At 50.9% G+C, this 123,318-nt stretch overlaps 1 protein-coding gene and 1 long non-coding RNA gene across 3 annotated transcripts; one reads left to right on the forward strand and one right to left on the reverse strand.

Moving 5' to 3' along the window:
• Positions 1-4,046: 4,046 nt before the first annotated feature.
• On the forward strand, positions 4,047-107,914 carry COL15A1 (collagen type XV alpha 1 chain). Its single transcript, XM_088019168.1, has 41 exons — positions 4,047-4,057; positions 4,137-4,222; positions 39,889-40,436; positions 41,614-41,688; positions 43,277-43,357; positions 48,937-49,084; positions 52,946-53,055; positions 54,850-55,005; positions 56,198-56,350; positions 57,765-57,914; positions 58,386-58,529; positions 63,999-64,058; positions 65,230-65,322; positions 66,378-66,494; positions 67,065-67,127; positions 73,055-73,090; positions 73,479-73,619; positions 73,819-73,887; positions 74,653-74,688; positions 74,798-74,881; positions 76,199-76,264; positions 78,239-78,274; positions 80,195-80,257; positions 82,537-82,605; positions 82,715-82,750; positions 85,619-85,672; positions 85,774-85,833; positions 87,152-87,220; positions 87,343-87,384; positions 89,865-89,910; positions 91,956-92,036; positions 92,676-92,725; positions 93,310-93,411; positions 94,296-94,440; positions 97,919-97,983; positions 99,339-99,467; positions 99,617-99,676; positions 100,410-100,469; positions 104,239-104,424; positions 105,676-105,791; positions 106,773-107,914. The coding sequence occupies exons 1-41, from the start codon at positions 4,047-4,049 to the stop codon at positions 106,984-106,986; spliced, it is 4,110 nt and encodes a 1,369-aa protein (XP_087875294.1). The 3' UTR covers positions 106,987-107,914.
• LOC148162438 (uncharacterized) lies at positions 105,434-117,231 on the reverse strand. Of its 2 annotated transcripts, none has more exons than XR_015766908.1 (3): positions 117,112-117,231; positions 116,854-116,936; positions 105,434-107,049 (listed from the first exon to the last, which is right to left on the reverse strand). It is a non-coding gene; the product is annotated as an uncharacterized LOC148162438 (long non-coding RNA). The 2 variants fall into 2 exon arrangements; XR_015766907.1 differs by having other exon boundaries at positions 116,842-116,936.
• Positions 117,232-123,318: the final 6,087 nt, after the last annotated feature.

Genomic DNA, 123,318 nt, shown 5'->3' on the forward strand with positions numbered 1-123,318 from the left:
TTAAGAGGGGGAGGGGTGGGGAGGGGCAGCGGGAGAAGGAGAGAGAGAATCTTAAGTAGACTCCATGACCAGCGTAAATCCGGATGTGAGGCTCCATCTCACAACCATGTGATCATGACCTGAGCCAAAATCAAGAGTTGGATGCTTAACCGATTGAGCCACCCAGGTACTCCCCACTTTTCTCTTTTTTATAAGAAAGACAAAGTGTGTGTGATGGCAAATGATTCATAGCCTTGGTGTTGAGGAAAAATAGGGAGTAGTGGAACTATGGCAAAGTGGAGCACAGCCTTAACTGAAGGCAACAGCTCCTTTTCAATGCCAATCAACTGTTGGCACAGGGAATGCAGGCCCCATGTTGCCAGGTTTTCCAAAAATTTAAAAAGAAGCCAGAAATCTAGACTTTAATGTAAAATCACTTAATTGTCCAATATTGCTAACAAATTTAATTTTGCGCTTGTGACCAGACAAGTCAAACAAAACATACCTGTAGGCCAAATTGAGCCAATGGCCACCAGTTCACAGCCTCTGGTTTTAACAGTCAAATAGAACCACAGACCTATCAGACAATTGTAGTTGATATGGCTTTTTCTAAGCAGTGTAGAAATATATTCTAAGTTTGACTTCTAAGGAGGTCAATTATATCTCCAGTTGATGTGATACTTTATAAGCAATAGAGAAATAGAGAACTAAGAAAGCAAATTCTCTATGGTTAGTAACTCATACTAAAATAAAGTATTCCAGCACAGAATGGCTGCTAGTGGGAGAGAATTCATATTCACAGAGAATACAAACAGATGAAGAAAGAAGCCTGAAGCAGACGATTTTGTTAGAATGTACTTTGCCTTGTGTGTTAATTCCACACGGGGCCATCCTAGCTCTAGAGCTGCTTTGGCTGCTGATGCCTCAGCCTCCTGAGGGCTGGGCTTGGGGTGTCATCTTTCTCGCAGTCATGGCCCTTGCCAGAATCTCACCACCATCAATTATAGAAGTTAACATCTAGATGATGTTAACTTGGTGCATTATCTTGCACCAGACACTCTGATAAATGCTGTGTATCTCGGAAACATCTTCATCCTCCCAACAACTTTGTCATCTTCATTTTACAGATTTGCCCACATTTCATATAGCTCATTAGTAACAGAGCCAGGATTCACCAAGCAGCATGATCCCAGAGCCCCAGTTCATAATTCCTACCTTCTCTGGGACCTCTTGTTTGTTAAGGGGTCTGTCTCTCTTGTGACAGGGAATTCACCACCCTTGAGGATCTTCTGCAACATTTGAAGACCTTACCCATTCTCTCCTCTTATGCGTGTTCCTCCTTGGCTCTTGGACTTGTCAATCTTTCACTTACTGGATAGTTGGTAAATTACATGGCCTTTCTGAGCCTCAGTTTCTCCATCAGTAAAATGGGGACAGGAGGGAGATGGCTGGATCAGATTTCTCAGCCTCTCTACACTGTAAATGTTCCAGGATTCCAAATGCTCAGGGAATACCAATGATTTCAAGGCCACATGCGTACCCATCAATTGGCATGTCATCGAAGGTCTTGGCTCTGTAGTGTTACCCTGCCCGCCATTCTGCTCTCCAACCCAGTAAGTCTTTATCCATTTGCTGCTTGAGTGTGCATCTGTAGGAGTACTGCCTTCCTCTCCCTCCTCTGAACCCCTCCCCCCAAACTCTCCTCAGACCCAGGGGCTGGGTGAAGTTCACTTTCATCTTGAAGCCTCTCCTGCCTTCTACAGGCCATGCTGCTCTCTTCCAGTCCTGAAGGCTGTTCACATGAATCCCAGCTATGTACAGATCCCGGATACGCAGCCCTTTACAGGGGACAGAGCACTGTGGTGTGCAAGTTTTCTTATCGACAGACTCACAGTCACTTGCCCACCTCAGGACCATCATGTCCACTATAGAGATGAAAAAATGAAAAAAACAGAAAACGGTAGGATTTGCTCAACTTTACTCTTTAGCCCAGGCCAGAACTGGACTGGAAACCCAGCTCCTGACCACAGGCTGGAGCTCCCTTCAGAGTCCTCACTGGCCGGGCAGACATTAACCCTTCCATGCCAGGGTGCTGCGTGTCTCCAGTGGGTCTAACCACTTTGTCCTTGGGCCCGCAGTGTGACTGAGTGGTGAAGAGTATGGATGCCGGCACCTGTCCCACATAGGCTGGGCATGTTTTAAACCTTGGCTTCCTCATGTGTGAAATGAAGATCTTTGCAGCCCTTCCTTTCCAGGGCTGTGGTAGGGATTGAGCAAGATAACACAGGTATAGGTACCCCTGCTTTTCAAAAGTTCACATTTTGCCACTTTGCTTTTATGAAAGACCTATGGGGATACCTGTTTTCCATAACTGAAAGAAATCCGAAGAGGATTTTCACTTTTTGGAGAAAAGGGGCAAAGTGGAAATAGTGCTCCATGTTTTGTGGGCAAGTGATTATAGATGCAGCAGGGACCCCAAGCAGTGGGATCGGCCCCCGCAAGCATAGAGATGCAGCATCAAGCTGCCACTGCTTTGGACTGTCTGTGAGCATCTGTGCTTTATCTCAGTTTATTTTGGGTATCGCTAATAAGATGTGTCCTAAAGTATCAGAAAAGCCTAAGAGGGGTTATTTTTGGGGTCTGGGAACTCCCAAACATTTTTCCGTATAAATTAATGGTAATTGCTTCTTCACTTTACACCACTTTGGCTCATCAAAGATTTTATAGGAACACTCTACTTTCCGAACTTGGGGGGATCCTGTAAAGCATTTATTTAGTACAGGGCCTGGGAAGTAATCAGCACTCAATAAATGTTAGCTATCATGTCCATCCGCATCCCATCTCTGGGGGCCTAACTCAAATTACTAGAAAGGAAAACCAGGAACTGAGTACAGTGCCATAGCCCACTGTGGCCCCTTGGTGCATCAGGAAGAGAGGCCCCTGGGGTTTGCCAAGCTTCAGAACTGTGCAGGTCTCCTCGGACCTCCGTGGTGCCTCCCCGCTCCCCCAAATCTTGCTCTGCTGTGCCTGCTGGTAACCGTAATAGAAAGTCACCATTTGAGGGTTTAGCCAATGCCAGGCCCTGTGCTAAGCTCCGTACACGTGGGATAGTCACACACACCAGGGATGGCTTTTGGAGGCTGAGCCTGGTTCACCTCTCCCACATCATCACAGTGCGTTGAGTGGTCTCACCTGAGACTGTGCTCCTTCATTCACCCAATCTTTATTGGCATTTCCTACCACGGGGTACTATTTTAGCCAGATAACAAAACAAATATACTCTCTCCCTCCTGAAACTTACATTCCCCGGCAGGGGGGTGGAGCGGGGTGCAGCAGGCAAGTTATAGCGAGGAAAACCTTGGAAATATTAGATACATTTAACTTTTTTATTAGGATTATTTTTGCCGCATGTGCTTATATGTATCACTGTACCCCTCAAAGCGGGGCCACTTCTGTGGGGTTCGTGTGTCCGGCGTGCAGGGCAGGCACAGCAGTCAGGAACTCAGCCCTGCTGTGTGCTCTTGGACATTCGCTCCATCTCCCTGAGCCTCAGTTTGTTCATCCGTCATTTAAGGAAATCACAATGACTCCGGCCTTCCCGGGCTGTTGAGAGAATTCCATTGGCCCATGAAAGGAGACTTCGACTGCGGGGCAGCCCCGACTGGTACAGACGTTAGGGCGGGAGGGAGCCGCGTCTCGCTTACCCAGAGGAGCGCGGGCGCGGGGCTTTTCTCGAGGTTACGTAAGGCCGACCCCGGTGGCTGCCCCGGCCGGGAGGGCGCGTCCATCGAAGGGGGAAAGGGGCGTGGGGACGGCGGCGGCGGCGGGGACCCCCGGGGCGTGAGTGCGGCGCCGCTGGCCGAGGTGGGCGCGGCGCGGCGCGCGGGTGAGCGCAGGGCGCGGCGGAGTCGGGTTTCAGAGCGCGGGTGACTCAGGGGAGCCGCGAGGCTGCCCGCCGCCGCCGCCGCCGCTGCCCAGCGCCGCCTTTGTTCGCCGCAGGAAGGGCGAGCCGCGGCCAGCGCGCAGCCGGGCGGACAGTGCCTTCGGGGGCTCGGCAGGCCTGCGAGATGGCGCCAAGGTAGGACTCGCTTCCCCGCACCCCGGCCCCTCGGTCCTCCCGCCCGCCTCACCTTCTCGCCCCCCGCCACTTCTTGCAGGAGGAACGCGCGCTGCTGGCGCCTACTGTGGCTGCTTTCGGTCTCTGCGCTTCTCCCCGCTGTCACCCGGACCCGCTCCGCGACAGGTAAGCGACCCGGCCCGAGGGTGGCACCGGCTGCCTCCGCGCCGCGGGGAAGTTGGTTTTGGCGGCGGGCGTGCCTGCGGTGCGCTCCTCATTCCTGGACATAAAAGGGAGTCCTCGCCGCTCCGTGCGCACTGGCGGTCCCGCCGCTTCCCCCGGGCGGTGCAGGGGATGCGAGGGGCGAAGGGGAGTCCCTGACCCGCTGGGCGGGGGGCGCGCCGTCTGGGCACTGTGGAGCGAGGCGCGGCCCCTCGGATCGTGGGCAGAGAGGGACTTTGGAAGCACAGTGACAGCGCCCGCGGCTCCGCGGGGACAGTTAGCTCCAGCTCACCCAGCGCCCGCGCGCAGGGCGTGCGTGTTGGCTGGTTCATTGTAAGGGCAGGTCTGGTGCCCTCTCTGTACACAGGTGCGGGAGCGTGACCACCAGCAGGGACACCTGGCGCTTTTGCCGCGCAAGAAATACCCGGACTGAATTACCTCCATGCCTAACTTAGTCCTGAGTTACCTAGGGGAGTCCCATCCATCGTGGGCAGTGGCGCCATGGGTGATGAGAAGAGCTAGGGGCGGGGAGCCAAGGGATCTGGTCTCTTCTGTTCCCTGAGCCTCAGTTTCCCCACCAGAACCCAGAGGCAGGGGGATGACTGGTAGGGTCTGAGTTTAAAATAGATTTTGGTTAAAGTGTGTGTTCAGGCTGTCTGGGCTTAAATTGTTGGCTGAGTTAGGTGACCCAACTCAGGACAATGAATTTCACCTCTCTGTGCCCCAGTTTCCAAAAAACGGGAATAATTAGACTACTTTTCCTCCTAGGGATGCTGTGAAGATTAAGAGAGGTATTAGAAATAATAGGCTTTTCACACTGTGGCCCGTACTAGGCACAAAGTAAGTGGTAGAACTTTTGGGTTGATCCTTGAAATAGCTGTGTGAGCAAGCAATGCAAGCAGTTGACAGGACACTGAGGATGAGAGAGGCTTGGGAAGTGGCCTGTCCCAAAGGCAGGACTCGCGCCCAGATCCCTGGGCTCCCATCCTTCTTCCCTCAGCTCTTTCTCCTTGCCGCGCTGCGGAACTCTGTTGGTCCAACAGTAGCCTCCCACCCCTTTTGGATTTAGAAAACCAGTACTTAGCCTCAGTAGAGTAAATGTGTGAGAAGGGGGAACAGCATCTGTCCCTTTGAAGGAAACTGACGATTGAGGGTGGCCTGGGTTAACTCTTTGTGTGCCAGAGGAAACCTCGGACAGCCTAGACCATTGTCTTTTTGGGAGCAAGACCCAAACTCAAAGGCCACTTTTTCCTGCCAGAGCCTCCAGCCTGGCATTTCTTGCAGATCAAAGGGCAGCTGGAGCCCAGTTTTGGCTTCTCAGCACCATGGCCCATGTCGAAACGTTGCAGTTTTGCATGTGATAGAGGGTACTGCCAGCTCAGCAGCAGAGGGCAGCTTCATGTTTCGTGGTCTTTCGTGGATTTTGCCGTAACCCCCACCTTCAAAAAGGAAGAAGATTCTGGGGAAAGAGACTTTGGTGTTTCTTTCTTCTCCTGTGTTTGAAGGCTGGACCCCATGATGTCAAGTTAGTTGTTAGAAACAACACAGAGGAAGTCCTGTTCCCATCCATAACGTAAAAAGGGAGTGCCAGGAAACCCTCAGGAGCTGAAAAGGGCAACGAAAGGGCCATTTGCAACTGATGGGTATTCAGAGTCCCTCTGGGCCTCTGCAGAGACTCTTCCTAGACCTGTGAAATACCCTCCTGCAAACCAAATTTTGCATGCAGTTTAATCAGGCTAACACTTATAAACAAACCACTTGATACTTTCAGGCAGAGGTGTGAGCAGGTCTGGGTTACCTTCATCCAGTCCTCAAAATCACTCCAGGAGGCAGGGACTGGGACTGCTATTATATCTGTGCTTTAATAAGGAAACCAAGGCCCAGTGTCTCAAGGCTTCTCAGCTCCTGAGGTTTTCCTGGCCTGCCCTGTTTAAAGAGACCCTTGTCAATGGGACCGTGTCCTCCACACTGATCCTTGTGCCCCTAACACATCATGACCGAGCCAGTAAAGTTACAGTGCCATTGGAATACCTGCTAGTTTAGCAGATAGGTGGGGGCAGTGGCTCTACAAGTAATTTGTTCCTGCTAATAAAATCCTTATATGTGCAAATTACTTACTTTTCTTTAAACTGTTTTACCATGAAATATAACATCCATGCAGAGAAATGCACACAGGAAGTACAGCCCACTGATTTATCATGGAGCAAACATCCATATAACCCAGGTCAAGAAATAGGATAGCCCCAGAAGCTCTCTTGTGCCCCTTGGCTGTGATTACCCCCTCCTTGCCCTCAGAAGTCACCATCACCTTGACTTTTATGGTGACTGCTTCCTTACTTTTTAGAAATAACTTTAGTACCTGAGCATGTATCCCCAATTTCTACAGTTCCACTTGACTTGAGTTTGAACTTTACGCATGGCGTCTTTCACTGAATCTTAAGCTCTGAGATTCACTTATGCTGTTATATGTGGGCCGTAGTGAATTCATCTTTGTCGCTGTATAATTTCCTACTGGTATTAATATGCTATACATTATCTGTCCATTTTTCTCCAACAACATTTGGGATATTTCCATTTTGGCAGATACAGCGATGTGTTTCTGAACATTCACAGGGGCGCGTATTGCTGTTGGTTCCATATCTAGGGGTGGAGTGCTGGGTAATGGGGTATGTAGCTCCTCCAGCTGAACAGACAGTGCCCGCCCATCTTACACGATGGTTGTACTGAGGTGCACGGTCACCAGCCTGGTATAAGAGCTCCCCCTTCTTCAAATCCCCACCAGCGCTTGGTCTTGTCACTGGGCTGAATTTCAGCCCTTTTGAGGAGTACATAGTAGAATCTTACTGTAGTCTTAACTTACGTTTTCCTGATTATTAAGTTGATTGCCTTTTCATATATTTATTGGATCTCTGGTTATCCTGGTTGACTTTTTTTTTTACTGAGGTGAAATTCACACGACATGAAACTAGCCACTTTCATGTGTACCATTCAGTGGCAGTTCATACATTAATATTGTTGTACAGCTGTTTTCTCTGTCTAGTTGCAAAACGTGTTCATTACTCCAAAGAGTGAAAAGCCTTGTTTCTATTAACTCGTCATTCGCCATTACCCCCATGCTCACCCCACCAGCCCTTGGCAACCACTGATCTGCCTTCTCTCTGGTTTTGCCTTTTCTGACTATTTCATATAAATGACATCATATAACCTGTATCTTTTGTGTTTGGCTTCTTTCACTTACCATAATATTATTGAGAGTCATCCATGTTGTAGCGTGTGTCAGGACTTCATTGCTTTTTATGGCTGCATAATATGCTACTGCATGGGTAGAACACAATTCATTTATCCATTCCCCCATTGACGGGGACATTTGGGTTGTTTCCTCCTTTTAGCTATGATGAATAGTGCTGTTATGAACATTTGTGTACAGGAATTTGAGTACTTGTTTTAATTATTTTGGGTCTATACCTAGTAGAACTGCTGGGTCCTGTGGTCATTCCATGCTTAGGTTTTGTAGAAATTCCCAAACTCTTTTCCACAGTGGCTGTCCTAGTCCACGGTCCCACCAGCAGTGTGCAGAGCTCTGATTTTTCCACATCCCTGTCAACCCTTCTTATTTTCCGTGTTTAAATTACAGTTATCTTAGTGGGTGTGAAGTGGTCCCTCCTTGTTGTTTTGATTTGCGTTTCCCTAATGACTAATGACGTTGAGCATCTTTTCACAGGTTTGTTGGCCATCTGTAGATCTTCTTTAGAGACAAATCTGAATGCTCACCAGAGCCAGTTTGGGATTTTCCTCTAACCATCTCACTCTCGCTCATGTCCGTCTGATGTGCTTTCCTGAAGGAGAGAGGAGTGGGGAGGAGTCACACCTGAGATTTCCGATCTCTGGCCTCTTGCCTCCCCTGGGCCATGGCCTGTAGTGAGCTACTGTTGCTCACATACCATTAGACGTTGTGATGAAGATAAATGATTGTAGTGTTTTAATTACTGGGTAAACTTTTCGGTTTTGTAGAAGGTGGGAAATGCCCGTGGGAGCATCCCGTGCTGCCTGTGTGTTTTACGGCAGAGCATGAGCTGAAAACTGGCACACGGAGCCACTCACAGCTTCCCATGACGAGTTGGGATTTTGTAGTCTCTTTGGCTTTGCACAAGATGTGAACTCATCACCCCCTCTGGAGCACACTGCCTTGCCCTCTGTTTCTCTTTAAGGCCTAATGCTACCAACCAGCTTACATGGCACCCTGGTAGAGGCATCTCTCCAGACGAGCTTTCTCACCACTGAGTTCCCCATTACCTTCATCTGTCTCTCCCAGCGCCAGCCACTGTCCCCCCCTCTAGTGTCAGTATGGTTGTATCTCTTTTCCGTGGGAGCACTTTGAGAGTGTGGGTCATGCCTCGTTTGTCCAGAGTTGGCCACTTGGACTTCAGCTGTTTTGTCATTATTATGAACAGTGCTGCTGGGACCATATTCTGACAAATGGCCTTTGTTTTCCTTTTGTATTTTTTTTTTTTACTAGATTACCCAAAACAGAACAGACTTGCCCATCAAAGAATAGAAGTAGTTGGATAGTTCTTCTGTATTTATTTATTTATTTATTTTTAAAGATTTTATTTATTTATTTGACAGAGAGAGACACAGCAAGAGAGGGAATACAAGCAGGGGGAGTGGGAGAGGGAGAAGCAGGCTTCCCCTGGAGCAGGGAGCCCGATGCGGGGCTCGATCCCAGCATCCTGGGATCACGACCTGAGCTGAAGGCAGACACTTAACGACTGAGCCGCCCTCCCAAGAACAGGCACCCCAGTTCTTCCGTATTTAGATGGATCTGTCTTAGATACAAATTTAATCATTCTCCTTGCTACTTTAATTGCTCTCACTGGGTTCTTACTGTACCTAAGAGGGGGTCATGCTTCTTGCTGCAGAGGGCCCTTTGTGGCCTCCCAGTCTCTCCAGTGACACAGAGCCCCTACTGACTTGGGCTCATACCATACCACTGGTGGCTGGTGGAATAAGACATGCGATGACTCACCTCTGTGTCTCTGCCTGGGCTGGTCACTCCGAGAATACCTTTCTCCTTGCCCACCTGGCAGCCCACCATTCATCCTTTACCCATCGTCTCTGGGAAGGCTGTTGGTTGTCTTTCCTCTGGGCTGACACGATCAACCCATGCCTCAGTCACAGGGCTTCTCAGATGGACGGTGACCACTGATGATTCTTCTGCCTTCCCTACTACACAGGAATCTCCAAGAGGCAGGGACTGGGCATTTCCACCTCTGAATCCTAGAGCCTAGCCCAGGGCCTGGCGGAGTGAGTACTCAGCAAAAACTCTGTCAGTGAATCAAAGAGGGAATGAATGGGTCGGTCCAGCTTATTGCCTGGAGACAATGTGCCGGTTCACTATGTCAACTGTAATTGTAACTCATCTCAATTCTTCCGCAGCTCTGCCAACTGTGGGGTGAGCGTGGCTGAGTAATGAGGGTATATTATGGGGCTTTTAGGTTTTTTTCTCTTTAGTAACTTTAATAACTAGTTAGGAATTAATGCTAATGTTATTTTGCTCTTCATCTTTTTTTCGTTATATGTAATCGCATAAACAGTGTTGTCTAGCTTATCCCCACTCATTTTATTCCTGATGGCCTCCATTTTATCAGAAGTTGTACATGTATCTTTTTTCTGCTCGCTAAATATTGAGTTTACTTTCCAAGGTTTCTTTGAATGTCTACAGCTTGGCCTACTTAAAATGGACCGTAAATTATGTTAATTACATAGATTACATAGCATGTAATCTGAAGTCAGTTTTTTTTCAAAGTGGTATCCAGGGTTCCCCAAAATACTAATTAAGACGTGAGTGATCTACCCATCGTTGTGTTGCTTTTGGTTATCACATAATTTTTTTCTTGAACGTTAGAAATTTTTTTCTCAAACTCTACTATTGGTCCCTTCTTGTGACTGTGTGTGTGCCTGTTTTTAAAAATCTCACATGGTCTTGGGGCGCCTGGGTGGCTCAGATGGTTAAGCATCTGCCTTCGGCTCAGGTCATGATCCCAGGGTCCTGGGATCGAACCCCGCATCAACTCCCTCTGCTTGTGCGCTCTCAATCTCCCTCTCAAATGAATAAATAAAATCTTTAAAAAATAAAAAATAAATAAAATCTCACATGGTCTTGGTAATCACTGCATTGTAATATGTTTTAAAATCTGGTAAGGGAAGTCACCCCTGTCTCATTCATTAGGCCATATATTTTTTAGTACAGATTGATTTATCATAGAATTTTCTCATGATATGATCAGCTAGTGGGAGTGTTGGAGTGGTGGTGGGCAAGTGAGGGTTATCAAAAGGGAGGAAATCTTATAATCACATTCAGTTGAAGATACTAATGTGCAATAAGGAGAATGGATGAGCAAATCAAGTTTCCAAAGTCAGAGCAGCAGATCATGGGGCCTGAGCTACTACTGTTGACACAGAGCCCAGGGGAGGCAGAGATGCATCAGAGGTGTTGGGAGGATCAGGTTTGCTGACTGACCACCTTCTTCTGCTCCACCCTAATTCAAGAGAGAAAAAGTCTAGGGTTAGGGCAGAACCTGGAAGAAGATCCAGACCTATTATTGGGCAAACTTTAATGAGGGAAGTATGAGACCGGGGTCACCTAATGAGTGCATTCCACTCCTTTTCCCCATCAGAACTCAACTCAATTCAACTCAACCCAACCTAATCTAGTACAACCCAACCCAACCCAATTTTATCCAATCCAATTCATTTAGCAGTTGTTGCATGGCATGGCTGACTTGAAGGATTAGACAGGGAAGAAAACTATTCTGAGGGTCCTGGTATCACCCTCAAATGAGCAAGACCCCTGACTTCAGGTATTTGGGGGAGCTTGGCTAGAGTCTGATTTGTAGGGAGCCGCCTTGCCTTTAGCGTCTCCAGGAGTCACCCTTCCATCACTGAGGGATTTACATGGGGCCCAGCTTAAAAGCCCCCTCTACCACCAGGAGGGCTTTCTCAACTAGTCTTTCCACGAAGTTGAAGTCTGAAAAACCATCAGCCCTTGTTCTGTGTTCTGGCTACTATATAGATGTATACACTTGTAGATATATAGATTTCTGTCTTCTTCCCATATTTCCTGACTGCCTCCTCTCACAGAGGTCTTTGGGATGGGCGGTGGGTGACTAAAAGGATGCACTGGAGTGAGGACCCATCCTAGAGTGACTCACAGTTCAGTAGTAGAAACCAGCGTGCTGCGGCCAGCTTAAATGCTAGGGAACTTATCCTGTGTGTCCTAATGCGGGTGCAAGCAAGCCTCTGCACTACCAAAGTAGGGATGTCTACTTCCACCAGAAGATGGGGTGGGCGGGGGGAGGGAAGCAGGTTTTGAAAGAGGAGCTTTATTTTTTCAATTACATTAAAAAATTGATAGTAGAATTCATAGTCATTGTAAAAATCTGGAGGGGGGAAGGAGTTTATAAATGCCACATCCTATCTCATGACTCAGCAATAAATGTTGCTAACATTTGGTGGACAGTTTTTCAAATATTTGCCTAAATATGCACATAGGTTATAAAAAGAATAGATCATTCTGTACATTGTGTTTTGTTGCTTGGCATTTTTTGCCCCTTAATCATCATCTAAATACTTCCTCTGGAGCATTAAATATTATTCCCTAACATCCTTTGTAATTGAAATAGTATTTCATCGTATATACGTCCCATAATTAAACTAGTCCCCTTTTATGCCTTTAGACGGTTTCTGGTTGTCCGCTGCTATAAACACTATCGTGATGACCCCATTTATGTAGCTCTGTATTTGACCTTTTCTGCAGTTATTCCCTAGCACAAATTCCTGAAGCAAATTGTTGGCTCTAGTGCATGCCCATTTTTAAAGCTTCTGTTGCGTTCTTTGGAAAGCCAGTAGTGATTCTACTCCCTGCAGCAGCACACAGGATGAGCTCACCCCACCTTTATCTGTTGCTGCTACTTCTCTAATCTAAAGGGAGACGGGGCATCTGGGTGGCTCAGTCAGTTAAGCATCTGCCTTCAACTCAGGTCTTGATCGCAGGGTCCTGGGATCGAACCCTGTGTGTTGGGCTCCCTGCTCAGCGGAGAGTCTGCCTCTCCCTCTTCTGTGTCCTCCCCCACCCTCGCTCTCTTTCTTGCTCTCTCTCTTTGTCTCAGATAAATAAATAAAATCTTAAACAAAACAAAGGGAGAAAGTGACAGCAGGTAGAGGGACAGTGCTGCATGACTGCCCCATATTGCCCTTAGTTGAAAGGAGCTGTGAATCCTTCCTCCCTATTCCCTTCCCACTTCGTTCATTCATTTTGCACATGTCCTGCAAGGACTGGAAGAGAAGAGGATCTTTCAGGAAACTGGAGTTCCAGAGGTCAGGTTGTAAGGACCTTGGTGGTTCTCAACCTTGGCTGCACCTTAGAATCACTTGGAGATTCAGAACGAACCCGTTGCCCAGCTTTCCCCACTTCCAAGATGCTGAACTCATCCGGGGTGAGGTTGAGTCATTGGCAGGTTTTAAAAGCTCCTGGTATGATTCTGGAGTGCAGCCAGGGTTGAGAACCACTGGTGCGGCCCAAAGGCCTCCTTTCTGACGTGGTGATCCTGAATCCCAGAGAGGAAGGTACCTGCCCATGATTGCCACACAGGAGGGCAGAGCCGGCACTGGATCTCAGAGGGAGCTTCAGGGGGTATAGTTCAGACAGATGAGCTCTGGGAGCCTGGGTCTTGGGTTCAGATCTCAGCTCTGCCACTTCCCATTGAGCGACCTCTCTGCCTTATTCTCCTTACCTGTAGATTAAGCCAATAATTCCTACTATGAAGACTAAGGAGGTGAGCATTGGGCCTGTAATCGGTGACCCGTTCAGTACCTCCTTCCTTCCCTGCTCCCACATCACTGTGGGTTCCCTGAGGGTCGGAACCCTATTTTCTTTATCCATGTTTCCTCAGCATCTGACATGGCCCCAAACAGACACAATGAGCATTTGAATACATTAATGAATGAATCATTCAAAGCCTGAGACTGTGGAGATCTGAGCAAAAACCCAGCTTTATGAACCCTTGACCATAGCAAAGTCTGTGCGTGCTTCCAGCCCTGCTGGGAGGCCACCTGCAGCCATCTGCTGCGATGGATGGTGCAGGGACCAGAGCGGGGGTGGAGCAGGGACCTGGATATAATAGATAGGTCGGGGATAGAATACATGTCACCAAAGGAAAATGAAGGTATGCTTTTTGGGTGCTGGAAAGTTATAACCGTTCTAGAATAGAAGTCCAGAGAGCCCAAGCGCTGCTGGACAAACTGGACCTAAATTCATGCAATTTCTACAGCATCCCATGCATAACTCCATCTGAAGGTGGGTCAGTCAGCTGCTTCTCCCCTCCCAGCCATACATCTTAGTGACTGTCTTCTTCCATCTTTTTTTTTTTTAAGATTTTATTTTTATTTATTTGAGAGAGAGAGAATGAGAGACAGAGAGCACGAGAGGGAAGAGGGTCAGAGGGAGAAGCAGACTCCCCGCCGAGCAGGGAGCCCGATGCGGGACTCGATCCCGGGACTCCAGGATCATGACCTGAGCCGAAGGCAGTCGCTTAACCAACTGAGCCACCCAGGCGCCCTGTCTTCTTCCATCTTTATTTTCAGCACATAAGTCTGTCTCCCTCCACCCTCAGGGCATCCCCCACCTGCGGCCAACGGTGGTCTTCTAGCTTCTTGCTACTTGGATGTGGTCCGAGGACCAGCAGCATCAGCAGCATCCCCAGTCCCACCCACAGACCCACTAAATCAGAACGTGCATTTTAACAAGATTCCCGATGATTCACGTGCACATTACAGTTTGAGCAGCACTGTAACACCAACTCTGATCATGTCACCCCTGCTTAAAGCCCTTTGTCATCTTCCCATGCTAACCACCTGTGGTAGGTGGTCATGGCCCTCCAAAGGTGTCTGCATCTTAATCTCCAGAGCCTGTGAATGTGTTCAGTCACATGGTGTAGGAGAACTAAGGCTGGAGATGGAATTCAGGTTGTTAATTAGCTGACCTTAAAAGAAGGTAAGGATCCTGGATGACGCAGGTGGACCCAGCATAATCACAAGGGTCCTTAAGAGTAGAAGTGGGGGCAGGAGAGGAGGTCGGTGAGATGCAATATGGGAAGAACTTGACCGGCCTTCTTTGCTGGCACTGAAGACGCAGGAAGGGACCATGAGCCAAGGAACACAGGTGGCCTCTAGAAGCTGGAAAAGGCAAGAAATGGATTTTCCCTTAAAGCTTTCAGGAAGGAACACTGTCTGTTGATACCTTACTTTTTATCCGAGTAAGACCTGTGTTGGACTTCTGACCTACAGAACTGTAAGATTATAAGATGCTTTTTTTTTTTTTTTTTTTTTTTTTGCTGTAAGTCACAAAATTTGTGGTGATTTACAGTAGCCATAGAGAACAATGACAACACTTCCTAGCATGGCATTTGAGACCCCTGACATCCCACCAATGTGCTGTTCTGGCCTTGTCTCCCAGAATATCCCTCCTCACAGCCTGATCTCAAACTGCATAGCCTCCAGAGTGGTTGGGATCTGGCGGAGGGCCACCTCAAGAATCTAAACTTGGGACCTTCTCCCCTCTACCCCCAGCACCTAGCACCTTGCCTGGCCCCTGGTAGGTACTCAGGCAATGCTTGTGAAATGAATAACCTGGTGGAAACCTGGTACATTCAGGTGACCATCAGCCATGGAGGGGCTCCCCTATCTTCAGGAGGCAAAGACAGCCATGATGAGGGGAGACATGGTAGACACCTGCCCAGAAACTCAACTTTGATGTTTCCCTGTTTTTCTTTTGTCTTGGACGGATCTCTGCCTCTTTGGGGGCCTCGGCTTCCCATCTGAGAAGTGAGGGGGTTGGACCAGGTGAACCCTAAACGCACCGTGAGCATGAACATTCTAGCATGCCTGAATTTGGTTTGGCCAGATGCTGTGGCACTCAGGGGAAGCAATTGAACTCTGCAGCCCTCATTCTGCTCATCTGGTTGCTAGGCAGATGCCTCACTGCATCCCCGTCCACAAGGCAGGATACAAAACTGTGCCCGACAACTGTGCATTTGGCACAAAACAGAGACCACAGCTGCCCTCTTCCCCTGTCTAGTTAAAATGCCAAATTACTCACTCTCCCACAGAAAGAGGGAAGGGGGGCAGAGAAAGTATTTCTCACTGCAGAGTTTTTCCATGTGACATATTTTCTAATTTTACTTCAGGTTTAACTGTCTAGAGTAGATGGCTCCGTTTCAGGGTCTCCCCCCTCTTCTTTTAGAATGTAAACTTCCAGTTTAAGAAATGGAATGTTTTTGCTTGTTTAATATTTGGAAGCTGATACCACATTACAACTGCATGTCTTTGTTTTCTCCGCCAGGGGAAATTCTCTGAAATGCACAGCACTAGCTTAGTGGTCGGATTCCTTGATGCCAGGCCTCAAGGAGGCTGTGGAAGCTTGACCAAGTCACTGCCGCTCCGGGATTCAGATGCTTAGGGAGCAAGGCAGGAAAAGGTGTCCTTTGGAGACAGCTCCCTGTGGAGACTGTGTGGCCAGACTGGAAGGAGTGGTTGGTGGGCCCCATTTCTAAGAGTCGTTCTGTTTGAGACTCCAGTGGAATTGTATGCACCTGACTTTACATCTGCCACCAGCTCTGCATCATGGCCCCCGGGCGTGGAGGGGCTGAGAAATTGTTAGTACCTGGAAAGAGTACTGCTGCTTTGTTGGAAAGAAATTGGTCTTACCCTTGCGATGTCTGTTGCATCCAACGTCCCGCATCCATCCGTCTCCACCCCCCTCCCCTCCGGGGTCAGGCCTGTGTCATGTCCTCTAATGGAGTGTTGTAACAAGCTCCCTTGCCAGTGGGACCTCCATGTCTCCATTCCCAAGCACGGCCTTCAGGCAGAGTGGCTCGTGGAAACACAGGTCCCATCATGTCACGCCCCCTCTTAAAACCCTTCCATGCTTTCCATTACACCTTAAATTCCACTCTCTTTGGGCTGGAGCTCAAGGCTGCTTGTCTCCTCCCATCCCTCCTCATGCCCTGGCTCTAGCCACACTCAACTACTTGCTGGTCTCTGAACTTCACAGCATGTTCCCTTCACCCAGCCCTTGCACATGCCTACCTGCAGGCTGGGATCCTCTCCTTGCCCTACCGAAGCCCTCATGTGCCTTTTCTCCTCGGTAGACTTACTGTTCATACTGGTCCCTGTACCAGCATGTGGGCATCAGCTGGGAGCTTGCTAGAAATGCAGGGTCCCGGGTCAGCATCGCTCAGGCCCCTCAGGGATGCGGGTGTGCACGCTTGGCCTCTGTAGCATGGTGGTTAAGTGTCGGGGCTGTGGGGCCACCCAGAGCTTCAGGTCCAGGCTCTGCACATACTGGCTGGTGATTTGGGATGGCTTACTAATCCTCTTCTGGCCTCAGTTTCCTCGTTTGTAGAGTGGGAGATAATAACGGTGCCCATTTCAGTGTTCTTGTGATGAGGCCATGAGCTCATGTCCCCATAGCCGTTAGCACAGTGCTCGCACCTGCTTCAGTCCATCAGGGCTCGGATTTCCTGTGCAGGTCCGTCTTGCCAAGGATGAGGAGGGCTGGGACGAGGTCATTCATCTCTAGAATCATTGACCTTCTAGTGGAGGGAACGTAAAAAGCCATGCTCTGTTGTGGGAAAAGTGAAATATAGCTGTACAAGGACTTTGCAAGGGTGGGTAGGTAGGTGGGATAGAATTAATCCTAAAGCTCTGGCCTCAGTAGACTTTGCCATCCTGCCTGTCATACGTTGTCGATCTTTCTTTCTTTCTTAAGAGAGAGAAAGAAGGGGAGGGGCAGAGGGAGAGAGAGAATTCCAAGTAGGTTCCATGCCCAGCACAGAGCCCAGCTCGGGGCTCGATCCCATACCACTGAGATTATGACCTGAGCCAAAATCAAGAGTCGGATGCTTAACCGATGGAGCCACCCAGGTGCCCCAGGTTTTTCATTCATTCATTTGTTCACTCATGGTTACTGAATAAATGTTCATTGACTGCCTACTTGGTACAAGGCAATGTGGTATGTGCTGGGCATCAGATGATGAACAAGAGAGGCATAGTTCCCACCACTCAGGGAGCCTACAGTCTGTGGAGGACACAGACACTGAATAAATAATTGTGCAAAAAACCCTAAATATTTGTACGTGGTGAACAGATGTTATGAATAAGTAACATGGAGCTCTGAAACCCCAGCCCTGGCCATTCTGATCAGCACTGAGGTGTCAGGAAAGTCTCCACAAGGAGTGACATTTACAGTGAGATGTGAGGGGTGAATCGATTTAGCCAGGAAAGGGGGTGGGGCTGGTGGGTTGGAAGGGAAATGGAATGTTCCAGATCAAGGGAGCAGAATGAAGAGAGGGTGGAAACAGCAGCCTGTAGGTGCGGGGAGTCTCAGGTGGAAAGCAGAACCTCCATCCAGTAGGTGCTTTCTCAAGCCTGGCCCTGGGCGAGCATCCTGGCTTCCTTCTATCCTGTGCAGTACTCATAGCCCAGGATCCGTGGGCTGGGGGCCTCTGGGTCCTGCCTCCTGCCCTGCTCCTCTTGCCTCTATTTGCTGAGAGTGAATTGCTTCAAGGAGGAGGTACAGGGTCTCCACCTCTGTGTTGCACAGGAGAACTGCATTTAAGAGACTTGCAGCAAAATGATAGGGGAGCAGGGCTGAGTGAGAGCCACCCAGAGCCTGTCACCGCTGTCTCACCAAGAGGCCATGAATGTCACACGGGGAAAGGATTCTAAGAATTGCCCTCTGCAGTTAGACTCCAGTTAGTCTTTGCTTTGAAAAGCTTCTTCCTGTCTAGGAAATGAAGGGGTTAGACCAGCTCTCAGGCCCATCCAGATCTGATACTCTTCTTTTGATTTTTGTCCTTTTCTGGATCTCGGTAGTCAGAATGTGCATCCATAAACACAATGCAGAATTCTCTCACCAGGGAACAGAAACAAGATCTTGTGGCTAATAACTCTGGTGGAAAGCTTTTAGATGTGTCTACACAGGAGAGCAACTTCTTTAGAAATGGTGGGATATGGATGATGCATTACCCCCTCCTCTCCAGGCCACTCCTTCAGAGACTATCTCACATTTGCGGTGCCCTTGGCTCGTGGCTGTGTGACCATGGCATGCAAAGTCATGTTGTTTATTTCCTGCATCCATTTCACTCAGAGGTTGGAGACTTGGGGTGGGAGTGGGGAGTCCAGTGATGACTAGGGAATAATTAAGGACATTTTATACTAAAAGGAAAAGCACACATATGTTACGGAGTAAGGTGCAAAAGTTGAGTGCTTTTAGAGTTAAAGCAGGAGGCTTTCATTAAGTCTCTAAGCTCTGGGACTCTTTGTCTAGACCCAGATCCTCAGGCATAGGGGTCTCTTCTCCCTGATGGTAGGATGCATAAGTGGAGATGATGTTGTATATAGATTTGAGGTCCCCAACTTGTGGGGGAGGTTCAGAATCATGGCAGTGGGTGCCACAACCCATTCTTGTATAAACATTATCTCTGTCTGCAGATATCTAATGCGCCTGTGTGCAGAAGGGGTTATTAACTTTTTGTTATTGTTGTTGTTGACAAGAGGAAGATCATTGCTTTCCAAAGCTCTTGTACTAGAACTGTCCATTCCATGAGGGAAGGAACTTGTCTGTCTGTCACTGCTGGATCCCCAGGACCTCGAATAGTGCCTGGCAGACAGCAGTTGCTCGGTGAATGCTGGTTGAATGAATAGATGTGTGTGTGTGTGTGTGTGTGTGTGTGTGTGTGTGTGTGTGTGTGTGTGTGTGTGTGTGTGTGTGTGTTATGGCTACAAGAAGCTTTCCCCTCTCAATCTGCATTTACCTTTCCAGGAATGAGTGTGTGGGGCAGCATTAGCATGGGAGGTTAAGTGTAATGTGAGAAATGCCACTCATGCGTATGCATGCAGGAGACTGGCCAGTCCCACTCAAGTTCAGGGTTTCTGAGAACCTCCCTTTGGAGGTAGCCTCCTACCCAGTGTGGTCCGTGCCACATAGTGGCTCCTGTGGAGAAGGCACAGTTCACTGTTCATGCACCTTGGAGGGCTGGGCTCCTAGGGCGCTCTTCTGAAAGGGCCCGGAGGTCCCCCAAACACCTTGCCTCCATCAAAACCCCCTGGGAACCTTGAGGACCCCGAACATGTGGGGCTTTTAGGATCATCTATTCTAGTTCTAAATTACAGACAGAAAGATGAGAGCCACACAGCTGGACTACGGAAGGCCTGGATCTGGGTCTTCTGAAGTCCAGGTGAGGGCATCGCACCACCCTGAAATTCCCCAGCGCAGCGTGACTCTAGACGCATGGTCAGTCTGTCCCACCCCCAGGGACGTGGGAAGAGAGCCGAGGACAGGCATTCACAGATGCTGAGGTCCCTTTTGTATGTGGCAGCATGTGGTTAGAACTGAGCTTTGGAAACATCAGATGGACTTCAAATCCCAGGTCTTCCTTTTCTGAACTATGTGGCTTGGGCAGATGGCTCAGAAGAAGGGATGGTTTCCTCGCCTGGATGTGGGGCGGGGGGTGGGTGGAGGTCCTGCCTCCAGGGCCGTGTGAGGCATTCAGCAAGTAATGCTAGGGGAGTGCTTGGAGAGAGCCAGAGGCAGCAGGCCTTCAGTGGATGGGAGGTTTCCCTAAACCGTGAACCTCACGCTACTGCACAGCAGCATCCCTGGCCTCACTCATTCCTAGAGGGTATGGGTAGGGCAGCCACCAGGCATTAGTGTTCTAAAGCCCCCGGTGGTGGTTCTGCCAAGGATGAGGAGCTCAGTTCTAGACCACACAGACCATGAAGACTGGTGAATCTCCAAGACTAGAAGTGCCAGGCATGTGGTGATTGGTGCTGGATACTGTTTAGGAGTGAGTAAATGGATGGATGGATAAATGAGTGAACAAACAGATGGACAGGATGTGCTTGGCACATCCTTGCCCTGCACTACCACCCTGAGAGCTAGCTATTACCATCTGTATGGCCAGAGAAAGAAACTAAGCCTCAGAGATGTTAAAGAACTGGCCCAAGGTTACCGGCAAGTAAGTGGTGGAGCAAGGACTTGCACACAGGTCTGTCTGGCGCTGAATTCCCCGTCCTTTCCCCTGAACCTGTGGGGTGACACTGGTCCTCCTGGGATTCCTCCAACGTTACCCTCAGTTTTGGGTTTCCAGGTGGGAGCATCTCCCGCATACTCATCTTGGAAGCTCTGACTCCCCCTCTGGTCACTGCACCACTCTCCCTCCAGCAAACATGTGAAGACTGTACTTTCATCTAGATTAAACAAGAGTCAGCCTGTTGCAAAATATGACTTTAGGGTCACCATCTGTTCCAGCTGTTCGCTGAAACTCCAGTCCCACAGCAGAGCCAAATGGGCTCCAGTGTCCAGCAGGGACCACTCCCTGCTCTCTGCACAGTTGAGCGGGACAATCTGTAGAAAGAAGCAGTGTGGTGACAGCTGTGGGACAGATTGCTTAGGTGGTTTGTTTCCGCCTGCGCATCAGCACCCAAGTCATTGTATGTGTGGACCGCAGGCCCCCACCACAGGCACGAATGCATTAGCTCCCACATTGGGCCCCTACTGTGTGCCAAGCACAGGCTGAGGCACTTCCCCATCCCATACCTTCTTTAGGGTTTTGGGGGAGAGTGGCCTGGGGACTAGATAGCTGTGGGAACAGGCCATGGGTGCTTGGGCGACTCCCATCATCAGTCTGGGCCCTGGTTTTCTCATCTTGGGGACACTGGACTGGTATTTCCTGAGGTCCTCCCCGGCTCTGAAGGCCTCCACTGGCCTCGGTCTGTGTGGGCTGGATTTCAGGGTGCCTGCTGAAGCCGTGAGCTCACTCTGCCTGGCCGCTTCTCTGCACTGGCTCAGTTCACATAAACTCGTCTGTTGGGACGCCCCGGGCTGTTCCCAGGGCGGCATGACTCGCCCGGAGCATAACATGCCAAGTGCCCGGAGAGGCTGCAGGAAAGTATGTCTCCTGCCGTTGCCAAACTACCGCCTTCGCTCTGCATTCCAATTCTCCAATTCCACTCTCTCCTTGGCAAGGGAAGGTGGGGGGGGGGGCTCGGCTGCCAGGGGCAGCAGCTCGGGGTGAGGTGGCGATGCCTCCTAAAATGGTCAGCAGTGGCTTTCCTCAGAAGCCTGCTGAGGCTCCCTGTGGCCTCCTGGATACATTTTGGTCTCCTTGGCTTTCAAGCCTTTCTGCAATCTGGCTCCTGTCTTCCTGCGTGAAAAACTGGTGAGAGTAGAAAGAGCTGGGAAGGACCTCAGGTGACTCCCTGCAGGTCCCAACCATCCGCTCACCAGCTCTGTGGCTTTCATCTGCAAAATGAGAGAGCAGTAGTCCCCACCTTACCAAATTGTCCTGAGATTAAGTGAGCTACTGCATGTCACTTTAACACTTCTACATCTGTGTTTCCCTGGATTTGTAAATCTTCCCTTTCTGCTCTAATGGCAGAGGTTATCTAAGGGTCCCTTGCTCCACTCCCCTGGAACCACTCACATACCCCTCGTTTTCCTTACAGTGGGTTAGCCTGTGCTCTGCTCCCGCCACCACGTTCACCTGTGCAAAGCCTCCAGTTCAAGCCACCTGTAGTGGGGCTCTGCGTTGGGGTCTTGTCCCCTCTACTAGGCTGAGAGCTACTTGGGGACCAGCTGCTGCATCCTCTCCATCCCCCAGAGTCTACCTCAGAGCCAAGTTTGGACCAGCTCAGCCACGGGACGCTGGTTGTAGGCTAGGCCAGAACCCTCGACTGGGACCAGGATAGAGTGAAAGGAAAGATCCGTCCAGGATCCACTCTCCCCTTGTGGCTGCACTGGGGCTGGGCTAATGTAAATGATGGCTGAATTGAGGTATGTGGATAGCAACTCTTGTTGAACTTCGTTCACCGACTTCAGATTTGGGTACCCCCATGCTATATAAGGTTCCACAATCCTTAGCATGTTAACTGAAGCCTTGTGTGGATAGCAACTCTTGAAGAGATTTTGCTGACCAGGTGGTGTCACCCATGCCAAAAAACTCAAGAAACACCTGAGGATATGCCTCACTTAGAGAAAGACTTAGAAAGCTCCAGAATTGTAAGTCTGTCAAGCTCCTCCCACCGCTTGATGCCCCTCCCACCCAGTGCCTTATTTCCTGGGTGGGGGTGAGGGTGGGGGTAGGGGATGCAGCCAGGAGCAGGAATCTTTCCCTCCCCCCCCCCCGGGCGCGGAGGGCTGGACTGCCCCATCCCACCCCACTTGTCCAGTGGCCCCAGTTCATGTCTGATAACCAGACGGTCTATGAGCAACTTCCCCAAGGCCTCCAGCCCAACTTCAAGACCCTAACAGTTTGTAAGAGAGAAGGGGAGGCATGTGTCGCTCATGTCCTCCACCCAGACCCTCGTTTCAGGGAGGGGGAAAGTGGGGGTGGCTGGAATTTAGTCTGAAGTCTGAGAGGCCAGTGTGTTTAAGGGAGGTACTCCCAGCTCAGTCAGTGGGTGAGAGCCAAGGGCAGGAATTTTGCAGAAGACTGGTCATTCAAAGCCCTCTTGCTTAAGGGTCAGCCAAAAGCATGGAAGACTGCAGCCCTCACAAAAGTTAACATCAAGCCTTTGTAATATTAATAATATTCCATTATATCTCAACAGTGGGGATCAGATGAGAGCCAGGCTATTAGGTGCATATTGAGCTAATGGTGCTTGTGGGATTACTATGACAACAGCTGGCATTCATCAGAATTCTTTTGATTGATGACAATCAACATGAGATATTAGGGCAAGCATGCAATCACTCTCATCCAGAATCCACTGAGCCCATTCATTCAGTCACACATGTGCATTATTTGTCCATCCGTCTGTCCATCCATCCGTCCATCTGTCCATGCTCAGTTTTTACTTATCCCGGGCAAGGTCCCATGCTAGAGGGGTGGGTGAAGTTGGAAGATACAGAAATAAAGCCAGAACCTGATGTCTGTACCCTGAAGGGCTCATAAGCCGGTGGGAGACATAGGCAAGTAAACAGATACTAACAGAGTAGTGAGAAATTGGAGCTTCCTGAGAAACTCACCCAGGGAAGATTTCTTGGCAAGATGGGGTGACTCATTTGTAGTCGTCCAGAAGGAGTGGGCTCTGAGGCCCAGCTTCCCAGTGTGGCTGAAGTGGACTTCCCTGGGTGTCTTCAGGCCCCTTAAGCCGAGTGCAGGGCAAGGGGAAGGTGGGGGAGGCAAGGCACGTAGCTGTCGCCACCCCCTCTGGAAGGCATGGGCTCCTTCTGCTCAGGACAGGCTTTCCCTGGGTACTAGCTCCACTGGAGGCCATCAGCTTACTTCTGGCTGCAGAATCCTCCCTGTATCCGCTTACCTCCAGCCTGGGGCCACTTGGCCACCTCACTCCAGGCCCTGAGGCCCTCCTGTTGTCAATCAGTGGGATCTAATCGCTCAGGGGATTCAGCATTCCATTGGCCTGGCTAGGAAGTCACTCATTTGCAGCTCATCAAGGCCGGCTGGGGCCCTGCCCAGGTCTGTCGCCTTGTGGAAGCAGCTGGAGTCCTGCCCAACCCTGTGTCTGGGTCCTAGCCCTGCAGCGGACTTCTCTGCTGCTGGCTGTCTACTCACATCTCCTTCTCTGTGGTTCCCCGCCATTGGCCTCTGTTTCAGCCTTAGGCCACAATCTTAGCCTCCACCAGCACTGTGTACGACAGGTGTCACCAACCTGAGGGTGATGGTCCAAACATAGATGCGGACCTTTGCTGCAGAGTTTCTGATTCCTTAGGTCTGGAGGAGAGCCTGAGGTTTTGTAGCTCTGGGTTCCCAGGTGATGCTGTTGCTGCTGGCCCAGGGACCACACTTTGAGAACCATCAGTGTCATGGTTAAGCAGATGGGCTATGGGGCTTGAACCCAGGCTATCTGGGTCCGGATCTTGTCTCTGTCACTTACCATCTGTGTGAACCCATGCCTCCACGCTTCAGTCTCCTCATCTATAATCCGGGCTACTGTGAGCACGGAATGACCCCATCCAGGTCCCACTTGGCACAGAGTAAGCATTCAGCGAATGTATGCGTTTCCTTGGCCACTGTCACAAAATGCTGCAAATCGGGTGGCTCCAAACAACAGAAATTTGTTCTTGTAAAGTTCTGGAGGCAAGAAGTCCAGAATCAAGGTGTTAGCAGGGCCGCACCCCCTCTGGAGGCCACAGGGGCGGATCCTTCCTGGCCGTCTTCAGCTTCTGCTGGCTACTGGCATTCCTCGACTTGCGGTGGCCTCCCTCCAAGCTCTGCCTCCGTGGTCACAGTGTCTCCTCCCTTTTGTCTGTCTGCGCTCCCCCGTGTGTCTCTTGTAAGGACACTTGTCATTGGATTTAAGGCATACCTGGATAATCTAGGATGAGCTCTTCATTTCAAGGCCCTTAATTTAAATATATCTGTGAAAGACCCTTCTTCCGAATAAGGTCACACTCACAGGTTCCGGGAACTAGGACGTGGACATACCTTTTTGGAGGGCCATCATTCCACCTGCTGCGGTGAACGTGGTCATTATTATTCGTGTTTAGTTGTTGTTTCCTCTAGCAGCTGCAGTTAGGCCTGACCCCAGCTTCTTGCCCTGGGGTGGCGGCGGCGGGGAGCGCAGACTGAGGGGGGTGCTAAACCAGTTTCCAGGCTCCAGCTCTTCTGCGCTGGCCCCATGGTACTCAGGCCATTCCCAGCCTGGGGCAGGGAGTTCTGCTTCTGAAGTGACGCTGGCCGCACTTCAGATTTCACTAATCTGAGAAAAACAGCACTCTCAGCTCCCAGACACCTGTTTGGAGCCCTCTGTCCTTATAAATTGTTCCTTACACCTGAGTAGGCTGCACTTGACAAAGCATTTGCCCATTCAGAGCCACATGTGGCCTCCTCTGCAACCTAGGGAAGGAAGCAGTATCACCCTATCTGCTGGTGAGAAAACTGAGACCCAGAGGGAAAGTTGCTCAACGCTGCCTTTCATGGCAATTACAGTAGTTCAGGGGAGAGGAAGGAAAGCTTATGTCATTGATAATAATAGCAATACCCACAACCAATATGCTCTACTAAATGTCTGAGTTTGCTAGGCCCTCCGCTCAGTATTTTATATCTGTTATCTATCCCAGGTCATTCTCCAAACTCTTTCCTGCAGTAGGTGACATCATTCCTATGTTATGGATTTAGAGCCTGAGGCTCAGAGAAGGGAAGTGTTTTGTCCAAAGTTGCACAACTTTTAAATGCAGAGCTGGGATTTGAAGCCAGAGCTGTCTTTCTCCCCAACACTGTGCTGCTTGGAGATCCTTCTCCCAGCTCTGAAAATATGTCCAGCCAGCCAAGATAAGAGATGTGGCCCTCCCAGATCTGCTCAGAAGATGAAGCCCAGGAGAGACTGTCTCTGGCTGGCAGAAGAGCCCTCTTCCTGGTGACTGGTAGGGAGAGGCTGTGTTGATCCTAAGAGCAATGGGGAGGGGCTGTCAGGGCAATGGAGATAGAGAGGCAGATGGGCCCAAGATCGCTGAGGGCTAAACAGGGGGTGCTCCCTGGAGTGGGGCAGCCTTGGATTGAAGTGACATTCCTGGAAAGGAGCAGATGGAGACTCAACTCACATCTGACAGAATGAAGGTTTAAAGTCACCGTTTTGGGGACCTGATAGCTGTGTGCCCTTGGGCAAGTTATTTAACTGCTCCATTCCTCTGTTCCCACATCTGTAGATTGAGAACAATAAGAGGGATTGTCGTGAAGAACTCGAGAGCTGTGTTGGGGCGCCTGGGTGACTCAGGTGGTTAAGTGTTTGGCTCTTGATTTCGGCTCAGGTCATCATCTCAGGGTCCTGGGATCCAAGCCCCATGTCGGCCTCCATGCTGAGCATGGAGTCTGCTTGAGATTCTCTCTCTCTCCCTCTCTCTCTCTCTCTCTCTCTCTCACTCTGTTCCTCCTGCACATGCGTGCTCTCTCTCTCAAATAAAATCTTGAAAAAAAAAAATACAACTCAGGGGCTGTGAATGAGTATCATCTTTTGCAACTTCACTAGCCCAGGCCACGCTTAGACCATCTGAATCAAACTGTCTTGGAGTGAGGCATGGGCAGTAGCATTTTTGAAAAGCTCCCCAGTGATTCCACTGGGTAGCCAGAGCTGAGAACCACCGCCATGCGGGTAAAGCACTTGCACCCAGGACACAGTGAGGGCTCAATACACATGAGCTATCGTTACGCAGAAATGCACTCTTACGTTCCTGAAACTGACCTTTATGGGGCGCCTACCTGTGCCAGGCTCTATGCCAAGAATCACCTGTACAGGTCAGCTGTTCATATTCATTGATCAACCATTTCTAGCATTGCTTCTAAGAAAATGAGTCAGTTGGGTTCAATGCTTTGTGAAGACATGACCCAAATCTGACATTCTGAGAAGGTTTTACTGATGAGGGGGGAAATTCAGAAAAGGTAACCACACGAGAGAAACCGAAACCCTGTGTGTAGGATGTAGGCAAAGGTCTCCAAACCCTTAAAGAGGTAGCTGGAGAAGAAAGAGTTGGCTGCAGACTCTCCGTGGTCCCCTCGGCCAACAGCTTCCCTTGCAGTGCTCCCTCGTGAACATCAGTAACATGGAAGACTTTTGATAGTGGGGTTTGGGGTTAGTTGGTTGGTTTTTAGCTGCTGAACCCTTTCTTCAAATGAGGCTGTGATTGGAACAAATCACACGAATATGTGAAACAAATGAAGTCTGAGTTGCTTTGGTGCAAGTGTGCGTGTGACGGTGGGTGAGTGTGTGTGAATATGTGTTAGTGTGTGATAGAGTATCTGCAAATGAACGTGTGAGTGTATGAGCAGATGAGTGTGCATGTGACTCCATGAGTGTGTATAGGGGATGAGTGTGAGTGAAGGTGTCAGAGTGGGTGTATGTGTCCGTGTGTGAACGTGTGTGTATGAATAGATGCATCTGTGTGTGAGAGTGCTTGTGTGTGCGTGTGAGCGTCCGTGTGGCTGTGTGTGTGGCTGTGTGTGTGTGTGTGTGTGTGTGTGTGTGTGTGTGTTAGGGGCCCGACGGGCAGGCTTTCTCCTCCTTCATCTGCCTCCTCCAGCTGGCAGCCCCCTCTGTACACTCCCTCCCCTGAGCCCCACCCCTGGCCCTGGGGAATGCAGTTTGAAACCCTCTGGTCCAGATGTCTACCCTGACCCTGCCTGGCCTCCGGCTCTTGGTTCCTTGTCTCCATCTGGTGCCAAGCCTGGCAGTTTTCAGGAGCTGCGGGTTGCAGGGTGCCCACTCCTAGCAGGTGGCTGCATGCTCCCATCTGGTGCCCCTCAGGTGCCCCCGACAGGCCCTGTCCCCCCCCATGCTCGTTTTCCATGAGTTTTCCTCACGGCACCCTGAGCCGAGTCCTCCAGAGCTGCCTGCCGGGAGTGATGACTCATTACAGTTGATGTCATCCTCGGGATTCAAGGCCCTCATCACACTCAAAGAGTCTTTGTTCCCCAAATGGAAAAGGAAGGTCCATACGTCGAGAAGAGTTGACTAGAAAACTCTTCCCAGATGCTCCCGCCTGCCCACACCTGCTGGCCTTCACGCGGCACTGGTACACGTGGTCCCTGGTTTCTGGAACAGGTTTGGAAAAGACCCTCACTGCAGCAAGACACAAGACCCACGGCATGCTTCCTGAGGCTTGCACATGGCTCTTGCGCCGGAGCTGATTTCTGCCTAGTCCAAGGGGTTAGAGAGAGAGAGAGAGAGAGTGTGTGTGTGTGCGCGTGCACACACGCGTAGGAGGAGGTAGTGAGCAGACCTGGGTCACAGAATGAAGGAGTCATCATATATTCTCTCCAGGCTAAACTCTTCAGTTCCTTAGTTGCTGGGCCGACTTATCCAATTATATTATTAATTCTTTAATGGCTAACAGTTGGAGGCTGGCTGGCGAGAGCATGGGAGTACTGCTCCCAGAGTTGGCCCGGTCAAGTTAGCTAGGACCCACAGTGGGTCCTGAGTTTTCAGACGTGTCAGCCCTCTGCCAGGCACGGTCCTCATTGTGTTGTCCATTCGCATGATGACTCTGTGAGCCAGTTTCTGTTGCTGCCCCTCCGTACAGCTCAGAGGAGTGAAGTCGCCTTCCCAAGGCCATACACGGGTTTGCCAGATAGCCAAGGTCTGCCTGATAGCCAAGCCTGGGGTTGGGGAGAGGAGTAACCCTTACCTGTGGCTGCCCCCTGGGAGAGGGCATCAGACTTACCCAGGCTAGACCCTGGAAGACACTGGGGTCCCCAGGGCCAGGCAGGAGGGGCAGACCTCTGTTTTTAAAAGCTCCCTGGGTGACTCTGCTGTGTGGGTAGGACTGGAACCTTCACACCATGCTGTACCACCCATTCTGATTTGAATCCTGACTTTAATCATTTATTATCCTCATAGCCTTGAAGTGGTGATGAACTTCTCCAAGCCTGTTTTCTAACCTGTAAAATGGGGCTAATAATATTATCTACCTCATAGAGAGTCTGTAGGAAGATGAAATGATTCATGGAAAGCTCATTGAACCATGCCTGTCATGCAGCAAGCCCACGGTAAATCTTAGCTGCTGACGTTCTTCTTTCTTGTCTTCGTTCACTGATCATCCTTGCCAGGCTCTGCCAGCCCTGGGGACTGAGAGGGGTCCCCATGGTCTATGCCCAGAAGCTCATGTGTCATCATATCAGAGAGGGAAGGGGACACACCACCAGAATGCAGAGAGATGAGGCTGTTTGGGTGAGGGATGGGTGGGGGCTGTGGGGACACAGAGATATGCAGCTGCACCCGCAGGAGTCCCAAGGGCAGCCCGGGAGGCCATGGCTTGTGATGGGCAGAGCCCAGCGTCGAGTCTTCAGTGCTGGTTCCTGCACTGGGGCTTCCAGTAAGGTTGGGGCTTGATCTCCTCCTCTTTGAAAGGAGAGAGGAATCATGCCTTGCCTCCCCTCTGGTGGGGGGGTGGTGCTCAGATCATGCCTTGCCTCCCCTCTGGTGGGGGGTGCTCAGGCAAGGGGATGCTCTGGAAGCCGGAGAGGGTGCTGGGTGGGGGACGACTTCTCCTTCCTGCCGGGCGGGCGGGGCAGGCAGGCCACAGGCCCACACCTGGTCCATCTCCACCCACATCCAGGCACCTTCAAAGCCACCCTTCTCTCGGTTTAGGCCAAAGGCCTGAGAGAGCAAGAAAGCAAGAGAAAGAGAGGGAGGAGAGCTCACACAGTAACTTCATTGAGCATGAAAATTCCTATGCTATATATGAAAACCGGAAAAGGGAAGGAGGCGTTCTAAGTTTACATGTAGAAAAATGCTCTTCTGTAATTCAGAAAAATGAGGTCTTTGATTGTTGCCAAGCCCAGGTCTCCTTTCTGATCAACTGATCCAGGATTCCCCGCCCCACCCCCGCCCCGGCAGGAAAATGGTTATTTTTCTAAGGAATGCATTGGGTGGCAGGTTTCGCTAAGAACCTCTTGCATCTTTGCAGGGTGCTGATGGATCCCATGCAGCCTGAATTCTGTTGTGTTCCTTTTCCTCAGGAAGGGAGTCAGGTAGAGCCGGGAGCCTCTGCGGGCTCCAGCCTGGGTGGGGCGATGCTTCCTCGCAGGCAGAGTTGTGACATTTTCCTGGGCACAGCACTCCATGCCTCTGGCCAGGCTGTGCTGCCCAACGACGAGGAAGTCTGTTGGGAAGGGCTGGGTTTGTCCTGCTCTCTACTGGAGTCATTCCTTCCAGGCCTGAAGGCTGTGCACTGGAGGAACGGACGGTGAGGAGTGATTAGAGAAACTGGAAAATAGATGGGAGATGAGAAGGACGCAGGATTGGAGACTCGCAGACCTGGCAGGGGCCTCTGGAAACCATCATCCTGAGGCCCAGAGAAGAGAAGGGCTTGCTCAAGATCATACATTGAGCTACTAACAGTCTGCCTCCCAGGCCAGCCCTCTCCCCCACTCCATGCTTCTGAGAGGCCCTGATGCAGAAGTCAAGGCTGACTTGTGTGTGGTCCCAGAGTGCAGAGGAGGGCCCAGCCTGGTGGGTGCGAGCTAAGGGAGACCGCCTCGGTCCATCGGGAGAAAGAGGTCTGAAGACTAAAGACTGTCCAGCAGTGGTCAGGGTTGTCACGAGAGGGACAAACTCCCCAACAGTGGACCTGTGCACACAGAACCCTTGCACGTGGCCTTTTGGTGGGTATGTGGTGGGGGAAACCCCTTCTCCAGACGGTGAGCCGTACTCTCCCCGCACAGAGCCTGTGGCTTGCTGCGACCCCAGTTTCCTGTCTCTGTGGGGAAGGGGGAGGAAGGGAAGCCACGGGCGAGGAGGTCTGACTGATAACCTAGAATCCTTGGGGGCCATGTCCCTGTAGCGGTATCCAAAGGGAAGGGAAAGAACAGTCCTGAGAAGATGCAGGAATGTCTCCCTCCCAGGCAGGATGGCCTGAGAAGGAGCAAGAGGAGGGACACTTGGTTCTCTGAGGCTCCCCAGTTTATGCTGCTGGAGCAAAAAAAGTATTGGGGAACTCCTTTCTCCCCAGAGCCTGAGTGCAGAGGGGCCCTGCTGGGGTTCCCAGGGTAGTCACCTCCACTTTACCTGCACTCCCTCAGCCTACTGGCTCCAACCCCAGGCCACAACAACACGGGGTCCTCTGGACCCCCTGAGCCCTGTCTCCGGTGAAATACACCAACCAGCTTGAAGGAATCCTGTGTCCCCATTTAAGCTGATGAAAGTGTCCCATGGGTCCTCACAGTCACGGGTAGGCATGAGAGATGTGGGGGGCACCTTTTGCTTTCCCAGGCAGCCAGCACAGGAAAAGCGAGGATAGGAGATAGGCATCTAAGTTCTAGGCCTGGCTTGGCCACATCAACCTGCATGACCTCAGGCCTGCTCTCTTGGGACCCTCCCAGACCTCTGACTCTGGTTCTGTTGTTGCCATCCCTGCCCTCCCAGTTTCCCCAGGCACAGGCAGTGTCCCTCCTAACTGCAGCCTGGGAAGCCTTCCTTGGGTTTCACGGAGGCGCAGTTCTCCTTGTGGCCACTGGGGGCCGCTGCCAAGCACCATGCTGGGGTGTCCTCAGCCTCCTCCCTCCCTGTCTGGCTTCTCGGCAGCCCTAGTTGACCTAGAGCCAGAGGAGCGCTCCTTAGCTCCTTCCGGCCTTAAATGCTAACAAGCGCGAGCGCTGGGCGCAGGTCCCAGATGATCATCTGTGAGATGGAGCTTTGCAAAGCCAAATACAGTTCTCTAGGAAGGCAAGGCTCCAAAGCCCAGACTAGCCCTAGGCACTGCCTCAGCACCCCACAGATGGAAGGGCTGAACCAGCCCATTACAAAGAAGGAGAAACCGAGGCTTGCCTGGGGAAGAGAGATGCCGGATGTCCTGGAGTCTGTGGCTGCGAAGAGGAGAGGGAAGGGTTCCCGTGCTTCACCTCCTCTGGCCAGGTTGCAGTCGTCTGTGTGGAAGGAAAACCTGAACGCTGTCTTGTTTGTTTCTTCATCGCTAGGAATCTGCCCTGGTTTCCATGGAAACTGGCTTTGGACCCCTGGGAGGAAAGTTGCACCCTGCAGTGACTGACTGACTGTTCAGATTTTCCTCTGCCTGGTCCATCTCTAAAGCTGTCTGATTCCTCCTCCCCGTGTCCTCGGGAGGGGCCGCCCAGAGCTCTGCTCAGGAGCCTGAGCCAAAGCCTAGAGGCACAGGGGCCTCTGTCTGTCCCCCTTTCATCAGGCCACGGCACTGAGCGCCTGCTCTGTGCCCAGCCCTGATTTGAGTATTTAGAGGGATTGACGCTGTGGTTCTGTGTATAGGGTGGAAGGAGGGCCCTGGTGTCTTTGAGTGCAGCTGAGCAAGGGCAGGAAGTGGGAGGGTGGGGCTCTTCCTAGATGATTCAGCTCTGAGAAGATAGGAATCGAAGGAACAGCTTGAGCAGAGACAGAGATGGGGGTGGGGGGGGTGAATGAAGAGATGAAGCAGAGGGTGTCTACTCTGGAATTTTGATTTGATCCTGTGGGCACTAGGGAGCCATGGAAGGCTTTGGAGCTTGTAAGTAGCATGAATGGATGACTGCTAACCCAGACGCCTAGATCATGAGCTTCTTGAGCACCTGCATTCTAGATTCAGTATCATATCCCCAGTGGTGCACAGGCAGAATGTGGGGGCTTTATAAATGTTATCAATTCGTGGATTGGAAAAATGGGTTGAGAAATCCCCATTGGAGATGAAGCTATTGTTATGCATTAATGAAGTGAGAGATGAAGACTGAAGTCAGGGTCAGGCCCAGGAGGTATTTGGAAGGCCGCAAAGACTCCTAGAGTATGTCTATATGGCTATGGCTCTGAGAGTCCATCTCATCTAACACCTTGATATGCACATAGGAAAACTGAGGTCAGGGATGGAGAACAGCTTGCCCAAGGGCACAGATGGAGTCAGTGGCAGAGCTGGGACTCAACTGGAGAGTCCTGTATCCCTCCCTGGGCATCTCTCATGGCCCCATGTCTGTGTTCATGCCTGGAGGGCTCCCTGGGCCCGTGGACCTAACATCATGGGAATGGGAGGGAGCTTGGATCTCCAGGTGATGGACGAGCATGCAGTGAGATCCCTGTTAGATGTGGAGCCTGAGCCTGATCTCACTCACCTTCACCAGGGCCTCAGATTCTGATCCTGGCACTTCCTGTGGGCTAAGCATTTTAGATGTATTATTTCACTCGAGTTACACAGCTGTCCTGTGAGAATAGGTGTTAATTTCTGTGGAGAAGTGTGGCCCCCTCCCACAAAGGGCCCCAAGGTTCCTGAGGCCAGAGAGTTCCAGAGTTCCAGGAGCAGACCCTGCCAGACTGCCCCCTCCGATCTTGCCCCCCCCCAATGGTGGGATGTGTTCCCACCAGCTGTGATTCCCCACCCTCCCACTTCCCACCCAGCACAGAGCCATCCCAGGACAAGCCTATGGACCAAGTTGCTGGGCCTGTTTGTCTTGGCTCCCTGGCTTCTCTCCCCTCCCTGGTGGCCGCCTGAGCAGGTGGCCCTCCTGCAGAAGCCAAGGGGAAATGAGCCAGTAGGCCCGGGTGCAACCCTGAGTGTGGGTCACTCCAGGCCAGGGGTCACTCCCCACCACATCACGCGGCGGGACACTGCGTTTGGAGGGAGGTAGGGGTTGCTGAGAGCAGAGCTGGGCTGACTTGGGCTTCCTGCAAGTTGTAGCTTGGCTCCCTCTGTGGCCAACCCAGTGGAAACAAGGCCTGTGGCCAGGCTCCTGCGCATTTGTCTTCCCTCACCCAGCTGGGGCCTGGGCAGCAGGAGGGCAGGGGGCGTTTAGGGAGGGTCCTCTTTGCAGGCTTGGGTTTTTGCTAAGCTTATACCTTTCAGTCAAACAGAACACCAGTCGCTACCATTTGCTGAGCATTGACACTTCCCACCCTTCGTTTCATTTGCTCCCCACATGTGAGGTGGGCTGAATGTCCCCACGTCCCCGCTAAGTCATCCACCCAAAGGCTGCCCACTTGGTAAATGGCAAAGTCTGGATCCAAACCCAGTTCTGCCCGATGCCAAGAATTCTCCTCTGCACGTGGCTTCCTCTGCCCACTCTCCAGATGGCCAACCCACCACCAGCGCCCAGAGAGGCTGCGACAGCAGGACCAAATCTCCCCTCCCCTCTGTTCATCCTTGCCCTCTGCTCGTCTGCCACTTCCCGGCTGTGGCTTATAGTCACAGAACGTCCTGACCGCTCATCTTCCTAGCTATAAAACAAGGAGGTTGGATAGACTTGTGATTTTTTTTTTTTTTTTTTAAGCAGGATTCTCTGGGGATGACAGGATTCCCAGAATTGCCACGTGGCAGCCTGGGCTGCACCGGCCATGGCAGTGCTGGGCTGGTTTAAGCAGGTTTCCTGGCCTCTCTGCCTCTGCCCCCAGGTCCTCTGAACCCTCACCTGTCCCTGAAGCCTTGGGGACACCACTTGGGAACGAGCTGCTGGCTGGATGAGAGCTTGGCCCCTTTACTGTCCGTCAAAGGGCACATTCTCCAAAGCTGGAGGGGCTCACTAGAAAGGGGCTTCCTTTCTTCTTGGGAGGGGGGAGATTGGACCAGGAGGAAGACCTTCACTTGGAATCAGGGAAGAAGAAAGCAGGGCTGTCAGCAGGGGGCTGTTGGTTTGGTTGTGTTTTTATCTTTAAACCCGGAGGGGAGAAAAATCTCAGTGGGGTGTTTGCTTTTATTTCTGTTTCTTTCCTTTTCACTCTTTTTGTCCCCTTTCTTTCTACCCCTTTCTTTCTATACCCAGACGGACCATATCTGAGTGAGGACAAACAAGAAGAGCAGGGCTTATAATTTCTAAAAGGGGATGGAAGGAGTTAATGTCTTTAAAATATGTAAATGTCTTTTTCACACCATGTATATGGTACAAAATTTCGAAAAGTACAAAAGAGTGTCTAGAGAAAAGAAAGTCTCATGTTCCCCACCTACCGGCTCCCTTCCCTGGAGACAATCTCTAGTCCCAGTTTCTTGTGTGTCTTTCTAGAGATAATCCAATATATATTTTAAAATCTATATATGTATATATGAAATATGTATTAATCTATGTATTTCTAACTGATATTGATTCTGTTCTGCATGCTTTTTTTGGGTCTGTTTTTACTTAACACATCTTATTGATTGTTTCCTATTATTACCTAAGGAATCACTCTTTTTAAAGGCTTCATGGTATATCAAAACTGATTATTTATTTAACCATGCCCAAAGATGGACGGCTAGATACATTTTCAACAATGCTGCAATGAAAATTCTTGTACATGCTTTATATTTCACATATGTAACTTTATCTGTTAAAGAATCCACAGAAGTAGAATTCCTGGATCAAAGGGCCTATGTATACTTGTAATTTTGGTAACTATTGTCAAAGAGCCTCCCACAAACATTACACCAGTGTGTGGTCCCACGAGCAACGCATGAGACGGCATACTGTCTGACATTCTGATGTGTGCCAGTCTGAGAGGGGAAAATGGTATCTCCTCACAGCCTTAACTTGTATTTCTCTCCTGAGTGAGGTGGAGTATCTTTTCACATGTTTAAGAGCCATTTTAATTTTTTTTTTTTTTTTACAGTTCTTTTTCCCTGTTCTTCTCCCATTTTTCCATGGGGCTATTGCTCACCTGTGTTGTATGTAAGGTAACTAGTTTGTTGTCTGTGATGTATGCAGCAAATATTTTTGTCCAGTTTGGGATTTTATTTGACACCAGTTTGGGAATTTTTGTTGCTATGCGGAACTTGAAGTATTTCGGTGGAGTTAAATTTAACCAGATTTATCAACCTTTTCATGTGTGCCTTCTGGGGTTTCTCATACTTAAAATTAATTCCTGTTTTAATGCAAGCTGCAAACTGGAGAGGAAAAGCATTGGATGGAGAATCAGCTCTGATTCTCTGGGTCGGGTGAGATGGGGTGGGCGACAGAGGGGAGTGCACTCGCTATGGAGAGGGGAGGACCTGCCCCAGCAGGGGGCTTGCTGGGGAGCAGGGAGAGCAGCTGGGTCGGACCACAAGGGCTTCTCAAGCCAGGAGGCAGCGGCCGCCCCCCACCCCCCCATGCTGACTGCAGACCCAGGGCCCTGGGCTGGGTGGCCATAGGCTGCTCAGCAGAGCGCCAACATGATCAGATTTGCTCTTTTGTTGAGGGTGGGTAATTGTTTTCCTTAAAATGTTGTGAAATACTTTCCATGACATGTTTTATAAACAATACTACAATGAATATTTGTAAATATTGCTTAGTTTCAGAAGTAAACATTATCGCTATAGTTGAAAAGCCCCACAGACTGCTCCCATGGCTCATCTCCCTGCCTCCCCTGAAGGTTGGTAGGAATATGCTGCAGGTGGGCACAGCGGCATCTGAAATGTTCTTACCACCAAAAAAGAAATGTCAGTTATGTGATGTTGATGGAGGTGTTAGCTAAAGCTGTGGTGGTAATCGTATTGCAATATAGCAATAGATCAGATCAACACATTGTATATCTTAAACTTATACAATGTTATATATCACTTATGTCCCAATTAAAAAAAAGTGAGCACGGGTGACTTTGTCCTGCTTCGGACGACACTGTAGCAGCGTTCAGTGAATTTGCAGGTGTATAGCCCCACGGCATCCAGTCATTGCACTACCCCCACCCCCCAGGTAAGCACCAGGAGATGTGTGTAAGAAGTCCACAGCGGTAGTGTTTTGCATAGTCAGGAAAACCTCCCTTCCCACCAACAGAAAAGTGAGCCACTCTGTATGACTTCCTGATGCCCTAGAGTACTGTTGTGAAAGTAAAAGAGCCAGAGTCGCACGCGTCAACAAAGGTCAACCTTCAAAATACAATGTCGAGTGGGAAAAAAAAGAATGTCAGAGGAGTCCACGCGGCATACCAACACTGACACGAAGTTTAGAGACATGCACAGTGGTAGCACATCCTGTCACAGGCACGTCCATGTTCATATAGCAAACATACAAAGACATGCCTGGGAATATGCACACCGCATGCCTGAGAGGCTGCCTTTGCGGCGTGGCCAGGGGAATGGGACTGGAGAGTGTTCGAGAGCTGAATCAGTACTTTCTCCAGCAGAGGGGTGGACACATGCCTGTTCTTCATCATGTTCTTCAGAAATTATTTTAATAATATATTCTGTTTAACCCAGTATTTCCCCAAATTATCATTTCCTCATGTAATCCATAGACACACGATTAATGAGATATCTTACATTCCTTTGTCCAAATGAAGTCTTTGAAATCCAATTCGTAGGTACACTTGTAGTGCAGCTCAGTTGGGGTGACCCACATTTCAAGTGCTCAACAGCCAGGCATGGCTAATGGCTACCACGCTGGACAGTGTGGGGTGACCACATCTCTGGTAGAGATTGTATCAGGGGCCCTCTGAGATTCCTTTCAGAACCTGAACGTTGAAGATGATGATGATGATGATGATGATGATGATGTTGATGATGATGATGATTTCCACCATGATTGAGCAGGTGCCGCACCTCAGACTATTTCATTTAATCCTCTCATTTACTCCTTTTTAAAATCATGGGCCAAAATATAAATACATAAAATCGACCATTTTAACATTTAGTATGTGTCTCCTATTACCATTTATGCTTTTCAGTAGGTCCTAAATATTTCGTACTAACTTTGTGACACACGCATACGCACACACAGGCTAGCTGCTGATGTTGTGCAGCCTCCTCTGGCGGTGCTGGGGGAGGGGCTCTGGAGTCAGGGCATCTCTCTCTCTCTCTCTCTCTCTCTCTCTCGCTCCCATCCTCCAGGAAAAAATTTGAGTTTCTGGGCCACCCAGAATTCAGTTGCACCTCGTGCTGCTAAAGAGTCATTCCCATGGCAGACTGACTAGGTCGAGCTCCCTTCAGAACCCCTGGGAGGGACCCCTGTCTTAAGAGACTGAGGCAGTGAACCAACCTGAGGTCAGACCAGTCATGGCTTGAAAACATCTGCCATTTACCGTGTCACCTCAGGGAGTCACTCCATCTTCCCGAGCCTTGGTTCTTGATCTGTAGGGTGGGAGAATGGCAGTTAATCCCGGGCTGCAGTGAGGATGAAGTAAAACCACGTATGAAAAACCCGGTCATTTTTATTCTGTGTGAGGAGCTCAGGGGATACAGAGGCAGGGTGTCCAGGCCCCCATCTTGGCCTCCCTCTCCTTGTCAGCACAGTGCGGTTGATAACCCCTGTCCATCAACCTTTTGGGCTTGTTGAGTGGATGTAATCAAAGGAAAGAGTAGTGAAGGGTTATTGCATTACCACCGTATTTACCAGGGTTACATGGATGGTCTCCTTTAATCATTTTCGTGGGGCCCATAACATAGAGGGAGACACAGCCTTGGAGCTGTGAAATGACTCACTGGCTAATTAGTTGTCCAGTCAGACAGGGACAAGTTGGTAAACTAGAAGGCAGCCTTGATTTGTCAGATGGGGCTTTACTTGCAGTGCCCTTGAATGGCTTGGGTCTTCTCCGGACACAAACGCAGGTCCCCTGTGGTCACTCAGACTCTCAGGGTCCTCTGGCCTTTGGCCATCGTCCAGGTAGTCACCAAATGTCTGCTGTGCTCCTTGGTCTCTGGGGAAGGACCCTGCTCAATTCTGACCCTCACTCACTCCAGCCCTCCTCCTTGGACTGATCCTCAGGATCTGGCTTCACTTCGGGGGCCAAGGTGCCCTGAGTATCATTGTCCTGCCTGCAGGGGTCCTGTCTACTGTCCTCAACACCTGCCTTCCTGTCTCACTGCTGGCATCCTGGGCATCTCCTCAGGAATGGGTGCCCATCGCTGCGAGCCAGCCCGAAGCCTGCTCCCAGGGTACCAGGGTTGGGCAGATTGAGGCTCCTGAGCCTGGGGGCCTTTGCCGGCCACCACAATGGAGCCCTAGGATTTCGGCCAGATAAGAGCTCAGGCTCTGGGGTCAGATGCTCTGGCTTTGAACCAGGGCAAATTTCTTAACTTCTCCCTGAAGTAAAATGAGGCTAAGGGTACAGAGTTGTGAGGATTAGATGCGCTAATGTATGTGAAGAGTTTAGAGCAGGGCCCCACACAGAAGAACTCAGGGAATGTCCATGATGATGATGATGTGAATTTCAACTGCCCTGAGGTCTGGGAACACTTCACCTTGTCCCAGTTTTTCCCCATACCCTGAGGCACTTCAACAGTAGACCTCATTCAAAACAAACAAAACGAACCTACCCAGTTTTATAGAAATAAGTGAGGAACAATCTGTAAGTTGATGGGAGAACCTTAGATAGTCTGCGAATATTCTAGGACATACTTAAAAATGTTTCCAAACTGCAGGTCAGGACTTTTTAGTGGGTAATGAAATCAATTTAGTAGGTCGTTGCCAGCATGCTTTTAAAGATTCTATTCATTTATTTGAGGGGAGTGGACAGAGGCAGAGGGAGAGGGAGAGGGAGAGAATCCTAAGCAGACTCCCCGCTGAGCATGGAGCCCAGCGCAGGGCTCAGTCTCATGATGCTGAGATCATGACCTGAGCCAAAACCAAGAGTCTGACGCTTAACTGACTGAGCCACCCAGGCACCCCCTCCAGCATGCTTTTAATAAAATAAAAGAGGAAAAGAGGGGGCGCCTGGGTGGCTCAGTCAGTTAAGCGTCTGCCTTCGGCTTGGGTCATGATCCCGGGGTCCTAGGATCGAGCCCCACATCGGGCTCCCTGCTCCGCAGGAAGCCTGCTTCTCCCTCTCCCACTCCCCCTGCTTGTGTTCCCTCTCTCGCTGTGTCTCTCTCTGTCAAATAAATAAATAAAATCTTTAAAAAAATTTAAAAATAAAAAAAAAAAAGAGGAAAAGAATTCCCAAAAGGAAAATATCAGAGTGCCTGGTGAGTACTGAAAGCAGATAATGTTTTATGAAACATTGTTTTGATGTTACAGATACATGTTTATTGAAACAGGCCTGTTGGGTTGCACGGGCCTATTGGGTTGCAATATAAATGCATTTCTTATTGTGGGTCATTGTCAAAAAAGCTTGAGAACTAGTAATTAAGGAACTACAGTGGGGTGTCTGAGGAATCCCATTTCACTTGGGACTTTTTCTTTCTTCCCCATTTCCAAGCACAGGAGAATATATGTGTGAGCCATGGCCTCTGTCTCCCTCCCCTGCAGAGTTGGCTTCCCAGGGCCACCTGGACCTCACGGAGCTCATCGGTGTGCCATTGCCCTCATCTGTGTCCTTTGTCACGGGCTATGGTGGCTTCCCAGCCTACAGCTTCGGGCCTGGTGCCAACGTCGGCCGCCCAGCCAGGACCCTCATCCCACCTGCCTTCTTCAGGGACTTTGCCATCAGTGTCACGGTGAAGCCCAGCAGTGACAGAGGCGGCGTACTCTTTGCTGTCACCGATGCCTTCCAGAAGATCATCTACCTGGGCCTGCGGCTCTCGGGCGTGGAGGAGGGCCGCCAGCGGGTCATCCTCTACTACACGGAGCCGGGCTCCCACGTGTCTCACGAGGCTGCTGCCTTCCTGGTGCCCGTGATGACCCACAGGTGGACCCGCTTTGCGGTGGTCGTCCAGGGCGAGGAGGTGATCCTCCTCGTGGACTGCGAGGAGCACAGCCACGTCCCCTTCCAGCGGTCCTCCCAGCCCTTGGCTTTTGAGCCCAGTGCAGGAATCTTTGTGGGCAATGCAGGAGCAACGGGGCTGGAGAGATTCACCGTGAGTCTAAGCCCTGCAGATCAGGGAGGCCCCTGGACGCCGGGCAACCAACCCAAGCAACTACTCTTATTATTTTGTTCTTATAGCCTCAGAGAGGCATGTGTGTGCGGCGGGAAAAGCCGTACTCCTGGGACCCAAAACCTAGATTTCAGTCCTGTTTTCAGTTTAGCCTGATGATGTTAGAGCATGGATTCTCTGATCTTCTCTGGGTCTTCTTATCTGTAGGCGATGATAAGCAAACCTACGCCGTGGAGTGGTAGAGTCAAGTGGGATGGCCTGAGTGAAAGTTCTTTGTGCATTTTAAGACATTATAAAAGGAGGAAGGTTTATTATTTCTTCAGCAATTTTTTACCTTTGGAGAGGAGTGCCAGGTGCATTTAAGTAATTTCTGCGAAGGTGGAGGCAGCTAGAAGGCCAGAGGGAGAGGTAGTTTCTCTCTCTCCTTTTGGACAGCGTGCCCTGAAAAAATAGCAGAAAATTAACTCTCCTGTCAAAACAGGCTTTTAGGAATAAGCCATTCTAAGAAAATCCCTAAGTTACTGTAGTTACGCATCTAGTCAGCACACATACTTAACTGATACCTTAGCTAACTGATACAGGATGGTAGCGGGGGAAGAGTTTGGGTTTACTTGTAGTACAGCAGGAGACGATGAGTGAATCTGAAGAAGTTAAGATCCAGTTACAATTTTTCCACACTCACGTTGGGAGCATCATGGAGAACGAACTGTCGGGGGTGGAGAGAGGAGGCGGGAGTGGAGGCAGAGAGGCTGGCTGGCCACTCTTCTTCACATGAGGCCTGCCAGCCAAGGAGCTTCGAGCTACAGGGGAAGGACACTTTCTGGGAGAGGGGAGACAGGCATCCTAGGGTACCCACTTACAGGCTGGGGACCTGGGACCAGTTAGGAAGCTGCTGTGAGTCTGTGCTTTGAACACAGTACTCCCCAGGGGCTTCTCCAGCTTGTGGAGCTCATATTACATTGGCCCAAGGAGGGCCCTGTAAATGAGAGCAGGCCAAGAGGTGGCTTGTTCCCTTGTCATGGCCCCAGGCAGCACATTTCTCACACCTGGCCTCTCTCTTGGTGGCCTGGTCTCCGTTCCAAGGACAATCATGCTTGCCACTTGTGGTCATGCTGTGGACGAGCAAGTGGTGGCTTCTGACCCTGTGCTCTTCCCCCAGGGCTCCATACAGCAGCTCACCGTCCACCCTGACCCCAGAATCCCTGAGGAGATGTGTGAAGCCGAAGAATCCTCGGTGAGCCCCCATCTCCCCTGCCCCTGCCCCCAGCTGCCAGTTGGCCCGGGACGGCTGGACGCCCAGGCAATTCCTCTTTCCCAACGTCATGGAGTCTCTAAAATCTCTCAACTTGTCAAGCGCTGCCTCAAGTCCTATTTTGGGCTTTTTGGCTTTATTTATTTATTCATTTTTAAGAGCTTCAGCCATCTCTTTTGGGGGGGGCGGGGGGGGGGCGGGGGGGGTTGCGTTTCTTCTAAGGTGTTAGGTTCTTCCGTGGCTGTGGCAGTCCGTGGCCTGATTTCCAGACTTCCTGCCAAGAAAGGGTGTCAGGATTCTAAAATCAAAGTTAAAACTCTAAGGCATGAGTGTAAATTCCTATAAAAGCGAACCTAAATTTAGCTTTTATGCTTGGCAAATGAATCTGTTCCTAAGTTGGGGATGGAGTGGCAGGCAGGGAAGAAAAATGGGTCCTTCCATGCCCCCCCTCCCCTTCTGCCTCCCCCCCCCCCCAGGATCTACGGATCTACTGAGTCCCTGCTAGGTGACAGTCCTGGGGGATGCTGGAAATAATGAGACACACTGGCAACTGTCTCTGTCCTCAAGCTGCTCACACACACTTACACGCCCAGAGGCAGTGACAGAGCTAGGGGTGACTGGAACCCGGGAGGTCCTCAAACCCGAGCTCTCTGGGTTGGGTGGGGGACATGAAGCTGAAAGGAGAGGAACCAGAGTAGGCAAGGGAGGAGCTGATACCTGACCAATGACAAGCAAGTATCAGCTGGATGAGGGAGAAAAGGTGTTTCAAGCAGAAGCCTTAGCTTGATGCAAAAAGTCAGAGGGGAGCACAGCGTGCCATATTCCTAGAGCTTCTGTTTCTCTTTGGGGGGGGTATTAACCCCAAAGCAAAGCATAAGTTGATTTCATTCATTTAGAAAAAAATGCTTCCTGTTTAGTGGGAGAGCCCTTCAGAGGTGGAATTTGGCTCTGTAAGAATGTTTGCCCTCCCTGAGGCCATGATCCTGGCCTGACGTTCCAATGAAGCTGGGAGGAGGGAAATCTTATGTATATTCATACCCTTCTTTCTGCAGTGTTGTTAGTACTGGAAAGGTAGAAGATGCCCAAGAGTCCAAGAGTAAGGTATTACTTACAAAATGATGGCCCCCCAGCCTCCCTCCAGCGAACATGTGGAGACCGTACTTTCATCTAGATTAAACGGCTCATTATGAAGACAAGGTAGCAATAGGAAGATGTTTTCCAAATGTCATGGTTCTCCAGCTTCATTCACTTGATAGCCATGCAAATGGGAGTACCTCTGGGAGAGATTGAAGGGACCTGGACACAATGAAAGTGGGTATGTTAGAGAGACTATATATTGACTGTAGTTTCTCATCTGCGTGAGCAATAAAATATGGAAGGAACAGTGAAAAGAATAGCCACTGTGCTCTCTCTCAGTTCCTCTCTCTGGCTCTGTCCATCTCTTTCTCTCTTACACACACACACACACACACACACACACACACACACACACACACACACACACGCAGTTTCTCCAAAGGAGTGACCGTCTGTGACTTCTCTTCTCCTGGCATGATTTGTCTTCACACAGGCTTCAGGAGAAGCCAGCGGGCTTCTGGAGACAGAGGGCGTCGCTGAGATCTTGGAAGCTGTCACCTACACTCAAGCCCCGGTGAGTCCTTCTCACGCAGAAGGGCCGTACCTTCTCGGCCAGCTTTTAGGGGCCTGGAGTCAATGGAGCATGCCTGGGCCTGATATCTCTGTTCTTAGATCTGTGGCTTCAATTGTGGGCTCACCTGGGAAGGTCAGGAAAGTCCTGGCCAAAGGCATTTGGCCATAGCCCCGTGCCCGTTATCTCTGGGCCACTTTGTGCCATGGCCGCAAGAGGACTGTCCAAAGGCAAACGTTGTGCTGCCCTGCCTCTCGGCTCTGTGAGCTTAGGTAGCATACTCAGCTTCTCTGAGCCTCAGCTCCTCTTCCTGCTAATCAGAGTCCTGTCTCAAGGACGTGTTGGGAGGGTCAAATGAAGCAGTGCAGGGTCAGGGCCTAGTGTCTGGCACGAGGGAAGTGGCCCTGAATGGTGGCTGGTGTCACATTTGCTCCGGGCTCTGGGCTCTGAGAAAGAAGGCAGGGCCCCCGCTCCTGGGAGATGCAGTCTTCCCAGGACCTCCCTTCTGGCCCCATGAGAAAGGTGGCCATCCTCACAGTGATGGGGGCCTCCTCCCTCCTGGGAATGTACTCTGTGGCCCAGACAAGGAAGTGGTTTTGAAAGCACTGAGTCAGACTGTGGGGACGGCTGGAGCCCATTTTTAATGAAAACAGCCAGCAGTGTCTGAGTCATTGAACACAGAAGCCCAGCAATCTCCTTGACTGGTCTAGCACATTCTATAGACTCATCTCTGATAAAAGAAAGCAAGGGAATAAGGCAGAGGCTATAGATTATAGACCTCTGGTGACAGAGGTTTGGGTGGGGCAGAATAGAACTATAGTCTGTTAGTGCAGGGGGTGGTGCTTAAAGTTACCCTCTTTCTGTTCAGAGGTATATGGAAAACTGCCCTTTGTACAGATGGACAAACTGAGGCCCCGACAGGGGACAAGATTGGCCCTTGGGTGCCTGGGCAGAGCTGAGGCTAGAGCATGGGCCCCCTGATGCCTCATCCAGGGGTCAGGCTACAGCCCTGTGCTTCTGGCCTGGGCGGTGTTGCAGAGGTTCATCCCTAGGATCACAGCCAATTCTAGGGCAGATGAGATGGAAGAGGCAAGGGTCCAAGGTGGTCTGGGAGGTGATGGTGATGGTGGCTGCTCTGGGCAGTGTTGTAACCCTGTGTGCCACAGCTCTGGGCCCCCCCCCCGGTGGCGTGTGCAGGGCACCTGCAGCAGGGCACAGAGCGGTGGTCCCTTGGGCCTTCTAGCCTGATGCTGTCCCCCAGTGTACCAGTTCACAGCTAGGCTTGAGTCCGGCTCAGGCAGAGACGCCAGTAACACATGGTGGCCTCGTGAGAGGGACGGGAAAGGGGAGTGAGGTTTGAGAGCATGAGATGATCATGGCAGCAGGGACTGGTCAGGGAGGACTTTCTGGTGGAGGAGGCATTGAAGCTGGGCAGCTCTGGACAGGGGTCGAGAAAGGGAGGGGATGGAAGAGGACCAGCATTTCTCGATACTCGCTGTGGGCCTGGTGCTTGTGTAGACGTGACTTGATTTAATCCTTGCAACAGCCTTGCACGGGGGGTGGCGGCAGATGCTCAGGGAAGAGGGCGGCTTTGCCAGGGTCAGGCAGTGGTGAAGTCAGGACCTCAGGCCACAGTGCCGCAGACGCGGGGCAGGTGCACGAGGACGCTGCAGCCGGGAGGAAGTAAGGAATACATCCCTCCAGGATCTGGAGAAGAGAAAAGACATTTGAGGGACTCAGTGGCCCCTGGGGCCCCCCCGAACACTTTCTTTCGTAGACTTCCCAGCCCCACGGTCCTCAGTGGTGTTAAGAGAACTGGTGCGTATCAGAGTCCCACCAGGTGTGGCTCAGCTCGGCCCCTTACTCGTTGTGGACCGAGAGTCAGTAACTTCCTCCTCCTGGGTTGAGATGCGGCGTGCCTACATCACCAGGCTGGTGCAAGTTACGTGGCCCCCGTGAAACACGGGCAGCACTTGGCACACGGCAGCCCTCGGTGCGTGGTGGTGGGTGTCGCTCTTGACTGGTAAATTTTTTTTTTTAAGATTTTATTTATTTATTTGAGAGAGAGCATGAGGCGGGGAGGGTCAGAGGGAGAAGCAGACTCCCCACTGAGAGGGGAGCCTGCTGCGGGACTCGATCCTGGGACTCCAGGATCATGACCTGAGCCGAAGGCAGTTGCTTAACCAACTGAGCCACCCAGGTGCCCCTTGACTGGTAAATTTATTGTGCTAGAGTGCCCTGTTCCTCTTGAGGCCCCCCTTCCCACCACCTGCTTCCTGGTTGGCTGGAGACTGGGGCTGCAGGGCATGCCAAACCGCTGTGGTTGCCCTTGGTCCTTAACAGAATTCTCTCTGGGCTGTGGGTCCTCATGCTAACTAGTCTGTTCCTGGTATCAGAGTCCCGTTCTCAGGCTCCCGGCATGGCTCCTGCAGAGCGTTCACTTTGCTTTTTGCCGGGAGGTGCTTTTCCATTCATTCCTCAGAGGAGGCACTGGAGCACAGAGGAGTGAAGAGCTTTGTCCTCAGGGCTGCCCAGCCTGGAGGTGGCAGAGCCAGGTCTCCAGCTCGGGTCTAGGGCTCTGTCAGGCACGTCACCATCTCCTGGAGGGGCTCCGTGGCTCCCCCTCGTGGCCACCCCTCCAGGACGGGGGAATTTCCCTCTTCATGCAGACATTCCCCTCCCATCTGTCTGCCTTCTCTCTTGGAATGAATCTCACTTCCCTGTCCTCTCCTCTTCCAACCTGCCACCCTGCAAGACACAAGCCATGACCAGCAAACTGAATCATGGGCTGCCTGAGCAGACAGGGACTTAAAAAGCCAGCCCTCCTCACCTCTTCCCCATTTAGGGCAGGAGTCCCTGCTACCCCATGCTTCCCCCTAAGTCAGCTTCTGTTGACACACCTTTCCATTTCTGGAAAGTTCTATCATGCTTAGTTAGAATTAATGTCCCTATGGTTCTCAGCCCTGGCTGTGCATCAAAACTGCGTGTGTGTCTTGGCCGGGGGGGGGGGCAGTGGGGGTGGGGGCGGTTACGTCTGGGCTGCATACCTACCTGGACATTCAGCTTCAGGGGGTCTGGAGTGAGGTCCAAGAAAGTGTACTTACGAAAGCTCTGCAGGTGATTCTGATCCACAGCCAGGAACTCTCTTCCATCCACACCTAAATGCTCACAGTTTTCCCAGACTCCATAAACATTTGTAATCTCTTAGTCCAGGCCTTGGCCCCGGTGGTCTGTTTGCCTGGAGGGCCCTGCCCGCACCCCCCACCCTACCTGGCCAATTCCTAACTTCTCCTTCAGAATCCCTTGTTGGAGCTTCCCTCCTGCACTCGGCTCTCACCTCTGGTGTTCCACGCGCCGCAGTCAACCACACTGTGTCTGAGTCTGGGTCTCCCCATAGTCCAGCAGTGTAAGGGTAGACACTCTGTCTTATTTCTTCATTTTTGTATCCCTGGGGGCCAGCGAAGGACCTGGCACACCAGGGGGCCTCAGGAAATACATGTGGAATGAATAACTCTGTGAATGAGAGAGAGGCTCAGCAAACCTCTACACTTTTAATACCAAGTCTTGAGACTCGACAGTCCCATTTCATCATCAGCCACACAGGATCCGCATCCACACTAACCCCTGAAAACCAACGGCCACCTGTTGGAGGCAAGACACCTGGCCCGAACCACCAAGGGTCAGCTTACCAGCAGGGACGTCCTCCAAGAACCACGGCAGAGTGCCCCCTGCTCCTTGAAGGGAAAGGAGAGGAACTGCCTGGGGTGGAGCTCTTACCACCCTGCTGGGGCACTGCGCAGTCGGGGAGGAGCGGGGAAGCCCGCGTGGAGTTCCTCACAACTTCCGGTGGTGGCACCTGCTCTCTGCTCCCACTGCCCGCCCTGGTTCTAGCCTCGCTGGTCCTCTGTCATGCAGCCTCCTGGTCTCCTGACCTAAACCTCAACTCTCAACCCTCAAATCCACGCTCTCATTGGTGCCAGGGTGAACTCCCCAAAGCACACACTTCTCTTGAGCATGCTACCCATGAAGGCCCCAGGTCCAAGGCCAGACTTCTCACCAAAGAACTGGCCTCCCTGCTCTCTGCCACCCCCGGCTCTGTCTCCCTCTTCCCTCCCTGAACCCTCAAACCCTTGCCAGGCACAGGTAGCCAGGCCCTGACAATGCTGTGTCCCGTCTTACCCAGCGCCTCCCTCCATCCCTGTCTTCTGTAACTCTCCTCATTCTTGAAGTCCCAACTTCTTGGAGGCTTCCATTCCTGCTTCTACCCTGGAGATTTTATAGTACAATAACCTATATTTTCTTTTTCATACATAAATATTCCATACTCGTTATTGGAAAAACTGCAACTCCAGGTGAGCAAAAAAGATAAAGCAGTCACCTTTAATACCAACACCCAGAGCAAAGCACTCTGGGTGCCTCAATAGGGGTTGCTCTTTCTCAAAAATTTAAAATTCCAGTGATGTGAATAATAATAATAATACGTAGGTTCATACTATGGGCCTGGCTCTGTGTTGAGCTCCTCCGTGTGCTTTCTACCCTGTGAGTAGTCACTGTTGTCCCATTTTGCAAAGGAGGAAGGTTATATGACTTGCCCAGTAAAAAGTAGCCAGTAAGTGGAGTGCAGAGATTTGACCTAAATTTGATTGTAAGAACTGAACCATTAAATCCCAAGTTATGGTGCCCATAAGAATCCCCTCTGTTCTGATGGACCAGAGACTTATTGTTTGTACGCTGGATTCTGACATTAAGGAAATAATCTTCTGTTATTAGGCTAGGCGAGTCATGCTACTATAACAAAAATCAGCCCTAAAAATCTCAGTGGCTGAGTTGTTTCTTATTCATACCACAGGTCCAACACTTGTCTGCAGGATCCTTCCATTCACCACCTGCAACTCCTTGAGCTCAGAAAGGGATGAGACTGTTTGAACATCCCCAAGCCCTGGGCTTAGGAGCTGCTACCTGATCCTGGCTCTAGGGATGATGTCATGACCTTTGTGGCCCCCCCATCAGGATTTCTGCCTAGATCTTGAAGCTGCTCTGTGTTTCCAACTGTTGGGGGCTTTTGTCTGTTCATTTTTCTCTACTTGGTGAATTTAATTAAGACACTGACTGCTTTTGGAAAAGCTGCCCAGATCCTGAAGTTTCCTTGGAAGGAAATCACACCCATCTTATATTTCATAGGCATGCAGTTCACATCTGGGATTGGATTTATATGGTTTTTACTGAGGACAGCCTGGTTCATTCATTTGTTTACTCATTCATCCCCTCATCTAAGAGATCTTTATTGGGCATCTCCTCTGTGCTGGTCCGAGATGCGGGGTCCTTGTGCTTGAGCTTCAGCCAAGATGAGCAGAGTCTTACTATAAACAGAACAGAATTTAATTACCCCTAGCATGCACCTTTTTCAGGTCCTGGGAGGTTCAGTGATAGCCTACGTATATAATAGGCAGGTCCAGGCATTTTTCTGGGTTTGTTCAGCGTGCTGTGGATGTATTATTTCCTCCAGTGAAAATCACTGCCATTTTTTCTGCTTTCCTCCCAAGTAAGCTCTCGTTTTTAGCTCTCGTTTTCCCTCCCTTCAGTCTAAAGAAGCAAAAGTTGAACCCATAAACACACCTCCAACTCCATCACCTCCTTCTGAGGATGCGGAGCTTTCTGGTGAGCCTGTACCTGAGGGGACTCCGGAAACCACCAACTTGAGTGTCATCACGCACAGAAGCCCTGAGCAAGGCAAGTCCCCGAAGCGCCTTCATCCACGGTGGTCTTTTATGGAGTGATTCCTGTGTGCCCAGCCTGTGTGACATATGCCACGTAGAGCCTCTCATTTCACCTTCCCCTCAGTCTTCCGAGGAAGGAATTATAACCATCCTCATTTTATAGACAGGATGGGGAAATCATGTCACAGAGAAGTTAAGTTACCTAGCTGGGGCACTTTGGCTTGTAAATGGCAGAGCTGCATTTGAACTTGGATACTTGAACTTTTTTTTTTTTTTTTAAGATTTTATTTGTTTATTTGAGAGAGAGAGAGAGAGAACATGTGCGCACAAGAGCGGGAGAGAGGCAGAGGCAGAGGGAGAAGCAGACCTCCTGCCCGATGTGGGGCTCGATCCCAGGACCCTGGTAGCATGACCTGAGCCAAAGGCAGACGCTAAACTGACTGAGCCCCCCAGGCGCCCCTGATACTTGCACTTTTAACCCTGGACTCTGGAAGGGCTTGAGTTCCAACAGAAAAGCTTGCAGTAATTGTTGCCGTTAATCAAATACCTACTGTTTGCCAAGTGTTCACCTACTTCATCTCCAATCCTGACAGTCCATCTCCTGGTTGGTATTATTGGCCAGTATTTTATGGGTGGAAAAAATGATGCTTGGAAAGGTAAGTGACATGCCCACAGTCACACAGCTAGTGAGTGGTGGGACGGACCATGTGCCCAGGCCCGACTCCAGAATCCCTTTCTAGCTTCAGCTGCAAACTCCTGACTCTCAGAGGATAAGATCAGGTCATCAGAACTCCTGTGGGGCACGCAAGGGAAACAGGTGGCCAGAGAGAGAGACAGGCAGGCACCCACGGGTCAGCAGCAGGCTCAGGGGGAGTGCTGGCCCCCTGGCTCCCAATCCAGGGCTCTTGCCCCTGACCCTTGTCCCCCGATGTGTGCAGAGGACAACCTGGTCAAAACCCAAGATCTGCTGCAGCGTGACATGTGTCCAAGGCTGAGACGGGTCTGCACTTCCTGCCCTTTATCAGAAGGGCAGCAGCTTCAGACCGAGGTTACTGCTCATGCCAGAGCACCAAAATGCAGGGCAGAAAACAAGGACAAAAACGCACTCGGCCTGTAGGAAAGACTGGGTGGGCAAGTTGTCTTTCATGTATAGGTATGGCCCTGATGCTGGTGACGCAGAAGATGTAATGACCCAGCAACGGACTCGTGCTATACTCCACGAAAAAAGCAGATTTCAAAACTCTATGTGTGCTGTAACCCTAACTTTGAATATATTATTTATATCTATTTATATTAGAGCAGTGTGTGTATGTGGTGTATGTGTGTGTGTTGTGTGTGTGTGTGTATGTGAGAGAAAGAGAGAAATAGATAACAAAATGTTCTAAGTAGTTATCTGGGTGGTAGGATTGTGGGTGGCTTTTCTTTCTTTACTTCTGTGTTTAACAAGCCTTCTGTAATCATATGTATCATTCTTCTTTTCACTTCTGCCATCAGTAAATGCATGTTATTTTAACAACTAAATTGAGAAGTCTGTGGGTGAGAGCAGGTATACAGTACTGAATAGGAAAAAATTTGTATCATAATTTCATACAGTCATAATACAAGCACGGAGTCAGGGTGTTGCCGGGGAAGACTGGGGACAGAGCAGACAGTTTGGACAGAAGCTCTGCTCAGCCACCTATTTGCTCTTGGGCCTGGGGCACATTGCTTAATATTTCCAAGCTTTAGATTCTCTCTTTTTTTTTAAGATTATTTATTTATTTGAGAGAGAGAGAGAGTACATGAGCAGGGGTAGGGGAGAGGGAGAAGCGGGCTCCCTGCTGAGCAGGGAGCCCGATGTGGGGCTCAATCCCAGGATCATGACCTGAGCTGAATTCAGGCAGCCCCTTAATCGACTGAGCCACCCAGGCGCCCCAAGCTTCAGGGTCTTTACCTGCCCCCTGGAGGGTTCACAGTCCCTGCCTCCCAGGTAGTTTAGAGGATTAAACCCTTCCCAGGGATGTGAAAGTGGTTTATGAATTGTGAAGGCTGTTCTCCTGGGTGGAATTAGGATCTCTGAGGAGGGGCAAGGAGCGGGCAGAGGCTGCAGGGCCAGGCAAGAGCCTCTCCTAGACTGGGGGGGGGGGGGCGGGGTGAGTGCAAAGGAGGTGGGAGCCAAATGCAGACTGGGACAGAGATCCAAGCACTGCTCGTCTGTTTCCTGCGATCAGCCAGACTCCTTTACTGGCAGAGAAAAGGCCAAACAGAAACAACAGAGCTTGCTGAAGTGTTCCTGTTCTTATTGGGTGGACAGCCCAGATGGTGAGGAGAAAGGGGCCTGAACCCTGAGCCCTGTCCCCTTCTAGGGAAAGCTACCTAGTAGTTTTATTCCAAGCTTTCCTGACACCATCTTGGCCCAGGGCACCCCTCCCTCCACCCCCCAACCTAAGATCCTCCAAGGAGTGGGGACTCAGAGGTATGGGGTCTGGCCTGTTGTTTGCACAGCACCCTCTGGTGGCCAGATCCGGGAAGACAAGAGAGAGTGGTGATGCCGGCAGGGGTCCTTCAGCATCTTCCCCTGCCCACACAGTTCTCACCGTGGGACATGCGTTCGTACAGCATGGGTGGATATGGCCTGACATGGGGACAGGCTGACCTGGCTTCAGGGCCCCTCCAAGTCACTTACTTTCTGTGGGACCCTGTTCCTCCTCAACAAAATGAGGTTAATCATAATAAAGTGCTAATGTGCACATCAGAGCAGCACACACATGCCATGGGGTGATAGTGGGCGGCCTGAAAACGCGGGATTCCTGTCCTGGCTCAGCTCCCCCAGCTGTCAGGCAGTGGGACGGTCCTTGTGGGTAGGGCAGATGGGCTAGCGGGAAGATTAAGTTAGGTAGTGCATGGGACAGGCATATATTCATATTAGTATAATTTATGTGTCTTTGCTTTAAGACTCTACTTGTTTATTTATTTATTTTTATTTATTTTAAAGATCTTATTTATTTATTTGACAGAGAGAGCACAAGCGGGGGGAGCAGCAGGCAGAGGGAGAGGGAGAAGCAGGCTTCCCGCTGAGCAGGGAGCCCGATGTGGGACTCCATGTCCCAGGTCCCTGGGATCATGACCTGAGCCAAAGGCAGACGCTTAACCTACTGAGCCACCCGGGTGCCCCTCACTGGTTTTTTAAATTGCAAAAGAGTTATGTGCTTGTGGTAACAGTTCAATCAATGCAGAGTTGTATGAACCCTCCAAAATAGTAATTTCCTTTCCTATCCTCTGGAGGAAACCAGTAGTAAGCATTGGTTAGCCAACTTTGTGTGGTTATCTGCACACACATAATGTATCTATATATTACAAATGTTACTTAATAATTGTGTTAGTTATATAGTGATGATTATATATATAATGATCATAAAACTTGTACACTCAAATAGTTTTTTTTCCCTCTACACACTTAGAACCACACTGACAGTGAAGATTTATGAATGGCTAACTAAATTGCTAACTCTATTTAGGGACTGTCCTCAATGCTTTTTCTGTATTAACTTATTTAATCCTTGAAGCACGTAACCTTCCAAACAACCTTGTAAAATAGGAATTGTTGTTCCCAATTTATGGATGAGGAACCTGAGGCCCCGGTTGAATGACTCGCCACAGGTCACATTCCTAGTAAGCGGCAAAGCCGGGTTCCCACCCCACAGGTGGTGCCGGAGCCTGTGATCGAAGCACGGTGCGACACTGCCCTTCAACGTCTTTTTTTCTGCAACTTGGTTTTTTCCCCTCTTAATCCTGTATTATGGACATCTTTTCAAGTTAATAGGTAAAAAGATACTTCATTCTTTTCCAAGATTACAAAGTGCAGTTATCAATTACAGAATGCCTGCTTCCGTAGGGTCTGGTGAGGTCCTGAATGACACACTGGAGGGAGTTCATACTATGGACGGTGCCCCCATTACAGATGTTGGCTCTGGGGATGGGGCCTTCATTCATGTCACTGAAGAGGTGAGTGAATGGTAAATTTCATTTGCTAAGTCAGTAACTTTGTTTGCTCATTTCAGACTTAATGGTGACTTGTGTTAGGCATGGTAAAGAATCAAGAGGGTTTTCGCTGAACATCATGGTACAGAAGAGAGGAGACCAGGGCCCAGGAGGCTCTCCAGGGAAGCACCAAGACAGGGGGAGGAGGTGCAGCACAAGCTGGTCCTCACACCTTCCGCGGGGGATGCGTGCCGGCTCCTCACCACAGTACCCACCTCCCTCCTGCTCATTTGTGAAGACACACAGCCTTTTCCTTTGGAGCCCCTTTAAGACAGAACCAGATTGATTGCACACGTGCATGTCCACCATTGTTATGTAATTGGCTTTTACACCTGCAAAGCCAATTTTTTAAATGCTAGACACAGTAAGGTGTGAAATTAAAGCAAATGTCTTCTTCTCACAACAACCTCTGCTAAAAATCCACAGGTTCAGCTCATTCTTTCTGCTATCCTGGGATGAAACTCAGACACTTCTCATGCTCTCCCAGTCATGACCTGATAATAACCTATTTTCACAGCTACTTCCAAAGTCCAGTCCAGCATAATATTAAAATTTAGTCCCTTTGTCTCCCAAATTCCAAGGAACACATATCCAGGTCACAAATGGTTTGTAGTGGGGAGAAGGGAGGAGAAAGTCCCAGCACACTGATGATTGTCTCCAAAGGAATTCTTTACCTTTTCCTCTATAGCCCAGAGGCAGGTGGCAGGCTAACCCTGATAGAACTGATTTCCTTTCTTGTCTCTTAGTACATCCCACACAAGTGGTCTGGTTCCTGCTTCTAGCATGTGAAGTGTACTTAATTGTACAATGAATTAATTGTTCTTAATTGTATTTTAGTGTAAGCCCCTTGGGACTTCAGCTGAATTTGAGGCAGAAAGAGTCTCATTTAAAAATCTGTGACTTCATCTTTTCTCTCTTTTTTGGGGGGAAGACAATAATTCTGCAAGGATTCATGTTGTAGGAAAAAAGTTTCTGTGGTTAGATACATTTGGGAAATTCTCCACTTTATATCCTCCTTATTATAGACCCCTTAAAGTCCTACAGCAAGGAAATCTAACCTTGATAAGCTTAGTGGTAAAGAGCTACTTTTTGCAAAACAGAACAAAACAGAATGACCCCCGTGCCCCTCAAATTTAAAAGAAAAAAAAAAAACCTTTGGAAACCGCGATAAAACATAGTTTGATGACCCTAGCAGCCAAACTGCTGTTTCCATTTCATGCATCTGCTGTGTAACCTCCAGAGAAGGTTATGCTTTTCCCAAGGAAACTGAGTCCCAGAGAGAGAAGAATCATGGGGTTCAGTCTGGAGAAGGCTGGGGAGGACAGAGTTGTTGCCTGCATATCTCTGAATCTCCATCAGGGGCAAAGGCATTCGACTTGTTTTTATGGCTCCTGGATGGGCACATAGGGAAGGTCACAGGGAGACAGATGTGTCTAGATAGACGTGTCTGGAGCTGGAGCAGGCTGACTCCGGAGACAGGGATCTCCTGGTCACTGGGCATGTGCAAACAGATGCTTGGAATCAAACAGGAGATACAGTTGCCTTGCGACCTCTCCTGTCCCTGGGATTCTGTGATTCTGGGACTGTCGTGGGGCTGGGGTGACGTCATAGATAAGAAAGTGCCTTGAGAGAAGGAAGCTACAGAAATGCAAGCTGATAGAAAGAGGGGTGTGAGCAGTCTTTCCTGTCCAGCCACAGGCACACTGATCGGAGCCATGGGCCCAAGTGACATGGTCCCTCATGATGCTTTTGTTTCAGGGTGTGCATGCCGGAGAAGGTTTGGCAGCCACAGCGGCAGTCGGGGAGGCTGAGGTGCCCACCAGCACTGCCAGGGAAGCAGAGACCAGCAGTGTGCCCACTGGGGGGCCAGCCCTCTCCTTGTCCACTGAGGTCATGGGGGAAGGGGTCACTCTGGTAAGTAGCTCAGAGCATATGCCGTTTCTGGGGGAGGGTGGGCATCTCAGGTCTTCCTTGTCAGTCGGCAGAATGCGGAGTGATGGCCTTGTGGGATCAAGTCTGAGTAGACACTGATTCGGAGGCTGAAGGGTCTTGTTGCCTCATTCAGCAGATGTTTGCGGAGTGATGTGTTATGCTGGGCACAGGTAAATCCGGTAGACCAGTTCCTGGGCACAGAGCTGTAAGAGGTGCAATAGGAGAAGCACCGAAAAGGGCCCAGAACCCAGACTTGGGGGTCCTGGAAGCCTTCCTGGGGAAAGAATGCCGAAGGCGAGACTATGGGGACACGTAGAAGGAGCCTGGCAGCTGGGAGTGAAACAGGTGCTCTAGGAGGGGGGCCAGCAGGAGCAGAGGCCTGGCGGCATCAACAGGAACATGAAAAGAGGGTCCGTGTGTGAACAAGGGGGTGCAGGGAGGCCCCTGAGGCCCTGGGAGCCGTGAGGTGGAGCTGGCGTGTGTTCCGAAGTGGGGAGTAACTGAAGGGCTAGTGACCTGGTCAGAGAAGGACTGAGAAAGTGGAGGAAGGGTGGGAGAAGCAAGCCTGGAGGCCGGGCCCCGGGATCAGAGGCTGTGTCATGGTCCGGGCAACGGGCGGTATTGGCTTGCTCCGGGTTCGGTCAGCGATGTCGTATCCCGCCAAGAGTCTCAGCGAGTAAAGGCCTGGAAGGCGCCCAGCGGATCTGCCACGGTGACTGTCGGTGACCGTGGGGAGCGCAGGGTTAGGGATGCGGGAGGGGTGGGAAGGAGAGTGAGACGAGCAAGTGGTCCGCGAGGGCAGCCAGCCGCGCTAATGAGAAAGAAGGCTGTGCATTTGCGAGACCCTGGGTTTTGCCCCAGCACCACGACTGGGCGTCGGTGAAAGTCCCACCCCTGGGAGTCGCGGAAGGGAGATGGCAGGGACTGTGGTGGGCAGCACCGAGGGTGGCGGGGAGGAATGGGGTGAGCCACACAGGTGGCACGTTGGTCAGGGACTCACGCCTCAAGTGGTGTGCGAGGCACGGCTGTCTGCATGGGTGCCACGTTCGCGGCATCAGCACAAGGTGAGGTCTAGGAGGTGCAGGCGCCTGAGGGGCCCGGGCTGTCGGCTACCTCCAGCCACACTGACCGCAGTGGACCGCTGACAGCTCCCTTGCGATGTCTTCCTGTTCAGGGTGCAGATGCTGAAGAAGGCTCGGCAGCCGCTGCAGCTGGAGAGGCCGAGGTGCCCGGGAGCACCGCCGGGGAAGTGGAGACTGGCAGTGTACCCATGGGGGGAGCCACCCTCTCCATGGCCATCCAGGACACCGGGGAAGGGGTGACACGGGTGAGGAGTGCCAAGTGCCGCAGGGTCAAGGTCATAGCTGGAGCAGGTCCTGACCTTCTCGGAGGACCAGTCTTCATTCTGCTCCGCGCATCCAGAGGAGCCTGAATGGGGCACCTCTCTGAAGGGGAGCTGGCCAAGGCCTGGGTGCACGTGTGCTGGAGCCCTGTTGGCTCCGGGACTGCACACGCTGACAGCCCCAGCAGGCCAGTGGGGAGCCAGGCTGGGAGCAGGTGGAGAGCCAGCGAGGTGGGGTGGTCCCAGGGGCCCACTCCCTCCACCAGCAGTAGGGCAGGAGCCAGGGTGGAGGAGCCTGGATGTGAGCGGAAGAGGTGATGGTGGGCAGCCCACAAGCATGGGCTGTCAGAGGGCAAAGGAAGTTCAGGGTCAAGGGCAGGGCCAAGCCTCCTCAACCCTGTCCTTAGGCAGCATGGAGATAACGTTCCCAGCTCGTGAAGGCGGGATGCAAATATTTCAGGACACCTGGCAGGCCTATCCCTAAAATGTCATTACAGCGGCGGTCCTGCAAGTTCTTCAGACTCAGACTCAAACCTGGACTCCTTGTGTCCACTCTTGTGATCCCATCTCAAAAGATTTCCCACCTCAAAAGACTGGGACCACTGCCCCCCAGTCGGCCAATCCAGGATTCTCTTCTGTCTTCCTGACTCCCCACATCCCGTCAAGCATGCATCAAGTCTTGTTGATTTTTCTACCTAAGTCCACTATGCACCTGCCTCCTTCTGCCCTTCCCCAGTGCCAGCCTGTGGACTGAGACAGCACGTCCCCAGGCCAGACAATGGCTGAGGCCCCTGCCTCACCTCCTTCATCCCCTGCCCCACCTCCTCCTGTGGGGGCAGCCTTCTGCTTGGAGCTTCCCGCTGCCCTCGCTGCAGACTCTGCTCCCCGACCTGGCCACAGGACCTTTCAGGGTCTGGCCTGGCCAGCCTCGGTGACCACATCGTGGGTCACTGTCTCCCTGGCTCTCTGTGCTCCCACCTCACTGACCTTCCTTCAGTTTCTTGAATGTGCCCGGACCCTCTCCTCTCTGCCTAGAACCTTTTCTTCCTTCTGCTTTGCCTTTAATCCTGGCTGATCCTTCAGAGTTCAGCTCAAATACCACTTTGTCAAGGAAGTACCATCCCAGCAGTGCCTGGGTGGCTCGTCAGACACTTATCCGGCCAAAGCCCTCGGCAGCGGTGTGCTGTAGGGGCGTCCGGGGGATGGGTGCACTGACCTGAGAGGTGCGCTCCAGCCTGGGGTTCCGGGGCTCTGTGGGCCAAGGCGGGTCTTGCATGAGCAGAGCTGTGGCCATGTGAGTTACCTATCTGGTGGCCCAGCGGCTTGCTTCCCTGCAGTCACACGCCTGCTGAACCAGGGGGTAGAAGAAGTGGCCGATTCTCATGCCATTTTTTTTCAGGTTGCAGTCGGTGAAGGAATGTTCACAACACCAGCAGCTGCAGCAGAAGTGCCCCTCAGCACTTCTGAGGAAGAGGAGACTCGCAGGGTCCCCACAGGTGGCCTGGTTCCCCCTACACCCACAGCGGCCCCTGAGCAAGTGGTTGCTTCTGTAAGTGTCTCCTAGCATTTTCTGTCTGGCTCACAGCAGGGAGAGGGGTCAGCGTCGTGAGACAAGAACAGTCGCTGGCCTCCCGAGCGGCGAATGCAACACTCAGCTTTGGGAGAGCACAGATCACGGGTCGGCACCACTGGAGGGAGGCAGGGTGCCTGGAAGCAGGTCAGAGAATCAGGTGCCCAACCCTGCTACTTCCTAGCTTTGTCCAAGAATTTTCTCAGAGTGCTGCCAAGTCGGAAGGGGCTGCTAGGGACAGGGGGAAGGAGGAGATGCACGTATGGGAGGGGGATTATGAGTCTGGGCTTCTGTGACCATGTCGCGCGTAACGACGGTTGAAGGTAAGCAAGTGTTGTGAAATTGGACTAGCACCGTAGGAATGACAGTCACCCAGACTCTCGGGCAGCCTGCTGCGCCTTGCGTCACAGGCCAGGTGAGGTGATTCCTCTCGTTGGTTTTGCTTTTCAGGGTTCTGGTGATGAGGAGGACCTGGCAGCAGCCGCAAGAGAGGAGTCCCTGTCTGGGACTGTGGCCGAAGAGCTGGACAGCAGTCCCCCTGAGGGGCCACCACTGCCCATACCCACAGTGGCTTCTGAAAGAGGGGTTACTCCGGTAAGTGGCGTAGAGGCGCGAAGATTTGGCATGGCCTGTCTGACCGAGGAGAAAAAGAAAGGCCAGAGTCCTGGGAGGGACCTGCCCCTGGCTTGCTTAGAGGTGGGTTTCATTTTGGTTCATAAAGTTCCAGATTTGGGCATTTGAGGGGCGTGCAACCTGGGAACACACAAGGAAGCTGCAGGGTGCAGAGGAAAAAGCAAGAGGTAAAAAGGTGGGGCACTTGGCTTCATGTCCCAAATTGTCCCCAAATTCAAATGAGAACTTTGTAACAGACAGAGCTGGCCAAAGACGCCAAGACCCCATCTCAGATGTCACGAGGGCCCCATCCCGGATTCAGGGAAGCTTGTAAGACCTGGTCACCTGCACGTCCAAAGCCTTGAGGCTCAGGCTACAGCACTCCAGGACTAACCCCTATGGTATCTAGTTAAACCAGCTCTGTTGGTGGTAGTGCTGATGGGCTTACTACTTCTGAGAAGCTCTTTGCTAACACATATTAACAACCATGAAACTACATAGTGTTGACCCAGAAGCTTCTGTTCTGGGAATTAATCCTAAAGGAGATAGTCTGCTATGTAAAAAGGCTTGGTTGTATACAGATTTGCTAATCTCCGTATTACCCATAATAGAAAACAAATCGGACACAGTTTAACTAGACAACCGTAGGGGGGTTGGTCGAGTAAAGTATATTCCAATAACGGAACATTATGCAGCTCTTAAAATTATACTTGTTAGGAGTATTTAGTGGTGGGGGAAATACAACCTAAGGTTAGATGATAAAAGCTGGTTATAAACTTGAGTACGTTGTGTGGTCGTAACTATTTAAAACTACGCTCACGTGCAAACTCTGGAAGGAAATATGTGAATGTTAGCAGTTGTGACTTCAAAGTGGTAGGCCTGGGGAGGCCTGGCAGGTTCCTAATACATTTTGGTGTTTTCACCATGGGCGTTTATGACTTTTACAGTGGGAATTTGTAAAAGCTCTAAGAAGAGTCCAGGCATGGGGGAGAACAGGGAAAGGGGGAGCCAAACAGATGGTAATTCATCCTGGCACGTGACTGACGAAGACTGATCACCCTTAAGTGCCTGTGTCAGGAACTGTCATTGAAGGGAAGTGGAAGCCTCAGTTCATGAGCAAATGGTTTAAAAGCACGTGGTAGGGACAGCCAAGCGAGCACCCACCCCAGAACGTCCTTAGGATCCCTGTGAATCTCAGCCACCCAAGCCAGTGGGGGAAACGGACATCCAGGTCTGGCTCTGCCACAGCTCTTCTCATCTCTCTCTCTGTTTACTCATACGTAACATGGGGTCCTAGTACCTACCTCTTGGGTTGTGGTGAGGATTAAATGAACCAGTACATGGAAAAGTTTTCTACCGCGTGGCATACACCCAACCAATTACGTATATAGAATTATGTTGCAGATGAGGCCCAGAGAGGGTTAGGGGTTTGCTCAGGGTCACACAGCTCCCAGGATATGAGTAGGGGTAAAAGCCTTAGTATTTGGACTTTGTCCCTTTGTGTTTTGCACTGTCCCCAGCCACCCGTCTTCAGACATGAGCCAGAAGCCGGTCATCAGGGTCCACGTGGTCCAAATGAGGTCACTCCATGTCTAAGGTCTTCCCACTAGTCACTTGGAGAATACTTACCAAGAGCCTAGTATCTGCTGGGTGTGAGGGGCATGGCAGAGGCTAGGTGGCCACACCCCTGCAGGGGCTCGCTGCAATCCCTCAGGCCACCCTCAGCTTGCTAAAGGGTTCACGCATCAGAGCTGAGCTGCTCTGTCATGTCTTTGGGACACAGACCAGGTTCCAATGACACCTTCTTGTCTTCAGCTCAGAGAGGCCTTGTGGGAAGGAAAGGGCAGGTTGGGCCCCAAGCAGAAAAGGCTGGTGCTGTGACCGTTCGGAGAATGCATTGGCTCTGGTCAGGTGCCTGGAGCCTGTTATTTGGAGTTAACCTAGTCAGTTCTGATCAAGGAAATAGCAGAGGCAGTAAGAGGACCGAGTCCCAAAGAGCCCGAACTGGGAGTCTAGGAGATCCACAAAAATGGCGTGGGGCTCAGTTCTGGCCACCTCTCTTCACCGGCTGGAGACCTTGACCTCTGCAGGCCTCAGCTTCCCCATTTGTAATCAGAGGGTCCTTCCAATTCTGGTGTTTTCTGTGGCTAGGCTCCAGTCTCTGCCCCTGATTTTCTTCCTGGGAAAGCTTGGGCACACGGGAGCTTCAGAGACCTGGGTTTGCTTCTTGGTAGTTGTAGGATTCCCGGAGAGGTCTTTACCACTTCTGTGCTCCAATTTCTCCATCTGTAAAATGGGGGTGACGATGACTACCCCCTCGAGGATGTTGTCAGAATGAAATGAGGTGACATTGGTGGGAATGTTTTGTCTGGTGTCTGTCACCACAGAATGATAACAGACTCCTCTTGAAGCAGCCCTGACATTAAACTGTCACCGAGGGGCTGTGCCCACAGCCGCCAGGACCAGGGCCCCCAGGAGTCCCACAGCCTGTGGAGGTCCCACCCACAGAGCCTGCTCTGGGGACCTTCTCATCTGCATGCTGGTCTCAGTCCTCGCCCAGCCCCGCTGCCACCTTCCCCAGGATGGAGGGTGCTCTGGCCCTGGTGCCCCATGAGGCTGCCAGTGGGGATGGAGGGGAAGGAGGGCTTGGGGTCTGGGGAGGGTGGTATCCTCACTTTGAGCTGGCCTCCTCAGTGGGCTTCAGGTGCCAGCAGGGTTCCGGGGAGCAGTAAGGGAGTCTGAGGAGGGCATCACGCCACACAGGTTTTGTGCGAATTCCCTCTTCATGTTTCCATTCCTTTTGGTGGCCCACGCCATTCTGTCACCTTTTTTGTCAGAGCAGCCATTTCTCTGGACCCCGTGACAGCTAAATGTCCCCGGGGATGCTGCCCTTTCTCATTTTCTGCTTCATTTTTCTTTTCTCCTTCTCCTTTCCAAGTGGGTGTTCCTGTCACTCGGAAGCGTTTCCTGAGCACCGGCCAGGGGCCAGGCGCCGGGGCCTGGAGGTGATTCAGGCAGGAGCCCCCTGTCCCGGAGAGGCAGGCCTACGAGCAGTAAAGGCTCTGGGCAGGCTACAGGGCTGGTGGGGGGAGCAGGGTGGCCAGGACCCACTTCAGAGGGAGACACACGGGGCCTGGCTACCAAGCTTTCACAGGACCTGGACTGGGGCGTCGAGCGGGGGGGCCCTAGGTGACGGGATGGGGAGGGTCCCTACTGCCTCCTTCCTTCCATCATTCCCATCCACGCTATGCGTGTGGTGCAGAAACGAAGGGCTCCTGAGCCCAGAGTGGGTCGGGTGCCCCTTGGGCTGGCTCATGAAGAACAAGCCTTCTTCAGCCCTGCATAAGCCCCATCTTAAACATGAGTAGTTCCTACAGGGAGGAGAGGGGACTGTGTGTGTGTGTGTGTGTGTGTGTGTGTGTGTGTGTGGAGGGGGTGTGGGGACAGTGTGTGTGTGTGTGTGTGTGTGTGTGGAGGGGGGTGTGGGGACAGTGTATGTGTGTGTGTGTGTGTGGAGGGGGGTGTGGGGACAGTGTGTGTGTGTGTGTGTGTGTGGAGGGGGTGTGCGGACAGTGTGTGTGTGTGTGTGTGTGTGTGTGGAGGGGGGTGTGGGGACAGTGTGTGTGTGTGTGTGTGTGTGGAGGGGGTGTGCGGACAGTGTGTGTGTGTGTGTGTGTGTGTGTGTGGAGGGGGGTGTGCGGACTGTGTGTGTGTGTGTGTGTGGAGGGGGTGTGCGGACTGTGTGTGTGTGTGTGTGGAGGGGGGTGTGCAGACAGTGTGTGTGTGTGTGTGTGTGTGTGTGTGGAGGGGGGGTGTGCGGACAGTGTGTGTGTGTGTGTGTGTGTGTGGAGGGGGTGTGCGGACAGTGTGTGTGTGTGGAGGGGGGTGTGGGAACAGTGTGTGTGTGTGTGTGTGTGTGGAGGGGGGTGTGCGGACAGTGTGTGTGTGTGTGTGCGTGTGTGTAGAGGGGGCTGTGGGGACAGTGTGTGTGTGTGTGTGGAGGGGGTGTGCGGACAGTGTGTGTGTGTGTGTGTGTGTGGAGGGGGGTGTGGGGACTGTGTGTGTGTGTGTGTGTGTGGAGGGGGTGTGCGGACAGTGTGTGTGTGTGTGTGTGTGTGTGGAGGGGGGTGTGGGGACAGTGTGTGTGTGTGTGTGTGTGGAGGGGGTGTGCGGACAGTGTGTGTGTGTGTGTGTGTGTGTGTGTGTGTGTGTGTGGAGGGGGGTGTGGGGACAGTGTGTGTGTGTGTGTGGAGGGGGTGTGCGGACAGTGTGTGTGTGTGTGTGTGTGTGTGTGTGTGTAGAGGGGGGTGTGGGGACAGTGTGTGTGTGTGTGTGTGTGGAGGGGGGTGTGGGGACTGTGTGTGTGTGTGTGTGGAGGGGGTGTGCGGACAGTGTGTGTGTGTGTGTGTGTGTGGAGGGGGGTGTGGGGACAGTGTGTGTGTGTGTGTGGAGGGGGTGTGCGGACAGTGTGTGTGTGTGTGTGTGTGTGTGTGTGTGTGGAGGGGTGTGGGGACAGTGTGTGTGTGTGTGTGTTTGTGTGGAGGGGGGTGTGGGGACTGTGTGTGTGTGTGTGTGGAGGGGGGTGTGGGGACAGTGTGTGTGTGTGTGTGTGTGTGTGTGGAGGGGGGTGTGGGGACTGTGTGTGTGTGTGTGGAGGGGGTGTGCGGACAGTGTGTGTGTGTGTGTGTGTGTGTAGGGGGTGTGCGGACAGTGTGTGTGTGTGTGTGTGTGTGTGTGTGTGGAGGGGGGTGTGGGGACAGTGTGTGTGTGTGGAGGGGAGTGTGGGGACTGTGTGTGTGTGTGTGTGGAGGGGGGTGTGGGGACAGTGTGTGTGTGTGTGTGTGTGTGTGTGTGTGGAGGGGGGTGTGGGGACTGTGTGTGTGTGTGTGTGGAGGGGGTGTGCGGACAGTGTGTGTGTGTGTGTGTGGAGGGGGGTGTGGGGACAGTGTGTGTGTGTGTGTGTGGAGGGGGTGTGCGGACAGTGTGTGTGTGTGTGTGTGGAGGGGGTGTGCGGACAGTGTGTGTGTGTGTGTGTGTGTGGAGGGGGGTGTGCGGACAGTGTGTGTGTGTGGAGGGGAGTGTGGGGACTGTGTGTGTGTGTGTGTGGAGGGGGGTGTGGGGACAGTGTGTGTGTGTGGAGGGGAGTGTGGGGACTGTGTGTGTGTGTGTGTGGAGGGGGGTGTGGGGACAGTGTGTGTGTGTGTGTGTGTGTGTGTGTGGAGGGGGGTGTGGGGACTGTGTGTGTGTGTGTGTGTGGAGGGGGTGTGGACAGTGTGTGTGTGTGTGTGTGTGTGTGGAGGGGGGTGTGGGGACAGTGTGTGTGTGTGTGTGGAGGGGGTGTGCGGACAGTGTGTGTGTGTGTGTGTGGAGGGGGTGTGCGGACAGTGTGTGTGTGTGTGTGTGTGGAGGGGGGTGTGGCCAGCACTCCACTGACCTTCTTGTTCTCTTTAGGCCGAAGCTGGGGAGGGGCTTCCTGGCCCCCCTGAACCTGCCAGGCCTACCGGACCCACGGTGAGACCCCCTATCCGGGCTCGGCACACAGCGTGCAGGGGGCTGATGCCGAGCAATAGGCACAGGCACAGGCTCGGGGTGCCTTCCAGTGACACGCCGGGACCCTCACCTCTATCAGAGCCCTCAGGGAGCTCGGGAGCAGTCTGTTTACATCCCATTTTTATCCTGCACCCTGAAGGACCCACATGTCTCTCAGCCACATTCCAAACGACTCCGTCACCATGCCCCAGACCTGCTCCTCCCTCAGGATGCTCCGCCTCTGGGAGTGGCGCCCCATCTTCCTGGATATCAAGACAGAAATCAGGAAACCTCCCCCAGTGGCCCTCCGCCTCCCGCGCCCCATCCAGCCAGCCTCCGAGCCCCGAGTCTAGCCCGTCCCTCAGACAGTGGCAGCAGGCCCCCTGTCCCCGCCTCCCTTCTCCCACCCGCATGCGCACACCACTGCCACCCATCTCAACCCTGCCCTAACCTCCAGCCCAGGTCCTCCTCCGGGCCTCGGAGCCCGTGCTCCATGCACGTTCCATGATTTACTTCAGCCTCCCCTGCTTCTTGTGCTCAGGAATTAAGTCCCAGAAAGGGGTTTTTAGAAATTCCCTTTTGTTCTTTGGAGGAATTTGATGGCATTCAACAAGTATGCACCGAGTACCTTCTTGGTACCAGATCGTGTGCTAAGATACTGAGCATCCAGAGGTATCTCGGGATGGGCCAACCCTGGAGGGGTCCTAGTCTAAAGGGGCTGACAGACATACACACAACTGAGCTTCAAGTCGGGTGGTCCTACTACCAAATCAAGACCTCAGCAGAAGTTGGTGAGAGCACACAGTAGGGAGAAATGAATTCTACCTCCACCTGGAAATGGGCTGGGAGGGTTTTCTGGAGGTGGTGACAGTGGAACTAGGCCTTGAAGGATGAGTAGGGGGTTGGAAGGCAGGAAAGGAGGCTGAGAAGATGTGAAAGAGCACAGTATGTTTGAGGACTGGCTGCCCGTTGGCTGTGCGGCCAGAGGTGGTGGGGAAGGAGGGGAGGGGTAGAGGGGAGTGGGGAAAAGACCAGAAGGAAGGTTGACAGCAGCAGTTATAGGGCTACAGAGTAAGGGAAGACTTTTGGTGACAAGGCTGTCCTTAGGGAGAGGCAGGTGAAACCAAGCGGTGGGAATTTCTTCTCTCTCCAGGTGGGAGCTGAGGCCGAGGGCTCCGGCCTGGGCTGGGGCTCGGACGGCGGCTCTGGCTCTGGTGAGCCCGTGCGCGGTGAGGAGCTGTTAAGAGTAAGTGTGAGAGTGGAACAGCCTGGCGTTTGGGACTGCCTTCCCAGTAATCGGGAGGATTATATTTTCCCTTCCACGTGTCTATGTTTGGCATTTTCCACTCTGATCAGTGTTGTTCTGTTTTAAGTGAATATGAGCCTTAGTTTCTCTTCAGGATCTCTACTTCACCACTTGCCCCCTTTCCCTGGCATCCAGGACTGTCCCACAGCAAGTATGCCCATGACCTTCACCTCTTACTTGGCTTTGCCCCCATCCCCTTTACCCCTTATAGAGAACCACGGACCTCTTCTTGAGGTAGTATTTCACACTTTGGCTTCCAGACCCTTCTGGAAATCCACCCTACCCTGAGGCAACCCCTCCTACCTCTTCAACCACCCCTTCTTCCTCTTTGCTCTTGCTCCCTCAGCCTCCTGCCCAAGGCAGGGCCCCCACTGGTTCCTGGTTCCTGGGGAGCACCTCCCTGCTCCAGCTGCAGCTGGTGGCTTTGTCCCGAGGCCCCCAAGCTCACTCTGAACCCCTGTGCTGAATCCCCGCCCGGAAGACTCCACTCAGGTGCCCTTTGGCCCGCTCCTCGGGATAGGGCCGGAAGGGTTCTGGACTCACCGGGTATAAGTAGGGTGGGAGCCACGTAGGTCTTCCAGGCTAGAGGGATCAGCCAACCCAGCCGGAGGCTAAAGAGTTTTAATCAGGGTTAGCAACAGGCAGTTTTTGACTGCTCTGTCAGGTAATCAGAAAACTAAATTGGTCAGGACACCTCTGAAGATTCGGATTGGATTTTTATCATATACATACATCTAGGGAGAAAACCTGGTGTGAGGGGCTCAAAAAGACCTGGGTTCAAATCCCAGCTCTTCTAATAATTAGCTGTGAGTATGTGAGCCCAGACCAAGTCGCATTATCTCATTGAGCCTCAGTTTCCCCCACTGGCTAAGTGCGAACACCAGTTTCTACGTGCGGTGCTAGTGTGAGGAACAGAGAGAATGGACAGAATATACATGCTTAGTATATGTTTGTCCCCTCCCCCACTGTTTCTTAACAGAGTATCTGTTTTTTAGGGTCCCCCGGGCCCCCCGGGCCCCCCTGGGATTCCAGGAAAACCAGGAACTGATGTTTTCATGGGACCCCCTGGATCGCCTGGGCAGGATGGAGCTGCTGGTGAACCCGGGCCCCCGGTGAGCCACTGGGGCCATCTCCCCGTCCCCGCGGCCATGAGGCTTCCTCTAGCCAGGAAGGGGCGCAGAGACCCCCAGACCCCAGCACAAAGGCTCATCACAGAGAGTGAGCAGCTAGCTAATGTTTGTAAACAAAGAGTCCTCAGCTGAGTCGTGGCTAAGACTCATAAGAAGCAGAAACCAAGAAATATACCATCCTGCACACTGCTGCTTTATCTTAGTGAGTATAGGAGACGCGGGCTCATGTGGAATCTTGGGATCCTAGGACATCGGAGTGCTGGGCCTGGAACACGAGGCCCCCAGAGACCGTCTGGTCCGGCCCTGCCCCCAGCTCGCCCCAAGAGAGGACGATGCCACCCGCAGAATGAAGGACACTCATCCACAGGCATATGGTCAGCAGTGGCCATGCTGGGGCCAGGGACTGGCATTCCAGCCTAGACCGATATAAGGCTCCTGGACCCACTGACCTCACCTGCTTGGTCCTCCCAGCCATGGCCTCCTTCTCTTGGAAGGCTTCATACGTGATTCTTATCAGAGATGTTGTGGGCTGATTGTCCTTGATGTTCCCAGGGCCCTGAGGGACAGCCTGGAGCTGATGGAGCCTCCGGCCTTCCTGGGATGAAGGGAGAGAAGGTACGGACAGGGTGGGAGGGGTCCGACACATGGGGGCCACCAGGCCCCAACACCACCTCTCTCTGACCTCTAGGCCCGCCCTTGCCTCTTAGGTGAATGGCCCTTTCTAATCCCCTCCCAATCCTCTCTCTGCTGGATGTCTCCATCCCAGGGCTCTTGATGCCCAAATCTGAGCTCAGCATCTCCAGCTTCAGTGAATGGTGCTGCCATCCACCCAGTCACGAGGACTCAATGGCAGAATCTTCTCTGAGCCCTCCTTCATCTCCCTTTCCTGCCGTGCCCCACCTGTTGCCAGGACGGGCCCGTCTGCCATCCACATCCCTTGCCCCTCTCCACCCTGATCTGAGGTTCATCTCTCCTCACCCGCACGGCAGCCTCAGGCTTCGTGCCAGTGTCCCGTTCTCCCCACCCGCCATGCATCTTCCACCCACCCGCCCCACCTGTCCATGCTCCTTGCAGCAGGCTTCCGCTCGCTGGTCTCTGCTGAGAAGGTATCAAGGCTAGCCGCTGCCTGTGGGACCAAACGCTGACGGAGTCCAGACCTGCCTTCCCAGCTCCGTCTCCTGCAGCTCCCTCACACAGCTTCTGGGTCAGCCAGCAGTCCTGCTGCGGGGCTCTGGGCATGCTCTTCCTGGATGACCCCCTGGCCTTTGCACATGCTTTCCGCCATCTCGGGTGACTTTCCCTTTCCTCATTCCCCCAAGGGCCCGTTCAGATATATCCTCTGAGAAGCCCTTTCAGACTCCCTATGAGCAGAAAGCAGCCCTCCTTCCTGTACTTCCCATTAGCACAGCATTGATTCTGCTGAGCCCCTGTTAGCTTATCTGTGACGAACAGCTTTAGCACTGTCTATGTGTCCTTAGAATCTGGCTCAGGCCTCCGTTAGCACGTTTGATCAGTGAATCGGCAGTTCCCTTCACTCTCTTCATTCTCTGTAAGCCTGTGTTGTTCTCTGTCTGCAAACCCCACAAGGTGCTGTGGGGGCGGGGTTCCTGCGCCTACAGCAGTTCCAAGCCTCTTTGATGAGATAAGCCATGCCCTGCAAAGGAGAGCAATCAAGATAAGGTATATACACAAATAACGAATCGTGGAACACCAAAAAAAAAAAAAAAAAAAGTAAACCTCCTTGCAGTGAAGCAGTGGTGAGTTTCACTGGGGTTTGGAGGAGGGAGGCTCCCTCCCAGCTGAGATAGGGAGCAAGACCTTCTGGGGACTCCACTGCATGAAGTCGTGGAAAATGCTAACTCCCCAGATACCACCGTCTTCGCTGAACTGAATTTCCAGTTTCCATCAGCTCTCAGGTGTGTTTATTTCAATGGAAACAGTACCTCAATTTTCGTGGAAAGCTCATGTCTCACAAAAAGAAGAAAGAAACTAGTTGTCAAGTTTTATAGGACTCATTTTACATGTACCAACTATTTCATAAAGAAATTAGATTTTTCAGGAAACATCACAGACCTACACTGTTCTTCCCTGTCCTTCTTACCAGCTCTCCCCTACCCGCCCCCACACACCCCTCCCATGCTTGTCTGGTATTTAAAAATACCCATGCCCACATCCGCACACTGACACGGGGCAGGCACAGTCTGCAATGCTCAGGGCAGCAGGCTCGCCCAGGATCACTGTTGGAGATAAATTACAGTTTTCTCCCCCAAATTTGCTATGAGTCCGAATTTGTTGCACCATGTGCATAAGATGCTTTCTGGTCAAGTGAAAGCAGACTCTAGAAGGACTTGGAAATTTGCATCTAGAAAACTTGAAGGAAACCTTGCAGATAACACTTACCTAAAAAACAATTTTTTTTAAAGATTTTTATTTATTTATTGAGAGAGAGAGAGAGAATGGTAGAGAGAGAGCATGAGAGGGAAGAAGGTCAGAGGGAGAAGCAGACTCCCTGCTGAGCAGGGAGCCGGTTGTGGGACGCGATCCCGGGACTCCAGGATCATGACCTGAGCCGAAGGCAGTCGCTTAACCAACTGAGCCACCCAGGCGCCCTAAAAAAAAAAAAAAAAAAATTTCTTAAAAGACAAAAGTAAACCAAGGAGCATGGTATGGATGTCAAATGACAGATGGGTGCTAGAGAAAATGAGCAGTCTCCGGGATGTCACACAACATGGGATCCAGTGACACATTTGATCCTTGACTTCCCTCCACAGTATCTGTTCCTCAGCTTGCACACCTCCAGTGACAAGGGACTCATTGCCTGCCAGGCAGTGCGTGGACACATGTAAGGGGATTGTTCCTCATGCTGCTCAGAAAGCAGCCTCTCTTCTCACTTTCAGGGCATGGACACCAGTCTGGGCAGTTGTCTAAAGGGGAGTTTTCTCCCAAAGAATAAAGAATTTTCTCCCAAAGAATTATGTGGCTGGCAAAAAAAAAATATTATCCTATACATTCATTATTTTCAAGTTGGGATTGTCATCCAAATGTGGATGGTCATTAAGAATTTATGAAATAGATTATTTTATGTTGAGTTCGATGATATCTCTGGAAAATTCCTCCCTGCTTTGTGCCCGGCACACTGTGCCGCCCAGATCTTTAGCACACATGTAGTGTTTGCGATCATCACTCTTGTCCTCCTTCTTTAATCTGAATCATTCACTGTATTCTTCAGTGTCAAAAGGTGCTGGGACAGCCAGGCAGGAAAGAGTTTGTGTTTTGAAGTTTTCTTCAGTACCCAGAATTTCTGAGGGGCACTGAGCTCCCAGGAACGGGCTTCGAGGGATCTCACGGAGCTGCCGAAATGTCATTGCTGGGCCTCGTATAATAGATTCTGTCTTGCCCGTGAGATGAGGGGAAATGCAAATAAATCATCATCAGCTTCCCTTTCTCCACTGAGCCCTACCTGGGCTTTGAGCAATTCTCTAAATCTTACACATTACAGAACAGGGTGCCCCCCAAGAACCTACGTGTGAGCCACACTTAACAAAGATCCAGTAATGGGTTTGGAGCTGGTAACAGCTTATTTCACTTGAACGTTCCAATATTGGCCCGATTTCCAATTGCATATCTTCTTTAACCATCAGATGTGTTTGGTACAAAATCAGGATTCTAGGCCTCCATCAAACCAAATCGACCATGGTCAATTATAATTGTAACAAGTTGAAGTTATCAGTATAACAAACACCGTGAGCTCAGCTGATAGACACGCACGAGGCAGTGCGAGGTATCTGCCATCTCAGATATCACAACAGGGAAAAAAAATTGATGTACTTATTAGGTTCTTTGATGTTCCTGTACATTGAAGTCTAATAAAGTCCTTAGCAAATCCAGTTACCATAACGAGAGGAAATTTCTAATGAATTCTGAAGCATGATTTTGTAGCACTCCTGCAGCTCGGTCTTTTGCAGTATTTCCGTTGTGGAACTGGCCTCTCCATACTTCACCGCCACAGCCAACCCCGCGGCTTGGCTGGCTGGAATTCCAAGATCCTCAGGTCTCACACTGAGCAATGAAGTATAGCTCTACCCCATCATTTTGGGAGCAGGGAGTCTTTGCCGACTCTTGTAATTGGAGTTCCTAGTTTTCACTGTACTTGCTCATGTAAACTCCAATAATATGAGCTCTTCCATGCCCCAAGCCAATCTGCTCAGATTCCAAAATGGTGGCCACCAAATCTGTGAGCCAATGGAATGGGTCCAAATACTACCTTTTTGCATGTACAAGCTGGATAAAATCATCTGTTTCTGAGACCAATAACTCAAGGTCCAAAATACCTTCTAGAACTTCCTTTGAAACTGCTACAAGATGTACTCTTGATTTGAAGAGCTGGGAAGGTAACTTATAAAAGACTGTTTTTCACTTTCCAAATGTAATTTTCTTTAACCCGCTCAGCTGGCAACACCATAAGGTTTTCAGAGGTTAGAGTCCAGAAGTCAAGAGAGAAGCCTAATTTAACTTCTATGTCACAATATCCCTGACTGCAGTGTGACTGGAAAGGTGCATGAGGTTGGCATTTCCTTCAAGGACAGATGGCGACAGGCCGCAGAGGACTGCGTGGCTGGTCACACCCAAGAAAAGCAGGCACAGAAACTGTAGCCTCCAGATTAGGCGGGGGAACCAGAACGCGATTCTTTTTGTTTCTGCCCATGGTGAAAAGTCCCATATAGTTTCTCTCCGGTCAGGCTGGTCAGCAGAGAAGCCTCTGAGCCTGGCCACCACCACTTCCTTCTCCCGGCACCCCTTCCCCTCCCGTCACCCCCTAATGTCCTGGGGTGGGGGTGGCGGTGGGGTGCTGCAGCCTGATTCTGTAATTCTCTCCTCAGGTGCATCTCTTGTGATTCAGTCCCTATAGAACACTTGCTTTTTGTTTCCCAGATCTCTAACTGATTCTTTTCTAGAACCACTGTGCTCATTTCATGATGGTTTGCCCATGTTCTGTGGCTGGGATGCCCTCCCTTCTGTCCCTGAGAATGCGTATTGTATGCACTTAGAGTCCTGATTGGCAGCTGATTTTCACGCTCCTCCCCCGGGTGGACACCCCATTGCTGGCACTGCCACCTCCCTTTCACAGTGTTGCCTTCCCTCGAATGTGTGGTGTTTCTTGCTTGTGTGTTTGCTTTTGAAATTGGAACCTCTCTTCGGTCTGTCCTCTGCTTCTCTGTGTTCCGATTGTTGGGGAGTTGGGCAGCAGCTACTTCAGAGACTTGCAGGTTTTGGAGAGAAGACGGGGACAGTGGGGTGTGCCATCAGGCAGGGCCCCTCAGCAGCTGCACTTATGAGTTTGGGATACCCCTGGACCTCCCAAGGTTTCCCTCGCCTCTCAGGGCTCTGCTCTATGTGCTGACTCCAGGAAACAGCGCTTATTGTTCTTGTAGGAGCAGGCGCTGGGAGATGAGGGGGAATGGGCAGGGCTTGCTGGCCTTCCTGCTCCGGAATTTCAACATCTCTGCCCATCGGAGCCACACCCACCACTCTGTAGGATACTTTTTCCCCCTGTGCTTTCTCTCCACTACCCAAGCCTCTGGCTTCAGTTTCCTGTGTTTTCCCTTTGGTGTTCCTCGCTATTTTCAGGTGCAGTGTCATTTGCCATCTTACTTTTGAGCATATTATTTTGGAACTATCCGTTCTGTCCTTTCTATGGATTTGATATAGAAGGGCGATCCAGCCGAGGGAAAGAGGGGATTGGGGAGAATGGCACAGCCATAGAGGGTGGGTATATCACAATCAGGTGTCAGGACCTTTTCCTGGCTCCTCTCGTGAATCCTGAGAGATTCTCCCACTGCGGGCCCCCCGCCCACAGCCCCCTGATATAGGGCCACGTCTCTTGTGGTTGACCATTCCTGGCCACCAGCCCCCCATCGGTCCTCCTGTCTGCTCAGAGCTCACAGCTGGCTCTATTCTACGGGATCCACATCTAACCCATCCCCGCATCTAAACCTCTACTGTGGTCCCCATTGGACATGGACATGCAACCTACTTTAGAGTGATACCCCCCCAACCCCATTCTGGGGCCACCCCAGGCAGCTTTTGGTCTTTAGATATATCCAGAAGGAAGTCAGTCATCATTCCACAAGTCTCTAAAAGTCTAGGGAATACATATCAAGTTCTTTGAGCTCCTTTCTTGGCTTCAAGTAAGGGACATATCCCTTTACTTGCATCATGGGAGGGTGGGGTAGGAGACTGGCTCGGACACGGGCAGTTCTCCAAGGGAATTCTTCCTCTACAGTCTCTCCCTGGTTCATCTGCAACTTCTCCAGGTAATGAGCTAATAGTTGAAAAATGGATTTCTCAAGCTTTCAGTGTAACTTGCCTAGAAAACTGACAACTATAATGCCCTCGGCTTGGAGACATCAGCCCATTTTAAGATCCTGTTACTTAAGAGTTGATAATTCTGCATTTTCTTTTCTTTTGATTATACCAAACAAGATGTATATTAATTGGCCCTTTTTCATGTTTTTTGTTTTGTTTGTGTGTGTGTTTTACAGGGCGCAAGAGGGCCTAATGGCTCAGTCGGTGAAAAGGTAAAAGAAAAAGAAAAAGCTTTCCTCTTATTCTCCTTCCTCTGGGTTTACTATAATTGGACTGTTGGGCTGGAGTGCTGAGCCTTTGCGTGTCAGGGAGCAGAGAGAGCCAGATCTCAGGAACTGCTCCGGGAAAGCAGAGTGGCTGGAGATGGAGGGCTGAACAACCTGCCGTGTCTGCTCCCTTCCCCTGCCCTCCACACAGGGTGCTTCAGCTTGTCTCCAAGTCAAATGTCCACTAGCGAGACAGCAGTTTCTGTACTCGAAGCAGTGCCCGTCAGAGAACCCATCAACCTCCTTAAGTTCAAAGAATGATTTTCGGACTCAGGCATTCACCTTTCACAAGTGAACCCAGGGCTGCACAATAAACCTGCCCTCTTCCTTACAGGGCGACCCTGGCAACAGAGGCTTACCAGGACCTCCAGGGAAAAATGGACAAGTTGGCTCTCCTGGGGTCATGGGACCCCCTGGGCCTCCTGGACCCCCAGGGCCCCCGGGTCCTGGATGTGCAACGGGACTTGGGTTTGAGGTAATTTCCCCCCTTTCTGTGGTTCAAGAACAGTGTGCGCTGGGGACTGTTGGAAAAACCAGCTAACAGAACGCTGGTCCAATGGCAGAGACGGTGGTGACTCCCACACTGAGCCCAGCCCCAGGGCCCAGCTCCACACCTGGCACCAGGAGGTGCTCAGGAATTGGATATGAAATTCTCATTCTCCTCCCTTCCCCAGGATACTGAAGGGTCTGGAAGCATCAGGCTGTTACACGAACCCAGAATCTCTGGACCAGTGGCTCCGAGTGTAGGTTGAGTTTGGAAGCCTTCATTTGGAGGACTGCCATGCTGGAGTGAGGAAGTGGTGGGGGTGCCATCCTGGCTCTGCTATTTTCAGTAATTCTCCCTCTCCATGCCTTCAGCTTCCAGCTGTGCCATGGGGAGACCAAGTGCTCTTTATAGCTTGTTTCTTTGACGAGCAGCACAGACGTTTTGCACAAGACATCCATAGGGGAAAACTTGAAAGTCCTCTCTGTCTCTCTCGTCCCTTGCCATCAAGCATCTCTGTTTCATTGCCTCCTACCTGCTGCCCCCCTCCGTACTCACCCTTCCCTCATTTCAGAACTCTGCGCTCCTGACAGGTGCTCCTCCCCCTTGCCCCAGGGAGGTGTGGTCCATCTCCTGCAATGATTCCTGCTCTCGAGAGGACCGATCTCATTATCTTTGTCGGATGGGACCCAGAGCTGAGCGTACTGGTCCAAGAGAAAGAGCCTTATAGGGGCAAGCAGCATCGCCCCGTCCATGGTTAAATAAGACCCTTCCCTATCCTCCAGATGCAGAGGGCTCTGAGATTCAGGCTTAAGGGGACACACACCCTGTGCTGGGAGAGAGCTTCTGTGGGTGTTCCTTCTTTCTGACTCTGTAAGGGGACTCTGCCCATCATCTTTTACTCCTATTATCTGGGGGCAAAATCCATGTGGGCGCTTAGGGAGAGATGGCAAGATGGGAGGACAGATGGGGAGTAAGCAAAGGGAAGAGAAGAAAACCAAAGAGTGTTTGTTTGTTTTACCAGGGTCCCAAAGGAGAAAAAGGAGACCAGGGGCCCAAGGTGAGGTTACAGATCTGAGGTGGGGTGGGGGGAAATTTCCAGCCACGTTCTAGGAGCGTTATTCATGTACAGTGAATTTTTTTTTTCCCACTATCACTGTTGTATCCAGGGTGACAGAGGCATGGATGGAGCCAGCATTGTGGGACCCCCTGGACCCAGGGGGCCGCCCGGTCGCATCGAGGTCTTGTCCAGTGTGAGTATCATCCCGGTTGGAGTATGGCTTCGTATTTTCTGCCTCTGCTAAAGGGGAGAGAAGGTTGTCCACAACTTTAGGGCCTTCAGGGCTGGTGGTTACACAGAGGGCACGTAGCTGGCTTCTGACATTGGAGTTTTACTGCCAGCATGCCCTGCATGTCTGTTCCTACCCCAGTACCACCTGTCTCGCATGGTGCTTCCAGAACATTCCCCTGGTTGGCAGCATTTGCAGTTAAGAGAATGACAGCAACAGAGCTGTAACAGAGAGGCAGAGGAACACAGGCGGGGGAACAAGTAAGGAAGATGTTTTGGGATATGAGAAATTAAGGAAGACTTTCTGGAGGAAGTGCCTTTGAGTGGAGACTCGAGAGCTGAGAAGGATCTTACCAGGTTAAGTGTGAAGGACAGGACTTCCAGAAGTCAGGTGGCAGGCACACCCTGAGCCACAGCTCAGAAGAGAAAACACGAGTTTGTCCAAGGCACAGGGAGCTGATGGCTGTGGAGGGGGTGGAGAGTGATGGAAATTTGTAGAGAAGGCTGGGATGTGCTCGAGACCAGAGCAAGGTCCCCTTCATGTTAGGGCATCACATTGGTGAAAAACTGTGGCCCTTTGGAGACAAATGATGTCATACTGGTAGATGAGAGAAAGACAAAAAGTCCCAAATAACTAGGAAAAAAGGATGACTAGAGTTTAAAAAAAGTGGGGGGGGGGGAATTAAAAATATCAAGCATGGTAAGGGTGTGATGAAATAGTTAATCTCGTATGCTTTGGCGACAGTGTAAATTGTACCGCCCCTTTAGACAGCTCTTTAGCAAGCCCTTAAAACTAAAAATGTCCGTAACCGCCAGTTCCACGTGGAAGGATGGCCATGCTGTAGGGTTGGAGAAAACAAGTGGAAAAATAATACAGACAGTCTGATGCCTTTTATGTAAAACAGGCGTGTGGACACAAGCACACACACTGCCAACACTGTAAGCTTACTGTGGAGATATGTGTGTGTGAGTATGTGTGTGTGTGTGTGTGTGTGTGTGTGTGCTTAAAAATAGAGACATGTGTTTAAAATTTTAAAAGAGAGCAGGCATTCACATGTTGTGCAAGTTTAAGGTTAACTGAAAGAAGGAGGTGCTACGGCAGCTCCGGGCTGTTTTATAAGAAGTGGGGGAGGGGATGGATGTGTTGGCAGCGAGTTGAGGGTGTGATCATGTCCGCCTGTGTTCTGTCATGCTGGGGTGACTTCAGTTACAGCTTCCACTGCCAGGGGCAGGGTGGGCATGTGCTACCCTCTGTCTCATTGTCCGTTTTCTTTCTCTTCAGTCCTTGGCCAACGTCACCCACGGGTTCATGAATCTCTCGGACATCCCTGAGCTCACTGGGCCTCCGGTGCGTATCCATAGCTGCCCTAGAGTGAGGGTCCTACCCAGATGCCCCTGTGGAAATGAAGTTGGGTTGGTGTGGAGCCCTTTTAGCTCCTAAAGCACTGGAGCTAGAATATATCAGAATAGAATGGAAAAAGAACTTTGCGTTTCTGAGAAGTTGCTATTACATTAATTTGATCGTTCAGGGAGTTTTGTCCAACGCAGTGGAAGCTCCCAGTCTCATGTATCAGAAGTATGTGTCATGGAAATCAGAGAATCATAAGTAACAAACCCATGATGTCCATGTGATGGCTTTGGCCTGCTTTTCTTAACATGATCTCATTTCATAGAACAGGAAGAGCCTAAGAGAGACCTAACCTTGTGCTAATGGGAAAACCACTGCACAAGGAGAGAACATGACTTGCTTCAGTCTTTCTAGCCCCCTGTTAGGGATCAGGAACAGTCAGTGGAGCTACAGTATCTCTGTGAGTCCACAGAGTTGGTCTATGGCACAACAGCGCCTAAGAGGAGGGAAGCTTCTTCCTGCAGTCTGTGCCATACATTCCCCATTGCACCAGCTAGGGAGAGAGGAAAGAGCTCTGAGGAGAGTTGGGGTTCCAGCCCGTCTGTCACACACCCCCTGAGCCTCTGAGTCCACTCTCTGATAATGCCTCACCAGCTCTGGGGCAGCTCGTGAGAGGTTGGTGCATGTGGACCTGCTTTGCAAATGGCGCACTCTTTGCAAGCCCGCATGGAGACTGAGGCTTATGCTTCCACAGCTGGGCAGCCCAGATGTCTTCAGGGGTCACCCACCCCTGCAGTCCCCACTGAGGTTGGCCTGAACCCACACCACCCATGTCCTGGGGGACCTCGGTGCTCTCCCCGAGGCTTCTGCAGATATCTAGCCTCCTAGAGCCAGTCTCTCCTGCTGGGTGACCTCTGTTGGTGGGTCCTTCCACTGTATCTTCTGAATTACATCTCCTGGGGCTCCCTTTCCTTGATTTCTGGAAAATCACTCAAAACCGCCCAGTAATCAACCCCTAAGGCAAACCAGCTGTCAAGCCAAAGTCATCTCACAGGGAGTCTTGGTATTTCTCACACTATTATAGGTCTAGGGTATTGGGTGGGTTATTACTAAAGCAGCGTACAGGCTCAAATCCAAGGTTTGGCCTCTCTGTTCTGAGAGTCTTTGGGCCTTGTCTGCCCCCACCTCTTCTCCCTCTCCCCACCTCTAGAATCCACCTTCCCCGCCAATCCCTGTCCTCCCCTTAGCAAATCCAGACCCTCAGGGGTCCTTTTCGGTCCTAATGAAGGGCCAGGGTTTTCCTACTCAGAGGCCCTTCCCTCTCTGAAGGGACTCAAGTCGCGGCCAGCACCCTCATGCCACTGTGTAGATAGGGTATCGAGAAACGTGCTGCTCTCCGGCGGTCTCTCTCTTCATGTATTCTGCCAAACTCACAGACGTTTAATGAGTCTGTGGGTACCTGAGCCAGCAGGCAGAGCCCTGGCCGGTGTGGGAGTGAAGCACAGACTCTTTGTGTATTCTTCTCTGAGGGAGAAGAACTGAGTGTCAGCAACACGCCCCCACTCCCACCCCCAAATACCTCAGTGCACTCTTTGGGCTTACTCCTCAGAAATGAGGGTCTTATGCTCCAAGAACATGGGTCGAGGTTGGCACTGAGTGATTTCACAGAGCAGGGGTCAGCCACTTCAAATGCAGAATCCTGCCTGGGGCTGGGGTGGGAGTGGGGCCCCGGGGCTCCTGGGCACAGTGTCTGGCTCTGTCACCAACTAGCCGTGTGACTGCACAGTTCCTTCCCCTCCCGGGCCTCGGCATCCTCCTCTACAAACGGATCATGAGATCCCCCCCCCACCTCTGTAGGAACATGCTTAGGCCTTTGGGAGGTTCTGGGAGGGGTGGGCCCTGGAGGCACAGCGTTCCTGCCGGCTCTGGAAATGCTACCCCTAACCCGCCTGCTTGGTTTTTGGTATGTCACAGGGTCCGGAGGGCGTACCTGGGCTGCCAGGATTTCCAGTAAGTACCACAATAGACCTTTTCCCTCTGTGCCCTGGATCTGTGTTCATTCTGTTCCTTCCACCTGGAATGCCATTCCCTTTCTGCATGACCAAGCTCTGGTGCCATCTTGTGCATGAAACCTGTCCTCGTTGACCTCCACCTGGAGTGATCCTTTCCTCCTCGGAGTCCCATAGGCTTTATATTCAGCTCTGCTGTGATTCTTTTCTGCCCTGAATAACAGTTATTTGGGTCCTTGTCTTTTTTTCTCAATTTTACTGTGGACAGCTTGTGGAGGTTGGGTCTTATCTCTCTCTCCCACAGTACCAGCAGAAACCAGAGCCAGTGATTGGCTTTCTATGAACGCAAGTAGATGAGTCAAGCATTTCAGTCTAGATAGATAGGTAGATAGGTAGATAGATAGATAGATAGATAGACAGACAGACAGACAGACACAGTCGATACAGCCCCAGCAGATCGGTTTCCTAAAGTGAGAAGATGTTAGCGATGGAGGATGGGGGAAGGAGAATCATGGACTAGAAGTCCAACAATCCATCGTCTGTGTGCACACTATTGGGGTTTCCTCCGTGGAAGGCGCATATGCATTTCTGCGGAGAAAGTGATCAGTTCTATCTGAAACGTTGAGCCCGTGCTGAAGCTCAAGGCTCCAGAGTGAAATCTACATGGTGTCTCCAAGACACTACAGCTTCAAAAGGTCCCAATGCCGACAGGCCTATGCACTGTCTCCGGATAAATGAAGGAAATTTATCAAAACTGCGTCATAAATTTATTCTTGATGGTGGAATTATAAGCGATTTCTTTTTCTATTTCTACTTTTCTGAACTTTTTACATTTTGTAAAAGGAACATATCCGATGATGACAATGAAAATGTGTATGAACTAGACCTTAGACACATGAGAGAGAGTGGCAGCCGTGGAGGACGCCTCTTCGTTAGGGAAAGAAGAGGCCACACCTCTGAGCTCCGGCCGTGGTTTGGCTGCTTCAAACTGGTGGCATGTTCCAGAATACGTTTTCCCCTAGAGGAGTTGTTCTGTGTTCCTGAGGCAGCCTCCAGGGCCACTTTTAGGGAGTAAAGAGGGGGCCACAAAGGCAGGTTCCGGTCCCCTGACCCCCAATAGAGAAGCTCCATTTGGTGTATTTTATATATTGGGTTTTCACTGAAGTCTTGTTTGAAGAAAGGAAAGAAAAGAGCTTCATTGCTAAAAAATAATAATAACAGATATTGAAAGCCACTGCTTTTGTGGGTAACTCACCCTTTAACCCAGCACAGAGGACAGGGACTAGCGCAAAGCTCCATGGCAGTAAAGCATGTAAGCCTTTTTGGGGCAGACGTCTGGCTATGAGTCATCGTCACAGGTATTCAGTGTCTGTTGGGAGTTGAGAAGAGGTCACCTCTGGCTGGGTGTGCAGAACTTGGCTCTGTAGAGGGGCGGATGGGTGTTCCTGCAGGGGGAAGGGCATGGGTGGAGGCGCAGAGGGGAAGGGGAAAGGCTTACCCTGGTAGGGTGACAGGGAGCAGGGGATGAGGTGCTGATGGCTGGGCTGGGTTTGGGTGTCAGGCTGGGATGTTTGGATCCTGTCCCATAAATGGTAGGGAGCCAGAGAAGAAGTAGGAATTACGGAAGGTGAATGGTGGGTGGAGGCCGGCTGCAGGGTGGCCAGGGAGGACCCACGGGGCCAGCAGAGGCAGCAGAACCAGGCTGTTTCAGCAGTGCTTGTCGGAGGAAGCTCTAGGCCTGCTCACGCTCAGTGTTGTCTTCTTCCCACCAGACCACAACTTCATGGCTCATGGTCACTTCCTCCCACCGGTGGAATGACACACTCTATTCTTCTACTTTTTGAAAAAAAAAAAATACTTCCATTTGGTTAAGACATTTTCATCTTAACAAGTCACAAAAAAACCTGATGATTCCTTCCAGGGCCCTCGAGGACCAAAAGGTGACACCGGTGTGCCTGGATTTCCAGGACTGAAAGGAGAACAGGTAAGAGAGAGCCAGGTATTGAGTGAGATCATGCTCCAGAATTTGCTAAGGATTTCCAGTTGGCTGAAAGCAGCAGTTAACTTTTTACAAATTTCTGAGATACAATTCACATACCACAAAATCCACTCCTTAAAGGATTATAAAGTCCAGTGACTTGTAGTATATTCACAAGGTTGTGCAACCATCACCACTACTGAATTCTTGGACATTTTCATGCCGAGAAGAAACTCCACAGTTATTAGCAGTCACTTCCCAGCTATTAACTTTTCTAATCTCCATGGTCCTCCAAGGTGTAGGTGGGCCATGGGTGGAGAAATTGATTCTCATCACAGTTTGGGAAAAGAACTCAACACGCCTTGAATGTTGTTGTCACATGTGCTGTGCTTTGTCTAACTACCTGTTGGGCACCCCCATTAGAGTGTGCGTTCCCCGAGGGCAGGCCACATGCCAATTTCTTTTCTATACTTCCAGTGCTTAGCATAGGTCCTGGTACACAGATGGCACCCAAGGCATTTATTGGATGAAAGAATATATAATTAATAAGTACAATGAATGCTAATATTTAGAAATTATAAGCTGGGCATTCTGCATTTGGATGGCAGTCTTGGTCCAAAAGCTTTGGAATAAATATTTAGCGTGCAAAGCATGTCCTTGGAGCTCCCGGGACACTGAACGGACCTTTATATCCTTCCACATTTGCCTCTTGGAATTAACATCCCAGTTGGTTTTTATGGATAAGGCAGAGAGTGACATCCCTACACAGATTGCAATGACTGGGGACTGGGTCATTAATTCATCTATCCCTTTGTGTACTCATCCGTCGTATATCCGTTCCCTGGGGTGTGCCGGCCAGTTTCCCATAGTAGGCACTAGGGACATAGAAGTAAGATAGGAGGAACAGACGTGCAATTAGCCAACAGAAAGTATGGCCATTGCTGTGCTGGAGGTCTGTGTGAAGCCAGTAGGAGCAGCCCTGGAGCCTGCCTTGAGAGTCTCGGAGGGTGGGTATGTCTTCAAGAGGAGGGAGCATTAAGCTTCTCTCTTTTCTCCTCCCCCACCATTTCACCCTGGCCCCGCAACAGAGGCTCCAGCGTGTGTTGGACCACAATCTTAGGGGGGAGGGGGGCAGTGTGCTGGGCGAAGGGGTCTAAGTTTGGCGCCACATGGGGTGATGTCTCGGGATGCTTCTCGCTGCCTTGGGCCTTTGGCAAGCAGCTGCTCTGGCTTGGGAGGAGGCCTGGTCAAGCAAGAGTGGTTCTTGCCTTAAACACAGTTTCTAGCGGGACCTATACGCCATCACCCTAATCTCCTGCCATCTTGAAAACTGGGATGCGCGCCCAGCCAGCTATGCTCCGGCCCTCACGGCAAACGCGCTTTCTCTTGCTCTGCCTCTAACGCTTTTGTGCTTGTCCTTCTCGCTGCTGCCGTGCTCAGGACTGCCTTCTCTCACCAGCACAGTGGTAAGATCCGGATATGAGGTGCGGCCTTAGGGGGACGGATGGAAGAGGCTGTCCTGGCTGCTTCTGGCCCCGTGGAAGGGAGACTTGAGCGGGGCCCAGCCCAGCCCCCCAGGGGCCAGTGCTGAAGTTGGAGCCAAAGCCTCAGAATGATACAGAGGGTTCCTCCACCTGGCCTTCTCTGTGCACAAATATCTTCTTGGAAGCCTCCTGGGTTAAGTAGACGGCTCTGCTGAGGACAGGATCTGGGGCAGGATTTGCCACCAGTCTACCCATCTCCCCAGTTCCCCAGCATCTGAGATAACTTTGCCCTGATCAGGCTTGCACAGGATTCTAGAGTTAGGGGACAAAGTTCCACATGGAGACACAAGGCCTCTGTGTTGAGAGAGGCTTCTGGTGTTCATACCTTTGTCTCTTCACCAATTGCAGAGGTTTTAACAAGAATAAGGATTGTTAGGAAAGGCAGCCACCAAATAAATTAGGAGCCAGAGGTTCTCAGAGGGGTGCCATGTAGCAAGAGGTGGGGAGGACCTTGTCAGGCTGGCTCCTGGAGGGCAGGGGTTGAGGATGCAGATCCGTCAGCAGCGGGAGCTCTGGGGGGGCTAGCAGGACCCCCACCTGGTCCTGTGGTGTATGGAGGGGATGACCCAGAGGGCACCCCCCGAGGAGGCTGCTGCAGTTCTCTCTCCAGTGACAAGTTATGTCAGAGCGGTGGGGCTGGAGGGGCGGGGGCGAGGCTGCAGGACTGCGGGGCCGAGGGAGGCTCCAGATGAGGCAGTGAGGAGGAGGCCCCACTTCATCGAAAGGTTCTCTGAATTGCAGGGCGAGAAGGGAGAGCCAGGTGCCATCCTGACCGGGGACATTCCTCTGGAACGGCTGCAGGGGAGAAAGGTAATCATGTCGCCAGACCCTGAAGGCACACATCTGCGTCAGCATCCCATGTTTGTTCCTGCCACAGGCTGTGTCCCTCTGAATGACAAGTTCTGTCTCCCTGCTTTAGGGTGAACCTGGAGTGCATGGAGCCCCGGGACCAATGGTAAGCCAGAGCATCTCTCATTCGGGTGTGGCCTGGGGGCTGAAGGGTTTATCGTACTTTGGCTCCATTAGACTGAGTTGTCCCGGTTGTGAAAATAGAAGGGATGTGGCAAGATGCGTGTGGATTAGGGTAGGCTAATTGTAATGAAGTAAAAGTCTCACTGGTTTAACAGAGAAGCAGCTTGTTTCTCGGTCCCGCAAGCCCATGGGTGGTGGTTCCTCGGCGGGCATCTCCCCTCCCAGCAGTGACTCAGGAACCCAGGATGCTTCCGTCCTGTGACTCCATCTGGTGGCTTCAAGGCCACACTGACATCTTCCAGCGGGCAGGCTGAGGCTGGGGGTGGGGGGGTGGGGGGGAAGAGGTCATGGAAGATGATGAACATTACCTTTAGCACATTCTACCGGCCAGAAAGAACTCAGATGCGCCAGGGGGGAGGATAGGGGGACGCACAAACGTGTGGTTGAGCTGTGTGTCCAGGAAGGCAAGGAGCTCCGGATGGTACTGCACATGCACAGGTACCCCGTGCTTGCCCGTGCTTGCCAGCTGAGGGTCCAGTGCCCCGGGAGCCCCTCGGAGGAGTCCCAGAGAGTCGCTCTGCTTTTTCGGCTCCTTTGTCATGAGGCCTTGAGCGAGTCCACTTCTGTCTGGGCTTCTGTAAGGTGAAGGTATTGAATTAGTACTAGATGATATGATAGGGCCCTTCTCACCTTACTTGCTCTAGGAATCCGTAACCCAGTTGGGCTGCTGAATGGTTTTGTAAGCTACCAGTTCTCTCCAGAATGAACTACAAACCTCTCATGTCTTGTCGTCCCCCCGCCAACCACAAAGAACAAGAAAATTCAGGTGGTGGACACCCACTGTGGCTCAGACACGCTGACACCTCACACCATCTCATTTCATCCTTAGCACTCTGAGAGGTGAATATCAGAATCTCCATTTTAGAGACCAGGACACTGAGGTCAAAGAGAGTGAGGAGCTTGCCCGTTGTCACACAGCTTGTAAGCGGTACACTGGGGATTTAACCAAGCCTGTCAGACTCTATGTCCAGGGTTTTCTGACTGCCTCCAGGAAACATTTCTTTGGAAGCATTTTGGCCTGGAGATTTGCACACAGGGTTTGTTTCGTTGAAGCCGGACCTCAGGCCTGGGGAGAAAGGACCTCACAGACGTATACATGTCTTTGGTGAATGAATGGCCCATAACCTCCAAGGTGCATCCTTCAAAGAGGCTTCTGAGGCCTTTGGACCTCTCTGTCAGGCAGAACGGATGGCCTGCAGGGGAGAAACTGTGGGTGAAGGCAGACTGGGGGAGTATTGTTAACCACTGGTTAGTCACTTACTAGCATCCATTCCCATGGGAGGTAGCGGTAGTTAGCAATGGTGGCCAGCAGGCCACTGCAGGTGGCCACTTCGATTGTTCCTACTGAAGTCCAGTGTGTGCACATCTTGCCAAGTACAGACAGTAAGGGAGCACCTGCTTCTCATTTGCATAAAGGTGCCATATAGGGCAGCCGTGGCCCTCATGACCAGTGCAGCCTACACTTCCTTTATAGATTCCCTAGAGCCATGTTACTCGTGGCTCCTGGATCAGCATCATCAGCATCACCTGGGAGCTTGTTAGAACTGCAGAGCCTTAGGCCCCACCCTGGACCTCTTGGATTTGCATTTTGACAAGATCCCAGGTGATGCCCATACACACTAATGTTTGAGAAGCTCTGCACTGGAACATACCACCAAGTGGCCTGTGTCCTGTGATTCCTTCTGTTCTTGCTTTTCTTGTATTAGGAGTAATGTGGGCTGGGTCTTTTATGTACAGAGCCTGTTTCCACTCAGCTTTATTTGCCATTTTCCAGGGCATGGCCATATATGTTAATGCAGCAGGATGAAGGGACTTGGCTTAAACTAGTCATTCCCCTTGGGAGACAGGGCAGACCCAGCTACAGAAGTAGGAGCGTGCAGACTGGAGGGAGAACTTTTCTGGGAAGAGATCGTGTGCATTGTATGTATCTCAGATGCCAGAAGGCGTGAGGGTTCCTGCAGGAGATTGGAATAGGGCAGTGTTTCTAGAAGCCTGAAGACATAGAAAGCCAGCACTGGGATGAATAAGGGTCCACAGGTCAAGGACTCCTCTGGAGAAGTGGGGTGCCAGCCCAAGACTCTGGTCCTGAGAGACAGGTAGGAGCAAGGCAGAAGCCCAATTCTGGAGCAGGTTCTCGGGCTGGGCTTCCATGAGGGGTGAGGCAGGTCTGCATTATTCCAGTTGGAGACAGGGAGAGTCCTGGGACATAAGACCCAGAGCAAAGGTCCAGCTTTTTTTTTTTTTTTTAAGATTTTTATTTATTTATTTGTCAGAGAAAGAGAGAGAGAGCGCAAGCAGGGGGAGTGGCAGGCAGAGGGAGAAGCAGGCTCCCCGCTGAGCAAGGAGCCCCATACGGGACTTGATCTCAGTCAGGACCCTGGGATCATGACCGGAGCCGAAGACAGACGCTTTAGCCGGTTGAGCCACCCAGGCATCCCAAAGGTCCAGCTTCTAAGCTACCCCAGCACCCTGCTACCTACCTGAGGCCCTGAACTACTGACCTCTTGCTCCCTTGTTAGCCCTGAGAGGGTGGGGTCCGGAGTGTGGGGTGGGGCAGAGCCTGCAGGAACGCATGGGGAGGTAAGGTGTGGGACAGATTGTCCCAGCCAAGAGCAGAGAGGTTGGGAGGCAAGGTGCCAGGCAGGTGGATACTTCATAATTGCCTGTCGTCCTCTCTCCTCCCCTCAGTGATTCATCCTCACCCCTGCTCGTGAAGTCAGGCCAGTGTCTCCCATCGCCTTGGCCCTTGACTTTCTGTTCTTTTCTAATCTGGTAATTGTTTTGCCTCTAGGGGCCCAAAGGACCGCCGGGACACAAAGGAGAGTTTGGCCTTCCCGGACGACCTGTAGGTGTGGGTGCTCCTCAGACTGGACGTGAGGGGCGGACATGTGGGCCAGGCTAGCGGCTGGGCAGTGGGTTTACTAAGGCATCACCTGTGGGTTTCAGGGTCGCCCGGGACTGAATGGCCTCAAGGGCGCCAAAGGAGACCGAGGGATCATGATGCCGGTGAGTGACATGACCACTGCCCCAGCCCCACACTCCCCGGGGACAGAGCCCTGAGTCCAGTGCCCAGAGGAGGACGGAGAGAGTGCCAGGTCCAGCGAGTGGGGCTTGCAGACAGCATCTTTAGGAATGTTTTTCTCCTTTCTCCAATGCCACTTCCAAAGATCCTCCAGCCCATCGCCGTCCTCCAGCTCACTCTCAGGAGGGTCCCTGTCACGGAAAGCACCTTAGTGGAACATAAGCTTCCTTGTCCAGACCCAAAAGGGAGGGTGGGAGAAAGCAATCCGGGTGTAGTCAGGAAATCTGGTCTCAAATCCCAGTCTTCTGATCCTGGGGTAGTATCCCGTCTTCCATCCATACGCAGTCCCAGGGATTTGGCACATCCCTAGGGCTCAGGATGCGTTTGTGAGTGCATTTCAAAGGTAGGCCAGCTACTTAGGTGGAGCCTCCCAAGATGGCAGACACTGGGGACATCAGCAGGTTCCAGGATCTACAATAAGGAAGCCAACGTTTATTGAGTACCTACTATGTACCAGACTGTCTGCAAAGTCTGCTTTTGTTTGGGCCACACTGTCTCTCCTTTGTATGTCCAGAAATCAGAAACGCAGTTTTACCGAGGCTTGTGGGGACTGGCTCACACTCGTCAAGCCCGCTGCAGCTGCTAGGAAAAGCAGACACTCATGCCTTCACTTAGGATAATGAGTGCGGCTTCTGAGTAGGCCAGACTCCTCGTGCCTGTGGTCAGAGCCTCTCCCCTCCTACTGCGAGGTCCTGCTTCAGATCCAGGCTTGGAGAAGAAAACATTGTGTGATACTAAGGCCAGGTTGACCTGGCTTTGAAAATAGCTCTGCTATTGAGCAAGAGTTTTGCATTTATTTTTGCATTTATGAGGCACTCTCCCAGGTACCGAGTCTGGTGAAGGAGCCTCCCCACCCCACATCCCCCTCCATACTAGGGATGTGCTGGTGGAGAAGTGGTGGGTTCTGTGTCGGCTGAGCACTGCTCTGGGAGTCAGAATCTGAGTTCTGACTGTGTGGCCTTGAGCGGGTCACTTCCCCTCTCGGGGCCTCTGCCTCCATTTGTAAACCAGGGAGACTGTTTGCTCCGCTGCCCCCCCCATGGGTTGCTATAAAGATGCCATGGGGGTCCTGGATGCAGTCATGCTCTTTAGAAGTGTCAGGCCTACCTGTGGGAGAAGTTAGTCAACTTTAGAGGACTCTTCTTTTCACGTCGTGTCCCCCAAATCCTGGAGAAAATATCCCGCAGTGCCTCTGCACTCACAATAACCTGAACTCAGGCATGGCCTTTCTTCTCCCTTCAGGGCCCACCTGGCTTACCCGGTCCTCCAGGGCCCCCAGGACCCCCTGGAGCTGTGATTAACATCAAAGGAGTAAGTTGGGTGGGGCGGGGGAGGGAGACCTTCAGGGGACAGCGGGGAACAGACCCCAGACTGGCCTAAGCTGGAGTCGGCGGTCCTGATGGCCTCGCTTCTCTTGTTCTCACTTCGCATAGGCTGTCTTCCCCATACCAGTCCGGCCACACTGCAAAACGCCGGTAAGTAGCGTGGAGTCACCGCCTTACAGACCAGACTTCGGCATAGAAAGCAACCTAGAGAAGGTGATCAGTCTTTGCCTTGAGCCCCTGCAATCCATCAATGTCCTCTTTGATGTCTCCTATCACTTATATACAGACCCTGAAGTGAGTAGCTAGAAGCTTCTAGATAGCAGACCGTGGCAATGAAACGTACTGCATCTTCTAAAGGTACACGTGCTGTCAGAGCGTTTCTTTTAATGCATCAGGAGAGCAGTGTCTCGTTATTGTAACCACATTAGCTTCATGCGGGGAGCAGTATAGTAAGAAGGAAGACAAACCTCTTAAAAGTATCAATGGGAAAATAAAACAATTCTGATCAGTGTTCGTTGCATTAGGAACTGTGGGCTAAGACCTACAACTGAGTGTGTCCTCTCCTTTCCCAGCAGGTGTGTTGCATACCACACAACCGTGAGAGGCCAGCACTCTCCCGCCCACTTTATAAAGAGCCAGCAAACTGTGACTCAGACAAGCTCACTGACTTGCCTGGGTCACGGGCCTGACAGAGCTGGGGTCGTCACTCGAGTCCCCTGGCCACCAGGCAGCAGCTGCAGGCACTGTGACTCCCAGGGGTCAGGCACGTGCCCGGTCACCCAGCTAGGCAGTGGCACTGTCGCTGAGGTCTTCCCTATATGAGGAGGGTCCTGTTTCCATGGGGAAGGCCAGGGAGAGAGGGCCTGTCCCCGTGCACAGGCATTAGTCACAGAACAATGTGTGATCACTTTCTCATTCATTCAACAAGTATTTCTTGAGGGCTTGCCGAGAGCCAAGTACTCTGCTGGGCCCTGGAGACACAGGGGTGAACTAAACAGGCGTGGCCTCCCTTCTCAGGAGCTTGCAAATGACAGTTTACAAAGATTCCTTGAAGTGGGTTCATAATTGGGTGTGGTGGTGAGGCTTGGGTCAGGAGCTTTAAAATGACGCCGTCTGGCTGAGTGTTTTGCCTGGACATCTGTCTGTGTTGAAATTTTGAGGCACCCAAGTCTGCAGCCCAGGGCCCAGAACTCTGGCCTAGAATGCAGACGATAGGACCCACTGAGATGACAAGGGGCCCTGCTGGCTCCCAGATCTCCATGAGGACCATAGCAAGCCAGGTCATGTCTACATCCATGGCCTGAAGGGATGCCTCTGAGAGATGGCTGCATTCCACCTCATCATACAGAAGGAGAGACCGTCGGCTCTAGGGCCCCTGTGAGTTTGTGCCCGAAGCCCCCTCCGCTAACACAGTTTCAGGTGTCAATGGAACAACCACGGGGCAGCACTCGACAAACTTGAGATTATTGTAAAAGTGCCATTGCAGTCACCACGGCCTGTGCTAGGACCCTTTGCCGTAGCCGTGGCCTCTGGGGTCATGAGCTTCCTGAAAAGAAACCAAAGATGAGCTCAGAGCATTTTTGATGAGTTTTTGATTTCACATTGCCTGGCCGGACACCATGGACATTTCTGGACCAGCTCTCAAAATGAACACTTGAAAAAGAACTGCTATCTTCCATGACAGCATCCATCATGCCATAAGCCCCTCTGCTTTCAGCCCCTTTCTAACACCACCACGATGTCAGCCCACGTCGGGAGTGGAAGAACCCTATCAGCGTAGCCGCGAGATATCAGCTTGGCACTGCCACCTTCATCTGTAGCTTTGAAATGTTGTTCTTAGGGATTCCCATCCACTCCCTGCCCCCTTTCTTCTCTTGGTGACCCCTGAGCAGCTTGTGACCCTCCACCCAAAAGTAGGAGGATCCTGGTGCCAGAGGGGTCATTTTGATCCCACATATCAACTGGCAAAGGGTGAAGTTGGGTATTAAAAGCAGGGTCACAGATGGCTCTGTTTTTTAGATAAGAAAATGCAGGAATCTGGGAATGAACTAGGAAGGAGTATTATCTAGGATAACTTGGGTGCCAGACCCCTGCCTTGTCATGGGGAGTCTAGAATAGCCCTTCAACCAAATGCTAATCCCCCTTATTAATTACCACTACCATCATCAGCTCCTGTTCATTACGTGCATCCTTGATTCTATGCCACAGCAGAACTCATGGCCAGCGCAGCCTCATGGCTGGGTACGTCACTCACTCAGATGCTTGACCTTTCACATGAATCAGTCCTAAATCGCAAGAAAGGAGGCTAAGAACGCTCATAACTGGCCACGATTTATCTCGAAGCTTTGCGCTTTCCCCTTGCAGAGTTGTTCAGCCAGTGAGTCTCCCCCCGGCCTGGCTGCATAATGCCCACTGCCCCCGCTCCCCAGTTGAAGGCCTGCTTTGGCCTGTGCATTGAGGGCTGCTGGGGAGCTCAGGGCTTTTGGGGGCTCCAGAGCCAAAGACGGGGTTGACTCCATGACGGTGTGCCTCCTACCACATGCCCCCAGGACAGGGGACAGTGGTGGCCTGTGGATGCAAATCCCAGGACAGGGTTTGCACTTTTTGACCTTGACTCTCTTTCTCTCCAGGCTGACACCACTCATCCTGGGAATTCAGAGCTCATCACCTTTCATGGTACCGTTTCCCTTCTTCACCTTATGGTTCTGTGGGACTTTTCCAGACCCTTGTAGCTCCGCAGGAGGTGGCCTCCACTCCCAGTGCTGGACCTAAGACTCATGGCTGGGAGTCTGGCTGCATGTGGTGGGAGCAGGGGTCGCTGGGCCAGCGCTGTGGGGTTGGGCACCTCTTTTTGTTTTGTCACACATCTGTATGTTCTGTACATCTTGGCTGGGACTTCCAGCTAGCAAGAAGTACTCCATTTGTCCACATTTTTGTTAATTTGTTCATAAAGCATCCACTGAGACCATAGTTCATGAGTGTAGCCCGTGCATTGGGCTGAGGCAGGGGAATCCTATACCGTTCCTGCCACCCAGGCCCTTAGACTCCATGAGATGGAGCTAGTTTAGAAATCATGATAATGCAATGTACCAAGAACGAGTACAGGGAAGGGCCATGGGAGCTCAGAAGACCTTTGCTTCAGAGAGTTCTTGGACCAGCCGCAGCGGCCTCTCCTGAAAGCATGTTAGAAATGCAGCATCTCAAGCTCCCCCATGGACCTGCTGAGTCAGAGGCTGCACTTTAAGCTCCTCACTGAGGTGTATGCTCAGTAAAGTGTGAGAGGCGCTGGCTCTGGGTGTCTCATTAGTAAATATCCACAGAGGGCGTAGGTCAGGAGACGGGAGCCAACAGGGGAGCAATCACTCTGGTCCCTGTCCCCATGTCCGCGGTCACTCTGTCCCCCTTTTGATTGAGAGGTCTGGACACTTGCCATTTAAACAGGTAAAGGTCATTTTTTCCCCAAGACTGACCCCTGGCTCTGCTCTGTTGTCCATGGCCCGCCGGGCGGTGGTCTCCCTGATGATATTTGGCCCCGTGGTTTTTCTGTTGCTTTTGGTTACAAGGTCCAGACGGCTTTCACCCTGCATGCTCAGATCCAGTTCAAAGCTCTCCCCTGGCCCCTGGTGCAAGGTAGATCTTGGGGAGGCAGAGTAGAGTTGGATTTGCTGTCTCAGATCCCCGGTGCTTTCCCGTCCTCACGGGGCTGCTCTGGGAGGCAGTGGAGGGAACAGACATTTCTGGACAGAACAGCCCCCAGTGAGCCTGTGTCCTGCTACTTGTGGTTGTTACTCCTGCTCCCTGAGGTGAGCAGCCTCATCGATGCTGGTGAGCTCAGTATCCCCTTTTCTGGGCTTCACCACTGTGGGTGTGTGGAGGCGTGCCCCCCTGGCCCCGCGATTGCATCTCCCTGCTGACCCCCAGCTGGTGGCATCATGCCTCTGGTACTCACACCCCTTCCCCCATGCTGAGAAGCCTGAGCCCCCCAACCCTATCTCTAGGCTCAAGGGTACTGCTCAGTTGATCCGTCATACCTCTTGGGAACTAGGAATGCAGAGATCTAGTGTCTCCCCCACCTGTCAAAGTGGGGACAGGGGATTGCTTCCCTTCCCCAATGCCGAAGTTCCAGAAGGCGCCCTCCATGCCTCTCCTGCATAGAAAGAGTTGGAGAGAGAGGGTGCTTCTCATAAATCCTAAGAGATGGTGGTGGGGGACACAGCTGGCCTCCTTCCAACTCTGTACATGGAATACTTAGCACCCTTGGTGTCCTCTGCGGGCACTCCTGGGAGATTCCTCTCCTCCCCTACACCACCGTGCTGCACAAGAGATGGGACTGGGAGTTTGACTGGATGTTGAGCCTGTGAGGCTGCGTGCATGAAGCCGGCCAGGAGAGGGTTACCTGTAGCCTCTGCTGGGCCCCCACCATGCACTGCGGACACCTTGAGGCTAGCACTCACTCCCTCCTGCGTCACGTTGTCCTTCACTGTGTCCATCTCCCCATCGGTCCCCAAAGACCGAGCTTTGCAAAGTGAGGAATTGTGTCTGATGTATCTACCTCTGTCCTCCCCATCATTTAGCAAAGGATTTCGTACCTTCGATAGGCCTTCGTGTAATGAGTGGACTTTGCTAAAGGCACTCAGTGTGAAAACTTGTCTCAGAAACATTTCATATAGAATGAAGGTGATTTTCCATTTTTTTTTAAACATTTATGTGTTTGGTGGCAGGTGTTAAAGGGGAAAAAGGATCCTGGGGTCTTCCAGGCTCGAAAGGAGAGAAAGGCGACCAAGGGGCCCAAGGACCACCAGGTATTCCAACTGTTGCTCCGGATCTCGCCTTTGATTTTTGTTCCTGAGAAATCCAACTGAGCCAGAAAGTAAGGCACATTTTATTACCACCCTGACCACAAGCTCCACGGAGTTCTAGAGAGACCCAGTCATGGGCCACACATACCCATGATAGAACATTGTCGAGAGAGACCACTTCCAATCATTCATGCTTCCTGTGCAAAATGAGGCCCAAAGAGGGCCAGCGACATGTCCAGGATCCCACAGTGTCTGGGTCGTGGGGCCGAGCCTAGGACTCCAGTGCCCACTCTGTGAGCCAAACCAACGTGAGGTCACTTCCACTGGGGAATAATGATGGTTGCCAACTTGGAGACTTTTATTTATTTATTTATTTAAAGATTATTTATTTGAGAGAGAGAGAGAGAGAGAGCGCCATCAGGGGAAGGGATAGAGAAAGAAGGAAAGAGAATCCTCAACCAGACACCCCACTAAGCACGGAGCCCAATGCGAAGCTCGATCTCACAACCCTGATATCATGACCTGAACCAAAGTCAAGAGCCGGACACCCACCTGACTGAGCCCCCCAGGTGCCCCTGGAGACTTTTATTTTTGAATTTCTGAGGTTATCGTTGTGAATTTTACATAGCATTTCTTTTTCAGGCCCTCCGGTGGACCCGGCTTACCTGAGACACTTTCTGAACAGCTTGAAGGTGAGTTTTTCTCTACCAAACATTTGGCCTGTGTTTCTTTTCTTTTCTTTTTTAAAGATTTTATTTATTTATTTGGCAGAGAGAGACACAGCGAGAGAGGGAGCACAAGCAAGGGGAGTGGGGGAGGGAGGAGCAGGCTTCCGCTGAGCAGGGAGCCCAAAGCGGGGCTCGATCCCAGGACCCTGAAACCATGACCCAAGCCGAAGGCAGACATTTAACAAACTGAGCCACCCAGGCGCCCCTATCATATATTCTTATCAGCAGTGTACAAGGTTCCAATTTCTTTGCATGCTTGCCAACACTTAACTATTTTCTGTTTTTTTTTTTTTTAATTTATTTGTCAGAGAGAGACACAGCGAGAGAGGGAACACAAGCAGGGGGAGTGGGAGAGGGAGGAGCAGGTTTCCCGCGGAACAGGGAGCCCGATGTGGGGCTCGATCCCAGGACCCCGGGACCATGACCTGAGCCGAAGGCAGACGCCCAACGACTGAGCCGCCCAGGCACCCTGGCCTGTGTTTCTGAGTGCTTGGGCTTACATCATAGACTGCTTCATCTTCCTCTTAATGAATGCTCTCTGCTTGCAGGGGGAGAATGGAGACCGGAGGATCAATGGAGAAAAAGGAGACTCTCACGGTGACTTCTCTGTGTCGGGGCCTCCAGGCCCGCCAGGAAGTCCTGGCTTGGTTGTGAGTAGTGACTTCTCCTCGCCATCTGCCTCAGTGAGTCACAGCCTTCCCTGAAGCCCCCCAGCAGGACTAGGCAGTTGGAGAGTCAAGGGTCTGTCACAGTACCATAAGCTAGAGGCAGGACTTGGGCATTGGCCTCTCTCCCTCGTATTTATTTACTGATGGGGAGGTTGGTTGAGGCCCACGGAGGAAAGGGAGCTGGCCGTGGCCATATGCATCCAGGCAACTTCCAGGTCACTAACCACACCGCCTTATTCATGTCAGTGGTGGAAAATTCTCTCAACCCAAGGAGTTACTGATGGTGAACATAGGAGATAATGAAGGCAGAATGGAAGGTGAGGGAGATATTTTTAGAGGGGGCTATTTGATTCTTCTGAGATTTCATCAAAGAAGGAGCCCCTAGATAGGCTTGGTCTTCTTAGGATTCCAGGTTTCTCCAGCCTCACAAGAGAGAAATTCAGGTTATACCTCCCGTGAGATAAAGACCAGACCATGACCCTCCAGAACCCTAGGCAAACTCTGGTCCCAGTGCCCAGTGTGAGGGTGGACCCAGCAGAGCCTGGAGACCAGGGGTCCCCTTCCACCTCTGCTGCGAATTGGCTTTGACACTGAACAAGCCCCATTCCCTCTCTGTGCCTGAGTTTCCTAATCTGTGAAATGCAAAGTCAGGGCCCTTCTGACTCCAGGGCTCTCTGGAGTTGGACGCAGTGACATTGAGCATGATGACCGGGCAGCTGTTCTCTAGGTCTCATTCCACCCAAGCTGTGCCCGGCATGGAGGATGGCCATAGCCCAAGCTGGTAGTTACTGACTTTTTACAAACACCCTCCTACAGAGAAGAGCTGGGACCTCTAGAGATTGGTGCTGCATTCTCTCTCTTGACAGGGCCAGAAAGGGGAGACTGTCGTTGGGCCCCAGGGACCCCCGGGGGCTCCTGGCCTGCCTGGGCCTCCTGGCTTTGGAAGACCTGGATCCCCTGGGCCACCAGGACCCCCAGGGCCACCAGGACCACCAGCGATCCTTGGAGCAGGTCAGTACCGTGAATGGTGGTCATTCATGCTGTCCCTGCTATTGTGCTCAGGGTCAGTCGCCACATCCGAGTGGCATGTCCGGGCCACATTGTGTGACAGAGAGCTATTCCCTGGACAGAGCTTTCTTTCTTTTCTTTTTTTTTTTTAAATTGATACATAATTTATATGCCATAAAATTTACCCATTCAAAGGGTACAGTTCAGTGTTTTTTAATATATTCACAAGATCGTGCAGCCATCTCCTTTCTCTAGTTGCAGAACATTTTCATTGTCCCCAGAAGATACCCTGCACCAATGAGCCGTCATTCTTTCCCTCCCCCAGCCCCCACCCCAGACCTGGGCATTGCGGGTATACTTTCTGTCTCTCTGGCTTTGCCTCCTCTGGACTTGTCATGCCCATGGAATCACACCACATGTGGCCTTCTGTGTCTGGCTTCTTCCCCTTGGCATAACGTGCTCCAGGCTCATCCGTGTGATAGCGTGCGTCAGCACTTCCTCGCTCGGCCGAGTACTGGCCCACACTACCTTCTGTTGATGCGCTCATCCGCTGACGGACATCTGGGTTGTTTCCGCTTCGTGGCTTTCGGGGACAGCGCTGCTATGAACAGTCGCGTACACGTTCTTGTATGTTTTCGACTCTCCCGGGTGTGTACTCCTAGGTGTGGCCTTGCCGGGTGGCAGAGACTCGTGTTCACTCTGTTTCGCCTTTCGAGGACCTGCTTTCCAAAGTGGCTACCCCATTTTTGCGTCCCCTCCAGCAGCGCCGGCAGGCCCCGGTGTCTGCTTCCTTTCACCCACCCTTTTTATTCTACCCGTTTTATTCCAACCAGCGCCCGTTCCCGTGAACTGATAGCGCGCGGTGTTCATTCGCCTTACCCTAAAGTCTAACAACGTGGAACATCTTTTCATGGGTGGGTGGGAACTTCTTGGCTGCTTTGTCAACGCCTGGCCCTGAGAGGACTCGAGGACCAGCATTGATTTCTAACCCTCTATAAAAATCTCCCTAGCCACAGATGCCTCACTCCCTCCAAAAACAAATGGGTGAAGTAGAAGAAAATCTCCCTTTACTGACTGAACATTTACCAAGCGCCAGGCACTCCGCTCGTTACTCTCCTCCATCATTTCATGGAATTCTCACAAAACCCTTCAAGGAAAGTGTTAGCATCTCCATTTTACAGATGAGGAAAGTGAGACCCACGGGATGTTTCCAAGGTCGCACTCCTAGTCAGGGGCACCGACGGGATGCGGACCCAGATCGGTGTCGCTCCGAAGCCCATGTTCTTTCTACTCGGCCCATGGTGAAAAAGCAGCAGTCATAGCACGAATGTGTCACTGTTGCCGGCACTGGCACGAGCCATGTGTGGTGGAAGGAGCCCCGGGAAGGGAAGTGTTGGGGGCACAGGGAGAACCTTACCCAGGAGGTGACTTTGGGACTGGGCCTTTCACTTAGTCTGGGGTTTTTTTGGCTGCAAGTGATAGAAATGTAACTCAAACTAGCTTAAGCAGAAGGGGAATTTTTTGGATGTGAAGAAGGAGGTGAATCATTCTTTGTGGGATGGGCCGGCCTACAGCGGGGACCTTAGGCTCAGCCAGAACCAGGGACTCAACCCCTGCGAGGATTCTCTGGCCATCTCCTGTCTCGGCTTCTCTCTCTAGGCTCGCTTCGCGTTTCTTCACCACAGACCACATCCCCTGCACGGTGGGAAATAGGGTTACTGACAACTCAGACTTTCAACCGTCAGCTAGAAATTTTGGCCTTCTTCCTCGGTTTTAGTTAGAAAGGTCCTGGGGTGGAGAGGTCCTAGGGAAGAATTCTGACGAACCTGGCCTGGCCCAGATGCCCAACCTTGGACCAGTCATCTGTGGCCAGAAGGCAGGATCCACATGAGAACAGGACAGTGCCTTCTGAATCCAAATGTTTGTAGGGGGCGAAGGGAAAGATCTCAAGAGAAAGAGAAAGTGAGGATCCTGGTCCCACAAAGAAAGAAGGTGCTAGGGAGATAAAACCATAGGTGCCACCCTTACCTTGGGGGGTGAGCAGGAGTGGCAGGAGGAGGAAGGACATTACAGGCTGCAGAGAATCTGTTGTTCATAGCAGCTCTACGTAAGATGCTGCCCGGGGCTCCTCGCTCCACTGACTAAGGACTGCCTCTCACCCAATGCACAGCCATCCACAGCTTACAAAATGTTCTCCTATCAATTAGCCCACTTAATCGTCACAGCGACCCTGGGAGGGAGAGGAAATGGATATTACTGTAAAACTCATTTCATGGGTGAAGACACTGAGGCTCAGAGGGGTTAGGAGACTTGCTCAAGGTCACAAATACTAGTAAAGGCTTGGCTGGGGTCCAAATCCAAGTCCTCTGACCCTCTCTTCACCAGACATTCAGCATCTATGTAATGATTTTCAAGTCCTGTGTCAGAACTGTGGACTTAACTTGCACCTGAAAAATCTCACAGAATGATTTTACTGGGATTTGCAAAAACATCCTGAAGTGCCAAGAGCTTTGCAGATTTTTTAGGGGGATGGGGTTTGGAGAGGTAGAAGGAGAGCACGGGCAGGTGCATTTTTCTAGGGAACAGGGCACGGACTCTTTAAACACTGCAAACCTCTGGCTGGATGCTATGCAGTTTGTGCAAGGCACATCCTTAGTTTCCATCTTTTCTCTGTTCTCACCACAGCCTAGTGAAAAGGAAAAGCTGGTTTACATTTCACAGGTGAGGAAGCAGGGGTTCAGGGCTTACTGTTTCCCTGAGATTGCACGGCTGAGAAACGACAGCTCAGGGGCCGCAGTCTGGGTCTCCCGGCCCCAAGGCCAAGGCTCCCGCTTGCCCTGCTTCTGCAGCCCAGCACCTTCTCTTCCTCTTTCTTTCTTTTTTTTTTTTAAGATTTTATTTATTTATTTGAGAGAGAGAATGAGAGAGAGAGAGAGAGAGCACATGAGAGGGGGGGACGGTCGGAGGGAGAAGCAGACTCCCCGCCGAGCAGGGAGCCCGATGCGGGACTCGATTCCGGGACTCCAGGATCATGACCTGAGCCGAAGGCAGTCGCTCAACCAACTGAGCCACCCAGGCGCCCCTCTCTTCCTCTTTCTGAGCCTGCTTCCTCTGTTCAGCAGTCCCCTGCTTGTCTCTAGGCTGAGGTAACTTGCATGAGTCAGGACATTTTTGGAAACTCCACTCAGACTGACCTGTACAAACAACAAAAACAACAGGAATTCATTCACTTACAAAACTGAAAAGTCCTAGTGTGGTTTCATCCGGGGCTACGGTCAAGAATCCCTGCTCTTTCCCAAACCTGTCACTGTGGCTGAGTCCCGGGCTGGGCCCACAGCCCCCCAGGTACACTTTGCAAGGCGCAATGCTCTGCGGCGCTCTGAATGGGGCTGTGAGTGCTCCCCTCGGTGGCCAGCCGACACTGGAGCCATTTTCCAGAGAGGGTGCCTTTTTGTAACTCCTCTTTTCTGCTTTGTCTTAGCTGTGGCCCTTCCGGGCCCACCCGGCCCTCCAGGACAGCCAGGGCTTCCCGGATCCAGAAATCTGGTCAGTGTTATTATCAGTGCGTGTTCCTCCTTCTGCTCTGGGTGGGTTTCCTTAGAACTTCAGCTATAAGTGTGTAGGGGCTGGCACACCTTTTAGGTAAGAATTAGGCCTCCGTGACCATAGAATTGGAACAATTCCACACACAGGGAATATATATGATCTCTTTAGGTGACTTACCAAGTACAAAGATACGGAATACAAACTCAGTTATGACTTCGGTTCCACCCTTCTAATCTTTAATTGACTAAGCTGTCGCAAGAACCAATTCGATTACATCCGAAACCATAGGCACCAGAGTATCAACAGGATCCCAGAAGGCCCCGTTGCTGGTCAGATCTCCCCTGGGTCATTCCGCCTTCTTGCTCCTTCCCCAGGGATATTTCCTGTACCTTTGTTACCCTGCACACCATGGGTGCAGAGTGTAGCACTCTGAGATTATTACTATGCACAGGAAGAGGGACAAACACCTCATACGGATGTCAGGAGTCCTGGGAATGCTCTGGGATCTTGGCTGGATTTTAGTTGGAAAATGTGGCTGCCAAAGAAAAAAACCAGCTAGCGGCTGACAGAATGTTGCTATCTGGTACCTTTGGGGGATGTCTAAGCCATTTCAATGCACAAAGTCATTATTTTCAAGGCTAGGTGAAAATTAACTTTTTATGATCTTTCTCAGTTGAGATGAAAAATAAAAGCTCTCTTGGCCAATATTTCTCAGAGGTGTGATGCTTTTCAGCAGATTTTGGTAGCTTTTGTGGCTGCTCTTGGATTTGCCAAGATGGGTAGCTAATCTTTGTCCATTTTCTAGACCGAGAAATTACAGACCCCCTCTGCCTCTCGTATGTATTTAATATTACAACTACCCAGCTGGGCAAAAAAGATTCAAAACCTAAGCAGAATTGCTCACCGGCTTGCATTTCTTATTCCAAATTAAAACAAACTCGAAACTCTTTAAGGACAAGCAGGAGTTAAACACATTTAACAACGTCACGGCCACCGAGTGGCTCACACAGATGCAAGTGGGAAAATGTACCCATGGTTTTGCTAATACCAAGACCCAAGAAAGACAACTCTGTGTACAGTTTCTAACTGTCTTTGTGCTCCTAGAATATCATCTTCCTGTTTTCCTTGATTTATTACAGTTCAGATTTGTGCTCCAAACCAATTGGTGTTTTTGTTTCCTCCTAAAGAATGTCCTTTGGCTATGAATGAAGTTACATATGTCTCTAAGGCACAAAGAGCCTTTTCAGTGGCTGTCAGGGGATGACTCCTGTTTGAATTTGCGACAGCCGGTTTTTCAAATCGTGCCACCGCTCTAACGATAATGACACTGTTGGGAATGGAAAATTTTCTGACAGGTTACGGCATTTAGCACCATGGATGACATGCTGCAGAAAGCACATTTGGTCATTGAAGGGACGTTCATCTACCTGAGAGACAGCACTGAGTTCTTCATTCGGGTCCGAGATGGTTGGAAGAAATTACAGGTTAATTCTTGAGCTTCTTTTTAACAAACTGCCTCCACATACCCTCTAAAAATAATAAACTGCCCCTGGAAATGCCATTTTTCCTGTTTTGAAAATAGGCTAACAATCTCTAGTGGATGTTTCATTTTTAATGTACTGTTTTCTTGAAGCTAGGAGAACTGATCCCCATTCCCGCTGACAGCCCACCACCCCCTGCGCTCTCCAGCAATGTGAGTAGTCATCCTGCCTTACTTCTCGCTCCTTCGCTCATCAGCATCCATGAAATGCCCCTTGGTGTCCAGAACCAAGCTCTGCAAACTCTGGCCAGCCACCTCTGCATGGTTTAGGATTTGACAGAAGGCCAGAAATTACCAAGTGCCAACAGAATGTTCTCACAGGAGAGCAGGGCAGGAACTGGACCCAGAGGCTGGAGACCTGCTATTTCTGTGTCGTAGCTGAATCCTCTTGGGCAATGGGCTTCCAGCCCTTCTCGGCCTCAGTTTATTCCCCTGTGAAATCATGGTTGGCATACGTGATCTAGAAGAGCCCTTTATTTTTTGCACTCTGAGACTTCTTTGCCTGATAAGAACATTGGCAACTTCCATTGTCCATTTTTTGGCCCTACAGCAACCCTTTGAGGCAGGTCTTGCTATCCCCACCCTGCCGTTCAGGAAACTGAGGCTCTGCGTTGCTGACTGCTCTATGAAATGGATGAGTTGGCTCTAAGACACAGGTCTTCTGCTTCCTCGGTTCAGTGCTCTCTGTAAAAGATTGGAGAATATCCCCTCCCTTCCTGAGGATCATGTCTTCATGGGGGGCGGGGGGGGCATGAAACTCCCGGCAGTTAAGAGTGGCCTGAAGACAATGACAGACTATGTAAAGTATCACACTTGCACCTCGGTGCTCTGAAGAACAGATTGGATGCTTATTCAGGACCGTTTGTTTTCCTCTTTTATGTAACAGCCACATCAGCCACCACCTCCGCTGATGCCGCTTTCAAGTGTCGGCTACGAGAGGCCTGCAGTAAGTACAGTTCATGCATATCCCCAGCAAATGCTGCATGCGTGTCTAGTGTGTCCTTGCTGCGTGCTTAGAGCACGTGCCCTCCCCTCAGGATGCATAGAGACTAGCAAGAGGGGCAAACAGGTAGTTACAGTAGTTGGTAGTTACAGTAGGTCAGTGAGGCGAGGTGCACACAGGGTGCTGGGGGTATGAGGAATGTCAAAGAATTCTGCCTTCTTTAGAGGAGGGAGCCTCTAAACTAAGACCTAAAGGAAAGTTGAGAGCAGGAGAGAGCCAGCTGGGAGGGAGAGAGTGGGCATGTTCAAGGCAGAGGGGATTTGGAACAGCGGGGGTCAAGGGGGAGTGCTGGGCATGGGCATTCGCGTAACTGTAACGGCAGGTACTTCAGTCTGGCTGAAGAGGCAGGTTTTAAGGCAGAGAAGGGAGAAGTTTAGTCTGCAGAGGACAAGGGCTTGTCATCAAGGGCCTGTAAGCCAAGCTAAGGGCTTTGACCTGTTGCAGCAGACAATGGGGAGCTACTGAAGGGTTTTAAACAAGGACAGGGTCTCTAAGATTGGCATTTCAGAAATTACCTTGGTTACAGTGTACAAATGGATCGGCAGGGACAGGCCCAGGGGCCCAAAGACAGGTGGCTGTTGTATTCTTTGAACCAGGATCACAGCAGTGAACATGTAGAAAAATAAGACTGGAGAGAAAATAAAAAGGCAGAAGTGACAGATTTGGTCCCTGGTATGGATATGGGGCCGTGAGGATGAGGGAGGTCAGGAATGATGCCCGAGTTTCTGCTTGGATAATTGAGTGGTGCTGGTTTCCTTCCCAAGGATCATTTTGTTGCCAGAATTAAAACTCTGACTCTTTTCCTTTACTAGCTTAAGAGAAGGTCTTGTTCAGATAATTGCAGGAACCTCCTGACACTTAACGGCAGGAAGTACAACTAGGCCCGTGGAACTCCTGTCCCTGCTGTTAGTCTGCTCCAGTACAGAGCAGTTTCTGCAAGGCTTTTTCTTCCTGCCTTCTCTCCCCCGCCATCCCAACACAGAGACATCGGTCACCTCCACAAAGCTTGCATGCCATGTTGAGTTGTCGTGGCACTGATCATGGCCTCAACTCCAGGTGATCTTACAGCTGCAGAGTCCGGTACTGCCTGACTCAGTTCAGGGTCTGGGGAGAGGTTGTCTACATAGGTCCTCTTGGCCTCATTGCCCACTCCCCACCAAATCAAACGTAGCCAAGAGAATGAGATTGAATGGCCTATGGCCACTCTTCTGAGCGAGTGTTGGGGGGGCATTTTCAAAGAACAAGGCCTGGGCTTGCACCAGAAATGTGTTTCCTGTGGTGTTGCCACTCATCAGGCAGGACCTCATCGGGGCACAGTGAGTCTGAGGTCCCCATCGGATATGTGAGTGGAGGCCGCCCAGAGGGAGTCGGATCAGGGGGCCTGGTCTGGAGATAAAAGACCTAGGAGGCTTCCTCCGAGCCATGGCAAGGGTGAGGGGGTGGTAGGATTCCCAAAAGAGTGTCTGCACATTGAGCAGACGTTGGAGTGTGAGGAGCAAAAGCAAAAAGGAACCGATGGAAGAACCATGGGGACAAATAGAAGCCATAGCCCCCGAGAGGAAGAAAGAACGCCAAACAAGGTAGAAGCCAGCAGCGTCAGGTGCTGCCAAGAGGCCCATCAAAAGAACAAAACGGTGTCTTCCAAATTTAGAAACCAGAGAAGAGCATATCTGGGGCATGGGGAGATGCCAGCAAGATTCCAGCTGCTTGAGGAATAAATGGGAGGTGAGATAAGGAAAGAGAGAAGCGTGTGGAGGTAACCCTTCCAAAAGCTCAGCCATGAAGGGGAGAAGTTAGGGCAGCAGCTGAAGGATTTTTTTAAATAGTATTTTATAAATTATAAAATCATATGTATTGTGCTCGCTTCGGCAGCACATATACTAAAATCATATGTATTTTGTAGAAAATTTGGACAATAAATAAAAAGAATGGAGAAAGAAACAGCAAATCCCCGATAACTTTACCAAAACTACACCCGTCCCCCAGATCAACCTTTTAACACTTGATTGTTGAAACAGTATTGTCTTCATAAAAACGATAGCATATTTGTTATTAAAAATGTCCCAGCCCTTAGAGAAATACAGACATGAGGGCACAAAAGCCCCTAGTCTCGCCATTTGGAAACACCCATCGTTCCAGACAGTTCTTTATGTTTCTTTGTAAAAAAGGAGAGGTGGAGGTGGGTAGGATTGGAGGCATAGCAGGGAAGCTCTGCACGTACCTCTGTACCTTCCCTAGGTGTCCCCTGCTATGGGCACGCCATCTTCTGCTGACCACCCTTGGGTCTAGCCAGCAGAAGCGTGCTGGTTGGAGGGTGATGAGACCATAGGGCCTCATCGCTGGGGTGCTGGTCTGCAGATCCGTGGGAGGGAGGAAGACAGAGCTTGTGTGGGGCTGGAAGTCTGGTGGCCTGAAAGCAGTCATGGTGAGTGAGCAGCATGCTGCAGCCCCCTCCCCATCCTCAGGCTGCTGCTGGGGGCGCTGCAGGGGAAGCCTTGTCTCAGGTGGGGGGCAGGGGGTGTGCTTCACCTGGACCTCTATCTAGTGTGGCGATACAGGCCGAACCAGGGATGAATAAACAGGAAGAAATTGGGAGGTGTGGCATGCGTGGAGTCTCTTCTCTTCAAAATGGGGAAGGAAAGGGGTGGCGAAACAGAGAAGGATGCCCCGAGAAGTGCAGGGACTGCGTGGGGTGGTCTGAATGTTGTGGTTCGTAGTGAGCTGTGCCCACCTGGCCGGACCCTTGATGAGCCAGAGAATGCCAATATGGCGGCCCTCGGTGTCGGGCCATGTAGAAGCTTGGTGCTGGAGATGTTCAGACCGGAGAGGCAGCGCAGGAATGGGGGGAGGAGCACGGACCACCTCTTACCTCACCCCACGGGGCTCATTTCATGTCTTTTGGTTTAAGATATTTTGAAATATTTTTCTTTTCTGGAGACTTGGGCCCAGGGTCTGCACCAGCCCTCCCCAGCTCTCTGATGGTGAGAACAAAGTCACTCCTGAGGTGACATCGAGGAGGGAGACGGCTACTCCTGGACACGTGTATTCTAGAGGGCACAGCACGAAGGCCGGGAGAGAGGGATGGGTTTAGGGAGAGAAAGGGTGGGAGAAAACACTATGGAAGGACTCTTATTTTGGCTACTGCCCAAGGTGGCAGGGATGTGAGGCTCGTGTTACGGTGTAACCCCTAGTTCCTAAAAGGGTCTACCCGGCAGTCTTAGCGAGAAGTGTCATAACCTTCTCCTTTCAGTGCCTTTCCCTCTGGTCCCTCACGATCAGCCCCAAGCCTACTCGGGAGGTTGAGGAAAGGGCAAGGCCAGATTGGTTGGCGGAGCTCTGGGATCCCGTACCAAAGCTGGCTTAAAACCCTCTTGGAAGCTGAACTAGGGCAGACCCAGCAGTCTCCAGCAAATGGCCTGCGCGCTGGATTCAGATCTCTGAAGTGCTTTGTTTTGTTTTGTTTTCTCCTAAATGGAAGACACTGCCACCGTGTTGAGCAGTTCAGAGAGCCGAAGCCCGCTGCCTGGGCTCCGAGCTCTCCTGCCTCGGATTTGGTCAGGCCGGGGCTGGAACGCCGCCCCGGGAAGAGGCTCAGTGAGACCACCTGTAGCGCCTTCCGTCCCAGGGAGTCCGGGGTCGTACTAGCAACCTGAGATGGGCATGCGGGTTGGAGTTTGCTTCTAACTCTTTTAACTCTCACTTACTTTTTTAGCTGCACTTGGTTGCTCTGAACACACCATTCTCCGGGGACCTTCGAGCAGATTTGCAGTGCTTCCAGCAGGCTAGGGCTGCAGGGCTGTTGTCCACCTACCGGGCCTTCTTATCCTCCCATCTGCAAGACCTCTCCACGGTTGTGAGGAAAGCAGAGAGATACAGCCTTCCAATAGTGAACCTCAAGGTAAACATAAATAATCTCCCCATTGTCTCCTGGAGGCCCTGGGCTCCACAGGGACCATAGGAGCTGCCACTGCCTGACATCATCAGAAGCATGCTGGTTCCAGACCCCACCTGTCCCTGTTTGGCTCTGTGCCTGGGTGGGTCAGTTGAACCTCTCTGTGCCTCAGTTTCCTGACATTGACCATGGCCCTTCCTGGCTGGACGGTACAACTCTTGGAGCAGACAAGTACAAAGTACTTTATATCCGTAATCTTAATAGATGCTTCCAATAAAAGAGGGAGTTGTTTTTTCCTCACATTGTCAGATGTGGAAACTGAAGCACAGAGGGAGAAAGGAGTTTGCCGGAGGGCACTAGAAACCAGAAGTCAGGTCCTTGACACCCAGTCTGGGGCTCCCAGTTCCACCCGAGGCCGCTCTCTGTAGGGCATGGGCTGGACGGCACCAGAGAACTGGTGAGCACTGGTCCCAAACCAGAGCCACATTGTCCTGCCCCCTACTTTGGTCCTCTCGGCACATCTAAGTTGCCCAAACCTGGCAGATAATTCTCTGCCCCCTTTCGCTGGTAAGGCAGGGCCTTCTATGGCCCCTGTTCCACCATGGAAATAGCCGGCTCCTTTAAGGCCTCAGAGGGACAGCCGTCTTTCTGCTCACACACAACCTAGACCCTGACCTCTCACTGTATCTCACAGGTACTTTGAGACCCTTAAGTCCCTGCGACCCCCATGCTCCAGTTTGGTACCTCTGGACCCCACACCTGGCCCTTTCCGTCTCTTTCCCTGAGGTTCTGTTCTGCCACATTCGCCCACTCAGATGACTGGTATTCTAGGAATACAAATAACTGAAGGAAACTGGGCTCCTTCAGGAAAAGGAGTGAGAGAGTCACCTCTGTATCACCTACAGTGCAGATTGGATAAGCCCTGGCACAAATTTGAAGTTTGGTGTAGATATATGTAGAAAATTTTTAAAGGCAAAAATTAATAAAGACCTAAAACACAGTTTTGATGGGGAGGAGCCTTTATGCACCTATAATAAGAGAAAGTACCTCGAGAAATAAGGAATAAAACCCAAAGGGTTCAAGGATGGATTGTAAAATCAAACCACAAACATTTCCTGAGTTCCTGCTCTGTCCAGGCTCTGCGATTGGGGCTGGTGGCTTTGGCATGGGGTGGCCTCTCGGCCTTGAAGAACGAATAAAGAGTCCACTAGCCGGCCCATAGCACGGTGACTCCATGTGGCATTTCTGTCTCCACAGGGCCAAGTACTTTTCAACAATTGGGACTCAATTTTTTCTGGCCACGGAGGTCAGTTCAATACACACGTTCCAATATATTCCTTTGATGGCCGAGACGTGATGACGGATCCTTCCTGGTGAGTAGCGGGTATATGGTGTGATAGACAGTTTTAGGAGACCTTCTAGCAATGGAATGCTTTTACCGGCTGCCCCTCAGGGCTGTTGCTAGCACAGAGCCTCAGCGAGGCAGCTGAGAGCCGTGGAGAGAGCCCCTGGCCTTGCAGCCAGGAGACCTGAGGCCAGTACCTTAAGAAGGGACCTTTCAAATTTCCTCCACTCTTTGAGCCTCAGCTGCCTCCCTGTGAAATGGGCAAGATAATCATATCCGTACCACAGGATTGCTGTGAGCGTAAGACGACAAGTGTAAGAATGGCTAGCATGCTGTCGGCGCCCAGCGAGTGGTAAGGAACGCTGTTCTTGGCGGCCCTTTAACCCCGTACTGTGAACTGTGCCCTAAGTCCTTGGACACGATGTGTGCTATTGAGATTATGACAACTCGGCAAAGCTTTCCTCAGTGTCTGCCCGATGCCCACCTGGAAGGCATAGTAATAAGCCTCATGACCCCAAGCCTTTACAAGGCTCACAGTCTATAGGGGAGGACAGTCACCAGCTAGCTACCGTTCTAGACAGAACACTGTAATTGTAAAATGGAGTAACAGATACTATGATGGACACATGGAGGAAAGATTTATCCTTATTTGGGGCTGACAGTCAAGAAAGCAGCCTGTAAGAGGGGGCATTTAATGGACTTTGAAAGACCAAAAGGAATCCCTGGTCTGAAAATGAAAGAGAAGCCACTCCAGACTAAGGGACCTTGTGAGCAAAGGTTCCGATTCACGAAAGCGGAGAGTATGGGCTGAGAACAGGGACGAGCCTGGTGGGGTTGGAGGACAGGGTGTTCAGCTAGTCGGAAAGAGTGACGGCTCCCAGTGGTGGGGTCAGACCATGAAGGGCTCAAGAGTTGGACTTGATTCATGACTTATGCCAGTTTGTTCTTCGGTGAGGTACACCACGAGGAAGTGACATCTCAAAGGTAATGTGCCGCAATTCCTTTGCAGGCCCCAGAAGGTCATTTGGCACGGCTCCAGCCCCCACGGAGTGCGTCTTGTGGATAACTACTGTGAAGCGTGGCGGACGGCTGACATGGCCGCCACGGGACTGGCCTCCCCACTGAGCGCAGGGAAGATTCTGGACCAGAAAACATATAGCTGTGCTAATAGGCTCATTGTTCTGTGTATCGAAAACAGTTTCATGACAGATGCCAGGAAGTAATGACCTTCCAATGATTCGTAAGCGTTTTCCAGTTTTCCTTATGTGAAGAGTTGACACTGAAATCTAAAAGGTTTAAATGTTGTAAATATTAGTTTTTTATTACACATTCGTCACAACAGCAACCAAAGAAAACATACCTCAATACACTCTAAACTGAAGACATAAAGGACTCAGATCACAAATAAAATCTGATCCATCTATTGGTGCTAGATTCTGCAGGAGACCCCGTGCAGTGTGAACACATCCCAACACGGTTAAGAGCAAGTTGAAAACAAAGGCCTTGGCATCCTGCCCCCTGCATCCTTCAGAAAGTAATTTCCTCCTTTAACCATCGCTGCTGAGTGTAAGATGTCCTTCATGTTTTCTCACAAAGTCAGTGTTTAGACATGTTCCCCTTTCTATGTGCCAACCGAACGCTTTACTCTTCATGCATCCGTAATATACAGCCGTCCTTGGCTGCTCAGACAGACAGACAGAACTGCTCGAATGACCCCATTTGGATTTTCTGATATTACCAGCCTTATTGTTTATTTCCTAAAATATTATTGCCATCGTGCTTTAGGAGTTTTATATTTTTACCCAATCATATTTTAGTATGGCACCTGTTTATATGACTCTGACTTGCTGGAAAAGTGCAAACTCCAAATGATCTGCAACTAGAAGAGAAATAGCGCATAATAACTACCTTTCCCTTGGTGGCCCTTCCCCCCGCCCCCACCCCCAATTTTATGACTTCCATGGGGCAACTCTCGGATTACAACTGCCGTTGAACCAACAGGTTCATCAGGATGAATTTTTCTGAGACGCATATATCTTCGTGCTGTATACTTTGATTTTTTTTTTCCATGTAAGTGAACATAAAAACAGCTTTTCCAGGCACTTTCTTCTGTTTGACTCTTTGCCCTATAAGTTCCTTTATTCTCCACCGCTGATGTGGAAGTGGCCCCGGGGCGGGTTTGCTCACCCTGCCCCTGCTACACAGCCCTCAGGAGATGATCAGAGAACAGGAGGATTTCCCGGCATGCTCCTGCGCGCCTGCCTGTTGTGTCCCCCTTGGTGGGGGCAGCGTGGGGTGGGCAGAAGAACCCGGGCAGGGCAAACGCGGTGAATCGTGACTGCCCCAACGCATGACCTTGGGCAAGCCTGCCTTGTTCTTTCAAGGAGGTTGGGATAAAAAAAACCCCGAATATCAGCTCCCAGCTATTAAACATCAGCCTTATTATAAGACCCACTTACCTTTCTTAATAACCCTGCAACGTAGGTATTTTTAGCTCCACTTTACAAATGAAAGAAAAAAAAAGTTGAGGCTCAGGAAGTCACTTGTTCCAGGTCGCCTAGCTGGTGAGTGGTGGGGCTACTTTCAGACTCGGTCTGTGTCAGCTCTTTGCAAGGAGCCACTGCAGGAGGCTGCCTGTCTGACCCCTCCAGCTCCAAGTCTGTGATGCTCTGGCTCTTGGCTCAACCCCGCAGGAGAGACAGAATCACCAGGCGAGGGGCATGCCGGGATACTTCCTCCCATTCAGCTGGGCTGGCCCAGAAAGTCGGCTAACAGAATCCACCCAAATAGTCCTTGAGGTAGGAAGGAAACTGAGGACAAAAAACAAAAAAGCACACAGCCCAGAACCTCCACTTAGGGGCTTCCTAAATGGAAGAGTGATGAGAATCTCTAATGAGTCATAGAATCAAAGGCACTTACAGGTTGGAAAGTCCCAGAAGTGGATTGTGGAGGACCGGCCCACCTACCAAATTGATGGGGCTGGGAGCTGCCTGGCAATGGACAGGAACTGAGAGAGGAAGGGGGCCTGTGGCTCCTGAGGATGCCAAGTGAAGATGCCATCCATTTTAGTCAGAGCCCGCCCCATGCTGGTGCCAGGAGGGGAACCGAGGAAACCAGGAGGACGGATCACAAGAGCCCCTTTTACATGCCCTGCACCTCCGGACTTGGTACGGCAGGCACTGTGTTGTCGGAACCTGTAGAAAGTGCCAGAAGGAGACAGCATGGACTTCAGGGAACCGTCCGCTGAATGCTAGTCAGTAACGGGGACACAAGCCAAATTCACAAGCCAAAAACACAAAACAGCAAACACGCAGAAAGGAATGTGTTGGCTGTGGAAACCAGGAGGAAAGATGGGGAATGCAAGAAACTCAAGTGATGTGGTCACTTAGTCTGTTCTGTGTGTGTGTGTGTGTGAGAGAGAGAGAGAGAGAGAGAGAGAGAGAGACTGTCTGTCTGCTGTCTTGCTTCTGCTTTTCTCTTTATTTGGCTTCCTTCCCTCCAGGGAGGAACAAGAGTTCTTCATGTGGCAGGGGTTGATCACAGACAGCCCCAGGCTTATGTTGCCCCACCACCGCAGAGACTGGCCTCAGAGGAAAGAGACTTCTCCCTTCTGGGACTATATTAATTCCCGGAAAGGACTTGATCCGGCCCACCTGTGTTTGCCTGGAACTGGGATTGGCAGCTCCACCCAGGATGAGCTGTGCAGAAGGAACGGTTCCTCCACCCAGAATGTGAGGTTTACAATGACCAGAAAATGGGGACTCAGGAAGTCGAGAAAACAACAAACAAGCAAACAAACAAAAATCCCAGTACGCACAGGAAGTGCCAAGTGTGGGCGGTGTGGTGGTGGATGAGGACAGAGGTGAGATCTCGCTGGCCTTGCATTCTAGGATAAGGCATTTGAACTTGATCCCGCAATTGGTGGCATATGTTGGGAAGATTTTAAGAAGATGAGATATGGGATCAGGTCTTTGCTTGAGAAAAATCAAGCAGGTCTTTTGTTTATTCATTCATCCATTCAGAAATGCTTTTTGAATGATGATTTTGTACCCAGGACTATGTTTGGATTTGGAAGTTCAAAGACAGATGAAGCTCCCCACTTTTTAAACCCACCGAACACATTCTCTGGCCACAGACTATTACAGACCTCACGTATATCTCCTTCTCTCCCAATTCCGCAGAGACCTCACCAGTTGAGGCAAGTATATGTGTGCAATCTCTGCCTAACCTAGCAGCTGGAGAAGCACTTTTCTGATTACTCCTTGAGCTCCTGGGTCACCGAGACACCACTGAGCCCCTCACAGCTCTTCCATCCCCACTGGCTGACTTTCCCCTTTGCCTTCCACCTTATACCCAACTTGCAGGGCAGCAGAGTATAGGCAGGCCTTGGTGTGGGTTTGAATTTGGGCTCTGCCCCCAAAGAACCTTGTAATCATAGGCAAGTTACAGAAGATCGTCCCCTACACTCAACCTTTCCCTGCAGCTGTTTCTTCATCTATAAAACAGAGATAGTAATGGGAAAACTACTCTCTATTGAGTTAAGTTGTTGGAAGCTCTAGAAAGGGTGTTCTCACCCTGAGTAAGCACCCATAAGTGCTCACTGTCTTTGGCCTGCCCTGATGTTTCTCAGGAAGGAGGAGCTGGGGTTCTTGACTTGCTGGGTGATGTCTTCTAATCTGCCTGGTTTCCCTGCCTGACCTCAAGCCCAGGGCTCGGGCTCTACCTGTACACGCTGGATACAACTATACCTGTCGGTGAAGATCCACTGCCCCAAGCCCCTAAGTGGATGAGAGGCCCAAGCTTCTGGCTACCCTCACCCTCTGCCCCTCCTCCCCATAATCCAACAGCTAAAGTGTTATCATCTGGCTCTGCAGGGGCTCCCTGATTCAGCTCTGGCACTGGGGCTGGATTCCTCCTGATTGACAGGAGCACGTGCTACAGTGACTATGAAATAGTCTGATGATCCCCCTGCCTGCGCCTGCCCGGCACCCTGAGTTCCAGAAAGTACCCAGAGTGCCCTGTTATCTGATATGTTTGCAGAGGAGATTGCCTGCCCCACTCCCCCTCCCAGACTTGCTCTTTTTCCCTTGGGCCTTCTCTCAGTGAATGGCCCTGCCACCCAGCCGGCCGCCAAGGAGTCATTTATCTCTTCCTTCCCTCATTCGTTCAACAAACACTGACTGAATGCTTCCTTAGAAGTAGTAATAACAGCAACAACAACAACAATTAAAAAAAAAAGTAAGTGCTAGGAAGGTCAGCAAAGTCTAGATATTTCCACGATGGCTACTTTCTGTTCTTCTAAATGTCACAGTATTTTACCAATATCTTGGCGGAGCACTCTGCTCTGCTGCAGGTGTTGGTCTTTGAGACACAGTGGGGTGTTGGCTCCTCTCTTACCTTCTGTGGGACTGCTGCTCACACCTCCAGGCTGATCGCCTGGCCTCCAGCTTCCCCCTCCAGTTCATTCTCCACATCAGGAGAGAGAACTTTCTAAAGAGCCTGCCACATGCTGTCATTTGGTTTCCCCCTTAGATGAGCATTCATTTGCAAGTAGTTTATGTGGCAGGTGATCCCAGAACACACCTGACAGGGAAGTGGGGAAGTGAGACAAAGAAGGGAAGGCAGGCTATAAAGGAGACATCTAGTCACCACTGTGGATGACCAGATCATGCTCTCCTCTTAGAAACTCTGGGAGCCAATATGCAATGAATAGGCACCACAGAATTTCCCACCTAAGAGACAAGGGAGCTGTGGTAGTTATACACTATCAGTCACTGAAAGGCAGGGGTGCGTTAAATTCCAGTGCTTCTGAGCGGCCATGCCCAGGCAGAGTGGGCTCAGGCTACCAGAGAAGGCTCTTAGGGTAGACTCTGGCAAGCACAAGTTGGAGGTCTCCAGGCTGGGCACTGTAAAACCTGCTAAATCAGGCTCCATCTAACGGGAAGCCAACACAGGTTTTGTTTCAAGAACAACGCCAACCAGGCAGAAACCTCGAGAACTTGTTGGGAGATAGAAACCTGGCACAAGCAGGTATCTGGCAAACACGACACAGGCAGTGTCTGCCTGTGATTCTGTCCGGCTGCTGGTGTCCGCAGGACTGTGCCAGTAGGGGTTGGAGGCAAACCTGCTCTAGGAGCAGCTAGGAAAGTGCACAGTGACCTGCACAGTTGCTCATAGCACTCGGAAGACCCATCAATCCTTTTCAATATAGATTTTCATATTTATAAATACCGGCAAATAACAAGCATCTGTTAGTCATTTGAGGAGATGAAGTGGCCTCAAAATGGAACCAGAAGATCAATCAGAGCCAATTAAGAAGAATTATTATAGAAAGCAGGATGTAACTTTTAAAACAATTCAAGTTTGTATTTCGGTGAAAAGACAGAGGGCAGGAGAAGCACAAAATAGGATACTGGGAGAACAAGTAACAATCCTTGAAAATAAAATAATTGTCTGCGACCCCAAATAAAATAGAACTGCAGCATGTATACTATTGAAAACTGACTTAGTGAGTTATCAGATAAACTCATAAGAATTAATACGATCCCCTCAGAACACAGACAAAAAGATAAATTCATCAGATGAAAAATAAGAGAGAGGAAGATAGATAAAATGTTCCAATATCTATGTAGCAGGAGTTTTAGAATCAGAAAGAGGAATGGATAGTTTTTTGTTTTTTTTTTTTTTTAAGTAATCTCTACACCGAACTGTGAGGCTTGTACTCATGACCCCGAGACCAAGAGTCACACGCTCTTCTGACTGAGCCAGCCAGGCGCCCCAGAAGTGAAATATTAATTAACAAAATAATGAGAGAAAATTTCCTGAGCTGAAAGAGTTTTATCTATGGATTGAAGTGGTTCACTGAATCACAGGATTATAATGAAACAGTCTATAAACCACTGACACAGAAGCCATTTTTAAAATTAAAAGATTCTATATACAATCTACTGATAATGAATTTTAAAGCATAGATATAATGGATAATGTGCTGTGGAGATGTAAGGAGCAAAACTGATGCAAAAAGAAATAGCCTAAATATTGTAACCACAAGTAAAATTTAAAAGATTATAAAAAAAATCTGGTCGTCTATTCCAAATTCTGCATTCTTAGATAGTATGAGTAGGATAGAGAGCAATCCCTCAAAGAAAGGATGATGCTACAGAAGAAAGAAAATGCAAATTGGCAAGTAAAAATAAAAGACCCCTTGCATCCAACTTCTTGCATGTGAGGGTCTCTCTCTATCCACAATTCCCATATACACAATTCCAAGGCTGCTTTAACTCACACATAGGAAAGATGTACTCAGCCCCTCTTTCCGATGTAACAACCAAAGTGACATCCAGCTGTTACATCCTAGCTGCTGTGAGTTGAGGGTCTGTGGCTGATGTTCATGTCATTCCACCAGGTCCTGATGCTGCTCAGTCAACTGTTAGTCATTTACTGAGCACATAGGGTAGGGGTTAGGAAAAGAGTGAGTGCCCTCAAGGATCTTCTATTCCAGCAGAAGGGAGGATGGAAAATACAAAGAAACAGGGGCGCCTGTGTGGCTCAGATGGTTAAGCGTCTGCTTTCAGCTCAAGGCATGATCTCCAGGTCCTGGGATCGAGCCCCACGTCAGGCTCCCAGCTCAGCAGGGAGTCTGCTTCTCCCTCTGCCTCTCCCTCTCCCCCTGCTTGTGCTCTCTCTGGTCCTTTCTCTCTCAAATGAATAAATAAAAATGTTTAAAAAATATATTTTAAAAAATACAAAGAAATATACAAATAAGTGGATTCAGGTACTGAAAATTCCTCTAAGAAGACAAAGTAAGTTAGGTATATGGTTGGGGGAGGGGATGCTGAGATACCCTTCTGAAAACATAGCATTTGAGTTGGGATATTTGTAACTGGTGTATTAAGATGTCTTGATTAAGGTATAAATATAAAATTATTTGATTTCTTACAAATACTGTCCCCAACGATGCTGTATTTATAACACAGTCCCGTTCAGGATAGGCCCTTATAAACCTGTGGGGAACTGTATGAGTAAAGGCCCATCCAGAAGACAAAAAGTTCTTCATAAGTATTTGAAACAGAGGAAATTTGCTGCAGACAATTAGTCACACAAGTGATTGAAAGGCCTAGAAACTGAACAGGGCACAGTAAGACTCTCCAGATATTGTCAAGAGAGGCATAATGGAGGAGGATGCGTTCCCAAAGTCCAGAGGCCAGGAGCAAACAGCAAAAGTTGGGCCATGCTAGGCTGGGACTCCTAAAGGAAGAAGACCCCACAGCCAGAAATTGCACTGGAAGCAGGGAGGATGGAAGAAGCAGCCCGAACTTGTTCTTTCCTCCTGCTTTCCAATCCCTCACCTACCAAAAGTAGCCAGAAGTCAGCTGACCCAGCGGCTTGGGCTGCGTGGCCTGCCGGGATCAGGTCCCCAACCCCCAAGTTTGAGAAAGGGTGAGAAATGTACCTTGAGGGCAAATGGACCCAGGACGGACCCAGGAAGATTTCATGACCTCCTGGGTGATTACAAGTCCATTCTACCTTTAGACTACAATCTCAAGTGGTTTAAATCTCTGCCTCTCCTGAGCTCGGATGCCGACTCCTGGGAGCGAAGATGGGGACGGAATGCGATCAGGTTCTGGGATATCCCTCCCCCTGCTTCTGCAAGGTCCTGCTCTCCCAGTGTGTTTGTGGAGAGCAGAGGGAGAGGAAACTGGACAAAGTACCTTTACTCACCTGGCCACAGCTGTCAACCGCAGGTCTCTCAGGGACCCCTTGTCTATGGCTGATTTCCGGCGCCTCCCCAGTATTTGGCTTAGGGGGAGGGTCACCTCTCATTACAAACACTGCTCTCCCCACAAAGCAGAGGGTTCTGGCTCTAGCCCACCTTTTTTCCCCCTCTGTCCCAGTCCTCCCATGGAGATTAGAAAGGAGGCATGGAGCACAGCTGATAGGGACATCCGGGTACCTTTCAGTAAGCCCCAGCAGGGGAAACTGGTGCTACGGGGGTGGGGGTGGGGCAGCTCTCTTGAGATGGTAGATGCTTAGAACCTCTTTGTCCCCATCTCTGGGCTTTAGCTGGAATTCCTGGACAATAAGAAAAGTCCCACTGGGTATCCTGTTACCCTTGAACAATGGAAAGGGGACGGGCTTGCAAAGGTCTGGGGGAAGAGTGTCCCAAGAAGGAAGAACTGCAAAGGTAAAGGCCTTGAGATGCAACCTCTGTTGGTATGTGTTAGGGGCAGAAAGAAGCTGGGAGAGCTGAAGCAAGAGACAGTGAGGGGGAAAACAGCGCCGGCAGAGGGGGGATGGTAGGCAGCGGCAGACCACCCACGCTCCTGCCAACTAAGGTAAGGCGTTTGGATTTTATGTCTGGTTGCTCTGAGCAGCTACCGGAGGTTTTTTTTTTTTTTTTTAAGATTTTATTTATTTATTTCACAGAGAGAGAGACAGCGAGAGCAGGAACACAAGCAGGGGGAGTGGGAGAGGGAGAAGCAGGCTTCCCGCCGAGCAGGGAGCCCGATGTGGGGCTCGATGTGGGGCTCGATCCCAGGACCCTGGGATCATGACCTGAGCCGAAGGCAGACGCGTAACGACTGAGCCACCCAGGCGCCCCTACCGGAGGTTTTTAAGCGGAGGGGGACATGAACTGGTTTTATTTATTTTTTGGAGGCAGCAAATTATACAATTGAATGTATCATTATGATATTTTCCACTGTCAGAGAACACAAAACCAGCATTGACTCTTCATATACACAGAGTCTCACAAACATACTTGCCTCCTGCTGCTAGCATTCATTTTATTATTGACATAGATAACAACTATCTAGATGTTTGCTCTCAGCAGATCCGTTAGGTTTGACAATGTATGAACTGATTTTTTGTTTTGCAAATACCACTGTGACTTCTGTGTGCTGAATGGACTGGGGGGCAACGTGGAGGCAAATGGCCTGGTTTGAAAACTGTCACAGTGATTTAGCCGAGACGCCATGATGTCTTGGGCCATGGCTAAGCCGAGGACACGGTGAGAAGTGGACAGATTTGGGTTGGATTTAGGAGGAGCCTCCTGAAAGGGCTCCGTGGTCAGAGAATGATTCCTGGGGTTTGGGCCTGGCCAGTTGCCTGGATGGTGTCCCTACTTCCTGGTATGGGAATGACTCCCCAAGTCATAAGTCATGGTTGGCTGGTTGTTTTCTTCACTGTTGTATCCCCAGGATCTAAAAGAGATCTGCCATTTCGTATGTGCTCAATAAATACGTGTTGAATAATTGAAAAAGCAACAGTTGGATCAGGTTATAATTGAGAAGCCGATGAGACCTACTCATTCTCTTCCCATCTATGACTAAATGATGCATGAAACCACTCCCTATGTGTTTGCAAAATTCCATTTTTAAAAAATGGAATGGGGAAGCAATTCCCGGTTGTCATCAGCCAACTACCTATATCCCTATATCCCATCCTCTGGACAGAGACGGCAAAAACTCACTTCTCTGGCAGAGGAGGAAATTCCTCTGCCCTCCTCTTTGTCCTGCCTCTTGGGGGACTTGGGGGAATTCTGCTGAGCAAACCAGACCCCATAGCGGAGGGATTTCTTCTCTTGGCCACAGGCCTGGAGGAGTGTCCATTTCCTGGGGACTCAGCTTCCTGGCCTGAGCTGGCTTGAAGCTCCAAGAGATGAGGAAGGTCCACGCAGGCCCTGGGCTGTGCTGCAGTCAATGCTGCTCCAAGATGAGATGCTTCCTCTTTACACCAGTTCTCTCCTTCCCAGCCCAAGATTACCACTTTTGCAATTCTTCAAGGAAAAAGGTCTTCCAGCTCTCTGTACCCTTGGAATCTTACTGCGGGGAGAAAGGGCTTCTCTTTTATCTGCCAATCCCTTCCACTTTCAAACAGCCCAGCTTTGATGGAAGCATCCTTTTTGATAGAGCATAGATGACCCCTTCCAACATCCTGACATCTTTTGAGGGAGACTTCTTGTAACAGCGGCTGACAGCACAAGGCCCGGAATACCAGCCTCTCTCCCCAGGAAAGAGGAATCCTGGTGGCTCTGCACCACCTTGCCTGAGCCAGTCCCACCTTTTAGGGTCTGTTACCTTATTACTTACGAATCTCCATGTGCAGGGACCAATTGCTGTAGGATTCAGGCTTCCTTGGTTGTGGGACAGAAATCCAGTTAACCCTCCTTTACCTAGAAAAGAAGAGTTACTGGTGCTTGTACAAAGGTGGGGAAGGGGGGCGGCATTGGGTTCACTGTGTCCAAGTAAACAGATTGTATTGTCAAGTTTTTCGCCCTCGACTCCCATGCCTAGCCCTGCATCACTCATCTTGACTTTTCTGTGTGCTCAGGCCCCATTTCCCCTTACTTGGGATGGCTTCATCCTGGCGAGGACAGGGCACAGGAAGCATGGCCACCAGAAACTCCTAACCTGTTCTTTAGCTCAGCGAGGCCGTGAGGCCTCGAGCAGTGAGGACGCTGCTCTCTCCTCCCCGTGCTTAACCTGACGTAAGTCCCAGCAGCTGCTCCGGCCTCCTCCCCCAGTCCCCGCCCTCAGTCTCCAGGCTGCGGGACTGGGGTCTGTGATTGGTCACGCTTCGGTGGCGTCATCGCCGGGGAGGGGGTCCGGAATCTGCGCCTGGCAGCCCCACCAGAATGGAGCAGATTTTGAAGGAGGGGAGGTGAGACTGCCGTTTCTGTTAAGTCGGGAAAAGGAGTTAGGCAGGCAAACACAACAGGAGATCGGATTGAATGCAGTCCAGGAACCGAAGAAAGAGTGCGCGCTCGGGCTGGTTTTGTTTTCTTTGCTAACTTAAACCAGAAATGCGCGTTGTGGGCAGGAATTGTAATGAGGAAGTGAGCGCTACGGCTTCCTCCGTGGAGACACGTACGACCGTAGGACCGAGGGTTAGCGGTGAGAGAAGGTCCTGCCTTCGCACCAGCCGGCCCGAGGCTCTGGGAGGTGGGAGCCGCTTCAGGTGATGACTCAGGGCGCTGTGTCATGCCTTCCTCGGTTCTGCTCTGTCCGATTCTCCAAAGCCAAATAAATAGGAAGTGTGGCAGACTGGATCCTTTTTAGCAGCAGTACACTTGGGTTTGTTTTCATGGGCATGAGTCCACTGGAAAGCAATTATTTTCTCTTGCCTTCTTGCTGCATCAGAGAAATGGAGCAGTTTTAAAAGAGAGATTTCAAAGAAACCATTTTGTAACTTACAAAATGGAATCACAGACTGACTGCCAAGTTGGCTGTGCTGGTATGTCAGGACTGGTTCTTTTTTGAAAAAATAAAACTGTGTATATTTAAAGTGTACAGCATTTTGACATACATATACATAGTGAAAAGATTACTACAGTTAACCTAATTAACATATCCATCTCTCCACGTAGTTACTATTTGTATTTGTGTGTGTGTGTGTGTGTGTGTGTGTGTGTGTGTGTGTGGTGAGAGCACCTGAGATCTACTCCCTTAGCAAATTTCCAGTATACAATACAATATTATGTTTTAAAAAGATTTTATTTATTTATTTGTCAGAGAGAGAGCACAAGCAGGGAGAAGCGTCAGGCAGAGGGAGAAGCAGGCTCGCCGCTGAGCAGCGAGCCCCACACGGGGCTCTCGATCCCAGGACCGTGGGATCGTGACCTGAGCTGAAGGTAGACGCTTAACCGACTGAGCCACCCAGGCGTCCCTACAATACAATATTATTAATATAGTCACCGCCCTGTACATTAGATCTCTAGAACTTATTCATACTACATAATTGCAACTTTGTACCCCTTGCCCAACATCTCCCCATTTCCTCGGCCTCCCCGCCTCTGGTAACCACCTTTCTACTCTCTGCCTCTATGAATTTGACTTTTTGTAAAATTCTACACACAAGCGAGATCATACAGGATTTTTCTTTCTGTGTCTGGCTTATTGCACTTAACATAATGTCCTCTGGGTTCTTCCATGTTGTCATAAATGGCATTATCTCCTTTTTTAAGGCTGGATAATATTCCAGTGTGTGTCCTTAGGTTATTTCCATATCCTGGCTATTGTGAATCATGCAACAATGAACATGGGAGCACAGATAGATTCCAGGTACTGATTTCATCTCCTTTGGATATGTACCCAGAAGAGGGGTTGCTGGATCATATGGTAGTTCTAGTTTTAATTTTCCAAGGAACCTCCGTACTATTTTACATAATGACTGTACCAATTTGCATTCCTACCAATAGCGTACAAGAGTTCCCTTTTCCCCACATCCTCTCCAATACTAGTTATCTTTTGTCATTTTGGTGATAACCATCCTAACAGGTATGAGGTGATATCTCATTGTAGTTTTGATATGCATTTCCCCGATGATGAGTGATATCAAGCATCTTTTCATGTACCTCTTGGCCATGTGGATGTCTTCATTGGGAAAATGTCCATTCTGGTCCTTTGCCCATTTTTAAAATCAGGGTTCTCTTTTATGTGTTTGTTGCTGTTGAGCTGTATGAGTTCTTTATATATTTTGGATATTAACCCCTTATCAGATATATGGTTTGCAAATATCTCCTCCTATTCTGTAGGTTGCCCCTTCCTTGTGCTGATGGTTTCCTTTGCTGAGCAGAAGCTTTTTAGTTTAATGTAGCTCTGCTTATTTTTGCTTTTGTTGCTTGAGCTTCTGGTTTCCTATCCCCAAAAATCATTGCTAAGACCAGTGTGTCAAGCCTTGTTCTGATCTTATAGTTTCTATGAACGTCAACATGCTAGGATCAGAAGGGATCTTACAGATCACAGCCAATCCTGTCACATAGCAGAAAAGGAAACTGAGGCCCAGAGATGGGAAGAGAGTGATTTAAAGGACCATAGTGAGTTTGAGGCAAAGTGAAGTCTCGCACCCAGATCTTCGGCATTGTTGCACCTGAATCTTGCCTCTAAGTCACTCAGGACTGCTTCATAAAGTAAATAATGGAGCGTCTGCTACAGCGTTGCTTCTAAATGTCCTTGAAAACAGTTGATGGGAAATTTCAACCTGCTGCTGCAAGGGAAATTGCTAAATGAATTCGATTCTTGCATGCCAAAAATATCTCTGCAAAGATGTGCCTCTATCCTTGTTTAAACACAGGACACTTGAATTCAGCCATCAAGGACGTGCCCTGGCCTCCCTGGGGCCTTCTGGATTTCTGAATTCCTGTGGTCTGAAGATGGTCTCCCTGAATCGACTGCTTGACAGTGTTTTTGTCATCTCTGATACCTTCTGGGTTCCCCCATCCCAACTGTTGGGCTGTGCTGCTCAGACTGGCCCCCCTCAACCTGCCCCCCCACTTTCACAGTGAGGCCCTGGGGGTCACTTGCTCCTCCAGACCCACCTGGCTCTGTGCCCTACACAGCACTGGGTTTCCTTGTGCTTTGGCTCCCAGGTGGGTTAGGCCAACTGGCTAGAGATTGGCGGGGGGGGGGGGGGGTGTAGGGAGCAGCGCAAGGTCTGGGGATTTATCTGCCAGGTTTCCTGTCTTTGGGCTCTCCAAGGTCTGGCTGCGTCCGTCCATCGAAAAGCACAACTCCCATCAAGCAGCATCCTGTGCTGGCCTCTCTCTGCAGGTGCCAGGGCTCCTCCTCCCTGCACCTCCATCCCATTCAGGCCTGGGCTGATAAGAGCACCTGCAGCTACTGGTGCCCCAGGAACACTGTGGGCTTCCGCATTCTCCTCCTGGTCTCTTCATACCCGGCATCCCTTTGAAAACAGTCCTTTTATTAAACTCTCCTCAAATTACCCCATTTGCACGTGTCACCTGTTCAGTTGGGACTCAGGCTGATAAACTGCCTAACTGCAACCTGGGACTTCAGTCTCTCTTAATCCCTGGGACATACTCTATCCTAAGAGAGACAACATTCTGAGCCTAAGTTCAGGAGTCATTTTGCCTGGAGTGGCCTTGAACCTAAACTCCCAAGTCTTGATAATGAATTCTCACTTCATTCCTGAGAACAAACCTCCAAACCTTGGGGTGGAACTCCTCACGTGGAGATGGCAACAAGCCAGAAATCAGGACCCTGAACAAGGAGCCTGCTGAGCTATACTGCTATCTGGCTTGTGCTAGGTGTCTCCGATGGCAGAAAGGCAAGAACAGGGCCCAGGACCCCTGAAAGAGAGCTTACCCTGCAAACATCAGAAGCCAGAGTGCTCCTGTGCTTTCCTAGGCTGCTAAAAGCTGGGAGAAGGGATTTGTGTCCATGTTGCAGCCTGAGCACGAAGGAGGGGCAGCACCTGCTAGGACCTGGGTGACAATGGCAGTGGGGGTCAGCTAGCTGGACTGAAAGAGCCCCTGGGGAAGGGGAGGCACAGTACTCTCCTCTCTTCACTACCCCCCCATAGCCCACAAGTTCAAAGCCCTGGTCCCCCTAGACTAGCCCTCCCCGGGGTCTCTGAAGCTCCAAGTCCCTGTTCTGGCAATCACGAGCTATTCAGTAGTAGCCCGTGCTGCCTTTCTTTCTGTGTCTCATTGTGCTAGACATAAAATATGTGCGATTGAGAATAATTTACAGTCACTTACAACCTGCTTCCTTCAGACTGCCACTTGAGCACAAAACTGTGTGGGATAGCAGTTTCACAGAAGAAATAAAGCAGTTGCAAAGATGCCCAGAGTGATAATATTATCTCACATGTTTTACAGTTTGTTAGACATTTTCTCATGCAGTACATATCAATTGAGTCTCACAATAAACCCATTCTATATGTGTGTATATCTGTCCATCCATCCATCCATCCATCCGTCCATCCATCCATCCGTCCATCCATCCATCCATCCATCCATCCGTCCATCCGTCCATCCATCCATCCATCCATCCATCCATCCATCTATCCATCCGTCCATCCGTCCATCCGTCCATCCGTCCATCCGTCCATCCGTCTATCCATCCATCCATCCATCCATCCATCCACCCATCCATCCATCCATCCATCCGTCCATCCGTCCATCCGTCCATCCGTCCATCCGTCCATCCGTCCATCCGTCCATCCATCTATCCAATCTATCCATCCATCCATCCATCTATCCATCCGTCCATCCGTCCATCCGTCCATCCGTCCATCCGTCCATCCATCCATCTATCCATCTATCCAATCTATCCATCCATCCATCCATCCATCCATCCATCCATCTATGTATGTATCAGATATATCACAAGAGCCTCAGGCTTCAAGAAATCAAATGACTTACCCAAGGTCATATAAATAGCCAGAATGAATTCCTTCTTTATATTTCTTATGATCTAATTGTGTAATATATTAGTTGTGATTATGTCTGTCTTCCACTTGAGTCTGTGAGCTCACCAAGCATAGGGTCCATGGCTTATTATATTTTTGTCATATACGCCAATAGGTGCTTGCATGGGGGTATGTATGTATGTATGCATACATTGCATCTTTAATGTTTAATGAATAATAAAACAACCAGCCGTGTATCTACCACTTAGATTAGGAAATAAAATGTTTTACCATCCCTGTTGAAGGCCCTTCTTTTGTCCTTTCCCTATCTCTCTCTCTCTCTCTCAATCTACTAAACTACTATTTTGAATTATTTTATCATATCAATGTATCCTTAAAAATATATTATTTAACCTGTGTATGTCATTTAATGTTATATAAATGGGCACATGGCCCATTTATCCTTACTGCCCCCATATAGCCTCCACATCATACACAGACACATCCCGTGCACCTGGGCTAGGTGCCTGGGCTAGCCTGGCCTTTGCATGATCAAAAAGCGTCTGTCTACTCGCTATAATCCAGTCACCAAGGGATTGAAGAAGTCTAGTCAGAGGTTGGAATCGGGTTCTGGGTAACAAAAATCATGGAACAAAACATCTTGGGGCACCCAGTTGTATTACATACCCATACCACCTCCAGAGAAGTCCTTTGTGGCCACAAATCTGATCTATTCCAGGGGAAAGTCCTATAGACTGCTTACTACTTGAAGCTGGAGTCCCACTTTGGAACTCAAAACTCTGCTCTCAAGGCTTGCTTTCTGAATCCTAAGTGGCAAGCGCCACCCCCTCTATGCTTCATGACCTTGTACTCTCCATTAATTCAACTTCCACTTCCTTACACACTTCCCTGTTACATTCCTGGAAAATTTATGACACATTTTAACAACCATTTAAACAATGCAGGCGGTTCATGCAAACCTTTAGAGTAGCATTTTTCAAACTGTGGGCTGTGACCCCCTAGTGAGTTGTGAAATCAATCTAGTGCATGTAGACCAGGACTTTTAAAAACTGAGAAAAAATTGAGTGTTATCTGGTCAAGAAGCCAGGACTACAAAATATCAGCATGTATTCCCAGTAGCAAGCAAAGGGTAGATACTGGTTTGTGGAAGTTCTGTTTTCAGCTGTGTGGGGGTCTTACCATGGATCACATACAAAAAAGGGTTTGCAAGCCATTGCCCAAGAGGAACTTTGCAGAGGACACTGGCTGCTTACTTATCTGCCACCTAGTCTCTCTTTCTCCGCAGTGGGAGAGACTTGTGGTTTGGGTGAGCTCTAGGAGTATCCATTGACTGACGTAAACCAGTTACCATAATCGCGATCAGTTGCCACCATGATTGGTTC

Source organism: Eumetopias jubatus, unplaced genomic scaffold (genome assembly GCF_037043125.1).
Source record: "Eumetopias jubatus isolate StellerSeaLion01/CBP00866 unplaced genomic scaffold, mEumJub1_p1.0 scaffold_15, whole genome shotgun sequence".
Taxonomy (NCBI): Eukaryota; Metazoa; Chordata; class Mammalia; order Carnivora; family Otariidae; genus Eumetopias; species Eumetopias jubatus.

Excerpts from the sequence above, each read along its gene's own strand:
- COL15A1 (XM_088019168.1), top strand. Across the intron at positions 74,689-74,797 it reads AAGGAGACCAGGGGCCCAAG|GGTGACAGAGGCATGGATGG; the intron begins GTGAGGTTACAG and ends TGTTGTATCCAG. Across the intron at positions 87,221-87,342 it reads CTGTGATTAACATCAAAGGA|GCTGTCTTCCCCATACCAGT; the intron begins GTAAGTTGGGTG and ends CACTTCGCATAG.